Raw genomic sequence first — 144,179 nt, 5'->3', positions numbered from 1 at the left:
ACACAGCACCCTATACATGGCACTCTTCCTTAGCACTTCTCCAGGTTCTCCACCCCAGAGGTAAGCGTCATTTCTTTTACAGTGAAGAAGCTGAAGACAAACTTTCCACATAGGTATTGGAGATGTCCTCTGAACAGTAAAGCCCAATTTTTTGTTTTACTCTTTTTTTCTTTTCAATATGTCGTTTCATGCTCTACATAACAGCATGGCCTCTTAGATGCTGCTCCACCCTTGCTGGAGGGCCAGTAACCTTTGGTGTGCAAGTAGAAACAAGCAGCCAAGGACAGGTGGAGGAAAGAACTTCTTAAGCTTGTTTCACTCTCAAAGAAAACAAGTAATGTAATTACAAGCAGGAGTAGAGACACGTTACCCTGTCTTTCATTTCAGTGAGGGAAACATGACATGATGTAAAGCCATGACTTGAAGCACTGAAAGAAATATTCTGATGCACTTTGGCCACCAACAATACGCAGGAGAGATGGCAGAGATAGATTGGTGTGAGCATATGTTGCTTATACAGTGCTTCTGGAAGTGTGCTCTTAGAAGGTGCATTTTTTTTCTACATGATCAGAGGTAGGGAATCTCTTCAGATGACAACAGTGAGAACCAGCAATGGTGACAAACTGTCTTAAAGCAGGTCTTGTTAGCAATTTATGGAGATTGAGAGGCTGTTGGAAAGACATCACTGGAGATAAAGGCATTGCTAACATGGAGATTCTAGGCTTGTTTGTGGAGTCATTCTCAAAGGGTATTTTGCATCTGTAGTTGTTCTATAGATTGTCACAATCAGATAACAATCAACTGCCAAAGAATTCAGTTTGGTTTGGTTTCAAGAGCAGTTTCTGATAATTAAAGACTTGATTTTGGAATAGTTTTGTCAACTTGTTTCTACCTTGTCCCATGCTGTATATTCATTGCTCTTTGGGGTGAGCTCCCAAGTCCTTGCCTTTGTAGGTATTTTAGGGAGTTTGCAAGTTCGTAAGAGAAGGAGCTGAAGATTGTGACTTCACTGATTTTTTATGGTGTGCTTTTGTCAGGCCTCCTTTAGGCTTCTGTTAGTATCTGCTAACAGGAAAATGCATAGAAGGCAATTTAATTAATAGAGACCTTGTACTGGGAAATGCTACATTTTCTGATTGGGTATTCAATTTTAGAAGATTCCAAGAAGTCTGAATAGGTACCAGAAAATGAAGTAAAATGAAATTAAATAAATAATTCTCATCAAGAAGAGCTGAAGTTACAAAATGAGGGTAAGTCTGGATTGAAATGTTTAACATTGTTTAAAGAGCTCCATCACTAACTCTTCCCTTGACAGGCTTATTCCGTTAGCAAATATTTTCTTGAAATATTTCCTTCCATGTGGCATTACCATATGTTTCATATTGCATAGATTTCCATAAACGGAGCACATACACACATTTTATAAGCTATTGGTCTTTTTCCTGTTCTGAACAATGTTGATGATAGTTTTCTTCCCTGACTTTTATAGGAAAGGGTTTATTATTTTTTAACAGATCTAACTACATCATGTGCTATTGGGAGGTTTGTACTTTTCTAAGATAGTCCTTACAATGGCTATATAGACACTAGCGACTAAACTAATACAGTTTCTTGTCTGGAGAAGTCCATCCATCAGTCAGCCACCCCCAACGCTCATCCCAGTAAATGAGCTCTACCCTGAGCTCAGTTACAGTTACTGAGTGATGTCAGCCAGAACATCTCACCTCTCTGCAGCTCATCCACATACAGGCCTTGCTCCTCTTCACACACTGATGCCACCATTTTGAATGTTTTAATTTTTGTCATGAGATGTATTAAGTAGTGTTATGGATTGTATAACTAAAGTAAATTTGCTAATCAAACAAAGATATGTTAGTAGTTGGCAATTCACTGAGTTGTGTAAACATTAAACCGCCATGTTCTGTCACTATAGTTTGCCACACTCTTGCTTTGCAAGTTTTGGCAGGAAAGCTGTTGTGTGCTTATGGGAAGGGGGATGTGCTTTGCTGTGCAGGGGACAGCATGGCAACCCATTTAACCAATCAGAAAGATCGGGGCGCGTGTACTTACAGACGGTATATAAACACTTTTCTTCTGTAACCAATTTGCGTGCCTTTGGGTGGAGCAGTGACTTCCTGGCCACCCAGTGCTGTTTTGCTCATTTATCTTTAATAAAAGTCATTCTAAATTTCTTTGAGTCATATTTGACTATAACAAGTAGGATGCAATTTTCTGAAAATTACAGCTTTTAAGGCATACAGTTAAGCAACCTGAGTCACAGCCACTACTTTATTAAAAAAAAAAAAAAAGGTACCAGATATCTCTAAGCATATCCTTGTCAGACATAGATAATTAATAGCTGCATTTTGTTTGCAATAATATTAGTTTCCATTACATTGAAAAAAGTCAGGGGAAGAGATCACAGAAGAATGCCAGAACATTAAAGCCTTACTTTGAGGTGCACATATGCCATCTCTGTTGCTGGAGAAGTCTCTTCCCTCTTAACTGCTGTCTGCTCCTCCCCAGGCTCATGCCACCTTGCAGTTGGAGCCACCAGAAGTGCTTATGTTGTGAGCCAGGATTGGAAAACTGATACAGCCGAGAGACAGCCCAGCACGGATCACCTCTGTGTGTTTCGGATGGATCATTTCCCTCAGCTGAAGAAGTCTCTGCTTCACAAATGCTGCTTCTGGCATGTTGCAAGTCAGCACAATGGAGGCAATGATCAGCCTCAGTTTTGCCTAGGGATGGCTGTGATTTTAGAAGCTCTATCAGTTTACAGGTGCCTAAACATGGAGCCCAAGCTTTTCAATAAATCGTGAGGCTTTATGACACAAGGGCTCCATGCATTCTTTCGTCTAATAAATCAGACATGACTGAAAAATTCTATATACTGCTGGTACAGAACTTATAAATAAGCTAGGAATGGAAATACATGAGTGATACAGACTTCGCAATAATTTAGCTTGTGTTGCATTTTTCTCTGTTCTGTAAAATACCTGTCTTTGCATGTAACATTAGGTCATTCAGTTAAGTCCCTCTTTAATAATCTCTTCCTAGTTCTACAGGATGGCCTTGGTTTATTACCTGTTTTAATGAGTGCAACAGTACAGAATCAAGATCACTTATTGATGCAGCATCTCCTTTGTTAAGGTTATCCCAGATAATGGAGAGGTGAACAATCACTATGTCTGTTTGAAAGAGCAAATTTTCAAGGTATATCATGTATATTTTTGATCATTCAAAAATGTCATCATAGTAGGGAAACACCTTCTAAAAGGAAAAACCGATGCTTCTTGTCACATTCTGAAATGACCATGTGTGATTTTTAGAATAATAACAAGAAAGTTAAGATTTGTATTCCTTTAATTCCTCTTTCACCACACTGACTATCTAGCTGATTATTATTCCAGGATTATTCCCTGTGGAACATTTTTACAAATGCTTTCTTTCCTGTGACCTGTCCATATATCAGTAAAGTTCATTTGTACTTAAGGAAAAAGGGAAAGTAGCAGAATTTTCCATTACAATACCATCCCAAAGCACCCTTTTAAGGCCATATTCTTCCTGATGATACACACCACAGAACTCTCCCTTTAGACTCATTTCTTTAGCAAGTGGTAGACACTGGGGAAAAAAAAAAAAAGCTTATGTCAACCATAAGCTTTTGCCTCTAGTAGATACCACCAAAAAATGGAAAAGAGAAAATGGTGCCAACTCTCGCGACTGAATCTTAAGCACCATTCTCAATGAGTCAAATGTTTGCATGGCAGAGCTGTCAGAGATAGCAGAGCTGGTAAGACTACAGCAGTACAGTCTGCTGGACTGCAAATAGCTTCCACCATCTAACTGAATCAGTTTTTGGTGTTGATTCAGCTACCCCTGAATCCTGTTTTGTCTTGGTAAGGTCTAAGTTTTAGGACCTGGCCTAAAGCAATGCTCTGTTTACATGTGCTTATTAAGTGTTGATTACCAATTGTATGGTACTTGCAGAGATCTGAGATCTCTCAAAAGACCCTGAGTGAAATTTTGCGTCTCTTTTCTTCTCACCATGCACCCGTAGCATTGCAAAGAAAAAACATTCATGTTGCTTGTCACAGTTGATGAAATAAATATGTTTTTCAATCCGTTAGTGATATAGTGCTTTCCACAGAAGAGTGAATAATACCAGGTGTTCCGTGGGATAGAGATGTCGTGCTAACATTTCGTTTCATAGGAAACCATGGAATAAAGCCATGTTTGCATTCTATAGCTGGAAACAAAGAAGCAAATATTGTAGAAGTAGCTGCCTTCAGTCTGAAATGTGGAATGAGGGAGGTTTTGTTTACAATGAGGAATTCACCAAGTTTCTTAATCCTTTGTCAACACCGAGCTAATTCAGCTTTCATAAGGACAGGGTAGGGCAATGAGTAAATGGATCAGTTACATTCTTCTATTATCACACTATATTAACATTACAGTTTGCAGGTTGCTCTGCTTAAAGGGCCGTCTCAGATTTATGTTTCATGAGGATTTTTTTGGCTAAATCTTTGGCAGACTATGGCTTAAGCATATAAGGAAGCAACAGAAGATGTCTGTGAAACAAACATGATGCATTTTGAAATGATCTCAGCTATTCAATTAATAGCAATTAAAAGCTACAATACCACAATGGTCACTACAATTAATGCCATTAAAGCAATCAGGTCCAGCAGCTGTAAGGTCAAATAAAGACAGCTTTGTAATGACAATATGCCAAAAGAAAATTACTGACATTTCCATGTAAATTATATTCTCTTAATTATTGTCTTAATACTAAATAAATAAAGTTACAATAATTCGAAGACTGATTACAGATGAAATGAGCACAACTACTTGCACTGCATTTGGCTACGGTTAACATTTTAAATATAATTAATAGCCTTTACTCACTATATCTGGTCATACATGGTGTTTCTCATTTACATTCCTTGGCAATATGCTGACAGTGCTAAATGTCTGAAGATCTCATCCACCAGAGGAAAATGGTTCTTCATGTTATAGTGCTTATAATGGACATGGTTGCTGCACTTTTCTAATAATAATGACCAGAAAAGGAATGCAGGAGAGAGAGGCTCTATGCTGTTTTCAGTTTTGTGTTCCAAGCCTTTCCTGGAGTCAATGTGAAATGTAATTGCTCTTTTGACCTCTATCTTCTCTCTCCCCATGTCTGAGGAAGAGCTACACTGGTTGATTATTGCAGGAATGAAAGGCACTCTGACCTTGTCGACCAAACGCCTTGCTGCTTTCAATGTTGCCCATTATATCGAAGGCAGGCAACTCCTGGAGAGAGGCTGAAATCTACAGGAAAGCTGCTTGCCGGGCAGCCGGCCAGCAAGAGCTTCAGCAGCAGCAGAGCAGACACTGCCAGGCAGTGAGGGACACCAGCTGCGGGAGGGACACGGGGGACTACATAAAAACATTGTTAGCACAGGGTATAAAGAGCTCTCAGATGCTGACCACAGATTGCCTCTTCATTAATAAGACTTCACATCATCCACCTGAAATGAAAAGTAGCAGAGAAGCAAAGGAGGAGTACAGTGATTTTTTTTTTTTTTTTCCCCAGTGGAATGTGGCAGTTGTTAAATTAAAAAAAAAAAAAAAGAAAAATTTAAACATCACCCCAAACCAACAGTTTTCACAAGAACAGAGAGATTGTTGCTGTATAAGGATACACTGAAAATACTCCTCCCAAATATTCAGTTGCTATACTTGTGCTAAAGCGGAAACATTCACCATAAAATCTTCGTTAGGATATTTTTGGAGCTGTAAGAGGCTGGAAAACATCCCACCTGGCAAACATTATCTCTTTTCATGTATGTGTAATTTTTTATGTATATATATATATATATATATATCAGAAAAACAAAACCTCAGAATTCACAGTCATAAGAAGACATTCGAAATTATTTCCCATTACTTTGATGGTAACTTACTTTGCTCTGAACCAGCCACGATGACTGGCTGAATGAGGTTCCTAATTTGACCTGAGGATAATGTGGAGTCTCAGACGAAGTTCTTGAAGGGCACTGACAGTGCAAAGCCGGCCCAATTGAAATGAAGCTAACCAAAAAGATATGCAAATAATATGGACATCACACTTAGAAAACAGCCTGTCCCAGTGGGGTCACTAGTGTTTCAATGTCGTCGTGACTTGGAAGCTGCTTAGTGACTCATACAAAATAAATCAGTGCTTCCCTGCCCCTGCCAGTCATGTATCCCTATCACACACACACAAAAAACCCCACACAAAACAAACAAACAAACCCCCCCAAAAACACAAGAACAACAAGAACAACAAAACACAACCAACCAACCAACCATAACCACAAAGCAACCACACACACAAAAAAACACCACTACACACTGCTAGAAAAAGAAACATTCATGTTGTTTGCTCAAGCTGAAGCAAGGAGTGGATGATCGCTAGATTATTCTCACACTCCTGGAAGCTAATGCTTGCTTGCCACACTGTGAGAGACACAGGGTGAGGGTGACAAATGTACCAAGTATCATGTGTCCTGCAGTCTTGTCACATATTCCCCAGACCTGCTAGATCCCTGCATTTCCTGCCAGGCTGTGGACAGGGGTGATGACTGCTTCTCATGACAGCAGGACCAAAATATGCTGGCAAGTGGCTCGCCTACATTGCCTCATGCTGTTCCCCTTCTCCAGGTCTAGCAGGGAAGGCATGCATTGTGCCTTCACAGGCACTTTCTGTCTTGAGAGGATGGTCATATCAGGTCTCTGTGGCTCAGGAAGAGAAACCTTTCACTACATTGATGCTGTACTGCTGCTCAAGAAGTGCAGAGAAATAAGCCAGAGAAATTGGTTGTAGGTCATGTCTGGAACTGGACATATATTCCTTTCACTGCTTAAGGCAGGGTGTTGGGATCATCAATGGAGAATCTATCAAAAATCTTTGCACACCGTAAAAATAGTTGACCTTTACTGTTAAAAAGAATGCCTCCCATTGAGATTGCACTGAGATGGTCTGGGTTCCTTGAAGTTTATCACCAATTAATTCCATGCAGTTTATGTAGCTCTGCTGGAGCTCCATGTAATCAAATTTCTGGTTCCTCATAGAAATGTGCAACTATGACCAATGTTCCTATTTTTCTGTGACAAACAAAACTGACTGTAAATCCCAAACCTTTCATGGAGAGACTTGTTTTCCAGTTTTTCTCTTCTGAGTCTTCCTTGTGTTTTCTGCAGAATATGAACATCCTGCTTGAATATGACACTTGAATATGGCACAAATCATCCCACTGAAAAACAAACAGTCAAAAAACCTAAGACAAAACAAACAAACAAAAAAAGTGAGATTTCATCTCTCAAATCTTATTTGAGAGTTATCCAGCTTTGTTATTCAGCTGACTATTCCCCATTAGCCTCAGCTCATTTTCAGAGCTGCTGAAGTCCTCTACACTTTAAGTAATGGCTTGTATTATTTGCTCCAAGTTGAATTGCTATGTGGTATGGCTGGTCCCTTTTCCTTTCCTTTCGTTGGACGAAGAAAAGCTCTAGTGTTATGTCAAAGTGAAAGAAGCCATGTTGTAAAATATCGTGTGTAAAGAACCTGAGTGTGCTGATACAGGGGATCCTTTCATGCAGTTGCCATACCTTCTATAGTTTTTCCATGGAACAAATACAGATTATAGACACAAATAGTTATGTTTACACTTCACTTTATAGTGAAAGGGCATTCATATTGAATACTATTTTTGATATTATTTTTACTCATGTCCTGTACATTTCAAGAAGAAGTTACAATGATTAGTGTTGGAAAAGGGAGCATGTTTCACAGGCAGAAATGGCATAATAATAAGAATAAAGCCAGGTGAGCAGGAGTCTAACACACAAACAAGAGTAAATAGATTTTCTCCAAAACATCACAGGAGCTAACTGACCTTTTTTCCCCATTCTTTCCAGAGTTCAAATCCTTGGCAAACAGCTTGCCGTAGCTCAAGTTATTTTGTTTGGAGAAATCTAAAAAAGGTTAAGCCAACTAACACAATGAAACAAATGGATCAGAGGCATTTGAGCTCTGGAAAGTCCAAGTATTAAATAAGTTGTAAGTTCATACTGTGTCAGTTCTTAGTTTTCATTGCCTTAATCTGAAGGATGAAGTAAAATAAAACTGTGTTAGATAAAAGCAAAACAAAATAAAAAGGTACGAGTAACATTACATGACATATATAAAATAGAATTGTTTTCACTCTATCTGTTCACACAGAACTTCAGCAAATCAGCATTATTTTCCCGAAAGCAGTTCAAAGAACACCACTTGCCATTTGCTCCCTGTGTTTTTTGCATCTCTCTGTGCTTGCCATCTCCCACACTTGCTTCCTAAATGTTTTGTATTGTAGATATAGGAGTTTTGATCGTGACCCTGGCAACCTATACAGGTTTTTTTGCAGTCTCTGTGCGTGCAGTTCTCTGCAATACAAGTACCCACTTAACACAAATGGCCTATGAACATATACAACCACATGCACTTTCAAAACCAAATGTTCCTGAATGTTGAATGCACTTTGCATGCATTGGTTCGAGGCACAGATCCCTGATTTGCCTGCAAATCAGGTCTGGTAGGTATTAAAAGAGCACAGAAATGCATACTAATTAATATGTTCTCCTGTTCATCTAGACTTCCACTCTATTAAAAAGTAAAACTAAATGTAATTTTTCTAAAGTACTGTGGTATGTTTACCATGAAATCACTGGTAGATAAAGCAAAATGCTTAGAAATTACCCAGTGTAGCTCCAAAAACAACTTTTTGAAGATTTTATCTTGGTCTCAAAACAAAAACTGAATACTAGCAAAACTGAAGACATGCAAGTAGTTTTCCAGTGCTTGTGTGCATTTTGATGTATGGTCTATTTTGAGTTTTCTTTAATCTCTATTTGAGTTTTTGTTTATTTGTTTTGACTGGCATTGATCTCACACAGATGACACTTCCTACTCCTAAAGCTTTGGGAGGAGGGGTGTCAGTGAACCTTAGAAAGATTACCAGAATGGAAACCTTGAAAAATACATGATGACATTGGTTCTTTTGCTATCTGTCCAACCGTGCAAGGTGCTGGAATTTTACTGTTGTCATTGAACTGACCTGGGAAAGATTACAAGCCTCTGGAAAAATCATGCACCCCTGAGGATTGGGCTTAAGTGTGTCTATGGGTTCAACAATTGGGCTTGATGCATACATGCAATCTACATTTGCTCTTTGCTTTATTTTAAAGGTTGAAATGTGGCATTTCAAAAATATAATGTCAGATAAGTAATAAGTCTGAATGTTAAAGGTTTACTGAATATCAGATTTCATCCAAGGAGACAAGAAAGGCATAATTTCTGCAATATTTGCTCGATTAGGGCTATTCTTTTTGTAGGAAGGGTTGATTTTTCTCAGGGTGGCTGGCAGCTCCTTGTCAGCAGATGGGTAGGAGTACAAGAAGCTTCCTTGTGTTCAGTATCAGCAACTCCTGTTTAATTTGCATCTGAGGGAGTTTTTTCCATAGCGTATTCATTTGCCAGTGAGTTAATGTGTCCCTGCATAATCAGATAAGAATGGAATAGAATTACTAATGATAAGAGGAGTTGGAACAAGGGCATGTCAGTAGAGCAGGCTTTCCTTCACCCACCTAATCTGAATAGACCATAATTTCAACTATCTCAAGTTTGGTTCGGTCTAATTTCTTTTCCCAAGTAGAGGTTGTGGGTTGGGTTTTTTTGGTGTGTTTTTTTTTTTTTTTCCTCTCAAAACTGAGTTTAGAAAATTAAATGCTATGGATTGGCTATGACAGCTCCTACTTCATTCTGTGAAGCTGGAGTAAAAGACTAACGCACTCTTGCTTTCAGCAAGACAGAAATGTCACTTACCTTCTAAATCCAATTCAAAAGCAAATTAATTAAAGCAGAGTAAAAAATACTGTCAGTGAAGCACAAAAAAAACCCAAACAAACTAAAAGCAACACACACACACAAACCCACAGAGAAAAATTTTGCTCCCAGTTCAACATGCTCTTAATGTGTGCAAGTCAATAGTCATAATTGCATTAGAGTAAATGCTAATGTCATAAACCCTTAGGGTTGTAATGTGCCGTTCATGTGGCAGGCCTGCACAGTGAAGGAAGCAGGACTTCCAAACAGCTTTGTCAGCTGGTTTTGAGCCTTTGGGGCTCAGAAAGTAGGTTGTAAGAAGCAATGCGTGGGCTGCCCTGCCAGACGTGTTGGTGTTCAAGAGGTGGGGCCTTGACCTCAACCTAGAGGTTATGGCTGCACTGCAGGGGCTTGTGTTGCAACCAAGGACGATGCTTCAGGCTGTTTAGCAATGTACTAGTGAGCCCTTTAACATTCAGGAAGGGGCCCAGTGACAAGCAAAAGGCTGCAACATGAAGCTGCAGCATTTTAAAACATTTACAAAAAAAAAAAAACAAAAACAAAACAACAAAAAAAACATTAATTTGCCACTAGTAAATTCATCCCTTCTAGTGTCTATTGGACAAAGCAGCAGTACAAACAATCTGGAGTTTTATGTTGTATTATTACTTCTAAGCTTCTGTAACTCAACATGGATTATCCCTTTTAGCTGAAATACTTTGTAATGTAGATGAAGCTGCTTTTGAATCAGAGAGGCAGGTGTTAATGGCCAAGATGCAGGAGGTCCAATTTTAAACCTGTGTGTAATGTCATTTCATTTGGTTTCACTCAGCTTCAAGTTTGGTTTTATCTGAGTACATTCTCACTGGACTCAGCGAATTACACCCTTTAAACATGATAGCTAATATAGAAAGTGGATACTTTGTATGTTTATTAATTCTGCTTAAGAATTCCATAGTGATTTTTAGCATAAAACTGTGAGCATATACGCCATGGTATATGGAAAGTGAATACAAACCTATGAATATCCATAGCAGTATATATGTGTTCTAAAAGGAAGAAAAGAGGAGGAGAGGAGAGGAGAGGAGGGGAGGGGAGGGGAGGGGAGGGGAGGGGAGAGGAGAGCTCAATAGATGTGTTATGGTCTTTGAACCTTTAAGTCTGTAAATATATATTATTTGGCAAACTTTAAACAGTTCCAACAGCCTAAAGTTTTCCTGTAGATTTTGCTTTGGTGCCTTAAAAAGGTACGTATACATTTCCTGTTCGCATATCATCTGTTCAGCAGTACAAATATGCCAACTATAAACTACTCTGCCTAAGTAACATAAACTACATGACCTTGCACTGGCCTTTGCAAATGATTTGGACTAATGATGTGTTTAATTGGGAATTTAATGGGTGAAAGCAACGTTCCTGTACTTTTCCAATCCACAATTATGTTCTTTGCTTCCAGACAACTCTACTGACTTTGAGGACAGCACACTTTCGACAAAAAAAGGAGCAGTACAACAGGTTCATGCCGATGTCACTGCTGAAAACCAGTGGAATTTGGACCACCATGGAATAAGAAGATCAAGCTGTAAAACAAGGCAAGTAACTATGGTGTCTGTTGAAATAATCTCCCCAAAAGAAGCACCAGATCTTTCAGAGATGTTTCAGCCATCGACACTGAAATTAAACCGTCTGACTGCTAACTCTGTTGAAGAGTATTGAAGAATACTCGATCTTATCATTGAAGTCACAAGCATCTTCAAGCAATACAACCCAAGAAACACCCTGAGGATTACAGCAGCCTAGTCCTTTCTGAAGGAAGCCTATACTTGATGTTACCAAGTTAATCCTTCAGAGTTTTCTTTCCTCTAAATTCTATTTTCTTAGTAATATAATTGAGAAAAAATATATAGCTATCTAATCTGAAGATGCTTTTAGACTTTGTCCATCACTATATTGCTTCAACACTTAGTACTGTCTTCAGAACTGTTGTGGTATCTATCCACAGACAGGATTATGGGATTCCTCATTTAGATAGGAATATGCTTCAGAAATCACCTTCAGAATTCCAGTTTTGATTACCTCCAAAGTCACCTTATAATTATCAAACTACAGAGAAGTGGCAATACACAAGAAAGCTACAGGTATTGAAATCCAACATTGCAGCAGAACACAGAGCAAGAGGGCTCCTGCTGTGGAGCATATCTCAGGCATTGTTTGATACAGAGGTGCCAAGCTAAGGACACCTAGCACCTGAGGCAGATACTCATGTAGGAGGAACAATCCAAGTAGGATGCTCATTCTGTCAAAAAGCAAGAGATGCAAACTATGGACAGTGTGTTCAGATCACAAAGAGAACAGGAGAAATCTCTGCTGCACAGAGATTCTACTTTTCCATTGGTTTCTATCAGTGCCATTGCACCCCACAGAAAAAAAAAAAAAAAAAAAAGGCAGAGTCTGTGCCCACACTAGAACGAATACATTTAATTGCTAATTTTTCATCCACTCATAGAGTTTATTTATCGTAGGCAACTGGTACAGTTAAAATAACTACATGCCTCTGATTTTTAAATATCATTTTGTTCCCTCTGTACTGAAGATTCTTTTCAAGCACAATACATAATTCAGTGAATCACTGAACTTACAAAAATCTAGGGCCCACACAAAATTTTCCAAAAATAGGTGCAACTAGCTTTCTTACTTCAGCTTTTTCCCAGTCACTTAAGGGACTGGTGTTATCCTTCAGGTACCCAGACAATGTCTGGGAATGTCTGTGATCTTTAAAATACAAAATTCCAGCTCTCCTATATTTGTATGAAAGCCAATTCTGTATTTTTCCCTAAGCCATAGAAAATGTCAAAATGTGTAAGGTGTAATGACGGTCAGGATTAGAGCCCTTACTGCATTATTTATAGACATTAAGATATGTCACAGCAATTGTCCTACGTAAAGAAGCCCAAGAAGCTTGTAATTTTAAAGGTCTTCAAGTGCATATTTACGTAATTATGATTGCAAAGGAGTAGGTGTGTCACTTGTTTCTGCAACTGCCAAGAGCTTTTTACAAAATGCTATAGGAATGTCTACAAAATTGTTGCCATCTAGCCAGAAAAAAAAAAAAAATCCACATTTTAAGAAGGATTTTTTCATTCACATAACTAGACTCTAAAACTGTAAATGGCTGTGCCATGCTGTATGCTTCCATTGTTCCCAAAGCTTCTGCTTATGTTTATTGAATTGGCCCTTTCCAGTGGTTAGTGATCATCAAATCTGACTTCTGTTAACTAAAAGGGGAACAATGAGTTTTCTTTAAATAGCCCCCTAAGCTATGGTCCCAAGTTTGCAACAGTACAAATATATGTTTAGGATCTATCTTATGCAGTCTATTCTCTAAACTCCCATCACAATGTAAAGGCAATATTCAAGACACACACAGTCTTAAATAAAGTTATACCAAAGCCTTAGAACAGCAGGGATCTTGATTCAGCAGCAATGAACACAAACATCTATTCCTGCCCATTGATTAGCCACCATAAGATTTCTAAAAAAGTTCATAGGCTTTAACTTTAGTGCAGAAAAGCCACAGATGGTCAAACTGGATCCTCTCAAGAAACAGGATGTTCTCAGATAATTGAAAGGCGGGAAATACGGCTTCTGTGCATGCACAGTAGGATGGAAGGCTCAGACTTCTGGTACATTGGCTGCTCTCCACTGCTGTGCGAAGGCAGCTGATCATCGTTGCTCAGGCTGCTCCAGGGACCCCTGCAGGGTTGCAGAGCAGCTTCATAGGGAATGTTCAGGAGGTCCAACACACCTGCTTGATGAGCTTCCTGCAATGGCTGTTGGAGCCTCTGTGAATGGAAATCTGCATTTTCAGCAGCTCCTGCTCCAAAACCATTCTGAATATCAGCAGTACAAGTGAGAAGCACTCAGAAACAGATTCATTATCCTTATTGATTGTTTTGGTCATTTCTTACCGAGTTGTGAAGAACAGACAAAGTGATCACCATTATGCTTTTGAAATGTATGTGGTAATGACAGGCATACATAAATTCTGACAACAAAATTCATTTCCCTTTTTTCTGCTTTCGTGCTTCATAGTGACCTACAAAAAAGTCTGATGGGCAATAGGAAAAATAGCGTGCAGAAGAGGGAGATGGTGTTAGTAAACAGGTGTTCAAATATTTGTTCTTTTTTTCTCCAGGTACATCTGCAAACCAAAATCACATTATCTGATTACAATTTTTTCTACATGATTCTGTATAATTGGTCCTATTGTATTCCTTTAGCAGCATGGAATACATGTCAATTACTATTTGCAGGTTTGGAGATTTATATATTTGTTACATCTTTCCAGAAATGTTTGAAAATAAAAGCATTTTCATTTAGCTTATTAACATGATATAAACGGCACCATAACTAGCCTTGATTTGCTGGTCCTACCTTGGAAATATTTAAATATTTTTATTACTTAGCTCAACATTCCATTTTTATCTCAGAAATTAATGCTTTTAGGCTCAATTTCTGCTTGTCAACAAATAATGATCATAGATGTGAGCTGGTTCATAATCCAGAGGTACTAGGTTACAATGTGTTGCCATGGAAACTGCGTTTTATTGCATTTTCTCTACTTGATTTAAGACATTTGACAATCATAGCAACTGTTTGCCTGTCTTCTCATATCATAAAAAATTCAAAACCACAAACAACCAATGGGGGACATTCATACAGTTCTTGGACCTCAATATAAAAATAAAAAAGAAATGACAACCTTATATTTAATAGGGACCTTTTGTGAATAGTTTATCTCACAGAATGTCTAGGAGTGTTAGAAAATTCAATCAGTGGTTAGTCATGGAATGGACCTGTCTTGCCTGTGGTTCATTTTGTTTATTGCATCATATATCTTTTATGATCACTGGGACTTTAGCCTGAAACAGCATTTTCTTTAACAAGAGCCATGTTTCCTCTAACGTTGTTTATTGCATCTGAAACATTACTCTTTGAAACCACAGTACATTTTAAATTGAGCAAAGGTCTGTAACAGAATACAGCATGTCTGTGTTTATTCAGGATCCCAAGTAAAAAATATCCCAGTTCATGTAACATTAATCACTTTGCCAGTGTTCAGCTGAGGTCATTGACACATTCCTAGCAGTATTAAGCCCAGTCAGGATTAATCACGTACATTAAACCCTGCAAGGAAAGCACATGAAGCGGATCTGAAATTAGACATTTGGTGAAGGACTAAGAGAGCACTGTAGTAAAATATGTTATCAGTGCTGTAGCAAGCTTTCAGAATGGTATGAGATTTTTCCCACTATGTTGTTGTCGGCTCATCTATATTTAAGGCTTTGTTGCTGTCTCCTTCATTTAACCCATTTTTCAGAAGTTTTAAATAAAAACACTAAAGTCCTTTTCAGATTGTACAAGTGTTCTTTCACCATTTTTGCTTATTCATGTATTTTAAAATGCATCAATGTATTCTTATATAACTCAAATTAGGCTTCTGATATTTTTAAAAACAGGTAATAAAGTCCTGCAATATTTTGAGACAGAAAAGTTAATAATCAAAGAGTATTTAAAATCAGCTATCCTGTCATACTTTCACTTCTTTCTGTATGTCCATATATGTTAGTACCATAATGCTTCATATTTCATGCTGATGTCACTGTAAAAGATGCATTTCACACTATGTCTTTATGTTCTACACAGTAGACCATAACAATTCCTTACTTTATTCTTGTAAACGTCCATTAAAAATTTGTTTGTTTTTATTATGTTACACAGTCATAAAAGGATAATTGCAGCACAAAAAAATCCCACTGGAAACCCCAAGGAGAAAAACCTATGGTGACATGAGGTGTACAGTTGGTTATCTCTGTCCCGAGAATATATTGTAGTGTCAAAAACACTTGATTTGTTTTTTTTTTTTTTTAAAAACATAGGAAACTAGGTGATTCATCAAAAGGAATGAAAACTAAACTGCTGAACTATAAAATGAAAGCACTCAGATTAAAATTATTTTGTCATTCTTCAGTGCCTAGCAATGGCCTGCAATATCAAATGCTCTTATTTTCAATGATAACAGAAAGTTTTTTCATACAGCGAACATCCAAAATCTGGGCTTGCCCTAATTGTATATGTATGAGGTTGTGGCCTTATACAGTTCTACAAGCTCACAGAATTAAATAAAACACACTCTCGAACAGTCGTCTCATTAGAGCACAAAAAAGGCTCTGGTCTGGGGCTGGATGGACAGAGCACAGGAGGCAATCCTTCTCTCCATGGAAAGTCCCATACTGCTTTCCTGACCTCCGTGATGTGCAAGGGGGATGTCACTGTCTCAGGGTCCTCAACAGGAAAGGCTGTGGTGGCATCTCACCTTGGCAAAGACCCTCATGCTGTAAAGGACACCTAGCACCAAACTCTACAAGCTTTAGGAGAATCATAATGTTTCTGCAGGGGTTCAGACACTACAAAGATTTTTATCTCCTTCCCTATGAACTTCCACTGAGCAAGAGTGGGCTTTTTGGAGTAAACCAGCACAGAAAGCAGTGAGACAGTCTAATGCTTGCCTGTATGTAGAAAAGAATGTTCCTTTTATCATCAGAGGCCCTGGTCACAGCTGAAAGCAAGAGATGTTTCTAGTAGCAAGGAAATTTATGAGACATAGGTTTCATGTGTATTTTCCACAACTTTATGCCAAACTGTTGTCTGGAAACAATCTTTATTCAGATCTGACTGGCATGTGCTCTTGATGTTTCTCTATAGAAATAGTCTTTTTCCAGTGGTTGTCTGGGAGGTTTCTCTAACAAGTTCCCCTCTGTTGCACAGGCTTCTAACATTGGTGTGCTGGTTTGACTGAAATCAAGTAAATTTCTTTCATGCAACCAGAACCTTTTCTTTTTTCTTTCTTTCTTTTTTTTTTTTTTTTGGTTGTTGTTGTTGTTGTTGTAGATAGCACAGTCATTGTTTGAATTTAGTTTGAGAATAATCAGATAACACTCTGGTGCAGAATTAATGTTTTGGTTTTTTTCACACAACTTTCCAGTGGTTTTGAATTGGAATGGAGAGAATGTAAGAACTTACTGTTATCTTAGTGGGAGCCAAGGTCTTTCTGGGCTCTCTATTTGCAGGTGCGAGGCAGCTAGGAATGGGAGGATAGATGGGGCAGACCTTGACTGACATCCAGACCAAGCAATGAGAATATTCTATTAGCTTCATGCTTGATTTCTAGCTCATTCTGGTGTTGCTCCGTTTGGGCTGAGTTCCATTAGGGAGTTTAATTTATTCTAGCCTTTTCCCATTTTGCCCTTTTGCAGTGGCCTCTAGGCCTTTCTGTCTTTTTGGCCTTTTTGCTCTCTCCCTGGGACCAGTTGTTCAGGACCAGAGTGCTCTCTCTCCTCCAGAGACAGGCTGCTTGGCACAGACACAGGTTGTAAGGAATTGCATTGAATATAACTTATTTTATATTTTATTTTCCATTTTATACAGAGTAGCGGTATTATATTGGTATTACCTTGCTGTTCTATTTAACTGTTCTTATCTCAGTCCAGGAGTTTCTGCCTTCCCTTTCAATTGTCTCCCTTATTGGTGAGGAGGGAAGAGTAGGGAGGGAGCACCCATTATGGTTTTGATTGGTAGCTGGGGTTAAACCACAACAACTGGGAAAAAAACAAAAAACAACAAAACAAAACAAACACAAAACCAAACACAACAACAACAACAAAAACAAACACAAACAAACAAACAAACAAGTCTGCTGCCTTCCTGGGACAAACGATAGGTGTGGCTTTTGTTGTTTGAAAATACGTCTCATATTTGCTATAGGACTTGGCAATGAATTCTGTGGTATGTAGAATACATATTCTGTGCACCTCCTAAAATACTCATTGCATGGATTTCTGCAATGGCAGAGATTCGGACTTCTTGTGTGGTGTCCTTTCCAAACCCATATTCCAGTGTTCTTTTACAAAATGGCTAGAAGTACAGTCATTTCAACTGTGCTCCTTGCTCTGCCATAGAATTCATGCATGACACTTGAACTCGAACTCGTCCATACTACCTCTCTAATAGTTTGTGTACTAGATATATCTGCCATATTTGAGCTTCTGCTACATATTCTGAAGGAGTATTTATGAACATCTGTTTGAAAAATAAACCATACTTTCCTCCACACTTTGTGGAAAAAAAACTATATAAGAAAACTCAAAAAAAAAAAAAAGTGTTGTTTCCTCTTCTCTGCCTTTGAGAATATTTGCTTCCAAAAGTTTAATAAATGCATGTTTAAAGCCAACTGACAGGACCTTGCTTGCTGCGGTATATGAAACTGCATATACAACATTGCCCATGGAAATCAAAGTTTACCACTGGCTTTATCTGAGACTAAATTAAACCAGTACCTGCCCTGTTGACTTTAGGTGATGCCATGGTATTATGCTGGGTTGGTAGTATTACTATAGTTGAAGTTCCACCACGATAAGAATCTAACAATGTTCTTCTGAGTCCTTTATTTTTTTTATTGTTTGTTTGATTGATTGATTGATTGATTGGATGACTGATATCCCACTACAGAGTTGGAATTAATAGTGAGTCTATACCAGTCCTAGGAGTAGGTATGCCTCTTAGAGATATTTCTCCATGCTCAAATTTAGAGCTGGAGAAACAAAGCAAAAGTGTCAAGAATGTCAATAAAAACTTCTGGTTTTGTTAAATTTACAATGAAGAACAGACTGTTGAAATTCTCTCTGTGAAAAAAATATGAATCTGTGGTTACATTTATGCCAGCGAATGCATCCCAGACCAATGCTCTGAAGGCCAAGGGAGATAAAGCATGAAGCAGTCCCCATGGCCAAATCTGAGACAGCCATGAAATTCTTCAACAGATAGGTAGCCTGCCCAGAAAACAGGCGAGAAGGCAGTGGGCAACATGGCAAGAAATCAAGTGACTTTCTACTGGGTTCCTTGTATCTGAAAGAAGTCATACAGAGATTTACTTTGGGTTTCTAAAATTGCTCAATGAATTTCACTGAATACAAAAATACGCAGACCAGAACAAGAAACACCAACTCTTGCAATTATTTTCTTACTCCTGATTTCTTACAGTTTTAGAACATTCTCCAGTCGATGTCCTGGCCCAGAATATTCTGTGTGACTCTTCCAAACCATTTGTCTTCCAGACCACTTACTGCCTTCAGCTCAGCTCATCCTCTATTACATATGTTGATCTAAGAGTTAAACCTCTCTGCTCTTTTATGAAAGCAGCTATATTTCTCCCCTTTATTTTCCTAGGATTTCCAGATGTCTTTATAAGCCCTTGTTCCAACACCTTGATTTCCGCATCCCCCGCCCCCCTCCCCACTTTTTATTTTCAGTGAGGAAGTTACTGCAAAGTATGCTGTTGTGAATTTATAGCACAGTCGTTCTTCTGCACTAAATCCCTCACAGTGAGGGTGCTCTGAGGACAGAGGCAGATAATTTCTTTTTACTGCAGCAGTGCCAGAGAAAGTGGTTTCTATTCCCCAAAAGTTTTTACCTATTTCTCTGAATGAAGTGCTTTCGTGAAAATGTCTTAGTCTGCTCCTGGCAAAATGAACTGGATTGGTTTATGTTTAAAATATATTTTTTGGCAATTCAGATGGCAGATCTGGTGACAGCAGATGGGACAGCAGTCGGAGAAGATGCAGGTCTCTGTCCTTATGGTATAGTTAGCTGCAATGGCATAACCTAACTAATGGTTTACTGTGACTAAAACGGGTGGTCCTGCTCTGTTCAGCCCTCAGTTTCCTCTTCCTTGCTCCTACCTAACCTACATGCTGACAGTGACCCCTTTAGAGGTGCAACAGCTGCCCCCCTGACTGCAGAGAGCTGGTTCAGCTCACTGAGCCAGCAGCAAACTAACCCCTCAAAACAATCAACAGTTTTTTGTTGGCTTAACAAACTCCACTGACTCACTTAGGGGTCAAATGAGTGCCAGAGCTGTGCAATTGAGAGGATGAGACCACACAGCTTGAAGGGCTGCAGAAAAAGTGGGAAAACAGGGTCTGATGAATGGGACTGCCCCTTTTGGCAGCAGCAAGCTGTTAGAGCAGCTCAAGTGTCTGGCTGAGCTGCAGTCTCACCATGCACAAAGGGTGCCCACATGAGAAAGAGTGCAGTAGTTAGTGTGCTGTAAAGTCACACCCCTGCATACTTTGCAGGAACTTCACTTGATCCATAAGTCTTTTGTCCTGTGTTTGTTCTCCATATTCCCTCGCTCCAGGCAGGTAAGGGAAGCAGCTTCAGCTAATCTCCTTAGCATACTTTTTGTCTGGCTAAAGTACAGCCATTATGTTCAACAAGCCTCCATTGTAACCAGTCTGGGAGAAAGAAGACACAATACATGTGAGCTGGATACCCATTTGCCAGAGCATTCAGAAGTACAGCAAACCTGCAAGATCGCCACATCAACCAGAACTCTTAATCTTACTCATTCACCCCATCACTGCTTCATGTCAGAGTTCAAATTTCTAGACGTTGATTAGGTGGGAGAAAGGTTTGCCAGAAAACTTCTGGCTGAATGCACATACATTGCACAGCAGAACATGTCGGGCTGCTTATCTAATTAATTCTGTAATTAACAAACATTTCCCAGTTTTGGAGAAATCAGTCTTTCTGTGAGCACAAGTAATGCCAGTGCCTGGGACAGTAAATGTGCTTTCGAATGAAATTTTCAGTTACCAGTTCTGACCTTATTCTCCCTAGTAATTAGCAAGAATATTCTACTAGAATCAACAGCTTATGAACAATAGAGGTAGCTTCAGGATATTACTATTGGGCTGTAAAGAGCCATTGCAGATGAGTTATTTTCTAAGTCTGTTGTGACTTATCACTGTACTCCCATGCCTCTTCCCAGAAGTAACTAAACTTCATCTCTTCCAGTAAGAGCCCCCTCACTTCTGCCTAAGTGGGTTCAACTACTTAAGCAATGGGGAAAATAGTTTTGCTGATTTGTCTCATTTTGGCTGGAATGGTCTAGGACAGGGGTAGGAGTAGTTACATTTATACAGTCCTAAAATCAGATTTGGCCCTTTGAAGGCAACCACGAAACATGAAAATTTGTTTGATACTGCTTGTCTAGGGAGTGTTTGGGTCAGTCTGTCTCTGCCACTTCAGTCTCCCAGGGAGATATCCAGTCATGTCTTCAGAGTAAGAAACTTTTAAGAAGCAATTAGATACATATTGGATAAGCCATTAAAACATCATTTCATTTTAATGATTTGTATCTGCAAGAGGATGTAAATTAGTAATGGCTTATCAAACTTTATAGTTGAAGTTATTAAAAAAAGACTTCTGAACATTAGATTATTATTTATATATATACACATATACTCAAACACATGCACATACATTTCTGCAGGAAGAGCTAATATCTGTTTGGGGGTTTTTGTCTCTCTTAAAAGAAATGGCTCACACATGTTGTCCAGCTTGAAAGTTTCAAAGAGAGCTCATTGCCAGCAATTATTTTATACTTTACGGTGCATTTTTTCAGTCTATATTTGGTTTGTTCATATGGAGCACCCAGTGCAATACAAAAGTTTGTAGAGGGCTGGAATTCCTGGATCCCTTCTGAAAGCTTGTTATTAACAGAGGCTGCTTAAAAGTACTTTCCATAGCTGCTGGCTGCTCCTGAAATGCATAACAACAAGCTTTCTTAGGGGAAAAAAAAAAAAAGGAAAAAAAAAGAAAAACTTTGGAAAAAAAAAAGGCACAAGGAAGAGAGGACACTAATTTTCCTTATTCTGAGTGGGAGGTATAATGTCTTTATAAAGTAATAATTAAAAGAAAAACAATTACTGGTGCCTTCTCTGGACCTTGCAGCTGTACTTCCCTCTTTTGCATTAGCAGTGTGTGTTCTAAGGTTATGAAAAACCATGAAAATTGCATCTTAAGAGGAGTTTTATTCTTTTTCCTATTATTTGATTGAAACAGACAGCTACATTTTGTGTATATATAATTAGGCAGTAAAATAGGCTTTGAAGGCAGATTTCTGTTTAGTATGTGAGTCACACACACAACAGTCTTTCAATTCAGGAACCAAACACTGATCTTTTTAATGCCTCAACTCACTGAACATGTTTTCTGAATGCTACATCTTGCAGGAAAGGAAAAAAAAAAAAGAAAAAAAAAGGAGAAAAAAAAAGGAGAGGGAGGGAGGAAGGAAGGAAGGCAGGAAGGAAGGAAGGAAGGCAGGAAGGAAGGAAGGCAGGAAGGAAGGAAGGAAGGAAGCAAGGAAGCAAGGAAGGAAGGAAGGAAGCTTTTAAGTCATATTTCTCTCTTTCTTTCTGTTTTTCTTCCTTTCCCCAAACAAAAAACAATCTGAAAAGCCAATCTAGCTAGTCTGTGGTGATTTAACCTTAGGACAAACTGATTTTTATCGTCTTTCTTTCCAGATTGTTGTCCCAGGCAGCACTGAATGCTGCACCAGCTCTAGGCGTATCTAATCCCTCTCATAAAAAGCCATTGTGGCAGTAAAATTGAGACCAATGGCTTTTTCATTCTCCACCTCTCAGCTCTCCAAAGTAATGGCAATGGGGTCTCCTCTTCATGTTTTTCTTTTCAGATGCATAGTTTCTCCCTTTAATAAGACTAAAATAGAGTGAAACAAAAGGAACACAATCACATTTTCCTCAAAGCTCTTTCTACAAATACCTTCTGGAGAACTGAATTTAGGAACAATTGTCTGCAATCTGAGTTGTTGTGACACTGTGTGAGTACAGAAAAGTATCCTTGGAAGTTTCTGATCATTCTGATGTGAACATGTTCAAGTGTTGGGCAGTTAATACTTACGGCTTCATATTTTCTGCTTAGGGTGACACTCTGGCATTCTTCATAACCATGAAGCCTGTGGAACTAGGGATCTGACAAGGGTAGCGCTCAACACAGGCATAGTTCTCACACCTACTCCTTGCAAAGTAATCATGTAGAAGCCATTGTCCACTTACTTTGTGCACTTGCAATGCATTCTTGTCAGCAATATACTCCCCCAAAAAGACAAACTATAACCCAGTCTTTTTTACAAAGAATAAGTAAGAAAATAGATAGCAAGTATTCTTCAAAAAAGTGCACTTTCCTTTTTTGCCCAATAGCCTTGACATCAGTGCTAAATGTTTTCATTAATACTACGCTAACAGACTATATTTCAGAACTAGTTCCCCATTCTGAATAGCAGTATGAGAGAAAGTTGGTCTGCATTTGATTACAAATTTTTATTTGACCTCAAAGGAATGCTTTTATCCAGCAAAATACAGAGTGCTAGATAAAAAGATTTAGAGCTAGAAATAGTTCACACAAATTCATTTATCCAAATAAAACCACTGCATTTTAATACTTCTTATTGGTATCAATGTACTTACAGATATCTTTTAATATGACCATTAAAATTAAAAACAAACAACACTATTTAAAAGCTATAAAACTTCACTTTGGTCAAAATTTTAACCCAAGTGTTTTAATTCTGAAGTCATTATATTTGTGCACTTGTAATTATAGAACTGTAAAATGAAAAAGCAAAATTTTATAATAAAAATTCTGCAACTTTGGAATTTCAAATCTGGAGAGAAAGGGAAGGAGGAATATGTACTCTGCAAAATACTATTCCGTGTTCTGGAATATGGAATAATTAATAAGTAACTTTGTATTGTAAGCACAATTTGGAAATCTTTTGGGAGTCTTGATGGAAATGAGCTAGAATACACTCTGTAGATCACAACACTTCTTCCAGGTTCTCTAATAGTCTTGCTGTGGAAAGATGGATGAAAAAATAGCACTTCTAGCTCCAAGACACCACAGAGACTTTAGGCTCCAGAACAATGTCCGAGCATCTCATAAGGACTCAAGACTTCTTTAATCAGAATGACAGAATGTGCACCAGGTCATTCCTCACATCCGTGTGTCTGTTCTGGGAATAAGACAAAAAGTCTGCTGCCATCCCTGCCCAAAGGGTTCGAAAGCACAAAGGATCTTTACATAAGGCAGATAAAGCTGAGACCTGTGACTCTTGGCTGTCTTTCTTTTCTCTAAGCCCAAAGAAGAGACCAGTTTCAGTCACTGGAAGGTCTGGTTTAATAGCAGTTATTTGCAGTACACATCTAAATCTAATGCAGATGTTTTTAATCACATTACACTTGATCTCAATATCTTTAACAAACACAGTCCTCAAGGCACCCTGTAAGGTAAGTAATCACTGTTATAGGAAATTACAAGTGAGGAAGCAGAAGCACTGTGATGGGGAGACCTACAGGTTCCAAAGTCCAGGCTGTACACAGGCTTGATCACCTCTGCCTTGTGTCTGACAGAACAGTGCCAGCTTGAGTACATGCCACTGCTTTAAAACAGAGACATCAGTGATGCACTTGGTTTAGCTACAGTCACAACTTTCTTCCCTAATGAGAAGAATGATCAATCAGTGACGATGGTGTTTGTAATTTTCTTGTATCACAGCTGTGGTTTGTAACACCAGCTATGTTTCATACCCCTGCTGAGGTACAACTCCTCAACAATGAACCAAGGAGCATAACAAGAATATGGGAGTGTTGTACAAACACCACATATGTCAGAATAAAGCATCACTGAAATTGGTTTATATGTTGTATAAAATTTTCTGGATTCTGAGCTGATTTATTGCCTTTTGTGGGAAATCCTCACACAATTTATTTATTTTGTGATTTGATATTCCTTCCCAATGGACTTCCTCTGAGTTTTTTTCTTGATGGTTTCTTCTTTACTTATCAGGCTTCTTCTGTTTCTAAATTAGACTCTTGGAATCATATCTATGTAGAAAATATCTGGAGGCTGGATGGGTCTTCTCCTCAAATATCAAGAATTCAGTTTGCAATGTGTCAGGTAGCTCTATAGAGAATGTAAGCCTTGACAGTGAGTAACACTTCATGTGATTCAGGTTCCTTTTCCACTAAAAAACAAGGCTGCATTATTTATGGCTGAGGAATTAAAGATGTTTTTACATCCTTGCATTGTTTTAGTTACCATTTCAAGGCAAGATGGTCACGACACAGAGAGAAGTACCACAAACTCTCCAAGATCAGATAATAATTGTGAAACAGCTGAGAACAGATCCCCCAGTTCCTCATCCTGTGCACTGATTATATAATCCCTGTTTTTTATTTACACTGTCCTCTTCTCTGTCTCTTTCTCTTGGTCTCAAGCCCCTCTCTCCTACTGTCTTGATCTCTGTCTCCTCCTCTCACACTTCTTCTCCAGCAGGTCCCTTCTTGTGCAGTTGAGACTATCAAGTTCTCTTTATGTTTCTCTCTTCCTGTCTCAGTAACCAAAGGAAACAACAAAAGAGCAGCAAGAACAGTCAGGAAAGGAAGAGCAGAGCAGTCACCCGCTCTGATACAGATAAAGAAGTTCTTAGGAATAGTCTTTTCACTTGTAGCTCCAGTGGCCCACATACTTCATTTGCAGGTCTGTTGGCCTGGTTATCAAGATCTTGGGCATTCCTCTTGTCCCAGTGCATCTATTTTCTGCTGTCATACTTTTTAAATGTACCAGATGTCAATTCCCAAACACATTCTGATTACTTCTTTGGTGAGTATTCAGGGTCATGCCTCTTCAAGCTCCTTTCTGTCAAAAACTGTAGCAGCACATTTCCACATTCTTTCCCTGAGGATAACATACCTAACCTTGGCTTTGAAAACATTCACAGATTAATTCCTCACTTCACCAGCTAGTGCATACTCTGCCTCTCAGTAATCTTTATCTTACTCCTAGCATGTACTATCTAAACTCTGGCCTGTTCCTCTTGTTCATCCAGCACCATGCTTCTTGCTCTCCTTTCACATTGGACAACAAATACCTGTCACTCTCACTTCTGCTATAGACTCCTTATGTCTAACTGGCTGCTTCCCTGCAAATTCCATTTGAAGACTCATCTTCCCTCTCCCTGGTCTATGACTCCCAGCCTTCTCACTAAGAATACAGTCCAATCCTCTTCCCTAAGCCTCAATTTCATTTCTCCATGCTCATTTGTTCTCTCTGGAAATCTGAAGTATGGTACCGAGCCACTGGCCTTTTGTACATTTTTCACCTTAGCACTACTAAAATGTGGAGGCTGCCCAACTAAAATACTGAATCTGCATCCATCATTTTATTACAAATTATAATCGACTACGAAACATTAAGATATTTTGTATGAAAGTAGCTGCGAAAAATATCCTTTTTGATAGAGCACTAAGGCTATGACAAAGGCAGATTTAAACACGTATTGCCTGTTTCTCATTGCAAATTAGTCTACTAAGCAAGAAATGCGTGTTTTTATTTTTTTTTCTGAATGTTTACACAATGCACCATGTAAATAAATAAGCCTTTGTTTAAATTACGGGAGGACATCAAGTATTTATATGGTGATCTGAAGGCTACACTTATGTTTGGGTAAAAGGTTTGTAGTTCAAATTTTACAGCAGTACACCAAAGAACTAATAAGTTACAAAATGAGAAAGACTTACTAGGTCATTCAGTCCATTCTAATGCCAAAATGGAGTCACTCCCCATAGTATTTATTTTTAGTGCATTTTCCAGCCTAATTTTCAAGTCTTATGCAATCAGACTTTGGAACTTCCTTTGGGACATTATTCATTTCACTGATTAGCCCATTCCACTCTGAGAATTTTTCTTTTAATCTATAACTTTTTTTTTTTTAAGCCACTGTGGTCTCAGAAAGCTAGTTTCTACCCTGTCTACCTTCTACACTCCCCACCTCCAAATAAATACACACACACACACAAACACACAGTGTCTCACAGATCATCCCCTCTAATTTCCAGTTGCCAGGCCATTTTTGTTGCTCTTCTATAAACAACAAAGGGATACTTTGTTTCAATATGTAACCTATATTTGTGTGCTCGAGCATCAAAGACACTGACTTTTAGATTAGATATCAAACTGAGACTCTTTGTGAATATGCAGATAAATGTATAAGAGTCTATGAACTGTTCTAAAAAAGAAGAAAACATTGTTAGCATTGCCTCTTTCAAAAAGAAAGTAGTATCTAACATAAGTATCTGCCAATTGTATGACTGTATCACCAGCTCGGGCACTCCTGTTTATGGATCACTGGCAATCTGCAACGCTGTAATAAATCATCCACAACTAATTTACAGAGCTAGTAGTTTGCACATATAAATTAAAATTTTGTCCATTAAACTGCAGGATAGGCTGTGATAAATTCCGAGGGTTTGAAGGATATACTAATTCAAATTTTCTGGATCGATATGATGATTTCCAACGTACTGCTTTCAAATCTGCTGTAAGAAGTCCTTTATGTGCGAAATGTTGTGTAAGAGAGAAATGCCAGTCATTGTTTAACCAACTAATCTCGTAAATAAGTCTTCAAGAGAAACAGATTTTTGTCCTGTCTTCAGCACGAAGTTGAAGAAAAAGGAATGATGGTTTAATCTTTGCGGACCTGCTGTGTGTAATTCTGGGATTGTGTGCACATACACGTCTTGAAACGCAAGAACAAAGGGTGCAGTTGGAAAAGATCGTCTGCGGAAACGTAATTAAGGTTCAGCTGCAAATGACGGTAAGACTACGTGGCATTTAACACCAACCATCTCAACGCTCGTCCCATAAGCGGGACACCGGCACGGGTTGAAAAAAGCCTTCCCAAAGTTGTCCGTGCGTTACGTATTCGCTGTAATCTTTATTTTACCAACGAAATCTGCCCCGGCCACAGGTGCCCTGGGCTTTTGGGGAACACGGATGAGCGGGCGCCCGGCCGGCTCCCCCCGCGGGCAGAGCCAGGCGCGGCGGGTGCCGAGCCGTGAGTGGCGCCGCCGCCAGCCGCACACCCCCGCCCGGCCTCAGCCAATGAGAGGGCGGGAAAGCGTTTTCTGGAGCGATGATTGGTCGCTGCCCGCTCCGCGCCCGGGGCGCCGGCGGCCGGGGGAGCGGGGAGGCACGGCGGGAGGCGGGGGTGGGGAGCGAAGCGCTCGCCGCGGCTCCGCGGCTGGCCGCAGGCTCCCGCCGGGCCGCGCTTCTTGATCTGGTCGCCAGGCTGCTCCGGGAGAAAGGAAAAGGGAGCGTTTCCTCGTAACAAAGGTGTTTTTAAGCTGTCCAGGAGTGTAAGATAAGAGCCTCACATTCCTTTCGCTAAAAATTGATGTTCGCCGGCATTTTTTCTTCGTGTATATTATGCGTATGTCAGGCAAGATTAAAAAGAAAGAAGAGAGGGGGAGGGAGGAGGATGGATGGGGATCTCTTTGGGATTATTAGCGGTCTGCAGCTGCATTAATTAAAAACGGATTTCCTATTTTAGACAAACATCACTAATTTATTTGCCTTCTGTCTGTCTTGTAAAACGTACTCGAATACAGAGGCGTAATTTAATTTGGCGAGCAGGCAGAAATGAAAGCGAAAAAGCTACTAAATCACCCAGCAGGCACTGGCCTCTTTGAAATGGGGACATTTCCAACCTGATAAGACAATGTGAGTTAAGTGGTCTTTTTGTAGCCGCTCATGGGAATCGACTGCTGCAGATGCACCCACGGGCCTGCCAGGGGTCTTGCCGAATTTCTACCGCAGAAATAAATAAATAAAACTCTGCTTCGGTAATCTTGCAGTACATTCGGCAGGCCAGGAAGGATGAGCGGCAAGAGGGGAGTCTCCTGTATGAATTTCATGACCTGAGGAGGTTTGTGAGGATATTTTATTGATCAGTTGGACGTTGTATTTGGAGAAACAGCTCTTCCACGGACTGTTGCTTTCAGAAATTAAAGTGATGGTGTAATGCAGATAAAGCACTGGCATTTTTGCAATCTCTCCCAGTGACTGTTCCTTGGCTAGTTAACAGAGCATCTATTCAGAAGCAATTTTCTTTGGGCTGAAATTATGTGCTGACCGTAGCAGATCACTTCCCATAATACCCCCTCCCCCACCCAATGCTAAATACAAACTGTCTCCTACTCACTGTATAATAATGTGAAAATGACTGTAATTTCGCAGACGAGAAGCAGCCGAAAGTGAAACGTGTCTAAACAGAGGTCGATACTGAAAAATCAGGGCCATTACCTAAATGTGAAAAATACATACTGCAAAGAAACAGGAAGAGTGATCTATGACTAAATAAACTAAAAAAAGTAGGCTTGGTGTTGCTAATATTAAAATTTGTGCTAACCACTGAGTGAAATCACCCCGAAGTTACCCTGGGGAACTTGCGATTTTCAGTACCTTGTAACATTATGCATGCTCGTTGTCCCATGAATTGCTGTTTTCGTCGGGCACAGGTGGGTCACCCCTGGGTGCTCCTGGCAGTGTCACAGCCATCTTGGCTGCCACACTGGCTGGGAAGCAGCCTCTCACAGCGCTGTGAAGGCACCAGCGTGGACATGTTCACAGTGCAGCATTTCTTGTTTGCACTACACACGTCGTGCCTTTTTTTTTTCCTTTGTAATAACTTAAAAATGTAATGTGACCAAGGGCCCTCCTTGGCAATAAATTTATTCTTGCTAGTAAACCCTTGGTTATCAGCCACTAAAGGGCAAGTGTTTTTACACCAGGAGAAACGGGAGTGGGTCTTCTCCAGGCGGCTTCAAGGCCTCCCAAGGGAGCATGTGCCAGTGACCCCAGTGCCCTCGGCGTGAGGCCAAAGGGGCAATCGGGAGCTGGGGCTCACCAGACCAACCGGGCAGATCTTTCCTCCTAAAAGCCCTGGTCATGGTGGCCTGGTGGCCAAGACATGACTGGGTGCCACATCATGGGTGGCTTTTAACCCCCCATTTTGCATCACCTTCCCTGGTGCCCCAAACAGCAGATTTAGGAGGTTTTACTCCACTGCTTCTCTACTAATGATGCCTTTGATGGGAACCGTGTAACGTGGGGACACGAACGCCTGTAATTTGCTCAGCTGGATGAAGTCCAAAGAGGTATTATGTCACCCTGTCACGGGTGTGCAGGACATTGTAAATGCCGTGCTTTGACTTCTTGCAGGAAACCTTGACTTGGGCAACACGTGCCTTTGGCAAGAAAAACATCCCCTATCGATTTTCCCAGTGAGATCAATCGGGGGAAAAAAAAAAAAAAAACCTGCTTACGGGCATGAAAAAGGACAGGGTCTGACCCCCAGCTCGGCCCGGCCCGGCGGGGAACAGCGCCCCCCTTTCGCCCTTCCCCCCAGTGCCCGCGGGCGGGAGCCGCCGCCGCCCCCACCCACCACTACCGTCTGCGAAGGGTTAAACGCAATTTAACGCAGTGGTGTAGCATAATGGCTCCCAACCTAAACAAAAGGAATGATTAAGGGGGATATTTTCGAGCTACACAAAGCCCGATAGGGAAGATTTGTGTTACTAATTCCTGTGAAAGGATGTTCACGTGGTAGTTATACGGTCGCTGGCATTCACAGTTCAGTGCGTGCAGCAGTAAATCAGCAGCCTGGAAACAAAAGAGTTATTTTCTGCTCCCCCTCCTTCCGAAAAACAGGAAAAAAAAAAGGAGGGGGGGTAAAACTTGATCTAACTTAAGCCATATTGTAAAAACGAACGTGGAATAAAATACGTGAGGAGAGTCAGTGCAAGGAGGGCTAGTCTGAAAGCGCAGCAGCGCCTCGGTGTCCCTTCGAGCAGAGGTGGGGGTGCTGCCCTGCCCTGAATTTCCCTTTGGCACCTTCCACCAGACACTATTTGCTTTTCTCCTCCACCAAGCACGAAAATAATCGCACATGTGTATCACCAGCCCTCTCTTGCTGACTTCAAGCTGTTATAATTTTGAATGAGGGGGCATTTAAAATTATGAGTGAGATTCTAAATTGCCTCTTTGAAACCGGCACAGAAAAGTCATTCATCATCGCTTTGAAAACTGCCCTGAAATTAAATTAAAACGAAATGAGGGAGTCTTCCTCCCAACGTGTGAGTCTTGGCAGAGCTACTCTCCACCTTGTGGGTTTTTTTTCCCTCCTACCTCTCTTTGTCTTTTTTTCCCTAAGCCCTAAATGTTATATAGGATAATTGAAATTGGAAACATGATTTGTATCTGGCTGCAGCAGGAGGCTGTAGGGCTCGGTGTAAGCTGAGGGCTGCAGAGCGAGGGGCTTTTTATGTGTGTGTCTAATGTGTGTGTGTGTCTAATGTGTGCAGGGCGGGGGGGCGGGGGGGAGGGGAGTGTGTGTATCTGCGTGCGCCTAATGCCTGTGTGTACAGTGTCTGTATGTGCGTGTTTCTGTCTCTCACCCTCGCCGGCAGGCAGGAGGAACGCCGGACCAATGAGAGGCCCCGGTTTCATAAAAGCTGGCTTCTGATTGGCCGGGAGGGAAAGGGCATTGTGAACAAAGAAAAGTCCCTCTCAGGTACCGCGCGGAGCGGGCTTCCACTCCCCCGCCTCGGCCGCCGCTCGCGGCCGCCGTGGCGCAGCGCCCGTGTCCCCCGTGTGTGTCACCCTGTGCGCGTGCGGGGGGACAGATGCCTAGGTGTTTTTTTTTGCTTCTCTCCCCAGTTTTTATTTTTGTTTTAATTTTGTTTCTAGAAAGAAAGGAAGGTTCATGCTATCTGGTGCTCTCTTCTTCCAAACACAATAAATCTGTTGAAGACATTAGATTTTTTTTCCTAAAATAAAAAGCGGCTGCAACAAAAACACACTCAATGCAGTTAGAAGGAAAAGGTCAACTCGATCCAATACAGACCGTAAGTACGGTTGCGTGGTGTGTCTATAGCACTTAGAGGGGATTTTTTTTTCTCTGCAAAGGGGAGTGCTTAAAGAGTTTGGGGAGTTGAGATAACTAGAGTTTTTTTGGGTTTTAAAAAGAGAAAAATCCCACAAGCAGGATGAGTTATTTGAGGGAAATAAGAGGGTGAAAGCAGTGTAGTCACACAAATCATTCTTGACGGTGCACTTGGGGGGCGTTAAAGCATAGTGCCTTTTTGGGGTTTTAACTAACCAAGGGGGAAAAATAAAAGTGACACAATTACAGACAAGTCTGCATACTTCCCCCTCCCCCCTCGGCCCCAAGACCGAGGCGCTCGTTAGGAGGAGTGATGGGGTACCGACAGGTCCCGGCGGCACGGGAGGCATTTCTTCTGTCACACGGAGACGCCAGAAACGCGAGGCCGGAGGTGGGGGTGGGAATCGCCGTTGCTCGCCGGTGCCTTGGCCGTCCCCCCCCCCGCCTCGGTCTCCCAGCCGGCCGCCGCTCGCTGTCCCCGGGCGAAATGAGTGGAAAGCCCCGAGGTATCTGCATCCCCCCCGCCGGGCGGTGCGGGGAGGTTTGTAAGGTGCTTTTGGGGAGCACCCGCTTTGCCGCGGCACCCCTGAGCTGCAGGGTTGCCCTCGGCCGCGGGGGTGGCGTTGTGAGGCCGGGGAGAGAGGCAGCGCTGACGGGCCCTGCCTGTCTGTCTATCGTGGTGTGTTTTTTTGTGTGTTAAAGACCAGACCCGTATTCGCTGGATACGCTTGTCACCCATTTTTGTTCTCACGACAACCAATGGAGCCCGCCAGCCTCACGTGACGCGGGCGGCCTGAACTGTAACGGAACTGCCGCGCCTCGGGGGTTGGCGGTTGCTGGCGCGAGCGTCCCGCGTCCCTCCCCCCCCACCCTCCCCCTCCTGCCCTCCACCGGCAATTCATTACGGCTTTTAGCTTCCCATCGCCGGCTAATTAAAAATACTAAGCTAAAGCTCGAGACCGTCTGACTCGGCTGGGAGGGGGGAGAGGGCAGGAGGGCGAGGGGAGAGGAGAGGAGAGGAGGAAGGGGGATAGGAGTAGACTGCGAGGTTTGCCGAGACAATAAGGTGGGAGCGATCTGTCCTGAAAAAAAGGTCGTCTGCTTCATCTCCTCGGACTCTAATTACTGAATTATTTACCGCATGACTGATTAGCCCAAGCTCCCGGGTTTTTAATTATTATTATTTTTTTCCGAGACAGCAATTTGAAACTTTGATCTGTGCCCATGCTTTTGTTATCACTGTTTTTTAAAAGCGCTGATTTGAGGCGAGGGGGGACGGGGACAGACACCCCCCCTCCCCGAAATCTTATCCCTGGGAGAATTTGCTTCGTTTGAGAGCACGCTGTCCTTCCTCCACTCCCACAAAATGTTTTGATAACCGGTTTATCAGATCAGTGATTCCCCCCCTCCCGCTCCTCCTCCTCTTCCTCGCCCCCCCCCGCCTCCCTCCCCTCCCCCCGTTTCCCCTCAAGTTACTTCAAGAAATCAGATCTGTCAGGACGGGCGAAAAAAATGCCACTTCCCAACTAACAGGCGGAATCCAGCCCAGATTTTCAGTCCTTTCTTCTTCTTTTTTTCCTTCCTCCCTTTCACTAATTTATCCCGATGTTAGCACATTCTGTCTTGTAACACCCGGGCGCCTGTAGGTTTGTTTCATGGGATCATTACTTACTGATCAGGATGGCTCCCTGGTCTGGGGCTGAAGACGGAGTGTGAAGTTGGGGAAACATTATTTTTTTTTTTTTTAATTACTGTGATGATTATTACCTCTCGGTGCTTATTTAGGAAAAGCAAACAAACAAAAATCTGTTCCTTGATGCTTCAGTCTGAATGTGAAATATTACCTACCAGCTGGTAAAGTTGTGGGAATCAGCATTTTTTTTTCTTTAAGCCAGGAAGAAAAAAAAACTAAACAAACAAAAAAAGGACTTCTGATCCGTGTGCCAAAGTAGGGGGAGATATGTTATTGACCGATTTATACTGGCTGAGATGATACTTGCTTTCTACTTCTTGATCACTTGCTCTTTAAGTAAAATGAGGCACAGAGTTGTTGCTGAGACGAGTGGGAACAGCATTTTGATTTGCTGGTTTAATTAAAAAATGATAAAGGATTAAAGGTAAGCTTTATGTGTATATATGTATAAATATTTCGACAGTCGACTGTAAAAGGGAGAGATCCCTTTAAAAATCGTTTTAACTAAGCTTTGTCAAACACACACTCATTTGTGGTCACTGAGGCCACCTTGGTGCAGATCACTTAAAGTGTATGTCTTAATCAGTTTCCTGTACAGTCAGTAATACTATATTTAACAGACCTAACAATTGTATGACCTACGAGTACATTAGAACTGTTTTTAGAACTGTTACCTTGAGAATATTTTTTAAAAGAAATAAGAGCTTTTTATTTTCTATTTTTTTTAACCTATGGAGTTTAATGTTGTCAGGTAGACATTTGTGTTTATAGATTGTTGGATTTTAACAGAAGCTGTATTGTGGCAAGGAAAATTGGATTTCCCACTTCCCTTAGTGCTTCCTCCCCCCTCAAGAGATTAAGTAGAAGAGGGGTAAAAGATAATATAGGAGAGTCACAAAACTTCAAGGGTCTGGTTTAAAGCCACAAAATCCATGGAATGCAGTGAAGAGTGAATCTGTGCCCTTCCTTTTCTTCCTTTTGTGCCTAGGTGGTGGTCCAAGGGATTAGATTACAACATGTGCTCCAAAAGCTAGGCACCATTTCTAAGACTGTGTTTCCTGAGCTTTGTGGATTTAAATCATGTAGTTATTTTTTTCTGGTTTTTTTTTTTTTTTTCTTTTTTTTTTTTTTTTTTGGTGGACATGACTATTTAAGAGAGAATGTGGATATTGGTATACAACTAGATTAAAGATCCTCCCTATAAAAGCATCGCGGCCACTGCCACTGGTTTAACAAACTTAAGAAAAAAATGAATGATTTTGCTTTCCCTACCTTGCCCCCTCTTTATTAGTTTTATTATATTCTGATAATACCCAGACAAATATTCAACTTTTCCTTTCCTCACAGGACAAGGTGGAGGTGAACTGCAAGTTGTGAACTTAGACGTACCTGGGGGAGGAAGACAAGAAGAGTTGAACTTAAGAGAGCCCAACGGAGATAAACGAATGTCCCCGCATTTTCAAAGGAAAGTTCATCGGATTTTTACTCTAGAGATCTCATCTTCAGGATGTCATTGAACACTTCCACTGCAGGAAAAGGTGTGGATCCAAACACAGTTGACACTTACGACAGTGGCGATGATTGGGAAATTGGTGTTGGGAATTTAATAATCGATTTGGACGCCGATTTGGAGAAGGATAGACAGAAATTTGAAATGAATAATTCTACTAATACCACCAGCAGCAGCAACACCAGCTCCAAGGATTGCGGGGGTCTGGCCTCCAGTGGGGCTAATACTACCTCAGCCTTAGCTGACGGCCTAAAATTTGCTTCTGTTCAGCCCTCTGCTCCCCAGGGGAATTCCTCTCACAAAGAGACTAGCAAATCAAAAGTGAAAAGGAGTAAAACTAAGGATGCTAATAAATCTCTGCCTTCTGCTGCCTTGTATGGGATTCCCGAGATCAGCAGTGCTGGCAAGAGGCAGGAAGTCCAAGGGCGCCCTGGAGAGGCAACTGGCATGAATTCAGCACTGGGTCAAAGCATGAGCAGTAACCCAAACGGCAATAATAACACCACCAGCAACACCACCACTGTTGCCTCTTGTGGGAAAAACAAAGAGGAGAAACCAGGTAAAGCCCCAGGCAGCAGAGGCTCCAAGCGGGATAAAGATGCGGGAAAATCCAGGAAGGACAAGCAGCATGACCTGCAGCAGGGTCACCCCAATGGCAGTGGGGGTAGCAGCAGCCAAGCCCCGCCTGGGCACCTCTATGGTTTTGGGGCCAAAGGAGGCAGTGGTGAGAGCAGCAGCCCGTTCCACTGCACCTCCTCTGCCACGGGGGAGGTGAGCAAAACCCCAGATTCGGGGTTAATGGGGAACTCTATTTTGGTAAAGAAGGAAGAGGAGGAGGAGGAGAGCCACAGGCGAATCAAGAAATTGAAAACAGAAAAGGTAGGACAAAGCTCCTCTCCACTTCTTCTCTTCTGTGTCTCCCTGTGTCTATAATAAATGTCCCACAACTGTGTATTTGGCTCCTGTGTCTTCTCTCTGCTGTGTATTTGTGACATGCATTTGTTCTTACTCTTTCTTCTAAAAAAACCCCAAACAACCCTGACACCTCTACCCTAGAGAGAAGCCGCTATGTTTTGAGTGTGCTTCTCTCTATTGTGACTTCCCCTCCCTGTAGTCAGACCTGGAGAACATTTCGGTTTTGTCTGTTCCTTTGATCGCACTCACTCAGATGGAGACACCACAAGATGACCCTGACCGAGCTGTCCCTGGTTTTAACAGAGAGCAGCAGTGTTGGTACCAGTGGGATGGCATGTGTTTGCAGGCTGGAGGTCTGTGTGTTTGCCTTGGGGGGGTGCAACAGCTCAGGCTCCAGGAGCAGCACGTCTTGTATGTGCTGACACTTCTACACAACGGCGGTAGGGACTCGTGGCCGTTCCTCTCGCAGAGTCTGAAGGGCCTTATGTCTTTTCTCCCCCGACCCACTGCCTGGAGTTGAGTTTGTCTTTGGGCGGTGAAATATGGGCTCCTCCATTGCAGTTCATGGAGACATGGGATACTTAACTGTACTGGGGGCGCCGGTGGCACAGCAGAGGCCCCAGAAGCTGATGTGGAGGACTGGGAGGAAGGACACAGCAGACAGGCGGTGCCTGTCATCTTCCTGGAAGGAGGAGGCTGGGAGGAGGGGAATGCACCTTGTGCTGAGATGCCTGTGTGCAAAACAGCTCTTGGAACAGAGGGGAGCAGTTTGTCTCCTGTCTGGGGGAGCTTTCCTGTCTGATCCTCACTGGCTCTTGAATGTGAACGGCTCATTTATTGAGTGGTTGAAATGTATGAAAGAAATCAGATGGCGGTGTGTGTTTTTCTTCCCTACTACATTATCAAGGATGCTTTCTGTAAGAATAGATGGCCCAACCAAATTCTTTTTGAAGGTTAGAGTAGAGCTTGGCTTTTTTTAACCACTCATTCAAGGGGGTTCTGGTGCTGGTGAGAATTGTTCTGTCCATAGAGCAGAAGGCATTTTCTGGGGAACCTGGGGACAAGCCTTGGCCCAGGATTACGGGTCAGATGAATTCTACAGGTTGTTTAACAAAGATAACCTGGTATGCCTGAAAAATAAAGCAAACGAACACTCCCCAGATGAACAATGTCAGGGGGATAGATTGTGACTTTATTGTTAGCTGTTGGTCTTAAATTACATGCTTTTACAACTTCCCTAAGTGAATGTTCAGTGATGAGAAAACTTACATGTCGGTGTTAACTGTATGGTCTGCAAGTGTCTGGGAGGGCTGAAGGTCTCAGGGAAAAGTTATGTCTTTTTACAACGCATTACCGACTTGTTTTTGTGTTTCAGTCATGTTGAAGTTTTCATAATATTGACTGGAGGATTAGATTTGGGTGTTTGTGACGTAAGAGATCTGTTAAAACTGCAAGATAATTTCAAGGGCTTCTGTTCAAGGCAAGGAACAAATTAAATTTCATATTGTATGCGTATTATTGCTTTTAAGATAGCATATCTATGGATGAATTTGTTTGAGCCTTGTGAGCTTTTCTAAATGAAGATGAGAAAACCAGATTTCTGTAATTCATGTGTATATCTTTGCACTTTGATTTATGAAAGTTCTTTCGGCGGCAGAGGGGTGTCCTAAAATCTCATGGTCTCTTTATTAACTTAGTACAGTAGGCATTTACTTTTGTTGCCAATAGTCTTCAAATTGCAGTTCTCTAATCTGTTTTAACTATCTAGATAAATTGCCCTAATCCGGTCTTCACAATGGCTGTGGTTAAAGAGTCAGAGCCATTTGATTGGATTCAGTGGCTGCCTGGAATGTGGGAGGTACTGCCCTTTTGCAACCCCCTTAGCCTTTTAATCTCTCAGCCAAATGTTCACATTCAACAATTTTGTTTAGCTGGCAATCTGAACATTTCAGTATCTCAAAGGCTGCTGTCATGGCAACAGAGATTAGAGGGTGGTGTGGTTTCTCCCCTTTTTGTGTTCTTTCACTCTGCAGTCACACAGGAAATTCTATGAAGAATCCATATACATGCGAGTAATGTTACGTGCAGTGTAAATTGGATGGCATGCAAATTCAGAGCAAACACGTATGGAGTGGTGTAGCGCTAGTGTTATGCTTTGTGTTGTAGCTGTGGCTCCTGGAGGAGGTTTGGAGCTTGCGTTTCCAAGAATAGCCGCTGCTGTTGGCACACACTGACTCTAATATAGGCTTCGCCCATTAGAGTCGTGCAGTTGGCCATTGTCTGGCACAATGGTGTGCTTGCTCTCTGTCTTAAATAAAATCCTTTAGTATTTCTTTTCCCAAAGAATGTTCCCTTCTAGATTTACAATAATAATAAGCTTGTTGCTGACAATGGTTGCAACCTTAAGCCCAGCCTGTGGTACTATTAGTGAAACTTAAGTGTTTTATGTTTGTTGTTCTGGCTTTTTTCCCAAATGTTTAGTAATCACTTTTTTTTTTTTCCCCCCCAGACTTTTATATTCTCTAAGGGTTCTTGCTTTTACTGCTTATACACTAGAATATATATGCTGTACTAGCACAAAGCAACTTGTGTCTGTGGGTAGACACTTTTCAAGTCTATATATTAAAATCAATTTCCAGTTATTTTAATGTTGTGAAAAACATGTCTTGTGAGTTTAGATGTTTCATCTTAGATGCATGCCTGCTGATTCAAAATCTACAGGTTTCTGTATGTAGTGTGGAATATAATACTGCATTTGTTTACTATTTGTGAAAAGCGTGGAGTAGATTCCCAGATTCCCAGGAGTTGTAGTCACTGTTTAGCTTTCACAGCATGCTTCAATGTCTATTTTTGGTCTATTTATTCTGTTTCCTTGCTGCAGAAAGTCATGTAAAACATGATAAATTGGATCTTATGAAGCCTAATTAAATCAATGACTGTGTTCTGCTGGCTCTTTTATGCAAAAACCGCAAGTATGTTGTAAAAGTCACCACTCCCCTAATATGTGGATAAAGTCAAAGTAAGCTGTAATTCTAAGATGTTTGAGCTATATTGGTGCAGCCCATTTTGTGGTTAAGCCACCGGTGACATGTCTAAATAAGCAGCTTTGACAGGTAGACTTACCACTCCTAAGATTTCTGGTGCTAAAACCTGTCTCCATTTTCCATTTCTCATCCATACTGTTTTTAGCACAATTACTGACTGTTTGTCAGCATGAACTCTTCATCTATTTTAGCTAAGAGGGTTTTATTTTGTATTTTTAACAGCTGTCACATTGAGAAGTGTTCAGACTATCTACAAGAACTTGCTTTGTGTGTATTACAGGGAGATTTTGAGATTCAGTCACAATTTACTCTGAGATACAGTAATATTGTATTTGGCATGTGAAAATCACTGTTTACATGAAAACAATGCAGAATATATGAAGCTATAATCAGAGGTGTCTAGTTTCAGTTTTTATATTAATCAGTCTAGTGGTATTCCAGGATTTAATGTTTATTTTGTATTAGCGTATTGCTTCTCATTAAGACTGCATTTCACATCTCAACGTTGTCTTCAGCAAATTAACATACTGGGTGCTATTGTTTATTTTCTCTTCACCTTTTATAAGAGGATTGAGGGTGTTTTATACTTCATCAGGGAACTCTGCATTTTACCTATTGATGTAACTCATTTAAGTACAGTCTTTGATTAATGATTTTATAGAGATATGCATCACATGTACTTTTCTCAGTGGCCTTGGGTGTAGTTTATTCACTGTGAAATAAAACGGCAGGGAGGTCACTTGCTGTGATTAAAGAACAAAGTCTATTGTTTGACAGCAAACTGTTTTGAAAGCTACATAAGGGATTTAGCTGTTAAAAACATTGATAACTGTGGGTGTCTAACAATAAGCACAGCTCAAGGTTCTTAAAGTTCTGTAGTGCTGTCTAGTAGTGTGACCATGCTTTTTGAGCTGGGTGAAAAGGTGTTGCCCTTTGGCCAACAAAACCTTTCCCTGTGAACCTGCTGACCTCTGCCAATATGTATGACCAGACCTGCTGTCAAATTCCTGTGCAAAGCAAGAATTAGCTCAGCACAATGGATCCTGGTCTGGAACAGTTATAAAATAGGGAAGCTGATAACCTTACTAGGAACTACTGGAAAAATATTTCACTTTGGGCATCAGTAATTTTACAATTTTAATAACTTCATAAATACCCAGTAAAAAGGGAAGGATTGATTGTCCGGATGTCATGAGGTTAACCATGTTCTCCATGTTAAAGGGCTTTCCTGCAAGACTGTTTTAATTATAGCTATATAAAGACTTGTTTTTCCAAAGTAGCATTTTATAGTCCAATAAATGAAATGTATGTTAAAAGTGCTAAGCAAAATGTCCCGTAACCATAGAGGTGTTCAATAACCAAATTGAAGTAACATGGAAAGTACCATCTGTTCCTAGTTTTCAACATAAAACCAGAAATTGAATAGCTGAGATTTGCTCATTTTTTTTCCTACTCTCTTATTTTATTATTATCATTATTTTGAAAAGTTCACCTGGCACTTTATAGAAGCTTTCTGAAATGCAATAATACAGGAGGGACTGTGAAAACACATGTTCCTACATACAGTTAACCAGTTCCACTTTCATTTAAAGAGATTTCCAGAAGCTTAGTCATTGAAGAATTTATAATAGTGAATCACCTCCTGCAGGCAAACACAATAAGGGTCAGGTCTTTAAAGATCTTACTGTTTAGGTAGAATCTGAATTATTCTGTCGATTTTTCACTAAGAGGTAAAAGGGAGGTGCGGGGGGGAAAAAAAGCCACTCAAAGGATATGTTTAGCAAGCTGTTATCACTCACCTAATTGCATATGATAAAAGTATTGACTAAAATTTTCCATGCAGCGATTTTCTGTTCTTCAGAGAAGTGTTCTAAAATTGTTGATGGGGGAAAATTACTCTTTTAAAGATAACTTAAGTTCTGAACTGTTAGGCAATGAGATTCTTGGCTGCAGCCTATGAGCTCTGGATAAAACGCCATCCGGCCTTTGTTTGAGGTTTTTTACTGAAGCTAATGACTGGTCTTGTGCCGCCCTGAGATAAATGACATTATCTCTGAGTGGTCTGACAGGAAACAGACATGTTAATGGTGAAGCTGCGGGGAGGATCTGCTGTAGCTCTGACAAAAGAGTAAAGCTTGGACCCCTGGTTGTGATCATTAACACATAATACATTCCAGCTTCTCCTACCAGGGCGTTCATAATTGGAAAGCTATTTTATTGACAATAATGTAAATCATATATCTGAAATAGGCAGTTTTTCTTGCACGGTAAAATTCGTGCCTTTGGTGGTGGTGGTTCTTTTTTTTTTTTTTTTTTTCAATGGATGATTTAGTTTTTAAAAAGTGTAATCTCTAAACTCCGTTGTACTGATGTCTGTGAGAGATTCTGTTGATTGGACACATCCTTTGTATGTTGAATACAGGTTCCCCTTTATTTCCCTTTATTTCTTTGTGCTGTCTAAGCGATTTGCATTTGTACAAGTAGGCTAAATGCTGTTACTTCAGTGAGAGCAGTCTTTGTCCTGTGCTTGCTTTGTAAAACAGGTGTATTAAAAAAATCCACAGTTCACAAAAGTGAAAATTATGTTTCCTTGGATAAAAGACTTGAGAGTAGGTGGCAGGGTGGAACATCATTGTACTCATTATAAATTGAAAATTTTATATTGTATGGGGCTATGCAGATCTGCTTCTCTTTCTCCCTTGCTTTCCTGCACACATCCAGAAAATAATCAGTGTGTTCTGTACCTCCTGGCCTGTGAGATGGTGTCCAAGTACTTTGTGTGTACTTTGTAAATGTTCTGTGGTCTTCATGGTCAGTGTTTGGGTCTCAGAACACATGTGTACATCCTGGTGACTACCCAGGCCATCTCAAGGCTGTTCCAGTTCAAAGCTAGACTGCATGCATCTACTTGTTAAAATCTGTGGGACAGGTAGGAGAACAGGTTTGTGAGATATCTCCAAAAAGGTGTCAGGTGTGAGGTTAGTAATGAGCATGAGATTATATCCTGGCATCCTTTTCTCCTTTCTGAAGCCACTAAAGAGGAACCACACATGGGATTAAAGGTCAACAAATGTAGTTTGTGAAACAGTAGATGAGAAGACTTGCCTGAAGAGAAGGTATAAAGAAATGGAGTTGGGAGACATATCCTAGACATGCTTAGAATTCCCTTCAAAATACCTGTCAAGATACTGCTAACACACTGGGTGTGCTTGGTCACCCCTGGAGCCATGGTCTTGGTTGCAATGCTCTTTTTGATGTATTCTTTTTACTTATGTACAGCAAAAGAGTGAATAAAAAAATCTATATTCCTGTACATCTTACACAGTGTTAATAGTACGTGTGGTATCTGGGCACATTTTACAAGCATCACCAGGAATAGGGTCTCAAAAATACTATCATTTCTACTTTTAGAAACACAACCTTCTGTTTTGGAAAAAGATGTATATATTTTGGATTTCCATCACCCAGCCTTGGAAAAAAACCTTAGGTTACTTCTGCAGCTACTTAGGCAGCTTTGTGTCACTGACACGTTATGGATTTCTCTGATACAGTACTCAGTCTTCGAATGGCATGTCAGCTACATGTTCCAGATTTGTTCGATCTTATACAACTGGGATTGCTGAATTTTAACCAAGCTTTAGAATCTGTCCTGATCTGAACTGATCTACTTTGTACAGATAATCCAACAACAAGGTTATTCTTTACATATTATGCTTAGCAGTTTACTAGCTTTATAGTGTTCCTACATAGTGTTCTAATGTACACGGTGATACATCACTGCGTTCCCTGAAAGGCTGGATAGATGATCTGACTTCTTAATTGTGCTTTGTTCCTTGCCGTAGAAATAAATCTTCCCATGGGACCTCAGATAGTTTCACACTTGTGGATCTGTGGATGCAGTGACTTCAGTTGAAGGACTGGACATAGTTTTTGCTTTTATGTGTTTATGTGTCAAGGAGTTGTTTCTATTTCTTAGTTATAATCACAGAAAATATATTGATATTTTTAAAAACTTCAACCTGTACATAATGTTCCCTGTTGGATGAAAGACAACAAACTTGTGTTCCATTAAAATTTATGATATTGACATTACTAAAAACAGGAAATAGCTTTTTAAAGTATATAAAGTTCATTTATATTTCTTTTTTCAATGTGATGAACTTTTTTCATTTTCCCTTTTTGCACCAAAGTATTTCTGCACAGTGGAGGTCGTTTGTGGTGCAGTGTTTCGCCAAAATGAATAACAATACAAGCTGTCGTTATTTAATTTCCTTAATATGTTTGAAATTAGCTAATTTGAATAAAGATATTTACCAAGTTTCATAGTAGGTTTTGAGGGTTTTTTTTAAAATGAAATTTTAAATAACAGCGTTTAAAAAATTATTACATTCTTGAATTAAAACTACAATTTACTGCAAGCTATGAGTAGCCATTTGGGCAAATAAGAAGATCAGACTATGACTTTTGTTTATGCTGTAGCCAGGGTTTCAGTAAGCACTCTCTATTGCATTTTCTCTTTTAATTCTGAGTAAATGGTCTTGGCAATTGGAACAAAGCCTTTACATGTGAATGAAAGGTTGTAAAACCATTCAGAGTGACTTGACTGACAAGCAAGTTCTTTGTAATTTTCTTTTCCCTTTTTTGAAAAAGCTGAGAGAAAATTCAAGGGGGTGGGAATAGGTGTTTTCCTCTGATGCCCTTGTTTTCGTGTACACATACATAATATATATGGTTATATGTAAGACTACTTAATTAAACAACTTAAGTGGGCATGTAGGCTAAGTTGCATGCAATGAAATAGGACTGATGACTGTATATGTAGGTTTTCCAGCTCTAGAGTGACTATGGTGTTGATTAGATTTTCTGAAATTTTAAGCCAACACTGCAAGTTAAAAAGTTGCAATTTAGTGACTGAAGTTTATAATATGTCTGTTTTTCCTGGAAGCTGGCAGATACTGCTAAATTTCAAAACGACGGATCAACTTTTCTAGCATCTAGTTGTAATATCCACTGAGGCTATTCAAATCAAAGCCATTGAGAATTAAATCTTGCTGATCTTCGAGTGAAGACATGCTATGCTGAATTGTATGTTCTTTATGATAAATCTTCCTCAGCCATTTGACTAACTGATATACTGAAAAAAACCCCAACCCTGAACGTTTGGTTCCCTTATCCTCTCACATCTTCTCCAGTTTTTAAGTCTTTCTAGCCTAAATCTTATCCCTGGGTACGAACCGAGCTTGGCTAAGGTGTTTCTGTGTTCTGAGAATTTCTACCAAATAATAACATAAAAAGAATGTTCTCATGGGGATGCTTGAAGCATATGCCAATAGTGGCATGTGAATACTGGTTTTGCAGTCAAAAGAGCAAACTAAAATGTATTGACTGTAGTTACTTGATGTTTTCAATACATTGGTATTCTAGTTGTTGAATTGTCTTACCATGTTAACCAGGAAGCAGATGGCATTATACCACAGAGGTGTATTTTTACTGAAAGAAACTTTAGAGGTTTTGATGTGTTTTCTTTTCCTCTTATTTCCCTGATGGCTTCTTTTTATTGAAGAGTAATGTGAGGAGACCTGGTAGCATTTTTATTGCTTTCCCATAAGTCTGAAATAATAGCTTGGTGTTTCGTTGCCAGTCAAGTTTCTACCAGTCAGCTTTATTCTGTTTTTTATCATGTGACAGTGGAATATAAAAAGTATATGTTTGTAGTTTGCCCGCAGAAACTGCCTCTTTTTTTCATACTTCAATTAACAACAGAAGACTAAGCTCCAATTGGTCACACTTTTGTAAACTTCTAGAGCTCGCTTTCTTCATTCTGATAAAAGGAAGTGCCAAGTATAGGCTTGGTTTCCCAGGAAATTTTGAGATGCATCTGGCCTCTTTATCTGTGTGTGATAGACAGTTTGATTTTGCACACATTTAGTCATTTGCATTAGCCATTGAATTAATTCGGGTTTTGTTAAGTGGTCCCCCCCACTGCCACCCAACATAAGTTCACACTGCTCAAATGCTACCTTTATTGATGAATTTCAGTGATGATGTGCTGAACTGTGGTAGAAATATTATCTGTCACATGAGTGGTACCATAGGTGTCTCTTACATAAACATAGATTTTACAGTTTTCATTTATTCCCTCAACCAGTAAGAAGAGTAGAAAGCAAGTTTCAATCTCCTTTCTCATAATGTGTAGGGCCAGACCAAATTATTTTTGGATTTCCTGTCACCTCCTTGGCTGGTTTCTGTGGATGGCTTATGTTGAAAGCAACAGTAGTGTTTGAATTTGAAAGGTTTGGTCTTTGGGTTTTCATTCTTCGTTGAGAACTGTTTATTTGTATGTGGTTTGCCACACTACATGGATAGTACTATCAAATCTGTGCTTTATTATAGGTTTATAGCAGTGGAGTAATGGTAGTAGTTGCATTTATGTTCTTGCCAATTCTTCCTTTTTGAAGGAGGGAAATAAAACTAGATCTGTATCTCTGTTACAAAAGCTAATAGTTAGAAGCAAATACAATTAGAAATGAACCTCATTACTCAATTTAACTTTGTTTTGCTGCTAGGAGTTTTAAAATTGATTTAGTAAATGTCCAGGGAGTTGTTCAGTTAGCCTGCCTGACAGTAAGTATCTAACATTCTAGGAGTATTTCTGGATATATTGAACATATTTGACACAAAGTTTTACTGGTTAATATTTGCCCTGGGTTTAATGTTAGGCAGCAGATCTTGAATTGTATTTGAGTTCTGGAATTTGAAGGAAAAATACTTCTGCAATTTGAGAACAATGAAGGTGGTTGTTCCACACCCAGCGTTACTAAACTTAATTAATTAATTAAACTAAAATTAATGTTCTTACCCACTTGAGCCAGCAGTAAGGTCAGTGTTTGGTAATAGTTTTACTCACTGCTGTTTAAGGACAGGATTGTATACATGTATGCATGCATGTCAATGTATATACTTATATATATGGGGGAGGTGTATATGTATATGCATACATGAAAAAAGAACTGCTACCGTTTTATGAATACAGCAACGGAGTTTTGGCTGATAGTCTATATTTACGTTTCATGTCCAGATCTTTCTTGTGATGCTGCACCAGATGCCAAATATTGAATGAGAAAGCTAGCAGCTGTTTCCATTACAGCATTGGTACATTAGCCTCTACAGTTTATTTTCAGTTTTATATTCCCCTCCAACCTTTCCTAATCACCCTCTAAAAAGGATTTTTTCCTTCTGCCTCCAATTCATCTGCCTCCAGGGTTCTGTATTATTCTTAGCCTTAAAAATGTAAAATCTGCGTGATTTTATTTTTTTCTTCTAAGAGCTTAATGCTTTGACTCTTGTTCACTGTGAGCAAGGGCTTACAGTCTTTTCTCAAGTAAGTAGTTCATTGCATTATGTCTGTAAGCCTACTTGAGATGAGTCCAGGTTACAGAACAGGACCCAGTATGACTAATTTGATTATTCTTGTAACAACCTGAGCCACTATATGGTTTGGTGATTTTTTTTTGTTGTTGTTGTTTTTTTTTGGTTTTTTTTTTTTTGGCATACCATCTGGTTAGTGTTTTGTTCATTCTTACTCCGTCCCTCACTGTCTCTCTGATACAAATAGTTTCATGCCTATATGGTCTTATGGCTGAAATATGACTGAAAACTGCATGCAGTACAGTGAAGCACATTCATTTTCATCTAGTACCCGTTTATTGCCTTGAGCACTGTAAATCTGTCAGCTCTTCACGATGCTTTCACCTCTTTCTTCATTTGCTCCAGCTTCTAGTTTGACAATGTTCCCCTGAGGCAGAATTCTAATCTGCTTCCAATTAGTTGCAAAATGTGACTCAAATTTCCACATTATGGCTGCTGTTTTACTTGCACGCACACATCTAGAAACAAATTAATGCTCTTGAATATTTATATTTCAGCCTTCAGATGTACTTTAGGAGGAAAAGTTGCCAACTATTTTCAAACTACTTCCAAGATCTACATTTTTCCTGAATCTGTAATATTTGTTATAGGATTAAAATGCCCTTTACTGCTTAATTTTTACAAAGCCTTTTCTGCTGCTTGGTAATTATTGAAGGTATATTGCATACGGATAAATTTGAAAAATGAACAGTACTTATAATTTAGGTTAAAATTTGCTTGTGATTACTGTGCCAATTCAGGATATGAGGCATTTCTTCCCCCCAGGGCTAGTGCAACGTGTTTTTTTTCTAAACCTTTAACTAGTTTTTCAGGACAAACATAATTATCTGCCACCTGTCTGCCTACCTCTTATTATCTGGAACTCCAGAAATTGTCATTTGGCTGGGGGGAGGGAGATGGAGGCTCATTTTGCTCTTTGAGTCTTAATAATAGGTAGAGCTGTTTGTCCCTTTGTATGTGTCTGTATTTGTGTGTGCATGCATACAGATCAGTGTATGGGTGCACCTTTAAAATATTTTACATAAATTTTGACTGTTAAGTGTGGAAATGTAGACTAAAAGACCATGGAGATGACTGGAATCTGAACCCAAGTGGGATGCTGAACTTCAGTCCTTGCGGCAAAACTGGCATGAGAGGCTCCCTGACAATTCTGCTTTATTGCCCATCCACCTTAATGCCTTACGTCTGTAGTTGCCTATACGGAGTAATACAGTGTATTTAATTCCAATATACCAGTAGCTAAATTTATAGGTGCAAATCTTTTGTGGAGCTTAGCACTCTGCAGCTTGGCAGATTGATGTCAGCAGCCATAACAGACTTTAAATAGACTGGCAGAATTTCATTGAAAGTATATTGCTGAAGTTGATGTTGCTAAGTACCTGTCATTACTAAATGAGATTTGCACCTGCAAATTTATCTTTTCGTTTACAATAATTCACTTATTTATAAACACATTTTAAAAATAAATTAATTGTCTTTATGTTCCCACATTGAGGTGGTAGCCAGCTAGTCCCATGTTGTATGTATAAACATCTGAACGAAGGTGAATATACACACGCTGTGTTTTGGTTCATAGTCTCTGAGAAGTTACTTTCCACCAAGAACAGAAGTGTAGAAACAGAGATAAATGAGAATGCCCTTTATGTTATTTTGTGTTCTCTTGGGTTGTGCATGACTCTCTAACTTCAGAAATGAGAAACCTAACGTGTTATTTACTTCTCTAAAGGTTTTGCCTACTCTGGTAGGCTCCTGTGATTCACAACATTGTTTAATAAGGAAACAATATTTGCAAACATTGTGAAACGCTGCAGCAGCGTGACTTTTTTTTTTTTTTTCATAGAACATCAAAGTCTTTGAGGTTCAGCTCTGAGCCATGGTGAATTGCAGTTGCTATGATTGTCAGTTGTTGAGAAAAAAGTACACAGACAACTAAAACTGAAGTGAAATGCATATATTTGTAGCTTAGGATAAGTGACTTAAAGATATCCAGGGTGTTTAACCAGGCCAGCACATTAAAAAAAACCCACACATCCACACACATGTGTACACACACACAACCACACATTATTAATTTTCCAGGCAAAAGCCACAGTGCTTCAGAGAAGCATTAAATGCTTTTGTTGATAGCTTATAGTTTTATACGCTCTAAATGAGCTTATTGCCTTTTAACCAGCACTAAATAATGGAGGAACCTATGAGCCTCCACATTGGACAGCAGCCAAGCAGCCAAAGAAAGCAAGGCGGGGGGGGGGCAAGGGGTGGAGGGAAGGAACTGAATGGTTTAATTGTAGAGCAAATCATTTGTTTACAGATTAAGACCTATTTGGTAGCCAGATCCTATGGACAAGGAGGTGAAAAGAATGAGGCACTAAGGTACAGGAAATGAGCTTTATATTTTGTGACTAAGTCCTGCTATTTTTGCCTCCTCCTAAAGCAGAGGAGGCAAGGAAAAAATGAATTGTTTAACAGCAAAGACTGCTGAACAAAGTGCACATATTAAGCAGGAACAAAAGGGTGGGAAAAGGAAAGCGTTGATGTGCTTTACACGCTTACAGGAACCTGACAACTGGAGCTGCTTCCAGCTATGGGGCACTGGTGGGCAGCAAGAGGAGCTGCCCTATTTTGTTTTCCCACTGAATGGGGTGAGGGAGAAATGCCTCTGTTAATGTGAGTAAACATAATACATTTTCTTGAATCCCGCTCCCTGAAATGCAGTTTGGCTTGCTCACAAGACCTTTTTTCCTGTTCTTCTTTCCTGGTTCTTTTTCTCACCTCTCCCCTTCTTAAGGGCAAGTTTTTTAAATGAGCCTTTGTTTCAGTACTGTAATTAATTAGTTCACAGTTCAAATGGTTAAGAAGTGCTTGTGGTTTCCACTTTATTGTTGTACAACATTATTTTAAGACTCACTTACTTGTGGCCTGTAAATTTGAAGATATCATTTTCGTGAGTCATTGGTTTAAAGATCAAAGTCAAGAAAGCATTATAGCAGAAGTGGAGTAACCTCTGCAGTAAAGGTTGTTTACGCTTCTTCATTTGAACCTCCTTTTTTTCAGTAATTTATAGCCTTTCAGAACTGTTACCTTTTGAGTTGAATTTTCTGTGACTTCTTTACTGTAATATCCCTACCATCACTGCCATGAAAATGAATTTACGAAGTCTGAATAGGGAAAACATACAGTGGGGAAAAACCATCATGGAAAACAAAATATTTTATTTATACAGAACATCCCTGCGGCTGTTAGCTTGGCGAGCAAAGCCTTCTTGGAAAATGATTGTGAAAATTGGATTTGATTTTATCAGATTATGAACCTCCTGAAGAATATGTTTGGCCTATGTAAAACTGGCTATAAATATTGTTTTCCATCATGAATGGCCATAGTAGCTTTGCACGAGAGAGGGAGTGAGCATAGCTGCATTTGGCAAGTTGTGTCTGGTCATTGGAAGTCATTATAAAACATGCTTTTAGTTTGATCCCCTTAAAATTACAATAAAATGGGCATTGGATTTTTTATCTTGTTGACTAGTGAACAGTTTATGTAAAGAAAAATCGAAAGATTGCAGGAATAAAAACAACTTGGTAGTTGTTAATATTTGAAATTCAGTACAGAAATACCAGCGTTAGTGTACATTGCATAGTTTCTGTAAGTGGGTAGGAAAAAAGTTAATGACCTTTAAGTGTGACCTTTTAAATGCTTAGCAATTCTGTGTGCTGTTTCTTTTCATTTTGCTTGGTTGAAATTTACTGACAGTATGTAAAATATTACTCTCTCTGCTTATGTATAAGCAAACATAAAGAGCATTGTTAGTGGTGTGTGCTATTAAAACTACTACACTCTCAAAGAGTCGTCTGTGTAGTAACTTTAATGATAGTATTCTTCCTCATAGAATATTTTTTCTTTATATTAGTTTTCACTGTATTTCCTTATCTAGAGAATGATGAGAGAGTACATGGTGAATTGCATATGGCTGTATTCCCAAGTAACAAGCCACCTTGCCCATTATATTTAGAGGCAGAATCTGATTGCTTTGAAATGGGTAGGAACATTAGCACTAATACCCCTACAAACAGAATACTGCCGTGAAAGTTATGTGAGAATTTGGTTTCTTATATGCAGTCTAATTACACGCATATTTCTGTACGTTTATATCCCTTTGTTTTCTCCCTAGACAGTGAAATGACTGTTTCTGTTGCAACATTAAACCAGTCTGTTATCTGATACCTATTTGTTAAAATGACCAGTGACACAGTGTTTTAAGTGATTGAAAGCAGTGTTCTAAGTGACCCTTAAATAACTTTATGTTCTGGCATTGTGATTTTCTTCACATTGTACTTTGGAACTTATATAATGTGATGAGTGGCAGAGCTAAAATACTGGTCTGTAACAGGAAACTCGCGATAGGAAATTTCAAGATGTAGCATCCACGTGGTAATTTTTTTTATAATTTTATTGTTATTGCTGCTTCTAACAGATACAAGGATGGTCTTCACGGTGCATGTTAAAAATGATAGCATTGAAATAACAGGTTAAGTTTCATGAATTCTCAGGACAAAATTATTCTTTTTTTGCAGGTGTGTGAGGTTTAACTGCCAGTAGACAAATTCACTCCAGGCTAAGTCTTCAGTTTTGGATCAATGTAGTGAAGTACATTGTAGAAAGTTAAGGGTTTTCTTTATTGGTCATACCATATCTAAGTGCTTGATAGACTTAATGAACTTCACTGTCTCCTTGGTAGAGTAAAAAACAATAATTAAGCAATGTTCCCTTAAATGTGGGCCTCAGTAAGTTCAAAAGGAGATTAGCATTCTAAATAAACAATTTAAGATCAAGAAATTATTTAGTCTCTGGATTTTTTTGAAATTGATACAGGCTTGGTTTGATTTTTGTTGTACTGGAAGTCAAAGGGCTGGTAAAAATCTGAGGAAAAAGGAAGTTGCTGACATGATTTTTACTAAAGATAAAAATAGCTTTGGATAATATTTATGGTGGCATAAGAGCTTCTCTTTCTGTATGTTTAGCAACTTCTAATTCTTTGAAGAAAAGCCATGCATAAATAAATTACTTTCAGAATTGAGTTGGGGTGAGTGGTTTAACCTGCACTAACAAATTTTCAGTCTCTTGCAGCAGACAAATCTTTGGTAAGCTTAAATAGAGAGGTCAGAGAACATTTTTCTCTGTCCCATTTGGCTTGCATTTGTATGGCCTGTGGGTGTTTTTGATTTGGTCTGGCCTTTGTTGCACAGAGGAGCCACTGTGCTTTTCTGATTTTGCGAATAAAGACCAGCTCCATGGATGAGGAGTGTGACACCTTTGTTGTTCGTTCTTGTACTTCTAGTATTTTCAGTGTTTTGACTTAGAGAAGGTCATCTGATCTGGAAATGGAAAGTCAGTATACCAGGTTTTCCAGGTAATTAGGCAGATTTGGTTTAGTCATTACTAAATTTGTAAAGCACCCTCTGAGAGACCAGGCTATGAGCAGGGAGGAAATATTAATGACTTTGAGATTAATTGACTCTCCTTTTAGATTACAGTTTAGTTTCAAAATAAACTCATAGCCCACTTTAGAGTTTAATTATTGTATTCATTGGTTTGGGGTGTGAGAGCAAAGCATCTTTACATGTCTTTTGAGGAGGGAAATGTAATTTCTTTGGTTTGGTTTAAGTCAGGCTGCACTTACAGGAACCAGTACCTCCAAAACTAACTTCTCTTAGAGTACTACAGAAATTCTTTGATACCTTTATGGATGTGGAAGTGGGCTATGATAAATCTTGTTTCTTTGATTTCTGGACGTGAAAGGTCACTATTTAGCTCAGTTCTCTTGCAAAAGGTTTTGCACAGGTCTCTTACAAAAGAGTCTCTGCAGCTGTCTTGGCTGTACTGTAGTCCTTCCATCTGGATGTGTAGTGAAGCTGTATCTGTGAAACAGGCATGAATGCAGTGACACTAGGACAGCTGGCACTGCCAGAGTGTGTCTCAGCCTGCGGGTATCAGTGGGACAGTTCTGTTTACTTTCTGAAAGTGAGACTTGAGCTATAATCCCTTGTGGAGTTCTAGTGGCACCTACCTACCCCCATTACTATAAATACTCATCACTAATGAGTACTTTCTTAATTTCCCCCCTTATTTTTCTACAAGGTGGACCAGATTGGCTGGGATGAAAGGTGGGGTTACATGGGCAATGTGGAGGGAAAGGCAGTGATCTCCAGAATAGATGAGGTGGGGGCTGGTGAAGAGTAGCTGGGTTTGGTACCCTAGTTTCAAGTGAGCTCAGTTGCAGCTGTAACAAGGTGTGTGACTCCAGCCTAAATGTATTGAGTTTATTTGGGTATTTAGACTGACATTTGCAATCTCTTGGTTAACCAGAGCAATTTATTAAAACAATATATGAAGAGAAATGGGCACTGAAAGTCTTTTTACTTTATTATGTTGCATTGACTGCTTTTTTCATGAAGGCCGTCACAACTTCATGCTTAATTTTCTCCTCATTTCCACAAGATCAGTGGTTATTCTTACTTTCACTTGCATTTGTGTGATACTACATCCTCACATTTTAATCTCACATTTTAGTGCCTTTTTTTCTCATGTTTTACCATATTCAGTGTTAGTAGAAGAGGTAGAATATAGGGAGAAAGTTTTCCTCAAGACTCTCCTGTTCATTTGGATGATTGTATATGTAGTCAAATCTCTGGTTCCCTGGTGTATTCTGTCAGTTTCCTCTGCTGTTTCTGTGGATTTATCAACCAGATAGTATTTCCAAATTAATAGGAAAATGTGTTGTGAAACTGCAAAAATGTACAGAAGTCTCCAGGGTAAGCTGAGTATTTGGAAAAACTCTGTCGGGGCTTTCCTTTTTGAAAAGCTTTCATTAACCTGAAGGGACAGTGCTGGTAGAAACCCAGCTGCTGAAATCCTTGTCTCCTTTGCTGTCCTGTCTTGGGAGTCTGCATCTTTAGCAACATTTAAAACTTCTCATTTGGCTGTCTGGTGGCCAGGTGTTCTGCACATAGCTGGGAAGAATGTGACAGATAGCAAGAAGGACGGGATTTGCAGGCGTGATGAAACTGGGTCTCTTTATGTGAATGAACCTCATTTAGATAAGATGAAAGTTCACCCTTTGGTTCTTCAGGGGATGCTGTTTTGGGGGTGTGGGGTGGTGCGGGGAGGTTGAGCAACATCTGTCTTCTCACAAGGAGAGCTTTTTTTTTTTTTTTCCCCTCTCAGTTTCCACACTTGCCACCAGACTCGGGAAAACGCAGGTCTTGGAACTGGTCCAAGACAGGAACAGCTTTGTCTTTATGGAACTCTTGGGTGCTAAACAGTTTTGAGGGGATCTTTCATTGGTCCCTTGATATCCCTGTGTACCCAGTGAAATAGTTAATGGTAACCTGTGGAAACAGGTAACCATATGATTCTTTGGGCAAATTATATAATTTGATAGATTATATGCTCATGTGCAAATCTGTGCTCTTTAGGGAGCCAGGTAGTGGTGTGACTATAGAAATAACATGCTCTTGCTCTGCATTTAATGCACATTAGCTATCTTTCTATAAGCTATTCTATGATGAGGAAATACAAACCTACCTCTTTAGAAAGGAAGAGGAAGCAAGAGAATGTATGCCTGTGGTAAGGAAAGGACACTGAGTCTCTGTGTTGCCCACCTGAGGGTTGTGACACAGAGTGACTCATGAATATTGGCTTCATTGTCCATCTGTGGCTCTAGTGAGATATCGCAAGTGCTGTCTTTAATGCTGAAATGTAGTTTTTCAGTAACCAATGTAAATCAGTGAACATTTTGTGTGAACTTATTCCTTTTAGATGTGTTTTCACAGCGTAGAGAAGCCTATGGCAGTACCTCACTAGCAAAGAGTTTTTCTTCAGTACCCCAGCATTTTCATATAGATGCTTATGCTTGTACTTACTTGGATTTCAAGCTTCTTTCATCTCAGCAGGAGAAGCCGAAGAAGCACAAGAGATGCATATTGACTGTTGCAGTACTGGGGACTGAAAGCAAAACACCATCTTTCCTGGTTACAGTTAACTTCTGCTTGAAGTCTTGGTGGCTTAAACTGGCATCAGTCCCGTTTCTTCTGGAGCTTCCTCTTCCAAATTTGTACACGCAGATATTGTAGGAGTTATTATGATGATGACTAATGCCATTTACAAGGCAATGGGAGGGCTGGCTTGAATGACCTGGCCTGAGAAATGTGCTTTAGGTGGTTGTAGAAAGAGACAAAGGTATTTAGTGTATGAGGCAAACCAGCACAGTAATGACAGAAAAAGATTCCAGGCTGTTTTACTGTGTCGAACCTAATGAAAGATCCAAAGAGTTGTATTAATAAGCCACAGATACATACTGTACAGAGACCTGTAGTCGTTTCCATATAACTCAGCTTGAAGAAGTATATGTAATTGGAGAAAATATTTTGATGTGAGGGGTGTGGCTGTAAATCTTGTGCACCTAGACAGTAGAGGTCCTCTTTGGTTTCCGCACAATATCCGTGAGTAATTTAGTGGATATTAACGTTGCCTTTGATTATCAAACAGCTTCAAATTATGGTGAAATAATGTTTGTTCCCAAGCCGTTAACTTTGTGAAAAGTCACTGTATATTAGTTAATTAATGATGTTTATAGGATCTGCATGTTGTGCAATAAGCAAATTCCTCATGTTAATTAAGACGTTAGTGTTATAATCTTAAAATACAGTTATCTGACCTTTTAAAAGAATCGCTTGTGTGCTGCTCTGTGCCACTGTTATGAGTTAGAAATGAAAATTTACTAATGAGTATGTTTTCTCACTAATGAAACTACATGTGGAGATCTCCCCGTGTGTCTCCTGTTACAGTCTAAAGTGTTGTCAGTATTAACATCTGAATGCCCCTCCTCCTCAGTCATCACCACTGAATAAAATTGTTTTGGATTGTAATTTTGCAGATTAGCAATTCCTTACTGCCCATATTGCTCTCGAAAGCGCAAGGGTAGCCTAAAATGGCTGAAGATTATGATGTATGGCTGCTAGTGTGAAACTGCAGCTGTGAATCTCAAAGAGGATGTAACCATGCAGAATTGCTTTTAGATGGTCATTAGCGCTGCATAAGTACAAGCCTCTTTTTCAGATAGCATTTACTCTTCACGGTTCTTCTACTAGTGTGTGATGGCAATGTCATTTGCCAAGCATTGAATAACAATGAATATTTTATTGAAGTACAGTATTCTGAACTAGTGCTTTTTTAAAGCTATTTAAGTGCTTAATTTTCGTTTGACTGCTCCTTTTCATGCAAATGTGAGTGTAGCAGAAAAAAGCCAATACATCCTCCTCCCTTGTATTTGACTAAGCTGGAGGCTTGTGTGTGGGAGAAGAAAACATGGCTTGATTTGTCAGAGGTATCCACTGGCATCCTATCCTACTCCAGTTTTAGTCATCTTTTCTCATTTTGCTTAGAACAAACACGTGCAAAAAGCCCAGAAAGCTTTCTGTGTCATACTAAGCAAAAAGCAAGCCAAGAAACAGTCTCTTCCTTGCCACTAAACAGATGGCTGACCAAATTCCAGATTCCTTTTATGTGAATGAAGAGAGGAATTAGGTCTAAATATTTCAATACATGGTTATTTCGTTTTTCTTCCAAGGATCTCAAACCACTTGGAGGCATTACGAGTTCATTTCTGAAGGTCAGATTTTTAATGTGGTTAACACCTACAACTATGGTAAGATTTTTGAACAGTCTAGCACCTACTTTTGCCATTATGAGAATATGAGGGAAACCCATGCACCCAGTGTGCTTTGTTCTTTTGAACATCTGGCCTCTTGTTTTGATTTGTGAGCTATTTTGAAAATCTGGCATCAGTTCTGGGGTTTAAGTTCTAATTAAATATGGTACACAGCCTGGCCATAAGCTTCACAATACCCAGAAGGAGGGAAGCGGTGGGGGGGAAAGCTATCCCCATTTTGTAGTCAGTGAAACTGAGATGTAGAGATCATAGTTGCCGAAAATTGCCCATGTATTTCCATCAAAAGTGGCTTTTAGACCCTAAATCCAGACCAAAAGGAATTCATCAGTGATGTCAACATTCTTAGGTTTTGGAAACACAAATTAAATTGTTCAAATTATGGCACGGAAATTAGCCATACTATGCCATAAGCACTGACTGTATCCATTCCTACATTATCATCAGACTCCGTAACATGATTTGGGAATGTGAATTAATATTCCCCTGTTTGGTGGCAGAACACCAGATACTGTGTTCTTTCTATGGAGGAGTAAAAAGTACTACTCAGAATTCAAGTGCTGTGAAACTAATTTAAATAAAACAGATGGTGATTTGCTTTTAATTATTAGCAGTATTGAAAGCAAGTGGTCTTCAGTAGAGACTCAAGCCAATCCTGTCTAGGATAACTTAAATAGTTATTTCTTTGCTGTGTAAGAGTGAAAAATTTTCCATATAATGCCTACCGATACCAAAGAAACTTGTGTTTATCTGATTTTTTTTTTCTATTTTTTTCTCTGTGGAAAAGCTAGGTTGTGATGTAAGAATGTGTATGAAGTTCTTTGCTTATATTCAAAGTTTGTTACTGTACCCTAGGTGTCCGTGTATACTTTTTCCAATGTTCTCGTGTGTGTGCCTTTTCTTCTTTTTCTATCCTCAGCACATAAGCAGGATATCTTCAGGTATCTTTGATCCAGTCTTTTCTGCTTGGCCATTCGTCATATTGATTCTTCAGTGATAAAGGAAGCTTTGTTCTCAACATGGTTTTAACTGTACAGTATCAGGGCCTGTCACATAAACGTTGACATCAAAGAGGCTTTGCAAAAATGTGTAATGTTGCAAAAATACAAACCGAGTTGTATTATACCTTTTTGTATTTTGGATACAAAACCAAAAATTGACTAGGTTGGTTTTAGTGTCCAAAAGGAGTGGAATTCCAGAAGCACATAAAAACAATGACAAGAAAATGTAGCTTCTTCCTTGTTGAGTTATCTAAAATGCTAGTAATAATACATGAGATGTAGCTTCATTTTTAATCTGTCAGTATCCTTTTAATGTAATTGAGCATTGATACGATTTCCTATGTTTTCAGATGGAGTAGCTCCCTCAAAATTGAAAAATATGTATGCCACTAATTTCAGTATCTGAGCATAGTGTTTTCTACTACTTTCTTTGTGAATAGGCTTTGAACTATAATACTATGTTACATATTGAGAACGGTTGTCAACCAGTGTACTTTTTATGTTTTATTGTAGTACAGTATTTACTTTAACCCATTTAAGAGTTAGTCCAATAAGAAGAAAAGGGAAGGTAGCAGAGGTGTAATAAACACTGGTTTAATTTTTACAGCACAGTACATTATGGAACTATAAAATTGTGTGATTAGCTAAGTCATTAACACTGTCTTAGAGCAAATAAATGTTTAGAGCCTGACACAGCACTGAAAACGTTTCTAATAGTCAATTTAAAAAGTAACTAGTGGTGTTGGAATAAAGATTCTGCTGCTGCACGTTATCCAGAGCTCTGTGTTAGGGCTGCCATCCAATTGTTCTGATGCATTCTCTGTTTTACAGCACTCCTGTCTGTATCATTTTGACACTTCTGTGCCATGTAGAGCCTGCAGAGCATTTGTGTATGATCACCACCAGAAATAAGTTAATTGATTTAAGTCCTGCTGTCCACTTCATGAAAAGGTGTCTTTTAACTTGCTGGTTTATCCTGCATTTATTGGTGGTGAGTTAGGAGGCATAGTAAGAGCCAATCTGAAAGTCATTAGGGTCAGTTAAGTTCTCCACTCTTCTAATAGTATGCCATTGATCCGGGTGCTATGTTGGTTTATGCTCTCAAATCAAAAATTTTCAGTTATTTAAGAGGTCTCTCATTGCCTGGTGTGAGACATCTCAAAAGTCACAGATTTTTGTACACAGGTTGCTCAGTGCTTTCTGAAAATGATGTCTTTAAGTTGGAAATTCAGAAAATCTTTACCCTGTTTTGAATACAATCTAAAAATAGATAAACAGTCTCTCTTTTTAATTTGCTAGATACTGGGAGGCCACTCCTGTCAAACTTAACTTATGTCACTTGGTGCGTGAAGTTCAACATTTTGTATTATTGTTTACCTTTTTTTTTTTTTTTTACACTATTTACTATTATTGTTACTATTGTATTAGTTAATTCAAATTTGAAAACAAACAATGTTTGGAAGACAAATTTCCTGTCCCGGCCAGCTGAACGAAAACATGGCCTCTTGATAAATTTAACTTATTTTAAATCTTCCCCCACCCCTTTTTTTTTTTTCTATTTTTTCCAGCTGGATGATGGTTGAATCACTTTCTTGTCTTATGATGCACTTATGAAGTTACTGCTTTGGAAGACATCTTCCTTATAAATGTTTTCCCAGGTTTGCTTTTAAGCAATTAAATTGCAAAATCACTGGTTTTCATAGAATGACAGAAAGAGAGAATACATAGAAATTAAACACTTGAGGTGTTTTAAGGTGGCTGTCATAGCATGATGGGGTTTTTTTTGGACATGTAAGAGAAACGTATTCTTTTTGGAGATATATATCAGGGTACATTTTCTTCTAAAACAGTTGATATATATTGCCAAAACATGTCTAGGATAAAATAAAAAGTATTTCTGAAGTTGTGTCAGCTGTCAAGCAGCTAGTGATAGATGTTTAAGGACCTGGTGTGTTCCAGGCATTGCTTTTGCTGCGGGAAAAGTGAGAAAAGGACTCTCATACACAGTATTAAGCTATCAAGCATCAGTGTGAGTTAAAGATGTTACCGTCTCTGTGGCTCTGCTGGCAGAATGATTTTGAGAGCATCGTATGTCCCTTTCGGTGCAAATTGTACACTGAGCTCGTGGTTCCGTCTCTGCAGAAGCCGATTTCAAGCTGAGCTGTCACTGTCATAACTTTCCCATGGACCCTGGATAACTAACTGACATGTCAAGATGATTCCCACCAGAAGTGTGAAACAATTTCTGGGATTGTTTTTGGCCAGATACATGTTGTCCACCTGTTCAGTTGTAGGAAAACAAAGACTGATTCAAGACTTAGTTGAAATTTCCGTTACAGATGTCCCTGAAGCGGTAAAGCGGTGGAAGCTAACATTGCTGTGGTTACCTGAGCAAACAGTCTGGGACTGACGTCTCTTTTCTCCACTTGTTTACTAGTGGGTCAGTTCTACAATATGAATCTGCTACTTGAAACTTCCTGCCTTTGTGTCCTTCCATGTGTGGTTATGGACCTCAGCTGTGTTAGTGTGAATAACAATATGCCATTCTCCAATATGATATGTATGTGTAATATCCCACCTAAAAAAAAAAAAAACTGAACGGAAGGAGTGTCTAGAAGACAATGGCAAAATGGGAGCTTTTAAACTGGCTCATCTGACAAAGTGTATATATTCTGGAGCTGTGCCTGAAGGTGTAACTTTCACATTATTGGCTCTGAGGTAGTAGGTGCAGTCCAAAAAGTCCCTACTTCTTGCCCCTCTTTGCTCAGAGGTTAATTGCTGGCAGCACCTGCAATAGCTGATAGAAAGGTACCTCTGGAAAGAGCCCATAAACAAAATTCTCTGTTCCAGATCACATACCCTTAAATACGGTATTGGCAGAATTAAACACAGGTTGTTTGCAGCCATGCTGTTAAGATACCTCTCTGCTTTTAAACCCTTGAGTAGAATCCAGGCAGGTTAATTGATGACTGGGCAATGATTGGACCAACCTTAAAGACTATCCAGTTAATATTGCTGCATTTAAAATGCCAGCAACAGGTTGGTTGAGATCCATCTCAATAGGCATGTTTACATTTGCATGGAGGAACAACTGGTCTTGTTTCCATTCATTTATATGTAAGAAGACTAAACAGCTAGTCAGCCATCCTGCATAGAAGTCAGTAAGAAAGGCAGAGTTGTGGGATTTTTTTTTCCACACATTTGAAGACCAAAATGAACCTGAAGATGAGTTGGTAGTATTTCTACTTTAGTTTTTCTAAGTCATTGGTGTGAGAGAGTAAATGGATGCTTTGAAAGCTAGCAAATTTGTTCATAATAGTAAACAGCTCTAGTTTTGAGGGAGATAAAAGCCATCAAACATTTGTGTGCATGGATGTTCATTTCCAAATATCTGAATAATGATTGAGATTGTATAATTGATACATTTAGGAAAGCAACACATAAAAGTTATTGCCTTTATCCAGCAAATAGAGCTTTTGCAGCCTTTCACAACTTCCCATATGTTAATGAAAAACATTTTCTGAGAAATTGGCAGCATCATGCTATGTAGCTGATGCCAGCTTTTTTCATGGACCAGTTCAAGGCAGAGCAGAGGGAAAAATGCCTTGTTTTAGTGTGTGAGTTACTCTGACAAGCTTTCACGTTGCCCCTCCTCTTATTAATATTCTTTTTGATGTGAGCTTGTAAAACAGAGGATTGGTGGTTAATCTCTGGGATCTGAAGGGCTTTTGGCAGTGGCCCATAATTGATGTGTTCACATGGCTGTTGTCTGACTACTAATGATTAGACAGCAATGTTATCTCCCAGCTAAATCAGTGTTGCTTATAAATCACACTTGATAAACTGCAGTATCATTTCTTCAAAGGATCTGTACATGTCTATATAGTTTGATAGAACTGCCAGAGTAATTTCATGAGTTCATGACAGCTTAGATTAATTCTTTATTTCAGTTAAGCAAAATAATTGAATTTCTACCAAGTGTACAAAAATGTTTGCCTTTGTTACAAGGTCATCATGCAGTGAGTAGCATGTAAAAGATACATACACTTAAAGCAGAGGAGAGAGTAGAAGGTGCAGGTAACTGTGGAATTACACGTATGTACATGAGAAGTGGAACACTTGGACTACTGATTTATATTATTTGTGTCATGGTTTAAACCCAGCCAGCAACCAAGCATCACACAACTGCTCAGTCCCTCTCTTCTCTCCTCACCCTCAGTCCTGCAGTGGGGTGGGGTAGAGAGCTGGAAAAACAACTAATTGGTTGACAAAAAGACAGTTTAATAGGATTGCAAAGAAATTAGTAATAATAATAAAAATGGTAATATACAAAACAAGTGATGCACCACCTGCTGACCAATGCCCAGCCCATCCCTGAGCAGTGATCCCTGCCCCACTGGCCAGCTCCCACAGTTTATATACAGAATGTGACACTATATGGTATGGAATATTCCTTTGGCCAGTCTGGGTCAGCTGTTCTGTCTCTGCCCCCTCACAGCTTCTTGTGCACCTGCAGCCTCCTCGCTGAAAAATTGTTGACTAGACATAAACATTGCTTGGTGACAACTAAAACATCAGTGTATTATCAACATTCTTCTCATCCTAAATCCAAAACACAGCACTATATGAACTACCGGGAAGAAAATTAACTTCACCCAGGCTGAAACCAGGACAATTTGAAGAGAAAGACAGCTTCATTTACAGCAGGTGTTGATCATAGGATTACACTCTAAAAATAGTCTGTGATACAGGCTAAGAAAAGAGGAAGTGAAACGTTAGATTGCAGTACTGAAAGACGACGTGTTTCAACAATGGCGTCTGGGATTTTCTGGGTGAAATCCTTTGCATGCCTTCATTCTTTGACAGCAAGACAGGAATGATAATTACTTACTGCAACTCTGCAAATATAAACTTTTGTCTGTGTTTGGGTGCTTAGCAGAGCATGCTGATGAGGATCCCAAGGTACTAAGGCAAAATCAATAAGGAAAAATGTCTTTGAGGTAGAGACATGAGAACAGATATCTCAAGGTGACCTGCTTCTCAGCCACAGAAACTACAAGATGTGTCTGTCAGTTCAGTAGCCTGTAATCAGATGATTTGGTGCTGATAGTGTTGATCCTTTCATGAAAGAGAATTAGAAGAACACGAAACATGTGTTTCTTCTCCCTACCAAAACTTTGCAGCTTCAGAACTGAGGCATGTAGGTAGGTAAATTTAGAAAGGTCTCCTCTGCTGACTGCAATTCTTGTATTTGCCTTTGTATTGTAAGCTTAATCCTTCAGTATTATTGTTAAGGATTAATAGAGACTTTGCATCAGTACCATGTTCAGTTTAGGAAAAGACAAAACCAAAAAAATTTGGAGAGAAAAGGTATTAGCAGTTTCTTCCTCACAAGGATTAATTTCATCTGAAGAATCTTTACTGTACATGTATTATTTTCAGAATATTTTTAGATCTCTTGAAGAATTATTTGAAATGCTACTGTTCTCCCTGGTAAAACAAACACTACAGTCCAAATTTTGGCTATACTTATGCTTCAGTGGAACTACTCTAGATTTACATCCGAGTAAAGGTTAGAGTTAAAAAAATAGTTGTGAGGAAAAAAATGACATGATAAATTTGCTTTCCCTAAGATACTGTAAATACATCAAACTGCATCTGAGAATAAAGATTTTATTTTTATTGTTAAGTATAGATATTCAGCAGTATGTAGTTGCTGGGGTAGCTAGATAATAATGCTTTAGCTCATTTTTCAGTAGAGCTATCACAGTGAAAAGGAAAGCTGAAAGGTAATTTTAGAAGTGTTTCCTTTAGTGATGTGGTAAATAATCATGAATGTGTGTGTCCCATTCTTGGAATTAATAATACTGTCTTGTTCTTAAATAAAATTTGAACACAGTATCATGTACTTGGTAGTGTCTGTGGCTAATACCATGAAGTTGGTCTAAGAAATACAGAGAAAAACTAACTGATACAGGATCCTACACACTATTGAAAAGCCCAGAAGGGGAGACAATAATAAGGGCAATAATACAGGAATAAATTAACCAAAGATCCACTTGTCTTGCTTAGGAAGCCTAAGGGTTAGCTAGATTAAAAAATTAGGGGTCTGTAAACTCTGATGAATAGAGAGCCATGAAGTAAAATGATGGATTTTCAGGGTATCCTAAAAATGTCATCCATAAGTATCTAGTGAGGCAACTAAAAGATTTTTGGTATAGATAGACCATCAAGGAAGCTCAGTTCTTTTTTTTTTTTTTGGGAGGGATTACAGAGGTTCTTTGACAAGCTTTTGGAAAAGAAATAATAGTTTAGTTGACTTTTCTCAATAAAAAAGGTACGGAGTTGAGAAAGCAACAGCACAAATAATAATATATGGAATTTTACACTTGCAAAATAGAGTAGTCTGCAAATGGATAAAAGGCAGCAAAAACCTAGTGATAGGCCATTGACATTCAGGAAGTCGAAGAAGTGCAAAGTAGTAATTTATCTTCTGAGACTTGTTTGCTGCTGGATAATACATTACGGATTCCTGGAAAAACTCAGAAAGTTATATTGATTCTGTATGTCCCTGCACTCCAGAATGACTGAAAAAGCAGCTGTTCCACCGAACTGCAGTAACATTGCTGACTAACTGAAAGCATCTTTTGTTAATAGAGAAATTCTGTGGGGGGATCATAGGGTTGTGGCATGATTTGCTTGGACATTGAGAATGAAAACGTGAAATGTAACAGTAAAATGCATTCAGTCATGGTGCAATTAAATGATCCATTATCTTCCTATATACAATAAAAAGTGGGAAGATTTTCCTTGGTCATTTGGTGTCTTCATATGTTACAGAGCAAGCATAGCTTCATTGCTGGGTCATGGTCTCACACCTGTTAGAAATAATGATTGGCAACTTCAGGATACTGTTTATTAATAATGCTGTGAGATTTCCATAAGCAAATACTTTTTTTTTTTTTTTTTTTCAGGCTTAGAACCCTGAAAGGTTGAGTGTAGCAGAAAATTGGGAAGAAAAAGAGGTGATTGTCATCTTTAAAATGAAAATGGTCACAGAACTCGATAGAGCAATACCTAACTAGCACTTGGCTGTGCCTCAATTTTTACCATATTCAGTCACATGACACCATCTGATACTGGTGGTCATCTTATACACATTTCTGGCTAAACCCAAACAGTTCAGAGAAATTCTTTTCTTGACTGTTCAGAAAAAACCCGTTATTGACTGTGGAATATGCTGTATTTGTATAAATGGGATAGGTATTTTGAGCTAATTTCAGTGTTTATTCTATATGAAAGCTTAGCAAAACACCCAGACTGACTGAAGAAAAGTTTGGAAGTGCAGACTGAGGAGCTGACCAGGAGAAATTCAAGTTTCAAAGAAGGAAGGTGTTCTAGAGACCTATGGACAAAATTATCTCAATGAATACAATTTTATTGAGCTGAAAGAGGAGAAATGTCTTCAGTAGAAATTTGCAGGTGGTGATCTGGGCATCCTCCCAGGACTGCCAAACATTGGAGTTGACATACAGTTTTACACAGATGCAGCCTTTGGCAGGAGGGTATCACTGACAGCTGTCAAATGCTAATCTTTCCCACAATAAAATGGGTGAATGGCTTTGGGAAATCACAGGCATCTGAGCTATAACAGAAGATATAACAAAGGACAAGCGCCATTGTTTCTCCATTAGACCCTACTCAGAGCTTTTGAGTTTTCATCATGGTCTTCATTACACATTAATGCTTTATTAAAAAAATAGTGGCATTATCATGCCAGTGGAGGTGTTGTAGGTACAGTCACATAATGTGTGAGGACTTTTGGAGGTCTGCATGTAGAAAGAATATGTAACTGCCAAAGATTAAGAGTTTACAGAACTGCGTGTGCTGGTTCAGCAGCTGATAGGAGCAGCACAGAAGATCTTGACTACAAGTGGGATTTTTTTCTTTGTTCCTTGTAGTAAAAGATTAGTAGCATAGTAAGAATTTTAAATGGATTTTTTTTTCTTGAAAACAAATATTGAGAATATTGAAATTATTCCAGATGTGAGCGATTTTCTGATTTACTGGGGAAAAAAAAGGTCAGTTTCTGTTATTGTGTCTTTTTGCTTGTTTTCCTCCTTATGTCCCCCATGCTCTTTAACTACTCAGTTCATTGAAGTGGAGAAGTTGATTTTAAGAATAGGAGTTACTTAAAGTCTCCAAGTAAATGCTGCTTGTGTTACTCAGTTCAAATAGAAGTATATTTTTGACTATAGGTTTTTAAGTCTAAAATTTTGATGAAATTAAGGCAATCTGAATCTCCTTCGTGCTGCTTTAATATTCAAGCTCTTGTGATTCTCAACTAAGTTGACCAAAATAAGTGACTTCTTCAGTGCTGCTGACATTCCTGTATTTTGAATGTAAGACTTGTAATAGATATGTCTGTTTCATGAGAAAAACTCATTCTGCATCCATCTCTTGTAGTATTTCTTTCCTAAGCATGTCTGTCATGGCACTTACCTTTTCTTCTGACAATTTGTTTTAGAGCATTTTTTTTTGCCAAAAATGCCTTTTTAAAATAATAAGCATGGGTTTAATAAAGAAAATAACTTCAGGTAATGACCAGTATTTCATATGTATAATTAAATCCTTCTCATCTCAAAATTAATACTACTTTATTTAAGAAAATACAACATCAGTTAAGTTCGTTGTCCAGATGCTTCTGTGTGGCTTCTTACATGAATTTAGATGCAAGAAATACTGAACTGAGATTAAATTGAGATTTTTTTCAGATTAAATGGAGATTCTTCATAGGGGTAGTTTCTGTTACGTGGTAGCACATTTAGGTATAGCTTTAGTTTTTAGCTGTTTAAATTTTTGTGAAGCAAGGTTTGTAGCAAGAGAGATTTAAAGATCAATGAGATGTCTAGAAATGTGGACACACTCTTGAGCATGCAGTCATCCCATGTCACGTTCTCCCATATTTGTTTTCTTCCAAAATAGTTTAATGGGTTTCATTAGAATTCTGATTTATGATGCTGGGAATGATCTTAGAATGAGGTCTTCTGAGGTCACTGTTGCTTTAGAAAATTAAGGTAGAGGCAAGTAAAACCCAAGTTATCTCCCTTTCACCTCCAGATCTAGACAAAGCAATGTGGAGAAGGCAAAGCTTCCATGTAGGGCTGAATTACTTTATTTCCTGTTTTTCATTTCAGCCATAGTGATTCTGTGAAGTATTAATTCATGACTCTGAAGAACTTGTCAATGTAATTTTCAAGGTTGGAGGTTTCTTTTTCCTTTCAGCCTTTATGTTGGTGTATTTTTTAAGGGAGGATTTAGTTTTGCAAAAGGTCAGCCTTAGCTTTTTAGGCACACCCCATAGTAGGGTTTGGATCTTTCCACATTTTCTTTCTACTAGTGCAGACGTTCCCACTGGGTATGCTTACAGTAGATTTTTTTCTCAGTTTAAAACAACAGTGCCCTCTCATGAGGGCTCATCCTGAGCTTAAACCTGCCCCTGCCTTTCTCCTAGCTGTATATTTGTATATGAATTAAATGGCTTTTGGTTTGTAGATTTCAAAATCAGCTCATGGATGACACTACAGTAGTGTATGACCCTGTTCAATCTCAAGTTGGTAGACTATGTCATAAATGAGATATATCTTCAAAGATATACCTTCATTAATGAGGTGGAACTACACATACATTCATGATTATGCATGTGGTGGCATTCTTCGATGGGTCACATCACGTGGCCTGGCTGCATGGCAGCTATTTTCTAGTTTGCATTTTGTGATTTATGACAGAAACATTTCACACTTAACATACAGATTTTCTGAACGTTTTCAAAGTTGAAATGAATGGAATACATAGATACAGAAGACTTCCACTTGATAATATGATCAAAATTATCCATTTAAATGTCTGTGAAAAGTGATTTTATTTTGAATACTACTGTAAATCTGCTTCTGTCAGATTAGTAGCATGTCAAATACGGATATAGGTATTCCTAGTATCTCACTTTCATTCAGGTGAGTTTTCCACAGGAGTACATAAGAGATACTCTGTCTCATAAAGGCTTAAAATTCTCCCATTCCTGCAGGAATGGGAATATGATATGGCTTATGGCACTAGTATGATATTGGGCTCTCTCTCATCTGGGAAATCCCCTCAGATCTGTATACTTTCGTCTGTGGACTTGGCATTACACACTGGAATTTCTCCCCTGATTGCCAGGAAATTGTGTACAAAGGACACATAATGTTAGTCTTCACACAGAATGCTTCTGATGCTTACACTGCATCAGAAAAATGGGTTTTGATGAGCAGAACATAATTCCAGCATGTCAAGTGCCTAAGTAACTGAAGGAGAGCCTTGTTTATTAGAAAGTCTTGCCTGTTTCTGGTTAGGATGGTATTTCCTCTCTCTTCCATACCCTCTTAGGTATACTGACTAATGTTACACAGACACCAAAATATTTTCTTTTTGGTCATGTTCAGATAGTGGAGCTCCATGGATCATTGACTACATTGCTTGGCAGGCATCCTTCATTTTCTGTGAGCTTTCTACTACTGAGAGCCATAGCTCTGATACAATCAAATACTTGCCAGTGGAAAGCTGCCATGAATAACACTCTAGCTTTGTAGCCTTTGTCACTAATCAGCTCTCAAAAGCTCTTGGAATTAGGTGAATTAAGAAAATATTGCTTGAATATTTCTGTCTCTTTTTGAAGCCCTTTGATAATGTGTATAAAGAGAGCATCTATTTAAATAACCTTCCTCAGATTTAGATTTTCATTCTCATATTGGAATCTCTCGTGTGATAAACAGCAAGGCTACTGCTTAGTATGCGCCAACACCTGGGAATAATCATGCAAAAATAACAGTGAGAAACTGCAGAGCATCTGTTCTTGACATTAACTTTCCTCAGTTTGACAGACTGCCACCACCAGATGTTAGTCTTATGTGCCTTTTTTCCACTGGAGATGGCAGCCTTCCTGCCTCTCTTTGCCTCTAATAGCTTACATCAGTGCCCTTTGGAGAATTAATGAAAACAATTGTATCACCACAATGATCGCTAAGAGCCACCACTTCGCTGTGTTGACATTATGATTATCAGACAAGATGGGATAACTTTAAAACATGGAAAACTGGGGTAATACTTAAGCTCAGCATCTTTTTTCTTATGAGTAAGGTCATATTTGTGCAACGAACATGAAACTCAGGGATGATGAATGTCTATTTAATTCTCAACCAAAGGCATAGTGTTTTATTTCACAGCCTCTTTTATTGCAGTAACCACTCTTTGGTCTTACCCTGTGTGAGTGTTCCTAGTGGAAAAAATGAACATTTATTAGTAGGTCTAAATAAGCCAGAGCTGAGTACAAATATTTGTAACAAAGAACTTAGTTGGGTACAGTGTCAGATCTGTGCTTTTTTTAGCTCCCTCTCACTGTTTATAATACTTAGAAAATGGAAGACACATCTGCCAGTTTGGTCCACATTCACTTAAAACATTGGGTAGTTTAGTATGATAATAGCAAACATTTTGGGTTTTTTCTCAGGGTTTGTGATGAATATGTTTTATGAAAGAATTGTGTTGCATGTGTAGTGGGAGGTTTTGCACGGCTTTGCAAAACACCATGTAAACTGTCAAACAGGGATGCGGCTTAGTGTTTCCTAAGCACTGGACTCCATTTATGTGCCAGTTACGAATCCTGGATTTCTTCTGGCTTGAAGTAAGATGCATTAAAAACTCCTCTGACATGGGGTACACGATCCCATTTCACTATGAGTCCCATTACACAGGCATCCAACTGTTTGCCCCCACTCAGCATCAGCCAGCCAGGGTCTGTGTAGCTTAGAATCAGTGTCCCCCTGTACTGAGCATACATGATTATGGTTTTCTGTTACGCAGCTCTTGAGGGTCAGTTGATATTTGACTTGCTTGTGTGCATTGAAGTCTGTTCTGCAAAGCATTCTTGCATGGGCTTGAGCTATGCAATTGTGATGGCATAAAGAAAATAATAAAAATATCGTTGCTTGACTGCATAGTTTTTATGCCGCAGGAACTCATCTTTACTCAGTATTGTTTTGCCTTTTTTTTTTTTCTCCCACTTTGTTCTGTCTCTAACCTGAATATTATTTTAGTCCTAAATAAAAAGAACACCCCCCCCGAAATGAGGAAGAGTTTGGAGAAGAATGTGGTTGTAGGTCTCTACTCTCTTCTCTCTAGTTCTAGTATGACTGAGATCAGAATCCAGGCTGGTCATACAAAGATCACACAAAACATTTTTGTTAACTGTTTAACACACTTAAGGCTTGTATGCATGATTAAAAGTGTTGGCTCTCAGTTTGTAGGTATGAATGATGCTCAAAGCAAAAGAACTCTTACAAAGGCCAAATGTAACAATTGTTATAATTTTTAAGAAGTTATTTTTAATTTTAGATCTCAATTTTATTTTCTCATTATGAAAAATGGCCATGTGATGGTGTGAGATGATCTGTGATACAGAGGATATATAATACAAAGATAATACTCTTTAGTCCCTCTTCTCTTTGTATCCCTGTTTGCCAACTTGGCTTTAAAAGAAAGCAAAAACTAACTTTGATCTACATTAAGATAAATTTGAGTGAAACCTAAATGACAATGTACAGTGAGTCATGTCTTTTTCTGTTGAGTGTTCTTATGGGGTCCAAAATTAAAAACAGTATCGACTTAAAGACATTTGGTGATCTACTTGAAAGCAGCTAGAAAGCAGCCATTTTAAGAAAATAATTGGATTGAAGGATGGGTTCTTGGTGTTATATCTATTATCCAGTGGGCCAAATAAATATGAATTTTATGTGGTTTTGCTGTTTGAGCACACTCATATCATCATTTAGTTATCTTTTATGTAACAAAGGGCTTTGTGGCCACTGCAGAATACTGAGAACCCTCAGGCCAAATTTGTAGACAGAAAATCTGCTACTGGGTATACTTGAAGTCATATGGGAAAGATAACTTCTTCAGTTCATGTACAGATATTGTCTCTGTGTGTATTGTCTGTGTACAGACTGATTATCTGGCGAGTCGTATTCTTCCAAATATGCATTTTGGAAACCCTGAGAAATTAGATCGTTTGGATTCATTGCTGTAGAAGTCCTCATGTGTTACTTCAAGTAGAAAAATGGAAATGTTATCTGTAAGCTGTTAGGTGGGTGATCATAATGTATTCTAAATTATTGGATGACAAAAGATTGTATTTGATGCCATATGGATTTTAGAATTGTTCCAAGTGCTAATTTCTCTGTGATGCACGTGATAAAATGGCATTTATATGTCTTTGTACTGTTTTTATAGATGTTTAAATAGAAAATGCAGTTCCCAGTTTGCAAAATTAATTTTCATACATGAATCAGTCTCTGTCAACACCAAGAAAAAAGTGGCCTTAATCCTTGTTGTGAAAATTTATTGTTATTTCATAGTAGCAGTCTATGACAATGGGGAATAGTCTTGTAGAAACTTAGCAATTTGCCTTGTTTAGCGTGATAGATATTTTAGTACTTAATTTTTCATGTGCAGTGTTTGGGCTGATGTCAAAAAAATTAAACTCGTAAGACTGAAATTACCGTGATACACCAAATCCCTGCATACACAAATGCAATTTCAGCAAACTGGGCTTTCTTTTTTTTTTTTTCTTAATTTTTCTTTAAATCTCACAACACCATTATAGTAAGTTTGTCTGTTGTTTTCAGGTTGATCCCCTGTTTACAGTGCCTGCACCTCCACCTCCGATTTCCAGCAGTATCACACCTCAGATTCTGCCTTCCTACTTTTCCCCATCTTCATCCAATATTGCAGCACCAGTCGAGCAGCTTTTGGTACGGACTCGTTCAGTGGGTGTAAATACTTGCGAGGTTGGAGTAGTAACAGAACCCGAATGCCTTGGACCCTGTGAGCCTGGGACCAGCGTGAACTTGGAAGGAATTGTGTGGCATGAAACTGAAGAAGGTAAATTGTTTTTTCCACTAGGTTTGTCTGTAAGATACGTTAATGAGGAGGAGGTTTTGCTGTATCTGCCTGGGTGCTAACTAGCGGCCAGCTAGTCTGTTGGGACACCGTTTTGTACAATGGCAGTCACAGCTCTATAGCTCAGTTAGTGAGTTTTTATTTTAAAAACAAATAGCAGGGGTTTTTTTATTATTTAAGCAACTGCATTTTCCAAATGAGCTACCCAGGTAGCATCGGCTAACAACAGAGTTGTTTTCTTTTGCAATATTGAGAAAAGCATATGAAGAAATCTTTAACAGAATAACATAGATTTAAATGTACGTCATGAAGGGGTATATGTGATGGGAGTGGATATATAAGTAGAACTTAGTTGAATATTTTGGAATTCAGACACTATGATAAAAAAATGCCACGATTATGTAACAACAGAAACCCCAGAGATCCTCGCAGAAATTCAATTTGATGTGATTATTGTTTGCTTTTTGGTTATTTGAAACATGCTTTAAGAGTAAGCTGTTCTTGCTCGGAGAAGAGTGTATTGTCTGGTGAAGTGCTGTTTGAACCAGAGCAATTTTGTTAATATCCTTTCAAGGCATTTCGCCAAGTAGGAGTCCTGGAGAGCTTTGGGGAATACTGAACGTTATTTGCTATGATTTAGAACAAAGTAAGTAGGAAGAGGACTATGCTGTGATATGCAAATTTTGCCATTTTGGTTTTCAAAAGCTCACTATTAAAATAGCAGCTTTCTCCTTTTGCTCTTAAAAATACTGCTTGTGTACACTAAACTTCCGCAATTTTTGGGTTAATAATAGTGGGTTTCTCCACTTATAGCTGCTTGAGAGTCTTCCTGTGATTGTTCTTATGTTTGTTTTGAGGATTATTTAATTTTTAGTGATCTACCTCCCTCAACATTGAAAAAAAGATTATTTGCAGAAGGATGTAATGAAAAAATACAGCAGTACATTGCTGCATGATAAATCCTGATATCCTTCAGACATATGAACAACAGCATTTGGTCCTTTGCAGTGATATATAAGACCTCACCAAAGTGCTCTACACTGTCCTCTCAAAAATCAATAGAGTCAGATTTACTTGCTTTTATATGCTTTCATCCATCCATCTTTCTCTCTGTGTATGCCTACAGCAGATTCATAAGGTAGATTGATCCTTTTAGATTGTTTTTAAAACAGAGTATAAATTCTGTTTTAAAACACCCCTGCAGAGATGACTGCCCTTAGCAGCTCCAGTCTTCCTTGACTGTATTAACCAGAGTTGCAACGTGTGGGCGTTAACTGTGTTGACATGAAAGAGCAGTAGTTGTTAATAGTGTTATTCTTGCTGAATAAACTAAACTTCTGACCTCCACTGAATTTAAGAAGCTTGCCTCGTTGAAGGTTTGTCACCAGAAATGAAGTATTGAAAAAATTGCATTCTGTTCAGGATGACATTCCACTTACCAGATTCTCGTTATTTAATAGAAATTAACTCCCTTAACCTTTTCCCAGTCTGTCTAAAACAATTTTCTGAAACAACTCAGAGTTCAGTGGCAGCATGTTTGATTGAAATGGTTTTGAAAGTGCCCGTTTTCACAGCTTTACAAATACTGCTTGTTGACACTACATCTATGAGTGACTACAATAACAGATAAAATGGGATTTTAAAATCCTCTAGAAATATAGCTAGAATGTAGATTAAGAGACTGAAGATAATTGATATGATTTCATGTGCTATGGTTTGTACTGTGTTCTTTGTGTTTTACTGTTTCAGACTCTGCTGACTGAAGAAAATGATAAAAAATGTACTCTTTTTTCTAGTGTTCACAATCAACACTGTATTATGAAAAATGAGTTCCTAATGATCATTTTTGCATTTTTATTAAGTTTTGATGTTTGAGGTGTATATATATAGCTGGTTTCAAATTTTGTGATGTGTTCGTGAAAGCAGCTATATAACAGCTTGTGTTTCTGCCAAATTGTAGAAAACAGGGTGCAGATGGGTCTTCATAATTCATCTTTAACAGAAGGAAGATTAGAAAATACTGATTTTCTCCAGTTATGATTTTGACTTTAATTAGACCAGAACATGACCTTTCCTAAATTGGTGTAAATCCAGAATACTGTAATACTGAAATCTTTGTAATTGGTGACATCTAAAACCATCTTGATGTTCAAAATGACCAACTGAAATACAAATGTATTTTGTGATAGCCATATGTTTCTTTCATATTCAGTCCCTTCATGAATTTCCAAAACCTAACAAAAACATACAAGCAAACTGGGATCTATCTAGTTGTCTATGTATCTGATAGCTTTTTAACGTAAAACATTCCTAAGAAGCCAAAGTATGAAAATTTCTTACATTGGTTTGTGTTTTGAGATGTTTGAATTATTTTGTATCTGATCTAGCCAGATGACTTGTGAGGTGATTAGAATAGGCTTGTAGGATGTCTGCATATTCTATGGCACGTGGGAAGTATGAATCAAATGTGCTGCTGAGCAGCTTCCATTTGCTGCAGAAACTAGCTGTGGGAATGCAAATACAGAAAGGATGTGGTGATCATAGTTATTACCATAAGAATAGCAGAGTGAGTAGAGAAAGGTGAAATCAGATAGTTTATGTAGAACTCATTATTAAATGTAATACATGCTTTATAGAGGAAAACACGTATACTTGAGAATTCATGTTTTCAAGGTTTTTGGTATCTGAAATAACCGGTTTTCATTTAGGAATGTTAAACAAATTGTCACAATCTGTTGCATTTGTTCTCCAAGGTCAGAAAATGGATGATGTTTGGTTTTATTAGTCATAGTTTCAAGATAATCTCTCCAAAGGAGGGAAAAAAGCAGTACTGGATTTCAGACAGAACTGTGGCAGATCAAAAAGTGCATTGTTACTACAGCTCTTTTAATTTATTCCATGCCAATCTATTCAGTTGACTTGATCAGCAGATTTAATAAATCTTACTGTTTTTTCCAGAGTGTTTTGATTTTAAAACATGTACGGGGAAGCTGGCATCTGAAGTCTGTCACATTTTATTACAGGGCTTTGTAACTAGCCATAGCTGGTTACTCACACAATTGATGGAAACTGATGGTTATCACATGGCCATTTCTCAGTTGTACTAAGTTGTGTAGTGTTTACTTTCTACATATGTACACTGTAGGCATTTAGATCTGCATAATGACCTTGTTTGGATATGACTCGATAATGTGTCCACAGTGGTGTTAGTGGCTGTAGAAAAGAATATTGAAGGATCTGTAGTAGTGGAATGAGAAATGGTTATGGGCAAGTCATCCTTAAAGTTGGCAGCTGATGCAGGTATTTGACCCCAGAAACTACCATCCAGTAACAGTGGAAGTCCTTCACAAAAAGCAGCTGTTAGTGTTATTAGAGTGTATTTTTTGTTTGGTTGGTGCTTCTGACACTCTGGGAACCAGCTGCTGAAAATCTGTATTTCTATACTGAGTAGTAAGGTTTATCTAGAATTAGGTACTTGGCTAAATTGTGTAATTATCTTCTGGGTAAACACTTTTGAAAGGAGCAGTAATTGTTTCGTCCTGCCTGGAGGAAATAAAAATGACTCAGAAAAAAAGGGAAACCACCAACCAACTTTCTAAATCACTTAGAGCTTGCTTTTTTGTTTGGTTTTTCATACACAGTTGCTCTGGGTCATGTAATATTTTTGGTTCTGCATCTAGTCTGCCTTCAGATGTGGGAAGCAATAGTTCCGATGAAGTCCTGTTTGCCTGAAAACTATGTAGAAGACAGCCATCCATCACCTTGCTGCCTTTGGGTGCAGAAGAAGCTGCCTACACATGGTATTAGGGCTCTTGCATTGTTGCACTGACATTCTTTGTGCAGTTTGGGTACAAACTGTTGTTGTTCAGTAATTAATAATGGGGCAATAAGTTGTATTTTTTAGTGTCCTCTTATCCATGTTAGCTTCTTGGTTTTCATAACTTGAGACTAGTTGTCAAATGTAAGAAATAGGAATCTGCTGGGCCTCAGAAATCTGATGGGATCATCTCCAGGGTATTCCAAATTTATCCTAGCATCAGCTCTGACACTATTTTGCAGAAATTTTTAGTAGAAAGGAGAATGCTTAGATGACAAAGAGGCATGCTGGTATTCGTTGTGTATTGGTTTCCCAGCCTGCCACATATGCAACTCATGTGCATAGATATTGTTTTGAAAACATATCTTTGCACAGAGCTGGCACGGATTCCTGCCTGCCTTACTAACTGTTGTTTTGCAAAAACTATTTTAAAATAACAGTCTGTTTTAAATGTCCTTGGTTGTAGAAGTGTTTGCACATGCTTGTATAAGTAAGAGGGTGACTTGTCTATAGAAATAGAAGAATGAGAGGTAGTCTGACTCTGAGTCCACTTAGCAATTTTTGTGGTTTAACAACCACATTTTCCTACTTTCACAAATACAAAGGCATGATGAAACAATGAAACTTTTAATGTTGAAAGCCATATCAAATATGTAAATAAACGCATGCAAAAATTAGATATTTTTTAAAAAATCTCTTTTATCAAGTAACCTTAAAATAATTAATAGAAATTCAGATAGACATGATTAAATCACACTGTTGTCTTGAGCTGAGGCAAGGCGTATAGAGAGAGGTAATATCCTTTATTAAACAAAGCAATACATTTGTAAAAAAACAGGTAAGCTTTCAGATGGGGTCCATTTATATTCTGTCCTTTCTGTGTGATGTAGACCATTGACTTGCTGGATACAGGAAGCAGTGGTTTGGTATTCTTAACCGTCACATTCAGTTCAGAATTGAAATGGGTATTTTCATAGGAGAGAAGCATAAAGATGTCCACTGTTCAAAAATCAAGCTTTGTTATGTCCATGTTACAGAGAAGTGGTTCATGGAGAAGATAGGGTTTTTTTGCTAGGTGCATTAACAGAACACCTAAAATCCAGCTATTCTCTACTGTGACGAGTCATCTGCTGACCAGAATGAATGTTAGCCAAAATAAAAATGTCATCTGTCCAGAAAAAGCTTATAAACATGTTTACATTTTGAGATGTTATGTTTCTTTTTTCCTCTTTCTACTGTCTGTGATCTCAGACTCAGTAAATCAATGGATTTCAAGAGGCCTGAGATACGTGGCTCATTATACGCTCTCTCATTGTATTGTCTAAGGCACTTAGAGTCTAATGTCTAGTGTGTGTTACATAGAAACTAGTAGCAAAAAAGAGAAATGGGCTGTATCTCACAACTGGAAGCCTGCATGATAATGTCTGTGAGTTTTGGGCAGCTGGCCTCACCATGCGCTGCAGCATGGGTTGCAGGGGAATCTCTGCTCTGGCACCTGGAGCACCTCCTGCCCCTCCTTCTTCTCTCACCTGGGTGTCTGCAGAGTTGTTCCTCTTGCATATTCTCTTCTCTGGCTGCAGTTGCACAGGATTGTTGCCGCTTCTTAAATACGTTATCCCCAAGGTGCTACCACATTTGCAGATGGGCTTGACCCAATGGCAGGTCCATCTTGGAGCCAGCTGGCATTGGCTCCATTGGACACTGAAAGAAGCTTCTGGCAGCTTCTCACAGAAGCCACCCCTGGAGCCCTCCCAATACCAAAACCTTGCCACACAAATCCAATACAAATATACAGTGCTGGCCAGTGTTAGAGGCAAGGAGTGAGCTAGCTGGACTGCTTGGTCAAAGCCAGTATGGCAGTAATTTAATATTGATATATTTTATTGCTATAACACAAAACATTTGTGCTGAGAGAACCAAAAAAGGAACTGTTTAGGTTGGAAAAGACCTTGAAGTTCATCAGTTCTAACCGTAAACCTAACACTGCCAAATCCACCACTAAACCATGTCACTAAGCACCACATTTACGTATCTTTTAAACACCTCCAGGGTTGCTGACTCAACTGCTTTCCTGGGCAGCCTGTTCCAATGCCTGACAACCCTTTTTGTGAAGAATTTTTTCCTAATATCCAGTCTAAACCTTCCCTGACACAATTTGAGGTCATTTTCTCTTGTCCTGTTACTTGCTGCTTGGGAGGAGAGACCAACACCCTCCATGCTACAACCTCTTTGCAGCTAGTTGTAGACAGCAAGAAGGTCTCCCCTCAGCCTTCTCCAGGCTGAACAGCCCCAGATCTCTCAGCCACTCCTTATAAGACACTGTCATACGCAACCTTCAATTTCCCAGGTAGACAACTACTTGTAGTCTATTTGATACTGTTTTAATCTAAAATAAATGAAGCAAATAGTAGTTTTTATAGCCAAACCCCTGTGTATCCACAGAAGCCCCTTAAAATAGTTTTGAACCATTGGGACTGGCTGTTATGAACCAAGTGTACATGGTTGAGTTGATGTGGTTTTGATGAGTTGCCATGAATCAGCTGGGCTACGATAACCAAAGCTTTGCAGGCTCTTTGTGCACAGCAAACAGTAGATAAATTATGTCAGCACAGACCTTCTCAGTGAAGGAGAAATGCAAAATAAGTTATGGATCTTCCCTGCTGGCAAAGCTGTATGTCAGATGGGATATATTTTGATCTCAAGTTTAATTCTGATGCTTTTACAAAGCACTTCTTTTTCAGAAATATTCATTTAGCTATTAATTTAAACAGTAAGTTAAGTTTCAAGCTGTTTGTATAGGTGATGAGAAGCATCACAGATTAATGAAGATCTGTAGCAGAAAAAAAAAAAGAAAAAAATCATGTGAAAACAGAATCACTGCTCATTTCCAGGCTTTCTTAATGCAACTGGGAAGTTAAGCTAGTTCATCACCCCTTCTGTTCCTTCTCAACACCACTACTTCAGAAGTTTTTTGAAGATTGCAGACCACCACTGGAAGAAAAGCAATGAGGAAATTTGTGTAAAGGTGCTGTTAAATGTTAAATTTGGTATTTAAATTACAGCATTCCTCCTTAAACATACACACACCACAGGGTCTAACTAGTGCTAGTCCTACAACTTTGTTTAGAGAGGCTCTACATCCCTGTTGCATGGAGGGATGCGTGGTTTGTTTACTGCTGAGTGCTTGTCTTGTTGCATCATTCTTACGAGTACAGATGTAATGCTAAGCAGAGCACAGCCACAATACAGCTGCAATAACAGACCAAAAGTATCTCAAGTGTCTTATGTAGCCATGGTAGTAATGGCCAGCATATCTTAAGGGACCTGGCTAATGCTGTATTTTACAGCTCAGTGAGAAGACAGGGTCCAACTCTCTTGGTTTAACTCAAAGCAGAGAACGAAAAAACTTAACAAATTCCAGACATTACTTAAAAAACTGTATATTTCCAGACTGCTACAGAGGAAGACTCCCTGCGCTCTTGTACATACATAGAAAATTATCCCTTTTACAAACAAGCATATGGGGGCAGGGAGCGTGCACAGAAAAAGGAAGGAGGATAATTGAGATTGGAAACATTTGCTTGGAGCTATTTGAATGTGAAACTGAGCCTGCTCAAGCAGTGAGGTTATGAACACTGAAGGAGAAAAGAAACAGTTTTGAGCATTTACTGCTCAAAAGCAAAATCTCAATAGCAGCAGATTGCATAGAAGTGAGACTGTTCCAGCAGAAAATACTTGCAACATGTGGTGTTTGGATTTGTAGATAGCAGGGGGGAGAGATGACTGCTAATGAAGCAAGTGTGTATGCGTGCAAGTGTTTTCTTACTAAAAAATGCCACTGGAGTAAGGAATGAAAGCACAACTGAAATGGTGTCTTTAACTGGTTTAGTTAAAGGATTAAAACATTTGTTTAAAGGATGTTCTCACAGTCAGTCTAATTTTGTACACAGTTTATTTAGTTAGGACAAGCTATGGTCTTCCCATTTTGTTACACTCCTAAGTACTGCTGATCTTTTGCAGTGGTGAATGAGAGATTCTCTTTATTGCTGGACTACTATATGTTTTCACTAATACAGATAAATCTCAATAATATTTTTTTCTGCATTTCAGGCTATGTAGTGAAAAGCTGCTTTTGGCATTGGGACTAACTTGCCTGTATAAGATCAATGGATGGCCTAACATCCAGCTTTTCATTTTTTAGAATCAGTGGAAACTTACTTTTTTCACCCTGGGGGCATACTCATAAGTCTTTCCAGTTATTACTGATGTGGTAGGATCTAGTCACTAGTCTGGAACTGTTGCTGACAAGACGCAATCCAAAAAACAGAAGGAAAACCTCCATTTAAATTTTGAACATGGTCTTCAGGGTTACTAAAAGATTACATCTTATATTTTTGTTCTAAAAGGAGGAGACAGGAAAGGTAGAGGCTGAGGGTGAAGACAAAGCATATCAAAAAGAAAAGGTCAAGGGAATTGCTTTCTTGATTTAGACTGAAAAACTTGGTCTAAATTTATTAAAGCTAGTGTTGCAATGGAAACTATAATTGACGTTCATCAATTTTATATCCCCAAATGTCATGAGAGTTAGGGGAAAAAAAACCAAAAACAAACCAACACCAGCATTTGGGATTTAAAAAAAAAAGTCCTTTATTAGAGCACTTTGCCTTTTTTTTTTTAAATAATTGTTTTCACCTATTTGTTTGTTTAAGGATTGTCAACTAAAACAGGCACACTTTATGTCCATGACAACACTAGTTTGTGTTCACTAGCTGCACGTTTGGATCTCAAATGATTTTTAAGGGGATATAGCTAAGGCCATAGATGTAATTTGTAAGGGCAGGATATACTACCCTTGTTAAAGGTTTAATCAGAATAAAGGAGAATATTTAACAAAAGCGTTCTTTTCCTGTACTTTGTTTTAGTAGATGTCAGTTACTTGCTAAGCTTAGTGTGGAAATTTACCAGAACTTTGCTTGAGGTGATATTTTAGTGTATTTAAGTGGTTTTGGTATTGTTTGAGTTTTGGTATTGTTTCTATATGAGTGTTAACAGGCAGATCCAACCATTTGCTTTTTCTCTAGTGATGTACTCAATAGGATGAAGATTCCATTAATAAAATCGAACTAAGGTAGTTGTCAGTAGATTGCAATTCTGCAGCTGGTCCCTAACACTAAGAACAAGAACTGTGGAAAATTGGTTTCAAGCAAGGAGCAGTTCCAGATCAATCTTCAATTAATCTAAAGGTGGTGTTTGTTGTTTCCCCCCCATCCACCCCGCAGTCACTTGAAACTTCTACATTTAAGTAGGCTGAAACAAGTGATTACATTTTACTGCCTGTTTACTTTCCCCTACAGCGACTGAACCTGTACTTCTTAACCTTGCATTCCTATAGAGCTGGCTTTTGTGGATTCTTTAAAGCCTGAGGCGATGTGACCCCCTCTGGTTGGGAGATTTTAGAAAGAGAAGAGTCTCAGGTTTCAGTGAAGGATCTGTTTTCATTAGGGAAGAGATAAGCTGATGTCAACCTCTAGCAGAGTATTACTTCTAATGTGTGTTATGGATTTAAAAAGAAAAAAAGGCTTTTTTCGGTTATTCTCTACAACTTTATTGAAGTCCTGGAAGTTACGACTTCTGTGGTTTCTGAGAAAGTCTTGCAATGTATTAATATTTGCTTCTTGAGAAATTTTGTTCAAACCACTACTGGTGGCAATGAAGCTAGTGCAAGTTAGTCTGCCTCCAAGCCAGTTTCATGCAGAAGAACACCTGGCTATTGATGGACTTCATTTAGCTGTAGAGGAAGAAATATGGCTGGTTACAAGCCTGAACAATTAAAACCCACAATTGTTCCTGGCTTTGAACAATTCCCAGCTAAAGACCTGTATTTAGAGGTGCTACACTCTGAACTAAGGCCAGTGGAAGCTACTTATGTTCATTACTTAAGGAAAATGAGGTAATTTTTGTTGAATTCTGAAAGAGAGAATGACCTTTCAGCACAGTCTCCAGACACTTAAAAAAGCCTTTCAATTTTCTACTGTTATATAAAGGAAAGAACAAGTTTTCCTTAGTAGTCTTATAAAAACTAAAAATTCAGTATTTTTAAGGATGTCAGACCAGTGTGACTTGTAAGTAGGAGTATAGTTTAGTTGGAATTGTAGAATTTTTTAGGTCGGAAAAGACTTTTAAGATCATAGAATCTAGCTGTAAAACTAACACTGCCAAGTCCACCACTAAACAGTGTCCCTAAGCACCACATCTATGTGTCTTTGAAACACATCCAGGGATGGCGACTCCACCACTTCCCTGGGCAGCCTGTTCCAGTGCCCAACAACCCTTTCTGTGAAGATTTTCCTAATATCCAATCTACATCTCCCCAGTGTAACTTGAGGCCATTCCTGCTCAAACTATCACTTGATCCTTGGGAAGAAGAGACCAACACCCTCCATGCTACAACCTTCTTTCAGGTAGTTGTAGAGAGCGATAAGGTCTCTCCTCAGCCTCCTTTTCTCCAGGCTAAACAGCCCCAGTTCCCTCAGCCACTCCCCATCGGACTTGTGCTCCACACACTTCACCAGCTTCATTGCCCTTTTCTGAACTCTCTCTAGCACCTCGATGTCTTTCTTGTAGTGAAGGACACAAAACTGAACATAGTATTCGAGGTGGGGCCTCACCAGCACCCAGTAGAGTGGGACAATCACTGCCCTAGTCCTGCTGGTCACACTATTTCTGATACTAGCAAGGATCCCCTTAGCATTTTGGCCACCTGGGCATATTGCTGGCTCATACTCAGCACAACCGTGTCCTTTTCCACTGGGCAGCTTCCCAGCCACTCTTCCCTGAGCCTGTAGTGTTGCATGGGGTTGTCGTGACCCAAGTGCAGGGCCCAACACTTGGCCTCGTTGAACTTGGCCTTGTTGGACTTGGCATGAGCCCATCGATCCAGCCTATCCAGATTCTGCTGTAGAGCCTTCCTTCCCTCAAGTGGATTAACACTCCCACCCAACTTGGGTGTCATCTGCAAACTTACTGAGGGCGTACGTGATCCCATTGTCTAGATTTTTGTTAAATGAACAGAACTTGCTCCAATACTGAGCCCTGGGGAACAGCGCTTGTGACTAGCTGCCAACTGGATTTAACTGCATTCACCACCACTCTTTGGGCCCAGCCATCCAGCCAATTCTTTACCCAGTGGTAGCCAACTTCTGAGCTTTTTCAGCTTCACCAATTTTTTGAAACCCCAGCGAGGCCCCATTCTTTCCAGAGTGGAGGACTACTTAAGACGAGAGTGAAAGATCTTGGTTTTGCAATATAGTGACATAGTAGTTGTTTCTCATTAAGTTGGTTATTCAGGGTTGGTTAGAAACAGATTTATCTGGGAAAGCGTTCAAATATAGTTCTGGTGGGGAGAGAAAACGCAGCAGTGAAGTTGTCCTCAGAAGTGCTGGTGGAAGGCTGAAAGATCTCCACAGTGCTTCCAACTTCCACTGATCCAGCCCATGAGAACGGAGGTATCACTGAACCACATGCACTTTCTTCCAATCTAGTTCTTATGGAAACTTTGCACAACAAAACTTCACATCTTATTTGAGAGCGGTCTCCCAGGTTTTCTGTGTGTGCATATGCGCATGCTGTTACACTGAGTTATGACCTCTTGCTGACCTGGGAAACTGCAGATGCCAGCTAACTTTTAAACTGATTTGAAATTACTACTCCTCCACTGCAAGCATATTCCTGTTGACAGTAGGAATTAAGTTATGTAGCGTTTTAGTAATTTATTTCAAGATACCTATTCTGGAGGTTTTTGCACAAGAACTGACAGGCAGTTTCTCCTTCAGGTAGAGATTAAGGGTGGCACAGAGGTTTGGATTTACCAGTTAATGGTGCATTTTTATTAAATATGAACCAGAAAGCTAACACCGTATCTTATCTTGATTCTGCCCATGCAACTGGCACAGGAAATTAGTAAAAATAAGGGAGCAGAGGGATTCTTGAGGGATAGGAGTAAATCTGTGCTTGGTTTTGCTTCAGGGCAGTAGGTGGTGATTGGGTTACAAATGGTTCTGTTGATCTAGACAAACAAGTGACAGAAAAGAACTTAAGAGAAAATGTTTTTGTATCCTGAAAGCCTTATCTTCAAGAAGCACAGTTAGTAATGTTGTTGTAAAAAGAAGCTTCAATTTGGACAGACAGCTTGACTCAGGCAAAGCTGCTAATTTGTTTTCAGCTTCAAGGAGATTTAGAGTCTTTGCATCCTTGGCAGTAACATACAGCGTAATTGTTTCCCTTCTCCTTAATCTTCAGTCTAGCTGTATTGGCTTAGTGTGGCTAGGAAAGGCTGGAATGTTGACTGAATTAACTGCACCAGATAGCTTCTCCTAACAGGCAAGAGGTTGCTGTTGGACTCTTCTGATTTTCTAGTATACGAGGAGAACACTTGCTGTTCTTTTCATGATTACATCTAGATGCAGAAACACTTTTGCACAGAAAGGAAAATAAATTGTTGGGTATGAAAAAGAGGTGACAAAATTAATGTTCTTACACTGGCAACATTACTCAGTTATTACAGGCTCTATGTAAATAACAGCTTTGCTTTCATCTATTTTCTGCCTCTTTCTTCCACAAAAGTAATTTTGTAACCCTACAATTTTTAAATACCTTAAAAAAACCTAACTGCACCGGGAGATTGGTCTGCATTCCTATTATTCAGTTTGGCAATGTTTGTGGGCAGCAGCTGCTTACGCTTTTGGAGTATGTGCCATTAACATACCACTGGTATAAACCTAGCTTAATTCACCAAAAATGCAGTCTTCAAGGAAGAGATGTAGCATATCATTGAACAATTAAATTATTTAGTCAATCCAGTGGTTAAGCTTGGGTCAGCTTTGAAGGGTAAATTTCATTGCTGGGATACATTCTTGGCTATGAATGAATGCATGAATAATCTTTCTTTGAACCTTAAGATGCACAATAGACACAATAACTCCTGAGTTGAACTCTTGAGAGTGGGCTGATTTATGGGCAGCTGTTGAAAGTGCTCCTAGACAAACTATTTTTTCATCTATGAAGTGGAAACCTGTAGTATATTAAGTACTGTATACCATTGCAATGGTAGACAGACAAAAGCCGTGCAAATCTTTACTATGGATTTTTAATTTATAGATTAAAATAAAAAGTAATTATTTTGACGTAGTACACTGCCATAAATTGAGAATCACTTGTCAGGGCTCCAGCAGACAAATAGCTGAAGGCGTTATTGACCTCAACTGCTCAGCCAGTTGATCTGTGTAAGTTACCTCCCATTTAGTAGAGGCAACAGCAGGGATTGTGTGCGTTCTCCAGTGCCAGCAAGTTCACAAGCTTGCATAAACCAGTGCTACTTTCATTTGCATTAACGCTGTGACTGAGGGTGACCAAGGATCATATGGGTTTCCACCCTCCCTGCTCTGAAGGCTGTAGCCTGAATCAAAGTGCTGCTGCAGATGTACAGGAAGGGGTAGTATCACCCACTACGTGAAGATTTGGCTAAATGCATCTGCTGGAGGGCTTAGTTTGCTAGAAGGATGAAGAGAGGTCTGCCCTGTGGTCAGCAACAGTGGCTTGTAACAGCACCTTTTCAGTGCTGGGAGAGGAGGGAACTGTTCTTGTCTCAGTACCTATTTCTGAGCTGTTGTGTCAACACTGCACAGTGCTAGGAGGTTTACTGATCACTGTAAGGCATTCTGCAGTATTAAAATTATTAAAATGAAATTTGTGTTTTAGGGAGTTTTTCTGAGAATTAGTTGCAGAAGGAGCAATTTGATTTTATTTTCTTTTAGTTAACAGGCAAACAGATGGGAAAGCAGACCTGGAGTAGTTTTGCTGGCTGGCTGCCATGATTCTGTAAATTTTGATTTGTGTGGATATGTAGCAGTTTTATTTTTCCCTTTTTGGAAATGTATGCCTGTAAGTCTTTGGGAAATTAATCATTGGTTTCCTGTGAAATGTGCACTTGTAAAACAAATGTTGTAGCAATGTGGCATGCAGACCCTGTGTTGTGTCAGTTAGGAAGTGTGACATCAGCAAACTCCACAGACTGTCAGAGGCTAAAGCACTTTTCAAAGCATCATTCCTTCACAGCTCTCCAGAGAAAGGATTAAAAAATGTCAGAAATTTGAACTGCAGTTCAGTACAGTTTTATTGTTTGCCTTTGCCACTCAAAAGGCACATGGTTCATAAGTCTACCCAAATGAGATTTTTAATACTACTTGACCTTACACGATTCTGTATTTGAAATTAACAAGGCATTAAAATTTGCAAAATTTGTATTAACAACCAAGTGTGACTTGATCAAAACTTGGAAATCTTATATTTAATGTTCCACAGGGGAAAAGATGAAAAATACAACTAATATTTCACCCTTGGTGTGTCTGCTCTTCACTTCTTGCTAATCCCTGCGCCTCCACACCAGAACAACCTGCAAGAAAAGTTACTTAAGCATTTATTAACTGTGGTATTGATGATGATATCGCCACTAATTACATGCCAAGAGAGCTACATTTAACAGTAAAAAATGCTAGGGATTTAAGCACATGACTGACAGATTGGGTCATAGTTCTTTTTTTTGTAGCTTTTTCCCTGGAAAGAACTCCGATTCTCACTGTTCAGCATTTGAATTTCAAGATGAAAAGGCCTTTCCCTCAAAGAGTTCCATGTTGTTATTTAAATGGTAATTGGCTCTGCCCTCAGTTTGACTGTGAGCATTTTAACTTTAGTAGGTTTGTGATTTTCATTATTTTCAGTTTTGTGCTTCTAATGGAGGAGGTGATTTGGGGAATGACAAAGTTTAATTGCAAATTTGGAAGCTAGTTACTAGTGACAAAAGTTGATAACTTTTGGGAAGGCACGTATGCTATTTGAGGAATGTGTGTTCCATAATGAATTATTTTGCTTCTGTAATAATCTGTCTCTTCTTTAGTGGTGACTTTTACATCTGAGATAGTTCCTCCCTGACAGATGAATGTTTCTGTGTAGTGTGAACTGTGAAGCAGACATAAATTGTAGGATTTGTTGAGCTATTTGCCTGAAGACTTCCAGTTCAATGCAGTGCTTTCTGGAGAGAAGGTCATGGCCACGAAACTCTGATCTCCAGGGAGGCAGTGTTTGGAGAGTAATGATCTTTGGTGAATACTTTCGTAATCTTCAGTACCTTCTAGTGTAGAAAAAGCTATGGTCCCATTATGTTTTTAGGAGACAAAACCAAAATTTTGCTTTAATTCCTATTCACTCCTTGCTGAATCGGACTTCAGTTCCTCACTTTTTAACTCTACTACCTTCAGCTGTCAGTGTGATGAAGAAACATGAAAATTGCTATCCTTGTTATCCAAGGAAGGCTAAAATACTTGCACCAACAAATGCATTGCTATATGATATTGCTGTCATTGAAGTAAGTAAACTGATGTTGAAGAGCATTGAAGAGCATGATGAGACACAGTTGTATTTCCTGTGTTTGGTGACTTGGTTTTCATTCTATGAATGCGGAAAAAAGCAAGACCAAACCAAACACAAGTAAAAACCACGCAAAACACTTCATGCTGAACGTTAAACAAGAACCTGCCGGCCTGGGTCAGAGAAGCAAACAGATGAATGTTACAGTTTTCAGAATGCAGCCATTCCGTTTATATGTGGAAGGGAAATAGGCATTTGAGGAGTCTACAGAGGCGTCTTTGTGTTGGTGATGTAGCACCAAGGACTGCATTAAGAACCTCTGGTGTTATCTAATAATGTTGGAGATATCTTCCCATTGATGTGTTCATTTTCTACTGGCTTTAGACCACTCAAAATCACATCTCACCTGAAGCCTTTTTTCCTGCAGTCTCTTTCTTCCCCTCCCTCAAATGTATGGTGGATGTGTATTCATGTTTTTGCTTTCTGTTCAGAGAGGTATCCAGCTGGGAAAATATAGTGTGTACAATACTCTCTGCCTTCAACTGACATTTCTCATAAATTGCAACAGAAACACTGCTATCAGCAGCTTAATAGCAGGTAGAATACAGCTCTACATATCAAGTCTCAGCAGGATACAGAAACTACGGTTACCAAATTTTCAAAGAGAAAGGGTTGGGAGGGAAAGTTTTTATGTAAGAATAACTGGGGAGGGAGAGCTGAGAAACGTGTAAAATGGATTCATTGAAAGCTGCCTTAAAAAAAAAAAAAACTTGTAGAGGCTGACTCAGTGGATTCAGCATTTGCTTTTTGCTGAATTGTTGTTTTAGAAGACCTCACAAGAGGTTTTCTATTTTAAGCAGTGCAAAAAAAGCAGTACAACAGTCTTTCCTCTTTGATCCTTAAACAAAAACTACCCTCCAAAGCCATTCCTTTCAATACCTTTTGGAAAATAAGTAATACTTAACTGCTGCTGAGGTATAACGTGTTTATGACAGAAAATCTGGGTCAGCCACAGTGCATTTATGCAGGAAACACAGGTTTGGTGGCAGTAGGCTAGTAAATAGCATTATGTTCCTAATCACAGGATTTAATTAGTTTCCATTTTGCCCCCAGCTCTGCTTAAACCCAAATCTTAACTGAAGAAGGTCAGCGTAGGTTAGAAAATAACCTCACAGCATAGGTTAGACAATATATCACAATATTGAAGTAAATGAATTGATTTAGGATTTTTTTTTGTTTACTTGCTTGGGTTTTTTTGTTTGGTTTGGGGAGGGTATTAAGTCAGATCAGATCTTGTTTGTCACTAGGCTGGTCTGCTCTTTGTGACCATGACAGAAAGGACAGGAAATAATGATCTTAAGTTGTGGCAAGAGAGATTCAAGTGAGACATTAGAAAAGCATTTCTAACAACAAGGATAATGAGGCTGTGGAGTAGATTGTCTAGCAGCTTGTGGAGTCTCTGTTAGAGGAAATCTCTGCAAGCATTTTTTAGAATAGACGCTGATACTGCTTCAGAAGTGAAGGAGGTGGACTGGACAACTTATTGAGGTCCCCTCAGCTCTATAGTTCAGTGATTTTAAGAGCACAATAGTTCATAATTGATTTGTTGTTGTTGTTTACTTGCCACATGGGGATTTCCTAAGAAATTGTGACACAGTGTGTCACCTTCTGTATTTCTTTTAGATTTAAAATTAGTTGAACAGCATTAGTGAAATATTATACAATGGCAGTAAAAAGGAAATTGTGCTGCCAAAACCAGGGCTATATATAAATTATAGCAGACAGCTATTAATCAAGGGCTCATGAGAAACAAATATGGAACAGAAAACAACTCTCTTGTGGGCAGCTTAGTGATGAAGAGACCAACTGTTGAATCTGTACGGCTGGAGGAAAAAAGACGGGAGTGTAGGTACTCAGCTGGAAAGCTACCACTGTGCTTTTCTTAAACTTTATTTTTTCATATCAACACCTAGCTAGTCAATATCTTGTAATTTTGAAGGACACTTCTCCAGTAACCTTTGCTTTCCTGTAACATAATCTCTAAAAGCTGTCTGATGAGAAATGAGGGAAGGCAGTGTTATAAACATAGTACAGCATATTGAGATCCAAGAATACCGTTGAGTCTGAGTGAGGCACATAAATAACACTAATCTTCCTTCTGTGAGGACAGCTGTTGGTTTCAGTTTGGAGAGTAATAAAGACATACTCCTCTTTTCCTTCAAACTCCTTTCAGTGGAATATGTTGACAGCAGTAAATAGGTATTAACATTTTTGTCTGTGTGTTTCTTTGAGGAATATTGGTTGTATGCTGAGTTTTGCTTGGAGAGAAGAAAAAAATGTCTTCAAGGTCTCAAAGATACAGCCAGGTGTATTTTATTTATGGCATCTGTAAGACAGTTGGCAGCCAACCATAGAGAGACAAATTTCACTCCTAGTCTTTCCAGTTTTCTCACAATTTCCTACCACCTATTGGTTATAGAATTCAAGATTTTCCTAGCTAAGTGGTGTTTTCTCTATAGATGATTTTCCTGTGACAGAGAGAGTAATAGTGAGCATTACCAACAATGTACTCTTTGATTCATTTGCGTTCTTTCTGCAGCCCTCCCTTGCACTCCTGAAGTTTTATGAAGTTTGAAGATCTCATGAATTTCTGAGTTGGTCTGTCATACAGTTGTGTCAAAGAACAGTCTTTACCCATCAGATTATCTAACCATGAATCTTTTTGCCAGTGAGCAAGTAGCTTGCAAATACACAGTGTTTCTTTCCGTCTAGAATCTCGAAAGAAAGAGGAAGTTTTCTCATGAACAGTAAGAGAAAACCCCACACTTCTCTAAAAATATTTAATGCAGATAGATAGCTTACTAATCACTCAATGAGAAGGCTTTGAAGACAAGAGGTCTTCAGCCAATAACAGCTTAACTTTTGATTGCGCCTTCTATCTTCTCTAGACAGGACAGGTGAGATGGTAGAATCAGAAAAATAAGTTCAAAGCAGTTTTATCTAGACACAAATTCATTATGTCTGCAGTGGTTGTCATTGTGAATATCTGAAATCCAGAGCAATTTGGAAGGTTCTGTATGCAGTGCCTTTGCTTTCAAAAACAAAACCCAGATTGATTAAGATCTTTTTGAAATCATTCTGGCTTGACTACCAAGGAACTGTTGATTATGTAGGTGGAAAATCCTTTGGATTATCTTTCTGTTCTTTGTATGTTTCTGATAGTCACCTGTCAGGTAGAGTCTCCTATCCATGGACTTCTATAGGCTTCTCTTAAGCAATTCCCAAATGTATAGCTCTAGAAGTGGATATATTTAACACCTAAATACAGACGTATCAGCAACAAAAATAGGTTTTAATTTTTCTAAAACAGTGTGTCTTAATCTTTGAAATTTAAAAGTAATTGAAATAAACTCAGTGGCTGCAATTTTTCTTGGAATAATTCTGGTTTGCCTTTCTACTGAAAGAATCACCTGCAGTTTTTTGGTTTAGGGATGTGCTACTTCCACTTCTGAGTTTTTCAGATTTAACAGATTTGCCTTGTGTCATTTGTCATATGAAATACTGAGTCATGTCTTCGCAGTAATCTGTATGTCATTAAAGATAATACAAAATCTCATTTTCAGAGAAAAACAGAAGCTTCTTGAAGGAAATGGTTGTTAAATTCATCACCGTTTGGGAAATGCAAATTGTTTCATGAGTGTGCTTATACCTTCAGGACTCTTCTCAGTGTGAACAAAATGTTTATACGAATAGCCTTTATGAACTCTTCAGTCAAGTTAGCATTTCTGATGGACCAAATGCAGATTTTGGTGTTCTCAGAAATAGTTCTCAGTCAATAAGCAGTTTTATCAAAAGAGGAAAAAAGGGCCTATACAGAGGAGTCTACTTTCTGGGTGAGGAGGGAGGCTTCTGCCGAAGACTTGAGTAAGGCAGCCAGCTGTCATTCTTTTCACACCTTCCTGAAGTGTTACAAATTTCTCGTTGTGGCATCTGTTGTTACTGCATTTGGTTGTCTACTGCTCAGAGATGTTGTCCATCAACAGAAAGCCGTGGGTGGAGGCAGACACAGGTCTGATCTTTTCCCCAAGGGCACCCTTTCCCTGTCAGTGCTGCCTTATTTTCCTGATGAAGTGCCCTGATTCTGTGTGATTCTGCTCCATCCTTCCCTCTGAACATCCTTAATCTGCTGGTGATATTGCACAGTAAATAAAAGTAAATTAAAATACAGTATTGTTTTTGCTGTTTACTTTTGTTGTTTCACATGGTCATCTTCAGGTGATCTGTCCTGAAACACAAACACTCTTCTTTATAAGGCAGGTAGGTGAGTTAGAGGGATGAAAACAACTATATAAATAGCATGGGAGGACCAAGATCAAGGGAGCAGTCTTTCCATGCAGTTGTCTCCCAGCCTACGGGAGGGTAGATACCTCAGTGAACACTCACAATCTCCAGTGCTATAACCTCATCACAAGAAATGCATTGGCTAAATGGAGGAGCATTCCCACATTCAGACTGAGCCTGATTTTATGTGAGTTTGAAACATCACGCAGGTATTATATTTCATGGAAGGGGAGGTCCATGTGAGGTATGTAGATTATTCCATGTAGTACAATGATAGCACCATTTCCTTCCTTCCTGACAGAAGCCATTAGCTGCAGTGGATTAGCTTCTGTCTGAGCGGAAGTTGTTTCGACAAAGATGATCATGGAAGGAGTAAGCTGCAGTTTTATATTAGCAGAGAGGTCAGGTAATTAATGCATTGGAGAATTTGAAGAGAGAGAACAAAACACTGCCAGAAGCCTTGCTTTTGTGGCCAGTCAGAAGCAGCTTTCTTCATATGGACAGAGAGAACATAAATGACAATAAAACACGCAGTGGAAGGTTGTACTTAATCTGACTAAATATGACACATAAAGTCTTTTTCAGTCTATTCTACTCCTGTTGCAGGCATATATTTTCAGACATTCAGTGCATTTCCCCCTCCCTTTTGCTTCTATACAGAGGTTGCAGAAATTTAAATTAGCTGACATTTTCAGTATCCTAAGTAGAGGATTAAGGGTTATACTAGTGTGCTCTCGTGACAGTTAGCCTAGTTCAGACATGCCATTTTGGTCCTTTTTTTATCCTGCTGTCTGTTACACTGTATTACTAAGCACAATTCACAGTGTCATGGTGATTGAGTTCACAAACAATGTCATCACAAAGATGGGAAATTAAAATGTTCCTTGGTGAACTTTAGAAGGAAATTGTGGGCACAGAGTGTAAATCACAGTCAGGCTGTCAGGGCTTTGGTCAGTTTAAGGTGCCCTCTCCAGCACAAGTCTGCCTTACAAAATGAAGGGAAGAATTTTCCTCATTAATTCATGTGGCAAGGAAATGAAATAAACCACAAAGCTTGTACTACAAAGTTTTTATTGCTTCATTAATTTTATTGAGATAGAAATTAACCAGTTTCCTCTGTGTTTTAAACAGAGTCCGTTTCTGTTTATTGATGAAGGGGAAGCTCATCTGTGTTCCAGAATAGGTCTGTTTTCTGTTAGAAAAGGCTGCACTTAGAGATACTACATACTAACTTGACACACTATGCCTGAGAATCTGTGGTGTGGGATTTCTTAATTTAACAACAGTTTTTCTACCTCGTTGTTTTTGTGATAAGCAGTGAAGTATCAAGAAGGAGGTATCAAAAGATAAGAAAACGACTGAGTTGCAGCAGACATACCAAAGTCAATCAGTGTTTTTATGCATTTGCCGAAACTTTTCAGCACTGCATCCACATTTGGACTGCTGCCATGTTTGCTGAAGCATTCAGAGGATGTTCTCCTGCTCATTTAGGGAGGAATATAAGCATGGGTGTGTCACATTGTGGCAAACATATTCAATAATGTCTTTCATTTGAGATGTATTATTTATGGAGAGTTTTAAGCTGCCCTAAAACATAAGGAACATACACAGCTTTATTTGGGAGCTTCAATACAGACAGATTCGTATTTGAAATGGAAATTTAATGAGCTGTGACTATCTGAAAAATGAAAACGTATAGGCAGAGTCCTTGAAACGTCACCCATTTTTTTTCTCTATTTTTACGATAATGACTGTACAAGATGGGATTTGCATCTCTGAGCAATGAGTTAAATACTTCCAAATCTCCTTGAAATCAATTTCTTGTGATCACGCATGCAGATTGAAAACCATGACTTTGAGATTTACATTCTGTGAATAAAATTTACGTTCCCTGAAAAGCAAAGAAGGCTGTCATTTCATGCTTCCTAATCTTCATTGTCTATTTCCCTTTGGTACACACAAGCCCAGCGCGCCTGCGCACAGTGTAGAACAGCTTTCTGCCCTGTCGATTTTGTTTTATAAAAGCCCTGTTTCCTTTATTGCCTTTATCACATCTGTAAAATTTATTTAAGCAATGACAAATTTCTCTTTTAGGCCTGGAATCTAAAAGAAAAACTCCTGTCAGGCTATTGGTAAAAGATTTGTTGGATATGACTGTTCATTAAATTGTAAGGATCTGTGGGTGAGGCTGGCTGTCTGAAGCTGCTGTGAGTAGGTGCATTATGGGCTGTACTTGGTGAATATACATAATCAGGGAGACAAATGTGCTTCAACAGCCTCTTGTTTTGTTCAACTAAAATGAGTGTTGATTTTGGAAAGCTAAGCAAAATCACTGTCATTTTTCTAAATCAGATATCATTCATCCTACAGAGCACTCATGAAAAACAGCACTTAGGTTAAATATAGCAGCATTCAGCTTTGTAAATTGACAAAAATAGCAATAGATTTATTTCTGTTTAAAAAAATGGTCAAACTGAATGCAGTGCCTCTGAGTGGTAGCTAATTGACAGCGTTGTAAACAGGAATCCTCATACACTACAAGTGTACAGTCCAGGATGCTGCAGTGCTTACCTTCGCACACTGCTTTGACAGTTTTTCTCAGTTACGTCTTATGTCCCTTTAAGGACAAGAAATGTAATGTTGCACACACTGTTATTTTTAAGAAAGGAAATAAGAGAATATTCATAAAATAACTTGAGTTACTAATACTGTCACTGTTTGATTGACAGTAGCTGCATAAATAAATTAAAAGGCTTGCTCTATTTTAATTTTTATTATGCTGCTCCAGTACTGCCAGTGCTTAGTGTTCTGTTTATTCAGGTGTCCACCTAAATAACTGTGAAACTTCAGTAGAATCTGAAAACAAGCTATTTGATGGACGGCAAATTATGAGTTCTTCTCATTCTTCTGGGTGTAAATATGCTTTCAGCTGAAAGCCAGGCAGGAGGGGGAATCCTTCATTTGAAAGAAGGTTTTAGTTTACAGTAGATCTCCTCTGGTTTTATATGAAAAGCCACATTGGACTGAATGACAGCTGAAAAGGCAAGCTGCTGTATCAGGGGATTTAGCAGAAGGAAGATGCTGTTCTTTCAACCAGCACCTTCTCAGAAAGGTCTCTGAATCCCTTACCAGTTTGGTCCAATGGTGAGGTCAGTGCACTACCAAACATGTGGATGAAACAATTTAATTGAAGTGCCTCTCACTGTCTTAGTACCAATATTCAGGTTTAAGAAAGTAAATAAATATTCCTTAAGGCTATCAGTTTCTGTTCTGTAATTTCAAATGAGATTATCCTTCAGCTTTTAGCTGAAGTTATGAAGTTATGATGTCAGAATCATGTAAAGCTACAGCTTAGTTAACTTAAAAAAATTAAAAAAAAAAAAAAGGAAAAAGAGCCACTCTCTTCTTTCTGTTTCGATACCCAACAAAACTGATCTCTGGAGTTAGTGCAGTTGGTTTCTGCAAGTTGATCACAAGTTCCATTCCTATCAAAACTAGTCCTTAAAAAACTTTCCTTTCCTCCCCCCACCACACATTTTAACTTTGATAAATGGAAAAAAAAAAAAAAAAAAACCAACATAGAAGACTTTGGCAATTGTAAATCTAGCCACATTACACAGTGTTGAAATTCTTACACAAAAAAGGGTTTCCGCATATTTGGTGACAGCACATTATGATTCTGTAAATTACCTGTTAGTGGTAGTAAGAATTATGCATGCAATTGATGTGATGATACACAGTTGTTTAAAAATAATAGTAATAATTAAGGGTGAATGCTTTCAAAGACAAGTCGGTATTCCATGTGAAGCATGTAAGAGTCCAACTTAAATGCTCTTCAGACCTCGGGAGAACGCTAGGGAAAAATAATGACATGGTGATTAGTTGTGAAAGTGTTTTTCAATTTTGAGCACAATGTGATATTGATTTTGAAATACTATAGAGTGACTAAAGAAGAATGTATCTGTTTGTCCACAGTTAGCATAGCATGATTCCAAAAGGGATATTTTTAACCAAATCTGGTTTGGTCACTGGTTTACTAATACACAATTTATGTTATGGAACATATCAACATTTGTATGACAGTTCTTTGTGACTGAAAGGTTAGTGTTCTTGCAGTGCATAAAATTATCTTAGGAAATCTTTCTCAGTATGTGAAGATGATGAGTCTAGCTGTTCAAAAGTTACACCTTTCTTTCACACAAGTATGTGCCTAAGGGCTGATCTTTGTCGCTGATGATTATTAGCAATTACACATGTGTTACTTTCAGGGAAAAGGCGTTTGGGCCTTTGTTGTACAGCTCAGAGTCAATAAACTCCGATCTGCTCATAATAGCTTTTCTTTTTCATTGAAGCCTTGGACTTGCCCTAACTTCATGAGAGCAGAGGAAGAAAGAATAGAATAGAAACCATGGAGTTTGACTTAGGCCTAATGTGAGGAGGCTGTAAAACCTGTCAGAGAGCTTGATTGATTGGCTCTTGGGCTGCAGTCCTCAGTGCAAAGCAATAATGTTCCTGCCTCTTGTGAGAAGGTTGCATGTGCCACCTGGGGTCAAAGCTTATCAGCCTCAGGGGCCAACATTTCAGATGAGGCCAAAGTGCAGTCAATAATTTATACAGAAATTTGTGTGTAGATCCTGGACTAAAGCAAGCTTTATCTTGATATTGTTTGTCTTACCAAGTAAAGAATTAAGTCACATCTGAAAGTCCAGCCTCTTTTTTTTCTTTTAGTGACATGGGAAAATAGTCTCCTAATACTAAAATATATGTTTCTGTTGTCATGTTGGTTGTATTTAATGTGGGAGGGCATGCCTGTGGTGATCCTTTGAGGATGTTTCATTGCCAAAAGAAATGTAGAGATTTTTAACTTACGTCAGGATTCCTAGGACCGTAAGATTTTACTTATATTTTTTGCATAATTGGTCTGTCCTCAGTGTCTAAATAGTTTGTTTCTAAACTTATGAGGATCAAAGGTGGATCAGCTCTGGTGCATGAAAAATCTGTAGTAGTGCATGAAAAACCTGTAGTAGTGGCATAGTACACAGCAGGTCAGGGAAAACTAGCCAGGCTCTTATTATCAGTGGAGAAATTGGGGCATCCTACACAACAGACACTTACAGGAAAATTGTCCAAGTAGTCGCTGGCAAGAGGAGCCTAGCAGAAAGTGTACTGATCGCTAGTGGGAAATCAGTTTGCTGGTAGCTTGCCCTTGCATTGCATAAGTATTGACAAGCACCTGAAATAAGGCAACTGGTTAACTAAATGTTTTACTACTTTATTCATTTGGGATGTAATTTAAAACAGAGGAAAAAGATCACAGTGAACTCCTCTGCAGAACTTTGACACCTGTTGAAGTTGGTTAATTGGTAAGTATCTCACTTTGGTTCTGTCCCAGCAATAGTAGTATTTTGCTTTAGTAGATGCTAACAAAAGCCCCTTTACCTTTTTCTCAGGGAGAACACTAGAAGTCATATTTCATTAGGCTTGTTTACAAAAAAGGACTGGTATTTTCTTAGGTGTGTTGCTGAAATACTTTCATCTGTGCATCTTTTCCCCCACTAAAATACAAGACTTTTATAATAGGAAGGACAGCACTGCTGACTACTTTTTAAGGAAAAGAACTAGTTTGTGGGATAAGAGCTGTAAAAATTATGTAGGATTTAGTCTTGGCCATGCATAATATTTGTGTTGTGGTTTTCAGGTCTAAAAGGTGGACTGTAAAGCATAGTTTCAATTTTAATCTGTAAACTATAGCAACAAAAGACATTACAATAAGGTTACTCCAAATCCTAAACTGAAGCAATTGTATAGGAACAAGAGCCTCAGATGTGTAAGGTTCTTTATCTGCTTTTCCTAGACAGAGAAAGAAGTGGAGTGGTGGGTCTCACCTTACTGTGCTTGATTGATTCCTTTTCAGTGCATGGGTGGGAAAGAGGTAGAAGAGACAGGACTCCTCATTTACAGTTGCGGTATTCATAGGACTCTAAAGTACATCCCATGCTTGACTATACACCAGTTTTAGCCTTACGTATTTTACTGTGAAGTTTCATGGTAGGGCTGTTTCTGTATTAAAATTTTAATGGAGTTTACCTCCACAAACATAAAAGATGAATCCCCCAAAGTCCTACAATCTGAAAGAAGAGGTACTTGTCTCCTATTAGCTGTAATAAGAAATCCTGAGGGAGCTTTGCAAAATAAATCCCAAATGTTTTTTTTTCCCCTTCTCCTTTGTCTTGGATGTGTCTGTCCCAGATATTCACTCACCCTTTACCCAGGCTGAGGAAATAAGCAAAGCTTAATGTGGAGAGAAAAAGAGACGTAAAATGCACTTCACTAGATTTTCAGTGTGTTCAGCCACTGCTTTAAATTGCTGTTTTAAATTCCAGTGAGTGGAATAATAGAGAAGTTATCACGTCTAGTAGCTGCAGTTGTCCTTTGTAAAGAATGGCTTGTTAGGAGGCTTTATGATTTACCGAGGCCACAGCTGGCTGCCAGCAGAGCTACAGGAACGTGTTCTCTCTTGGGCCTGGTAGCTAGAGATGAAAAGAATCCAAAGCTGGCACAAAAGCAAATGAATGCTTTGACTCTAAATAAAGCATCATAATTTATAAGAGGCTCTGTGTCTCAATCCCAATGAGGTACATGGATCAGCAGCAGCTCTTTGAGGATGAGCAGAATTGCCTGCCTGGCTTGACTGCAGTTCTGGTATCTGCAGTCTACAGATTTGGAAGCATTTTCATGGTTTGGGCTTGGAACTGTTTCTTTATCCATGCTGTTTCTTTTCCACAAATTCTCTCTCTTCCGTCTTCCACTCCTTTATGTTTCATTAGCTGCTTCATTGTTTGATAAATAATTGTACTACTGTTTGCACCTGGCAGCTCTTTATCATGATGTAGAGCACTGGGGAGCTAAGCACCAAACACACCTGAAGGTTTAGAGGTGCATTTTGGCATTTGTTATTTCTTGGTTTCTAATCACCAAGAACTTGATAGCTGGGACACAAACTTCTATTGAGATGTCCTAATACTCACCGTAGAAAGAAAAACAAAAGTGTATAAGCTCCTTAAGAGTTTTGTGGGGTTTTTTGTTGTTTTGTGTTTGTTGTTTTTTTTTGTTTGTTTGTTTGGTTGGTTGGTTTTTTGTTGTTTTGGGTTTTTTTTAATTATTTGTTTTGTATTCGGGGGGGAGTTTCTGGTTTTGTTGTTTATTTGTTTTTTAATAGATACGTGCATACACAAATTTATACACACTTCCCGATTTCTGCAACTGTTTCTCAACAGTCTGCTGATGAAAACAATATTTCTGTGGTCTAGTGTCTGAGATGAAGAATAGAGGCAGATAATTCTTAAAGGAACTCCTGAATGCTTGTCAGGGTAAGAAAAAGTGGTTTTGGTTTTCCCTTTTTGGTCTTACTGCTTTCCCTACACTCTGGTCTTGCTTTGCTGTGCTATTTAGTTGTTTTTAAGGGTGAAAGAGTTTAGGGGAGAAATCAGTAGCTGAAGAGATCCTGTAATTAATATGAACTGCAGGAAGCAAGTGTGACAGATGAGTTGAAAAGCCCTATGTTCTGTTGCTTATCTCAAGTGACATATGGTATTAGAGCACAAGCAAAGGTAGTGGGTTGTGGGGCTTCTTCTGCGCTAGTGGAAGGCAGAAGAGTGTCCGTGTGTTCCACATGGCAGCAATATAGGAGCTGAAACAGCACTCCTTGAGAAGCAAGTGGGAAATTCAGGGGATTACAGAATGGCATTTCCTTCTTCTTGAGACTGACATTTTTCTGTGTCAGGCTATGTGAATCACAGTTATGATTACTGAAGTAAAAGAGAAAAAATCTGCTAGAAACAAAATACTTTATTTCTGAAACAGATTTGGTTTTCTTCAGAACACACAGATGTTAAATTATTTTCAACTTGCATTTTTAGTGTCAGCTGAAATAAAGTAAGACTGCAGTTTTATTCTCAAGCTTCAGTAGAATAGTGAAGTGGTTCAGTTACTCTGGCTAAAGAAAAGGTAAGGTTTGTGCAAAAGCAAATCTTTAATTGTACCCTGGAGGTCAGAAATCTATGGTTAGTTTACAATAACAGTAATGGCACATTTTCCTGTAAACACTGCAGACATGTGGTATGACATTCGAGATGTGTAACAGGAATTTATCTGAAAGTTTTCCTAGTCCTGTCCAAATCTAATCCCTTTGATATAAATCTGACAGGAGAAAATTATGTTGGTCACCGTTGCTTCATAGTTTTCAAAAACACCATTCTAGGTAGCTTGTATTTTCAGTTGTGGATAAACCTAAAAGGCATTTGGGATCCAATCTGATGTACTTTCTGGGGTATTATCCAGTTTTCATTGGTTCTTTTATTGCACTTCTAATGAGTGTAAAATGTAGCCTTGTATTTGATTAGTAGTGTTTGTTTATCTTTCTGCTTTATTTGTATTTAGATCTTGCTTATTGGTTATTTGTTAGGTAGACTGTCTTTAGAAGAAATATATACTCAAAAAATCATTGTTATAACTGATGAAGGACACAGGCTTTTTTATTAGATGCTGCCCTGTTTTCCAAAGCCAACCTGCCTTTAGCATTTCAGTGATAGCTTTGTCTAGCCATGACTGAGTGAGTTCAGCTCACCTTCAGCAACAAGTCTTCTAACACCTCTTTTGTTTTATACTGATGCTGGAAAAGGATAATGTTACTGGGGAGGCAAGAAAAATAAAAGAAACCAGAGCTGCTTCTAGCTGACCACTCAACTGAATATTGACCAGCTGTCTTCATGAGAAAGAAATAGATGGCAGTGAATAAGGCTAGTAAGAATAGGCTAGTTTTCCAAGAAGCTCCATGATTTTCTCAAATCAATACAGCTCATCAGGCTTCAGAACAAAGGCCGTGGGAGATGTGACAGTGGTGGAACTGCCTATGTGTTCTTTTGTGTATTAAGCACAGGGGCACATGGGGAAACAGGGCATCTTCAGTTATTTCAGTGCTATTCTGTAAACCTCTAGATTAAGAAAGCAGATTAATGTGGGATGAAAAAGTTATCTCCCTGATGGCCCAGCTCCATGGCTTCAAGAGGTATTCCTCACTGTATAGTTGATGCTTCTTTTCTGAATGCAAATGGCAGTGTATAATGCAAGTCCAGGGAATATATGTTTTGTTTGTGTATCATTAAAGGTATAACACAGCTTTTTCAAGCTAGGGTGGTGGTTGCTACTCTAAATATACTGTACTGATGACTTCATAATGAAGGGGGAAAGAAATGACATGCCATTTGAATGAAGTGTCCATGAAATTTAGGTGGACATTACTCAGAATTTACTGGAAATCACATGGATATGAAATAAGTTTGTTATGCTGTTGAAGAAGCTGCTGTACTTTATTTGGCTAGAGTGATGCTGACCTCCTTTAGCCTCCAGCAAGGCAACTTTAACTAAAATAGCAGGTTGTAGCCTCTCAGCGCTTTAACCTTTAAGCTTACTATGCTTTCATAAAGTACTAAATTAACATCACAGCTAAGCATCTCAAAGGTTTATGACTCTCCCAGCGGTATTTCATTATGGTTCTTTTCGTTAATGCTATCCAATCTTCTCAGCTTCATTGCTATACAGTATTTGTTCAGATAAAGTCCAGTGTCCAGGATGACTAATTGCAGATCTGTGCTCCAGATGGTTTGATTACAGGATGTGGTTAAATGACTTTTCAAACATTAAGCGCAGCAGTAGGGCTCTAAAAAAAAAAAAAAAAAAAAACCAACAAAATCAAAACCCCCACCAACAAAACAAAAAAACAAAGACAAACAAAAAAAAAGAGTCCACCAGTCTTGCATTTCCAGGCCACCTGACAGTCATTATGTTCTCAGGCTTGCTGATGCTGATGTCTTTTACATGTGCACCTGCTATAGATGTAGTTAAGATCATGTGCCATGCTAGTTACAGAGTGTGATTAAAGTAGTAAATAAATTGTATGTCTACCAGATCAGTATTCAGTGTGGAAGGCTTGACTTTATACGTAGAATGTTTACTGTTAATTTTAGATTACCTTCTTGATGGAAGCAATCAGGGAGAAATAAGCCATTTGCATTGCAAGTCTAACATAAACATTGTTCTGTGTTTTTTATGCCTGGATGGATTGCAGGTGTATATGTGGCTCTGGGATTGATGATGACGTGGTGGATGTTCAGAGGCAAATGAGTTATACTGCTCTTACTAAACCAATGGCAATGAAAAACTTGAGATAATCGTAAAATTACAAATTTTCATCTTGCAGCTTTTTGCACTTAATGTACTTTAGTTCTGTTAGAACAGCGATGCCAAATAGATATATGTGGAATTAAAAATTTTGCAGTACCAGATGTGGAATAAAATGTGTTTAACCCATGGTGGCTGTGTAGTCCCTGATGACAGATATGCTATAGTTTGGCTGTCCGAGGAATGTCTGTATTATTTGTACTTGGTGACACTGGGACAAAAGGCAAATGGAATTTGGTTTGCAAATGAATTTGTGGATTCACTGATCATAGGGATACGTGGAATTGATTTTGCTGTAATGTTACATCAAGTGATGATGTGATGCCTTTTCAGTACTGAGAATTGCATCTCACAGCCTTTAAGAGCTGCTATACCACAAGAATATTGCTACAAGAATTTGTCATATTAAACTTTTCAGAAATAATCTTTTAAAAATTACTACAAAGCGTAGTGTACTTTGCAAGACCTTCCTCTGGCATCAGCAAAAGTTGTTTAAAATGCCATTTGGAACAGTAAAGGCAGTAGGCAAAATTGTTAACCAAATGGGAATTTTGAGCAACTCCTTTTGAGGACCCCTGTTATGTTTAAACGTATGTGACTTACATGACTTTCTAAACATAAGTGACTTTTGGTTACTGAAAGGCAAACAAATTATTCCTATTTTTGGAAGATTATTGAAATATTCTTTGACAAATCAATTACAGAATTGTTCAGAAAGACACCACACATATCAGCTTTCTCCAGAATTTTGCAGCTACTTTTGAACTGATTCTCAACTAAGAACAGAGGGAACGGCTCCTTTTACAGGAATGGACGCATACCCATTTACCCATTCAGATAACTGGTCTTTGAGTTTTCTGGGAAAATAATCAACCTGAACTGAAACAGAGTTTTGTAGCAATTGCTGTGATCTGGACACAAAAACAGCCTGTCCTGTAAACATTAAGTCAGGCTTTTCAGTCTAATTAATTGAGTAATGTCTACTTATATTGGACTTTGAATGTGTTTGTTTTCTAAAGCCAGTACTTTCAAAAACTGGGCCCTGCATTTAAGATATTAATGTGATAATTTGATTCCTAACCACATGATCTCATTTTCAAAGTTTTGAATACAAACATGAAAATCCTTGGCTTATGTCCATTGCAGAAAACAGAGTCAAGAAATAAAAAGGATTAGTATCTGTTTTAGACTAGATCCTTTGGTCTTTTGTTATTTAGATGAAAGAACATCTGCAGGAGTGTATCCTATTAGATCTGAATAGTTCCTTAAAAGCTTGATGTGACTACAAGTGTAGTGTCAAGGCAGTCAACATGCATGGTACCCTGGCTTGATACTGAAAGTGCTTTGTGGTTGTGATGTTTTGATGTCAAAATAGCGCATCTGTACTTGTTAGGCAGACTTCAGAAGAGTGTGGCTCTCTTTTCAGATAGTGAACAACGAATTTAGGTAATTCACTTCCAATTTATGATGATGTAATGAATTCTATAAATTGAGTTAATTATGAATAGCCACTTTTAGTTCTGGTCTTTGTTATGCAGCCACTGAAAAGAAAGAAGAGGGGGAAGAGAACAGATACATCACATCCCCAGAAATCATAAAAAGTGTTTCTTTCTGTAGATTTCTGAAAATAATTTTATTGCAGATCACTTTTGTGACATGTGACCTTTCATTCCATAATAAAATCCAGGTACAAATTGTCTCAGTTATTTTGTACAGATCATTACAGTATATCTATCAGAACTGCTTATGTAAAATGGTTTTTTGCTCCTCTAGACATGTGTTAGCTTTTCCTGTTGGCTAATTTTTTGCCATAAACAGTGTAGTTATGAATGTGACGAATAAAGAAAAAAGCTCATAGTGGTACATGCACTGTGAAGGAAAACAGCGAAATACAGAATCTTTTCTTGCTCCTACCAGGCTAATTAAATTCCTCTTGATGTTAAACGAGGGACTTCGATTGACAGTGGTAGGCACTAGGTAACATCCTGTGTGCACCTTGGCTGTACATTAAGGCTTTTCTGTATGATCCTGCCTTTGCTAATAATGGGTTTTGGCAGAAAAGGTAGTATAGGTGACCTGTAAAACCTCTAGGTAACATGACGCCATTTTCTTGTGTTAGACACTATTTCTTAATTCTTACACATAACACAGTCACCACTTACTGTTTCTATTAATTAATGATAAAGAGTAGCAAGGGTAGTAACTTTGAAATTTTTGTTTTCTTATTATTGACTGGTTTAATTTAGGATATTTGACAGGACTGCAGAGGATATTGATAATTTCAGATACACTGTGTGTGGTTATGTAGTTTGCAAACGGAATGATAAACTAAATTAGATCAAGAAATTTACACCCTCATTTTAAGCTAAGTGTTTCTCTGTTACATCCAGAGTTAGTGAACTGTGCTCTGCTAATTGCTTAGACTCTTGAGTTGACACCTTTACTCAATAGAAGAAACATTTGCATGCTTTCAGAATATATTCACTATTGTTTGATCCAGCCTCACAAGAACAGGATTAGATATTTGGCCAGGTTTCATGAATTGTAATCTTAGAGCCGTGATACCCTCAGCTACACTCCATTACACGCATCTGAATTTTTCTCCTATTCTTCAGTAATGGTTACTTTAAATAGTTTAGTCCCTTGGGCTTTAAGGTGAAAATATGTATCTGTATTCAGACATTATGAAGTGTGCGGGTTCCTCAGACTGTCTTTGCATTTTTCGCTCTTGTTCAGGCAATGCGAAACAAATGATCGTTACAGGATGTGTAGTGTCATCTGTACTCAAATGTAATGGGAACTCTCATTACGGGGACTTCTTGTGGCTGTGGACACAGCCTCTGTGAGGTTCGATCCTTTATGTGATATGTTACTTACTTCAGAAGGTGGAGGGATTATGTGTAGAGCTATGCCCCACCACATGCATGCTCAAAAGCAGAGTTGGAACAACTCCGAGAAGGGTTAGTGCATCTATGACTGCGTGCCCAGTGCACTCAGATGCAATACTCAGAGGTGAACTGGAGATTGCTGTAGTATTATTTGTGTACTGCCTTCCAGACAAAGTGGAGGAGATCCAGGAGGGGTTTTTGTTCTGAGCTTGAACTCTGCCAGGACAAGTACTTTGGATCAAAGAAATTTGTAATGGTACATTCTGACTGGGTGCAGCAAAAGTAACCATTTCTCTTCAGTGGTGCATTTGGAATGTAGTGTGGACTATTTAGCTTTCTTGTCTCTGTTTTCATTTTCCAGTGCTTGGTCTAATAAGCCTCCAGTTGCATGTTTCCTGAAGGGTCAATGCTATCTCCCATGTTACTTGTATTCTCTTGACCTATTTCCATGATAATCTTAGAACTACCAGTTCTGTGGAGTCTTACCTGTGGCTGAGAAATGGGCTGCTCATTAGGAAAAGGAAATTTATTCCTTGCCACAGTTGTTCTAACACAGCATGGAGATTAATCTTTCTTCTTACTTACGTACTAGTGCCTTTGCTAAGACTAAAAAACGTAATGAGATGCTAAATATAACTGATTTTAAGGGAAGAATTTACTTGTGTTTGCTTTTGAAGTATTGACTTTCTTACCATGGAAGGTCATTTGAATGTCTTCTAAGAATTACTGAAATGTGTATTGATTTCAGGGTTTTTATTGTTATACCTACTCCATGCGTTCTACCTCACCTTATTAATATCACTAGGTCTGTTATATAAATAAATAAAGAACATGCAGAGACAGGTTACAAATTCTAAGGAAGATGGAGATTTATTTAGGAATACACCTTGATTAAAACAAACAAACAAACAAACAAACAAATACATTTTAACAAAGGATAAAGCTAAACTAGTGGGGGGGAAATGAAAGGCACAGTTAATTCTCCCGTAATACTCCATGGGAAGTCAGAAAGCCCTCTTTGCTTTGTGCGTTTAGGAGATTGGATGAACACTGGCAAATGGATGGGGGGAGCAATTGTGCTGCTGCAGGGGTACGGGTTGTGTGACACAATAGAATTTAGCAGTGGAAAATACCAATGATTTTCACTCGGAGCACTATGGAGCTGACAAGCTGTTGAGGTGGAGGAAAAGCATCAAGGTTGCCACAGAAACAATTTTTTAATGCCTCTCTCTAGTGTGCGAGTGACAGATGGGAATGTAGCTTGGAGTTGCTTGTTGCGAGGAACAATTTCCACTGACAAATATTTCCTTGGTGGATCTCCTCTTGCTCCGCACATTTGTTGCCCATATGTTTCGGTGGGTCTGGAGGACTCAAGACATGGCGCGAGTTCAGCACTTGAGCACGGCAGCTGCTGTCCCCAGAGCCCACACGCTGCCCTCCGCCCTGGTACCAATGCCGGGGGGCGCTGTGGAAGCTCCTGCTCCCTGCACACACGGCGGCTGGTTCCACCAGAGCCTGCCCCACCACCCTTGGCCCCGGGCAGCCCCAGATCCCTGCCCCCACCACTGCCTACTCTTGCGGTCATTTCCATTCAAAAGGGGTGAGTGTGAGAGGTGTTCGGTTCTTTTCCAGGTGGCTAAGTTTGTGTAGATCATAAAAATACAGCGTGGCGGTTTAACCCTAATCCTTCTAGGTGTTCGGAGGCTGGCTCTGACCCTAACTGGAAGAGCCTTTTATCTTTCATCCTTCAGACCGTGTAGCCCCAGCATACAAAAATCTAGTTGCCTTATCATGATGCAACTTAAAACCAGATGGGGAATAATTTTCAAATCTGCTACAGAGAATTTTCGAGGAAATCCCTTCTTCCCTGGTACCTCCACTAACAACACTTCAAATGCTTCCCTGCTGTTAAAAGGCCCCTGAGGAAATAAGCGCTGGTTGCATGTTTACCTTGGTGCAGCAGAGAGGGATCGTTTTAGTACAAAATTAGAAATCGCACTGGTAAGACAAATAAGAAAGACCAGCTGGAAACATTCTGGCACAATGCCATTATTATATCCGTTACAGAAAGGCTACAGCTAGAACAAGGGAAGTGTAGAGGAAAAACAAATCACAAGGCTGGCAGCTGCGAGTTTGTATCTTCATGCTTCTCATAAACTGGAAGCATTTTGCATCATGCCTTTCTTTTCTAGGTAAAATGTATTTTTTTATTTCAATGTCTGTTCTAATGAGAAGAGATTGCTGATTCAATAATACTACTTTGTGTTTATCTGCTGCAGTTAATGAATTAAAGGAGTCATTATGCTGACTAGCCCATAAACATGATGATACGTTATGTGAAAAAGTGTTTGAGGGCAACCTGAAAATATTTGAATGGCATCTGCCACATCTCTTTTATTGTTGCTTAGGATATCCTTCCTGTGCATGCATTTACAGGGAAAATTCAAATAAACCAGAATCAGAAGTCAGCTTTAGGTGGACAGATGAATTTACATTTAAGAAAATTTATCAGTGGGAAAAGCAGTTAAATTGCATTTTTTAAAAGATCCCTCTTTCTCTGTATTATGATTCCTCCTTACTGTATGGTTGCAGTTCACGTCCAGTTCCTCGCTTTGCACAGAAGAAAAAGCAATGCAAATAATAGACATTTCCATCCATATCTGCTAAATAAAACTTGCAGTGCATACGTGTGTGTGTGTGTGTGTTTCTGTGTTTGGATATATGCTATTTCAAATAAATAGAAGCATCATTATCATATTGTTCAAAGCAGATTCTTCTCAGTCACCAACTGATTTAAACACTGTAACTAGTGCTTGGTTTATGCTGGCTGGCTGCCAAGCAAAAGCAATTATGTGCAATAATAGCAAAATTAAGAGGTGAGTGTTGCTGTTTTACAGCAGGACATGGCAACACCCATTTCCTTCTGTCAGCTGTATCTTGATTACACACACACAGTCACACAGGCACATACTCTGTCCTGCACACATACACGTGCACACACACAGTCATCTTTGTCATTTACAGTCTTCCCTGTGGGTTTTAACTTGAGGTCACTGAAACCAGAAAAGAGGAAGAGTATAGACCACAGCATTTGAAAGCAAATGAGAATAAAGCTCTCACTTTGTGGGGAAGGAGAGAAAAAATGAGAGCAAAACAAAAAGCCTACGTCAATTTTTGTTCTGACTGTGATAATGCTTTGTTTTTCTCCCACTGGCAGGTGTCCTAGTGGTAAATGTTACGTGGAGGAACAAGACTTATGTGGGAACACTGTTGGATTGCACAAAGCATGACTGGGCCCCTCCTAGGTAGGCAATCATTTGGAGTCTGTTTTTTCTCTGCTGTATTTTCACTCCCAACCTCTGTCAAGAGACTGTACAGAGATTAATAAAAACCAACTGGTTATAATTGAAAACATGCACCAGTGAAATGAGTTATTCTGTGTTCCACACTGAAATGTAGGGTGGCGGTTTTTATTTCTTTTTATTTTGTGTTTTTGAGAGGGAAGGGGAAATAGATGGGATTCAGAGGGCAATTAATTTAGAAATGCCTTTCTGTAAGTTTGGAAAATCTTTCTTTCTATTGTTCTAATTAGGTGGTCTTGTTCTTACCATTTTTGTCTTTTTTTATTGACTTATCCTTTGGGACTGTAACATTCTCACTTAGAAGAAGGACATCCTTCCTTTAACATGACGATGGTTCTGTTATTGGACAGGATATTGTTTTGGTATTTATTCAGTTCACAGCTCCCGCTCATGAAATCTGCTCTTGTTTATGTAGGTTTTGTGAATCACCAACAAGTGACCTGGAAATGCGTGGAGGACGGGGCAGGGGAAAGCGAGCTAGGTCCGCTGCAGCTGCAGCTGTACCTGGGAATGATGCGAGTTTTGCAGAGTCCAGAGGACTTCAAAATAAGAACCGAGGTGGTGCCAATGGTAAGGGGAGGAGGGGCAGCCTTAACTCATGTGGACGCAGGACACCCCCGAACTGTGCCATGGATGAAGTCAAAGCCAGTCCCTCATCCACAAACAAGAGAAAAACTAAGCCTCCAATGGAGCTAGATTTGAACTCCAGTTCAGAGGACAATAAATCTGGAAAACGTGTTCGTACTAACTCTAGAAGCACTCCCACCACCCCACAGGGGAAACCTGAGACTACTTTTTTGGACCAAGGCTGCTCTTCTCCAGTACTGATTGACTGTCCTCACCCCAACTGCAACAAAAAGTACAAGCACATTAATGGACTACGATACCATCAGGCTCATGCACATTTAGACCCAGAAAACAAACTGGAGTTTGAGCCTGACAGTGAAGACAAAATTTCGGACTGTGAAGAGGCATTAAGTAATGTGGCACTTGAATGCAGTGAGCCAAGCACAAATTTGCCTGGCTTTGATCCACTAAAAGCACCAATGTCTCCTTCCTCCATTACTACCCCAGGGACCCCCAAAGGAAAAAGGGAACTGACCAGCAACGGCCCCAGTTCAGTTATCAGTTCCAAAACTGGCAAGAATTCTGGCAAAAAGAAGGGTCTGAACAGTGAATTGAACAGCCTTCCAGTAATTTCTAATATGACAGCCACACTGGATAATTGCTCGGTAGCAGATGGCAATTTGCAAACCGAAATGCCGAAATTGGAGGCTGAAGGGTTAATCGACAAAAAAAGTTTGGGTGATAAAGGCAAGAAAGCAAACAATTGCAAAGTGGATAAAAACCTCTCCAAACTGAAAACAGCCAGGCCTATTGCCCCAGCGCCAGCACCGACTCCACCCCAATTAATAGCTATACCTACTGCAGCCTTTACAACCACGACTGCAGGGACAATACCAGGACTGCCCTCTCTAACAACAACTGTTGTTCAGGCTACACCAAAGAGCCCTCCGCTAAAACCTATTCAACCAAAGCCTACAATTATGGGAGAGCCAAGCACTGTAAACCCAACTCTCGCATCCCTCAAGGACAAAAAGAAAAAGGAGAAGCGAAAGCTAAAAGACAAAGAAAGCAAAGAGACAGGAAGCCCCAAGATGGATTCTAAGCTCGGAAAACTGGAGGATTCAAAAGGGTCTGGGAAAGACTTATCTGGACATTTTTTAAAGGACCATCTCAACAAGAATGAAGTGTTAGCTAATGGACTGTCAGAGTCTCAAGAAAGCAGGATGGCAAGTATTAAGGCTGAAGCTGATAAGGTTTACACATTCACAGACAATGCGCCCAGCCCTTCCATAGGGAGCGCCTCCAGGATGGAATGCAGCACTTTGGTGAATGGACAATCTGCCATGGCGCCACTGCACGTATTGACACAAAACGGTGCCGATAGTGTGGCTGCTAAAACCAACAGCCCTGCTTACTCAGATATTTCTGATGCGGCTGATGACGGTGGCTCTGACAGCAGGTCAGAGGGCATGAGGTCAAAGGCCAGCTCTCCATCGGATATTATTTCTAATAAGGACGGTGTTGTAAAAGGACATTCTTCAGCCACAGCACAGTCGGCTCAAGCAAAAGAGTCCCATTCTCCCTATTACCATGGCTACGATCCTTATTATTCCCCAAGTTACATGCACTCTGGACAGGTCAGTGCCCCAGCAGCTGGGAACAGCAGTACCCCACAGGGGCTGAAGATCAAAAAAGAGACTGAGGAAGAGGCTGAAAAGAAAGAGAAGGCAGAACCATCAGATGCCAAGAAAAGCGAAAGCACTTCCTCTAATTTGCAGCCACAGCATCAATCAGTAATAACACAAAGACACCCTGCACTTGCTCAGTCACTTTATTATGGACAGTATGCCTATGGGCTCTATATGGACCAAAAGTCTATAATGGCCTCTAACCCTCCTTACAGGCAGCAGTATGAAAAATATTATGAGGACCAGAGACTAGCAGAACAGAAAATGGCACAAACTGGGAGGGACTGTGAAAGGAAGAATGAACCCCCCTTGAAGGAGATTGGGAAGGATGACAACAAGCAGAAGAATATTCCATCTGCCACTATCTCAAAGGCCCCTTCAACTCCAGAGTCCAGCAAAAATAACACTAAAATAGGGTCATCAGTCCCTAACAAAGGTGAGGAGACAAGCAAATCACAGATCCTTTCCAATCACCAGCAGCAGCTTCAGTCTGACAGTTTCAAAGCCAAACAAATGGAAAATCACCAACTCATAAAGGAGGCTGTGGAAATGAAATCTGTTATGGACTCCATGAAGCAAACAGGAGTAGATCCAACCACAAGATTTAAACAGGTGAGATCACAGGAAACGGAGCAGAAGTGTCTTGATTTATTAAGTCGTGAAGTTTTACCCCTGATTCTGCTATGTTCTACCTTTGCAGTCAAACAAGCTCTGCCATCCTTTTTTCACACTAGATAGTGCTTTAGTCTTTGAATAGACCAACACACCTTTCAGTTCAGCTGTTTGAGAAGAAAAAAAATCTTGCAAGGTGGTGACAGAATCCAGGCTTAAGACCTGAATAGACTATTTTAAATTACATGCATGAATAAAATAGAATTAGATTTCTCTTTCAGATGTAAATTCTAAGCAATTTGCTTAGTTCAGAAATGAGAAATTTCAAGCAAAATAAGCAGCTTTCATGATGAGAGGACTTATAAAGTATATTTGAAACATGGTTTGAAGTGTTTCTTTTTTTTTTTTTTTGTTAAATGGCAGTTGGCATTTACTAAAGATAGGTGAGCTGGTTCTTTGAAGCTCAGCTCTTTATCTTAACCCAAGGTGACCTTTTTGAAACCATTAAGTTCCCCTTCTCTCCTCAGCCAACCTCAGGCCCCTACAGACCTACACAATGGTTGAAATCCGCTCTCCACTGAAGTTAGTGATGGTTTGTCATTGACTTCAGTGGAACCAGGATTTCATCCAGTAGCTTTGTGGTGACCTTCTTAGATGTCAGACTGCCTTCATTCGAGGCAATGCGACTGTCTCTGTGCTCTAAACTGGAGCCTTGATGCTTTCATGTTCTGGTGTGTGGCACATCCCAGACTTCACCCTTACGGGCTGTCTTTCAAGATGCGGTGGGGTCAGGTGATTGGGCATTAGGGAGCTCTGAAGGAAGTGGGGTAGTGCAGCCTCAAGTAGGAGAATATTTCTTCTGATGCAAATGAGTTCTTGAACCAGAGTGTCCAAGCATCTACTTGTGTGTTTATGTTTCTGTTGCATGTGCCATAAATGTGTATCAATGGAATACAGTGTTTACAATCAGCTCTTGCATTTCCTGTATTAGAAAAAAAAAAGTTACTGCTCAGCAGTGATTTGGTGTGGTCTTGTAAAGAACTCACCTACCCAATCCTATAACATGTCTATAAACCGGTCTATGTAATATTTTATGCAAAAATGTATTTATGATATCCTGTATGTGTGCTTTAAACTGTGGAGTCCTGATCCTGTAAATACTTATCCATGTGTAATTTTATAAACTTGAAATAAGACGGACAGCTGAAGAAGTCTGCCTTAATGTCTGTAACATCAGGCAGCATTAGCATCTTTCTAGCTAGATCAGTTTTTCAGGTTCATTGTTCCAGGTAGTCTAAGTGCTGTGGCATATCGTTAGCCAGATTTCATTTTGTGGTTCACAGATATTTTTTTCTCTCTAGTGGGAAAATCTTTCTGTGGGCTTTAATTAAAATATTTTATGAATAGTATGGTCTCAGGACTTTGATACAATGCATATGTATTTCATGATTAAACTAGTTAAAGTCATGAAGAAGGATATAAGCTGAAGCAATTGAATTTAATTTTGATTATAGTCTCTTGCTCTTTCATGGGAATATTCGTTTGGCTTTGAGCTCAAGACACTCTGTAGCAAGCAAACCTCTTCTCTGTGTAATAGGGATATGTTATTAAAACAGCTATTAAAAAAATATTAACTGAAGTATGAAAAGTATCAATAATGATTTTACTTCAATATCTGAGTTCATAACAAAATTTTTTTTCTCCTCCGTATTAGGATCCAGATTCACGAACATGGCATCATTATGTCTATCAGCCCAAGTACCTTGATCAGCAAAAATCAGAAGAACTTGATCGTGAGAAAAAGTTAAAGGAAGACAGCCCTAGAAAAACACCTAATAAGGAAAGTTCCCTGTCTAATCTTCCTGTCTCATTAACAAGCATTAAAGAGGAGCCTAAAGAGGTCAAGCGTTCTGATTCTCAATCAATGGATGAGAGCAAGATAAAAAACGATGATCGAAAGACTCCTGTAAACTGGAAGGACTCTCGGGGTGCTAGAGTAGCAGTTTCCTCACCAATGAGTCAGCATCAGTCTTATATCCAGTACTTGCATGCTTATCCTTATCCACAGATGTACGATCCCAACCATCCAGCCTATCGCGCAGTCTCTCCTGTCCTAATGCACAGCTATCCTGGTATGTATTCTGAAATTTGCCTTGCACACTAGTTAAGATTTACACCCTCAAAGTGCAGTAAAGCCTGCATTTTAATATTTCTGTTAGTAACTAGGCTAAATTAGGACTTCGTGGGTGACATTTATTTTGCTTGTGTTTCCACTAAAGAAAGTTTTTTAGATGAAACTGATTTAATACAAGATGTTCCTTTTATGCACTGTCACAGTTCTCCACTACAGTTTTCTCAACCCCTGACAGTCTGCTATTGCTGTTAGACTGACAGATAATTTATTGCCTATAAAAATATTCTAAGCACTTAGTGTCAGAATCATTATAGTTACTATTCCTTTCACTTAAACTTTCACTAAAATGGCTATCAGCTCAGCCCTCTTTATAACCTCCATTCATCAGGGTAAACTAGGTGAAGAAATTGAAGAGCAAAGACGCGTTGTGATAGTCACATGATCCATTTTTGATGTTATCCTCTGTCCTGGCATCCCCTCCTCCCACCTTGATATAACCAAAATGTAAAACCAGTAACTTGATGTGGTATTTATTGTTTACCTGCAGGGGCCTATCTCTCTCCAGGATTTCATTATCCAGTTTATGGGAAGATGTCAGGGAGAGAAGAGGCAGAGAAAGTCAGTACCAGCCCAAGCATCAATGTGAAATCAACCACTGAGTCCAAAGCACTGGATTTGCTCCAGCAGCATGCCAACCAGTATCGCAGCAAGTCCCCAGTTGTAAGGCGTCATCTCTTGTTACTGATGAGTGGTATATATGGGGAAGGGTAGAGAATATCATTTTAAGAAGCACACAGTCTGGCATCAAGTTCTGAATACATGATGCTTCTTTTTAGTAATGCTTAAAATAAAAGCGGTTTATAGTCACGATGTATCCGAGTCAATTCTGCATTCAGAGTCTTCCTATCTTAATTGAATGGACTCATGCAGAAACACAGATTTAGAGATACCTCCTGATGCACAGTTTATTGGAGTTAAACACGAAACTCCTGTTTGGAAACAGATAATGAAATCAGAAGTTGTGCTGCGGGATTTGGTAATATCCCTTCCTTATATTTGCCAAGAAGCCACATCTTCCAAATAGCAGATTACCAGCCTGCATTTCTGAAGATTTCCATGTTGGAGCAAACACACTTACTTTACTTTCAGATAAGCTGGTGCTAGTTTTAATTGTGAGCAAGTCACTGACTCCAATTCTATTTTTAAAAGGGCTTTCTTGCTATTCAGGCGGGCTTGATCCCCTGAGTGCATTAATGCGGGCTGAGGATTCATTTACATCAGCTTTCAGCAGCTTAACTAGGTTGTTCAGGCGTTGCCAAGTCAGCCAATCTTAAGGGAACCCAAAACCAGAAGTCATTGTGGTGGCTTCAACCTGCAGCGTGTTGCCTCAAAATCTCTGTGCCTTGGAAAATCTTCCATTGTCCAGATAACACCAGTTTTAGATTAGAATCAAGTGCATATAATCCAGTAGAGATACTACTTCTTCAGAATATGTCAGCTTCATAATTTGAATTTAAAAGGTTGTTTCCAGGTAATGGCAAGTGTGGTTTTGTTGTGATTTTGTCGCTTTTAAAATTCTCACATTAGTTTTCTTTCACCTTTATTACTAGACTGTGGAAAAATCAGCAGCTGAGCGTGAACGGGAAGCAGAAAGGGAACGAGACCGTCATTCTCCTTTTAGCCAGCGGCATCTCCATACGCACCATCACACACATGTTGGAATGGGTTACCCCCTTATACCTGGACAATATGACCCATTTCAAGGTGAGCAGAAGATTCCCAGTGGTGGGATTAACTTGCCTCATGGAGTTGTTACCTTGACACAGGAAATCATGCCTACATGAAGCATTTTGAAGAGAGATGCCCTTGTTAAATCAAAAGTGCTTTACATTTGGGAAGAAGCCTTGAAAATTCACAGCATGGACTAACAGCAAATGAATAGTTTCATGCCTGAGAAACACCAACTGTTTTTTTCCAAAACTGAGTGTTATAGCATTATTAAAGATGTACAGCTAGGCTGTCATTCACGTGAATGTTTTGATTCCTACTGCAAACTGGCATTAACAGGCTGAAAGGCAGTAAAGAACCAAACCAAACAACCTCCTTTTTGTATAATTAGGGTTGTGTAAGCAGTGGAAGAAGTGTAGCAAAGACAAAAGCTTTTTATACTGAACGTATTTTATGTACAAGGCATTGCAGTCACAAGGGTTTGAGCTTGTTATAATTTGACCATCTGAAAAAGGACTCTTTGTATTTTGGCAAATGCACTGCACAAAATTGCAGTCAGGGAAAAAGCAGCACAATAAGATGTGATTCATTCTCCATAGGTTTTATACCAGTCTTGGACTGTGTTTCTCTAACCCTGAACTCTAGCTGAATTAAAGGAGGTTTCCTACCATGCGGCAAAGTACATGCTATCACAATTCGTAGCTAAATGACATTAGTTCATTACCTTCACTTGGTGTCTCAGCAGTTATTTTTCCTGTGTAGAAGTCTTGACATTTCTCAGTTTGATTCAGTGATTCCATATGCCTTTTGGGATGCATTATGCTTGTTCAGTAGGAAAATTGTAAAAATGATAAGTTATTATGAAAGTATTGTATTCTGAGCAGCTGGCATGTCGTTTCTGTAATTCACTGTGACTTTTGGTTCTTGTTGTTTCCTGGTACCTGATATTTCTACTGAGCTTCCTATTCAGGAACTCATACAAACCACTTAGCATCATGCAGTGCAGTACTTGGAAAGGAATACAATAAGTAGGACTGCTGTATTTTCTTGTAAAATATCTAGCAAGGACAATTCAGTTTACTGTATGAAGGCATATTGATCATACTGGGCAGACTGTCTTAACTCTGTTGCCTGAGACATTTGCCGTTTATGTAGTGTTAAAACCCCACCATTTTCTGTTGGTAGATTTTTTTTGTCTGCTTGCCTTAGAAGTGCTTCCTAACATTTCTCTGAGCACACAAATGTATTAAACCCAGAAGTACATCAACATTCCTTCGTTTCTTCTTTCCCTCAGGATTGACCTCTGCTGCCCTTGTTGCCACTCAGCAGGTGGCTGCACAGGCATCTGCATCTGGTATGTTTCCTGCACAAAGAAGGTAAATAGTCAGTAAATCTTAAATGATATATCTTAATGTAGAGAGGACAAAGCAAATCATAGCTTTTATAGCCTGATGGTCTGCAGTTTTTTGATTGACACAGCTTTTATAGATGAAGAAGAACTTGGGACTTTGGCTTAATTGTAGTTTTATTCTCTTTAAGGTGACATTTTGTCCTTACTTATGTCCCTTAGCTGTTACATAGGTCATTGATAAGGAACAAGTAGTATGTCTTCTGAGATTTTCCATAGACTATGTTTTAAGGATCAGTATTGAGATAGAGTGATTATGATTTAACATCCAGATTTTTTTTCAAAGGGTTTTAAAGTTCATGTTCAGTTAGATCCATGTGCTACCAGGAGAACTCAGGATTTTATCTATTCTGCAAGTCTACCTGGTTTGCTGATTTTACTTTCAGAGAAGTTTGCTTGGGAGTCCATGAGAAGTGACACCGTATTTAAGTTACACACCCATTTCATGTGTTTGCTTCTCAGTTATTTACTAGGTTTTCAGTAGAATTTGCTTTTCAACCATCATCCTTACTCTTGAAGAGGACAGAGACTCTTTTGTATTATAATGATACCGTCTCAAGTGAAAAACTCAAAACTTTAGGATTTCTTTCATGTTAAGTCTCAGAGTTTAATGTATTAAATAGGACTGTAACGTTCCATGATTATGGGTGTCTTTCTGAAAGCTGACTCTGAAAACAAGCAGCCACGTAAGGCTCTTAGCTGGAATTATTTGAATGAGAGAGGGTTGTAGCTGATGGATGCTATGGTTTCAGGACCCAGAAGATAAATCCTGACACAGGTTATCTATTGTTATGTTGTTCCCAGCAAGGGTGGGACAAGGACATGGCTGTCTGTCTTGCCTTCTTGGGACTGAGAGTACTGTGCATGTTTCATTTCATGGAGTATCCAAGATGCAGAAAAAAATAGGAGGAAAGGATATTGCATACTAAAACATTCTTCTTTCTCTTTTCAGAGAATGATGAGTTTGGAGATGTACATTGTCATGTGACTGGATCACATGAGGAAGCGCTTTATTACAGACATCAGTTCCATGGTGTTAATTTGAAATGCCTTAATGGCAGGCAAAAACCAGTCATTTCATTTTTGTAAATTGCAGATTTTATCACAGAGTAACAAATGTTGCTGTAATTAGACTTCTGTTTTTATATATATATATATATGCATATATATATATATACATATATATATAAAAATATATATATATTCTTTACTTTTTTTGTATCAGTACCAGGGCTCGCACACAGGGTCTGCTGCTAAGTTGCGAACCACACAGTAAAAGGAGATATGTATTTGTCATGTTTAGAAAGCGTTAACAGCAAGGGGCTGTTTGTTTCTTTTATCTTCTTCCTTTTTTTTTTCCTTTTCCAATTGTAAATAAATAATGTTATGTATCAGTGTGCCTGAACCTTGCATACCCTTCTGATGTTTCCCACAAGCTCTCAGAGAGGCTAACTGTGATGACACTTTGGTACAATGTAGACGTCTATTTGGTGGCTCCTATTAAGATGCATAAGTGTAAAATGTTACTGTATTCACTGTTTTCATTGTAATTGTGTATTGTGAAAAATTATACCTTTGGAAGGCATGGGGATTCTAGTACCACAAAAACTGTGTTGTATATAATGTATAGATTTTAAATGGAGATAATGAACTTCTGTGAATAATGAAATGTCTTTTTTGATAATCTTGAATGGCAGATAACCTAATAGCCTGCATACCAGAAGACATCTGTGATTGTTTTATTACTTGAATAGTCCTGCAGTCCTTTTTTTAATGTTTACAATTACCCGGTTTTAGAAGAGAGACTTTAATGCCATTGCCTGGTTACTTGTTTTATGCTGTAATCTAGTTTGTTTTATGTAAAATGTATATTGAATGCATTCATTTTTATACCTGCCTTAAACAATTTGGCAATCAGAAGAAAGAAAAAAAGTTGTTTTATTCTTAGTGTCTATGGGCCACTTTGAAAGATGTGTCACAGGCGTAGATGTCAGGGGCTGCAGGTGCCACGCAGCTGCTGGTGTGTGTCCCCAGAGGTTCTCCCAGGGCTCAGTTGCTGGTGGGTACCTGCAGCCACCCCGTGTCCCTGCTGGGCGTATGGGATTGTCCTGCCCAGTGATCAATGTAGGGCTCAAGCCCTACAGTGGACCTCTTTCAGTTGACCCGGATAGGCTCAAAAAAGGCCCATGGTAACACTTTGTATGGTATTAATGGAACTGAAACCTCTAATACCTGTTTTAGAGAAGCTCTGTGTGCTATAAATTATAGGCAAATTTTCTATTATATGTGTATTGCCTCCCACCCCCTGAATAGATGCCTGAAACCAGAAGACCTGTCAATTAAAAAAAAAAAAAAAGTCCCTTGCTGTGCTTAACCTGCATTACCACAAAATAAATATTTTATGTGGCTGTATCACCTGTTTTGTTACAGTGTGGTTAACACAGTACACAGTAATATGAAATCACTAATCATGACATGAAAAAAAATCAGATTTACTGGTCAGGTTTTTAAGGCTTCAACCTTTGTCCTTTCCTACATATCCCAGTTATATTGATTGTCAAAAATGTTTTTAAAGTTTTACTGATATATTTTTTTTTGGTTTTGTGTTTTGTTCTGTTTTGTTTTTGACAGGGTGAATTCCTACAAGTTAAAACTTGTTCTTGAAGTCAGTTCCTTTCTTCTACCTTGTGAATACTTAATACAGAAGGATGAATTAAAGATTCCCAACAGACAAGCACACTTGGACTTTTTATATTACTATGATGAATCTGCCATTAACATTGCTATAATTGTTTTATTTTTATAGGCATAAAATAAGTTCCCTTAGTGAGTAGTTATAAGGTTTATTGATTTTTACTACACATCGTTCATCTGTGGCTTACTCTTATTGTCTTGTTCTGAATACATTCTAAAGTCTCACAGTGGTGACATACTACAAATTAGCCTCATAAAAATGGGACGGAAGGGTGTTTTCTTTTGAAAGGGGATATTGTGAATGCAGGGCTCTTGAAAAAAATAAATGCCTTATTACTTCTATAGTGAAGGCTCAGATGGTTTTTGTGTTGAAATGTACCATTGATTTTTTTTTTTTTCCAGCCTAGACCATTAATGCTTCTGCAGCAAAACAGATCTTATAAATTCCCACTATTGGTGATTTTGATTTAACGTGGTTTAACATTGAGCGTTGTAAGTAACTGGAATGAATTACTCTGATTGATACAGGGTATGCAACAGTTAAAGTTATAATTGATGTTATAGCTTTATTATATCCTTGAAGTCCATTTTCATTTATTGTCTTCCACCGCTTACAGTCTTCCCTCTACATTTATAGCTTTCCTTTTGGTTTAACACTTGTCATGCTGACCTCCTTAAAGGCTGTGCAACAGTGAGCATAACTCCCTGGTTCAGCATCCCCAAAGTGAAAAGGTATCCACTCACATGTCCCAGCACTGACATGCAGCTGCTGTGGTCATTTCATCCAAAGGATGAGCAAACAGTAGCAGCAATATGAGGAAGAAAATTTACAAACCTGGGAACTAAGACCTGCAGAGGCTGCTCACCGGGAGGGGCAGCTGGAGCCGCATGATCCAGATACATTTACACTGTTTTCCACTGGAAGGGCTTGTATTTTTCGTTACCTCCAGCTGACGCCTCCACCACTCTGCTCTTCTAGCAACAGTGATCAGTGACCCTACTCCTGTCTTTCATCCAGATGTTGCTGGATGTCTTGCAAAGCTGAAGCAGGGCTCATGCGCCACACTTTTTTATTTAAGTGTCCAGCCTGTTCATGGAATACAGCTAGAGAAGTGAAAGGTCTGTCAGTGGGAGCCCATCACACAGACCCAAATAAAACAGCCAGGGGGCTGCTGCCTGTGGTGCTTGTACTGGGAAGAAATCGATGTGAATAGGGAAGGGGTTTGGATTTTTTTGAGCAATCATGTAGTTCTAGAGACTGAAACATGAACGGGTGTCATGGAGACAACCCAAAATTAAACCAGACAGGTGACAAACTTTATTCTAACCAAAAATCATTCAATAGGAAACCAGTTTTAACTGGGTTTATCCAAAATTATTCGTCACTCCGATAATGTTTAGCAAACCACAGGTTCAGGTTACTGGCTGGGATCTTACAGCTACACATAAACACATGGGAATGATGATTCAAAGTGCAGGCTCACCCACTCACGAAATGAGGACCCTCAAGGGCAGCCTGGAAGACACAACCACTCACCCATAAGGTGAGGGCACTCAAGGACGTCCAGAAGGTATGATCCCTCACCAGTAAGATGAAGGCACTCAGTCCTCGAAGTGTCCTTCAACAGCATCCCAGCCCAAGGGGAGCGTCTCCAACTGCAGACTTGCTGCTCCAAGGAGGACCAACTCAAATGGGGTCTCTGATGGGGCCCCATTTATACCCTAGATTGAATCAGATCTGTGGACATATATGGTCAGCGGTCTAGACATTTCTCTCGGCTAAGGCATCTCAGTGGCTAAGGGTCTGTTGACTGTGAGGCCTTGCCTTACCCACTCCACCACTGCCTTGCATACCTGACAATAGTCAGGTCAAGAAGTTTCTGGAGTTGTAGGAAGCAGGGCGAGGGCACGGGGCAGAAGGTGCCATGCATCCACCCAATGACCATAGTCACATTTCAGCTGGTCTCTTTGGAGTAGTAGTGTAGTCACCTCTTGCCTCCGAAGTTAAAAGGGAACACAGTGTTGATGAGTTTTAACAGCCACTGTGGATCATCGTTCTGCATTGTTTTTTGGCTGTTACAAATTGATAACAGCAATCAGTAGTCAGTCAACAATAGAAACAATTGTATGACAAAGATTTCAGAGGGACATCAATCACATGAATGGGTTTTAAGGGAACATAAATTTCCTGAACAAATTCTGAGGGAGACTACTCCATGGTGGCCAGAAGTTTCATTATTGCACACTTATCGTAATGCGGATTAGAATAATCACACCTACAAATATTATTAAAGTTTGGAGAAGACTGGTTAGCCACCCTGAAAGATAAAATATGTGCCAAAAAACTTTTCCAACTAATTAGATCCTAGTGTGGCAACAAACGCCTCTGAGTCCTTGGCTGCTTTCTTAATCTGGTTGATTTGGTCCTGAAGTGGCATCAATACGTTCAGGACGCAGATGCAACAATTGTCTGCTGATACGTTCAGCACTTCACATATACCTTTCTTCTTTAATAGTGTGAACTCCAGAATGGCTCAGTTTTGAAGGTTCATTTTACTTGTAATTGATTGTTTAGGAGTCCCAAACTGACATATGTGGCATAGGCTAATGCTGATAGCTGCAGGCCTAGTTCTAGAATAGCTTGCTGGTTCTGTGTCAGAGCAACTCCTGTCCCAAAAGTCTATTCCAGCTGCACTCATGCCGAGGCTTTCTGCCATCCCGTGTGTAAATCCCATGGTATACAGCCTCAACACCGCTTTGGTATGGGTCCTTCCTGGTAAATGGACTGAGAGAAAGCACAGCTGTTGTGCAGGCTAGTCGTGGAATGGTTGAGTATGGTCAGGAATGTAAGTGACTGTCAGAACATGCCCACACTAAATCAGGGGTGCAGAGATAAATGACGTTTGGCATCAACCTGGCATGGTAATAATAGTTGGGCAGTAAATGTAATTGGTTTTACTGCAATTCAGGATGGAGGGTTGCAGATAGCTGATGTTACTGCAGAGGCAGCCCTGTATCAAAGCATCTTGAGCAGGGGGATACAGCCACAACAGGGGCATTTCATCTACATTTTTGCATCCCATCTCCGTTTTGCAATTCCAAAGGAGAGATTCCCATGCTGGGGATACTTTACACTTTTCCATGTGCATGGATGTGCCTGGCCCACTTACAGTTAGGAGGACAGTGTAATGAATCATAAACACATGCACTGGGGCATTCATTGCTATTATGCACAGGGTGTTTGATGCACCATGAGGCATTTAGTGGTTTCATATATATTAGAGAACGATCATCAACATCATATAGAGAGCTGTATTCAGTAGTTCCCCATGGAACCTTGGGGCATGGCATGGTGCCATTCAAGGCCCACCCCATGGCCTTATGGGTAGATTGGAGAGTATAATCACTAAACCAGCATCTGCCATGCCAAGCAACCAACCACAGGAAATATAAGTATAGGCTCTTCACTTGGTCTCCCTAAACCTCCAGCTACAATGATTACATTGCTTCCATGTGAGTTAAAGTGTTAGAATTTGTTAATGTCCAGCACAGAGATCAGCAAAGGACCTTCTGCTGATCTGAGGGTAGGTAAACAAATTATTTTTGAGGTCAGATTCATCATTCATGTGAATCCAACTATCATTTTTGCTACTATGTTGCCATCAAGGTCCAAAGCATCCACACTGACTGCTATAGCAAACCACTAGAATTGGTGACAGAATGATCTGTCTCATAAGAAAACACAAAGTGGGGTCTCTGTCCCTTAGAACTAGGCTGTGGGGTTAGAGGTTGGGGTGTATATATGACCATAATCAGGTCAAGAAGTTTCTGGAGTTGTGGAAATGTTGAGCAGAAGTTCTGCCACATAGGGGTCTATCTGACTCAGCTCACTGGCTACCTGGGCTAGACTAGAGCTGGTGAAAATGGGGGCTGGGAGTAACATTTCTCCAGTTTTGTAATTTTAGATTCCCTGGTAGACTTACAGAACATCAGAGAACTCACAGAGTGAATTCTGTGCTGTGGCACCACCATCCCACCTCCCCACACCTTGCTTCTGAAAGGTGCATTGGTTGGACTTAACCACTGAGTCATTAGTCCTACCTGTCACTCTGACAAGTGCTGGCATGGACAAGTGCCCCCAAAGGACATGAAGTTCAAGACCCCCTGAATCCATACTAAAACACTCCAGAGATTCTTGATAGCATAAAAACTGGCATAAGCAAAGAACACCACAGTGCCCTTCTGCAGCTCTCCACCCTGTCTCTTATCAGGGAACCAGTAAAGGAGTCAAGCACAGAATCAAGGTTGTATTTCCTCCTGGCATCATAGTGTTGTCACTGTCACAACTGACAAATGTACTGTCCTCATCTTTCTGCCTCAGAATCTCACTCTAATGTTTGCTTGCCATACTCTCTCACTCCTTTATTTTCTTGCTCTGCCCTATTTGCCCACTTACTAAGCCCTCTTACATCCATTTGATAGAATCAAAATTCATTCTATTTGTGCAGCTAAAAACCTTCTGCATACATTTGTGATCTCAGCCCTTGATTAGTTTTTTCTTTATCACATTCCCTCCTTTGACCTGTGGGGTTTTTTGGTTTGTTTGTTTTTGTTGTTTTTGTTTTGTTCTGTTTTTTTCATGTGTGTGTGTGGGGGGGGGTGTTTGGTTGGCTTCATTTTGGTTTTTCTTTCCTGTATCTTATTCTGTGTTAATGTATCCTGTCTTTCTTCAGAACATGCCTCACTTCAAATTCATACAGCATAGTTCATATTTGTAGTTCCCTCTGAATAATAGCTGTAGCAACTCAGAGATGATAGCAAAAGATGCCATGAGTAGCCAGAGCAGACCATTATTAACAAGGACCTTAACATAACTGACAAAAATCATTACAGCTTTAAAAGGTATTTTAGGTATTTTGAAATGGTCTAATGCCTCAAAAATGGGTAACAATACCAAGCCCACAGAGGAAGTCCGAAGCTGTATCTCCTTTTATCAGAGGGAACTGGAGACGTGCAATCATTACTTCGTGAACCAGCTTTGTTCTGCTTTAAAAAAAGAGCTTTGTTTTATTAATTTGTTTCAGTTTTAGCCATTTACTTAGATTTCTGTACTAAACGCTCTATAGCATTACCGTGAACTCTCCTTCTTCTTGATGTAATCTTTTTGCTTATGTATTTCCTAAATTGTCATAGCTTCATCCTTTTCTATAAGGTTTTTTTCAGGGAATCTTACTGTTACTTTTACCACGAAGTGCAAGAGTTTTTCATTCAGCAGAGGAGACATCAGCTAAGTTACACATTGCAGTGTGACATGTCCCAGCTGTGACAAGGATGTAGATATCACTAAAGTCCTCTCACTGACTGTTAGTAATTTTTGTGCAGCATATGCTACATAGTGCTTTCAACCTCAGTAGCAATTCTGAACCTTCTTGTCTGGGCTGATAAATTAGCAAACTTAAGGATTTAGTAGAGATGATTAGTACTTGTAGCCCAACAATATTTATCATGCAGAAAATTTGTTATTCTCCACATAATATTATAGAGAAGTGCTCTGGGGACTTTTAAAGCAGATTATGCTATAGACAAATGAACTCCTACAGACCAAGCTGACACCTGTAGTTCAGTTCCAGTAGCTTCATTGTTGTTTCAGCAGCATCCTGCAGTCATTTTGGATCGTATAATGGTGTATGGTAATCAGATGGTTCCCATCGTTTGAGTTTTCTGATGATAGAATAGTGCTTATTTACTGTTTTGAGCATGATGCCATGTGATTTCTTCATGAAGGAGTATGGTGCAGCAATGTCTGCTGAAAAAGAGCTAAATCAGGCAGTAAAGATTCTCTGAAAGCCTGTTTAAACCCTTAATTATAGGAAAAAAAAAATTAAAACACATGTCTTGACAGGTAGCATAAATGCTGTTCTCTTAATTGTTTTCAGGTCCCTGAGGGCACTGCCAAGCCTTACTGGCCCTGCCCAGCCACGCATGGAGCCTCCCCTCACCTGAGCTCAGTGGCCCTCAGCTGGTGTCTGCCCATCCCTGTCCCAGGGCTACCTGGTGGCCTGGGCTGGGGCTGTACCCCAGTTATCATGTTCCCTGGCTGGGGTCTGTGGGATGTAACCTGCCAGTCCCCAGGACTCCTCAGCTCTGGCTATGCTCTCATGGTTGTGAACAAGGATGAACAATTTCTGCTCTTCAGAGGCTTGAGTTTAGGCTGTTTCTAATAGTATGATAAGCAGGGAATAGCTTTCAGTAAGACCCTTACTAATATTTTCTTAATTACGCAAATGAAAGATGAAAGAGAAATTTTGTCTTTATATGTTTCAAATAAAACTCTTACAGAATAGTGGAAATAAGATGTGGAATAAAAAGCCACAGAGTTTTCTGACTGAAGAACCTCCCACATAGTTAACAGGCTGCCATGAAGAAACAGTCCATTGTTTCCTTAATTTTTTCCCCATTTTTCCTCAGTAGTATAAACTTGTGTTTGAGAATCCAAATGACACTAGAAATGAATTGAAGGGAGAGGGGAATTTTTTCCTCTCCCCATACAATGTGAATGACTGAAAGGCATAAGATTTGCAATTGGCTTTAAAAGGAGCTGACCCTTAATATGTTTGCTCAAATGAGGCACCTTCCTTACACAGAACAGGTTTCTCCTTGAAATACTCCCTATTCAGCAGAGGTCAGCTCTGCCGACTGCTTCAGAAACCTTACTCTGCCTCCCTCTTTTGGGGCTCAGTGTTCCCCAGAAGAGAGTGGGAGGAACCAGACCAAGGGCTAGATGGATGTCGTGGGGGAGTAATTTAAGGTTCTGCTTGCTGTAGAACAATGTTTAGGTTTCTCAAAGAGAAATGCAACTTAAAAGAGTTCGGTGGTGGGTGCACTCTGTTACTTACTGTGTGGGGGAAACATGCCAAGCCGAATGCTGCTGATCTGCTCTCCAGATGCCTGTACCCATTCACGAAGCAAACGTTGAGGCGTCTTCTCCCCAGTGATAACCTTTTGCTCCCGGGGCTGTGTCCTGGAGCTCCAGAGACAAACTTCCGGGTGAGGCCTGTGCCCATTTGCAAAAGCGGACTTTCAGGATTCTTCTCTCCCTGATAACCGTTCTCTCTGGAGTCTGTATTTTAGAACTCCAGAGGCAAACTTGCAGGTGAGGCCTGATAACTGTATGCAGAGCAGACTTTCAAGAGACAAAATTCTTAGAAAAACGAAAAATTGAATGTAGTAGAATAGCAGAAGGGCTGGCTCAAGCTGGGTGCCTGCGCAGATGTCCCCCCAGGCATAGAAAACTACAAACTTTTATATCTTTACAGACCACTCACAACAAGATCCAGTCCCCCAGCAAAATTTCACCTCTAGGTCCTCTTGTTCCTCGTTGGATCCTCTCTCTCTGATTCCACACGGGCCTTTGTTTTGTTCAGCTGTAGACATTGGTTTTGGTCCATAGCATTGCAGATACTGTTTTGTCTGAATAAATCCTTTCTTAGCAAAGTGCAAAATAAGCCTTATCTTATAAGTGTTCAGGGTAGTTTGTAGTTGCTTTTAGTAAACGTGACCAGAACTTTACAGCTTAAAATTTTAGCAAATCCAGCTTACCAAGTAACATGAAGCAAAGAGCATATTGAAAATCATACAACCTTATATCTCTAAATAATTCATTACATTTAATACGCATTTACTTAGGCTAAATGATTACTATATTGAACTTGAATTAGGCTCATCCACTGACCTGTGAGTAGAGAAACCATTGCCATACCGCTCACTTATTTAGCAGGGAGAGCCCAAAGTGGGGTCATCCAGGCTGTCATATTTATAGAATGAAGTGGTTAGCTCGTAGTCGAATCGCATACAGTAGGAAAAGTCTGCACGAGACTCCCTGTGCCCACAAGCCACCGGTGTTCAGTTGCTGTTGTGCTTCCCTGTGGGTCTCCTGGAAGGAGCTCTTGGCCCAGCTGCAGCTCAGGCCCTTCCCTCCTCTGGAGCCTGGACCAGACAGATGCTGGTTTGGCTGGGGGGTGTTGAGTGCACCCGCCACACTCCACCCCCTGACTACAGTCAACCCACTTTGTTCTCTCATAGAGTGATAGTGCGGTCACCTCTTGCCTCTATGTCATAAATACGTGGCATATTGTAGTTCAGTGGTAAGAGTCCAATTATTTGGTAAACTGCTTGGTTTGAATGTTAATATCATCTACATACAGTGTTAACATGCATGTGAACTTATGTCTAAGCAAATAGCTTCAGTAATATAAAGCATCACTATAAATCGTAGTATTGGGGAATTTGTCACAACAAACAGTGTTTCCTTGCTTAGATGTGCGCCAGACTCTTATACATAAAATGATTTCAAGTAACAATAGTATTAGAATAACAGAATTACAACTGGATGAAGCATCATGTTCAAAGTCCTGGTTGTAGTCAGTGACCATCTGAGTAAGGTTTTCCACTTCACTTCCAACAGGACATGATGTACCTTCAGTAGCAATAGGATGATATATTGTACTTTCATCTTACAGGAAGCTGCAAGACAAAAAGATGAAATAGACTGGTCTCAGCAGGGTGTGCCAGACAGGTTATCCCATTAGAAATAAGGGAGAATCCATTGTGCACTAATTCTGCATTTTGCACCATTGCTTTGGTCTTTGTCTGTAGGAATCTCAAGGATGTACGGCAAGGTGCCTTTACAATTATTCACCGGCCTGTTATCTAAACACAGAGATTCTACTTGTGGTTCATGTGCTTTTCTATACCCCAGCTACAGTCACTTGAGTGTACTTACAATGCTCCTCGTCGCCATTCTTGTGGCATTCCCGTACAATGGACTGCAGGGACAGCTGAAGTTTCTACTTTTCCATTGCTTATGCATGCCAGAACAAGGCTTTTATAATCTGCTTTTGTCCATACCCTTCCTCAGCTCTGCCGCTAGGTCAGTTTAAGTGTGTGCAGTGATGAGCATCATCAAGCCACTGATTTTTAAGCAGAGCTGCAGACAGAAAAGGTCATTAAAATGTCAATGACACAGTATGTCTCCCCATGCTGTACACTGGAACATAACAATTTAATACCAAGCTTTGCTGAAAATATCTGCTGTGCTAATTCATGATCTTCCTCCTTGGAAAGAAGCCGGCTTCCTTTAATAGACAATTTGCCAAATCCTCAGCCTCTGTAAATGGCTTGTGGCTTTGCTGAAACCGGCTGCCCACTTTCCTCTTTATCTGCCAAAAATCTGTCCTCATTTTTGGAGTTACTTCCTTAAAGAACAAAGGTGCAGAAGAAACAACTATAGAAAGAAAATACTAAAAATAGTAAGACAGAGTCCACTGTTTTTTATATTAGAGCACCTCTCATTAGTCTTAGTTGGGTTCTGATTCTGCAACTCAGGTAAGGATTTGGTCCTTTGAGTCAGGGTGATAATTGATATTCAGTACAGTGCTTTACTTCTTCCTTGAGTACATGAACATGTAAGTGCCTCTCAGATGCTCATGTGCTCACTCTCTACTTTGCTAGAGGGTCACAAATAAATGCTGTGTGTGTGATTTGATATTAATTCACTTGGGGGATTCTTTTGTAGACCACGGGCAATAAAACAGCTCTCTAGGGTACTAAGGACTGCTAAGCTTTGGAGTTTTTTCTGCACTGGCACTGCATCACAAGCTTTGAAAACCTGTCCCATTTGCAAAAGGGTTAATTCTTCTGAGTTGTGAATTCACTAAAATTCAGTTCTATTAAAAAAGAGCATTATGCATATGTCAGTGTATAGGCCTGGAAAATAATTCAAGATATATACAGGAAGGGGAGGGAATTATTAAAGCTGGCCCTGATGGGTGGGCAGAACAGAAGATTTTGACATAAAAGTGACCTGGCTGAAAACTCCAGAGTCTGTTGTAGAGACTTCAGTGCTGAGTTCTGTACTGAAATACAGGGATGTGGATAGTCGTGAGTCCAGCAAGGTCACCCAAGCAGCACAATGAACCCTGGCATCGCGTAAGTCACTGAGCAAGTGCAGGCAAATCCCAAAACACTGATACTGTGGACTGCAATGCCTCCTAGTAAAGACAGCTCTGGCACTGGACAGGCATACCTCTATGCAGCTAATGTGGTACAAATGCTCTTGGAGCACATTTGACCTCCCGCAGATAGAACCTGAAGAGTGTCTGAGGAATATTGAGATAATATCATTTTGTTACCCCAAGCAGTTTCTTGTATCAGTCAAAGGTACTTTTTGTTTATATTTTTTCCATATGAAGGATCCCAAAATGTTCAACAAATTGGGCAGGAGGGTGCTTGCCATGCTCAGATGCTTGCTATGGGCTCCATGCTGCAGGCTTTTGAGCTAGCGTGTGAATATGCTATGCATTCTTTGGCAGCAGAGGTCTGCAGCATCAAGAGACAGGGTGTTTATGATTTATTTATGTTTATGTGCTGAGAATTGTCTTGCTAAGTCTGAGCAACCTTCAGAAGATGAGACAGGATAAAGCACGAGGCAGGCTTAAAGCTCAAGCATGGCCTTGATGACTTTGTCTTTAGAAGTCATTACACCTGTCCCATTGTTAATATGCAACTCCCCTACCTCAAGGGAACACGATTTCACTTGCTTCCAACTGCTATACACCCAGAAGCAGCCTTTTCTGCCTTCCATGTGAAGACAGGAAGAAAGAAGAGTCCCTTTTTTACACAGAAATAAAACTTTATTGAAGAATAGAAAATTATCAGCCAGGAGACGACACATGGCAGCATGGCAGACCAGAAGTGTGTGTCTCCATTTATGCTTCCTCTCACAGCAGCTGGTTGGAACCTTTGGTCCTATTCCTTCTTCTTGTTTGTTGTCATCAAGTAGATTGATGCTTACGTTTTTTCGGGACCCATTAAACTGCAGCATTAGATAACTAGCCACCAGTACAAAGGACCTATATCTGCTCGTTAATTGGCTGATGTATGTTTAAGAATACACCTTGAGTATTTTTCTCTGTAATAAGGATATTTCCCTCATGGAACATGATAACTTTGTCCTTACTAGATGCTTTTGTTTTGCTTGGTATATTTTTAGTCATCAGCACTACAGCGTGCAGCTTAGATGATCTCAGCTGAATCTTCAGGATGCAGCTCTTCATATACGTGTGAGTTCAAAATTAGTACTAGACTTTCATATTAAGTGCAATAGACATTCACGGAGTTTTTTTGTCTGTTTCTTTTAAGTCTTGTTCATCTGAAAGGGAAAAATAAGCCTCCAGCAATTCAACTTTGACAGGGTTTTTGTTTGTTTGTTTTTCTGTTTCTTTAAAAGGATAAAATCCATTCACAGATCATTCAGATTCTTGGCAGTATCTGGCAGCAGATCCAAAAGAAATGTTAGAGAATAGACTGCCTTAATTTATTTTATTATTTGGTATACTGCTTCTTATAGAACATGTTTAAAAACTGCTTATGTAGAGTTTGCTTAGCATAACTTCTGCAAGCTGTGAACCATTTAACTTCCTGCCTCATTAAGTGAAAAAGACCATGGAGTCTTTAAGCTAAAAGACAAAGGGAGCTTCATCTTTGGAGATAAGTAGAGGAACAGAATGATGTCTAACAAAAGAATGTTTTGACTGTTACCAAGAACTTATTTTCTCCAGCCATGGGTGCAAAATAGCAACTGAAGGTCAGAACTCTAATTGACAGCCCGCGTGACAAAAATGAAGAGACCCAATGAAGAACAGGGGGACCCCAGACTCTAATTTTGCAATTGGCCCAGAGTGATGCACAGAGGGTGGGGGCTTGGTGGGGTAAAATTGTCCAAGATTTTTTTTCTGCTGAGGGTCCCTCTTCAGGAGGAGCCGAGCTCAAGCTGCTCTGTGTTGTACTTTGCAAATAAGTTATTTATTTTAGAAGAATTTCTGGAATCCATGCCAGAGTTTTTGCTACAGGAAACCTAGGGAAAAGGAACTTCCCCAATAGAAAACAAAATTCAAAACAAGTACTGATTTCACAGAGACAACATGTATTAATAACACAATTACCCCCCTATACTCACACCAAAGATAATTTGATTGGTATACAGTAGGAAGAAAACTGAAAATCTCTCTATGTGAAATCTGTTAAGCAAACACATGACACTTTCAGGAAAAGATCTTATCAGGGAAGCTAAGGGCAGTGAGGTTTGCAGAGCTCTTCCCCATCTTCTTTTCACATTCCCATACCCCTTTTTAGATTAGCTTTGCCCCGGCTCACTTCTTATATTTTCTATCCATTACTCCCTCGTGATAGTGTCAAGGTCAGATGTTCTACTTGAATCAACAGTTGAACCTGTCTTCTGACACCATCATAAACGAATTTCTAACTAATCACCAAGGAAAAGAGGCTTGAAGAATAACAAATAGTTCAACAAATAGTTCTGTGACCAGTGCAGCTAATAAAGAGCGGTTTTCAATGGCTTTCTTGCCTTTTTAGACTCTCAGATGTTCAATAAAGTGTTAAGTTCTTCCTAAATGAGGCCTCTGACAGGTTTTCTTTCCTATGCCTGCTTACCAACATATGTGAAATTATGGAGTGTCATTAGAGTATCTAGTTTAATTGCAGCTGGTCAATGGCTCAAATGTCGCATGCAAAAGAAAGTTCATACACATGGTGTGGTCACAGTAACTGTGAATGAGAGCTGTGCAAGAGTCTCCTCTGCATGGCCTTGCTGTGCGTGTATCCTGAGCAGTCAAAAACCTTAGAAGTGGCAGTGAGCATAAAAGCCTCCCTTGCCCTCACAAAGATAGGGTGTGCTCAGGGCCAGACAAGGACCCTCTCTGTGAAATTACTCCAGTCTCTTGCACCATGCTCTGCACTACAAGTAAGATGGAGAACATCTTCAGCATCCCAGCTGTTGTAAAGAAAAGTGACTGGTTTATAATTCGTTAGGTTTTAGAGTAAAGCTATGAACAAGAGAAACTGAAATAAGCCCAGGTCATGGCTCTTGACTACTAAATCCATCAATAATCACAAGAATGTGTAACTTGGAAGTAGTCCATTTTATTTATGTATTTATCTGTAGGCTTTACATGTCCCTATTATATACACATTGGCAAAAAAAAGGAGCCTGAATTTAAGAAAAGCTATGACCAGAGTCTTTTAAAACGCTTTTGGATGCCATCAAACAACAATGAATTGTTCTACTGTTTAATAATAAGCTAGGTAAGATACAAAAAAGAACAAAGTGTTCTTTATTGAAAGCTCTGGGTAGTAACAACATAATTGTTTCTTTATGTAAAGTTCAGTCACAACAAGGACAAAAAAAAATCCCTCTTGTGTATCCTGAAGAGCTTTTCAGGTTTGAAAAAAAAGTCAATACCATATTCATACTAATGTTTGCTTGCATAAAATATTGACTGTAGTCACACTGGTTGTTTTAAATATAGACTTAAAAGCAATCTTGATCATCTGAAAGGTTGTAACTGTTTTTTTCCCTTTCCTGAAAGACTAATGAAAGGACAACTAAAAGCAGAACTATATAGTTATTTTAAAACTGGCAATAACAAATTTCACCAATTACAGAGTCCATTCTGTAAGCAATGAATGTGTGGCTACCAATTAATCTAGTGTACCTCCAGGCAAGGTCTAGATCAGCTGGATACAGCTAAAGCAATTTGCACACAGCTAACAGCAAATTGGAAAATAAGTGTTCCACACTACTACCTATCTTTCCAAACCAAATACACAATCAGTATTCTGGCAGCAACACTCTGTCATGTTATTTGCAGCTATCAATTTTAATTATAACAATTATTGATTAGTCGGGAAAGTGAAAAATCTAATGTTCAAATGAGGTTGGTGTGGCTACTGGGGATCTTTTTTCCCCTTTCAGGCACATGTACATATAGTGTTAGGAAATATCAAGTGAAGAATGTACCTGATTCACAGTGTGGAGCTCAGATAACTATCACTGAAGTTGCACTGGTGATTTTTGTTTGTTTACAACAAACATCCAGTTTTAATATTCACCAGTCTGCTGTACGAGAATGTTGCAAATTGAATTAGGACACGAGAAGACTCAGTTCAGGAACACAGGCCAATACTTTCACATGTGAGTACCTGCAGTTAGAGTCCTGTTTTCTTATTTAACCACCCAGATGAAAGAGCTGTTCTCTATGGGAAGAGAGAGTGCTCATGTTGCCCATTGACACCAACTATTTTGCTGTCTTATTTACTTTAAGACACAGCTGTTTCTTCTTGTAGAACAATGCTTCTCTTGGAACAGAGAAAAAGGAAATATCCAGCCCAAGCTGCACTAATAAGAGTTTTATGTGTTTCAGCTAAATAAATAGCTGGGGGAAGCATACATCCTGACTTGAGCAGGGTTATAGCCACAAAGGCTGAACATGAGCTTTCTGAGTCTGAGTTTTTAGTATAGGCTCATCTCTACTGCTGATCAAATGCCCTTTGTGGTGTTGCTGAAGACATGATGTTTTCATTTGACATGAACGAATAAACATGCAGCAAATAATTACTGTACCCCAGATAAGCCCTTCAAGAGTGCTGCAGTCTGCCTCTGCCCTGTCTGGGAAAGCAACGGGAGAGTTTCTTCTGTATTTCCTGCTCCTCCTGAGCTGTAACCTCAGGGCCCAGGGGGAAGAGCTGTGGCAATTTTAACTCTGGGGCTTTAGGGTGTTGTTGACATGTGTGCTCAGCTTGCCCCATGGCTGAATGTGACCATTGTGCCAGAGACAACAATGTGGCATGGCACAGAGCTGTCCCATGTCTGCCTCAGGCTGCACCAATGCTGTTGGCCACAGTGGGCTGACACCAACCCCCGTGGGGGGACTGGAAGCACAGCTGCACCTCCTGGCTGGCTGCTTCTCACATGGGCATGGCATCTTTTCTTTAAAAAGGTAAGGAGGGCAACTGGGGATAGCAACATCCTGAAGCTCTGAGCTGCCACTGAGCTCAGATGAGCAGGATCAGACCCATGATCACGACATTACCCATTTACCCACTTTTGAGTTTAAAACAGTGAATGAAGTACAGAGGAAAAAATAAATAAATTGTGCAGTTTCGCAAATAATGGTCACTGGATAACTGGCATGGTAGGTGGTGCATTGCACGGTTGCTTGGAAACTGTGGATGGATGTGAAACTGGGAAGGTCAGCTGTTGCAATTAGTTATCAAGAGAGAATAATCTCAAAGACCTTCACAAGAGTTTAGCTATGCAACTCCCACTGTCTTGGCAAAGGAACAGCTAATCATCTGCTTTGAAAATGAGACTGAATGTGTCCTTGAATTGGACAAGAAAATCTCTGTCTAAACAGGAACCAAAAAAATGTGCTTACAGTGCCTTAGACTGCAATGGAAAAAAAAAAAAAAAAGGAAAAAAATAGCAAAGACGTGGGAAGAAATCCTGGATGTGCCAAACACAGGAATGCCTCTCTCTGATAACAAAAACTGCTCTCTTAGAGATTTTAGTGTAACGCTCAGATAAATATGCGTACGTGCAAGATCATCTCGTATAAACAGATATACCTTCAGCACATGCGCACGCACCATTAATATAATACTGTTGTGTCCTGCTCTGTCTTTTGCCTTTCTGAGCTCTTTCGTTCGGAGTTAAAATTGTTTTACCTTGACGACTCAAGCTGCCAGCTTGCTCAGCTCAGTGTTGCCCAAACACACTTACAGAGACCTCTCCCTGTCATTTTCTTTCTTCCTTTCTTTCTTTTTTGTTGTGTTAAGGAAACCTTCCACATATAGGAATTTCCTGTTTAATGGTATTTATCACTGTAGTATTGTGTTAGTGGAAAACTGTGAAAAGTTACAGACTGCAGTCCTTTAATCTGGTGTATAACAGTGTGATTCGTGTTTTGTTACACCATAAATTTATAATCTCACAGCTTCTCTATTATTTAAGGTGTAGTATTAATATTAAAATTGCTCTGCTTGTCTACAACTTTGGGATCAGAAATGTACCTCAAGGGATCCCACTCCATCTGCGGTAAGTGCTTTTCACTTCAGATTAATATATTTTCATTTGCCCTTTCAGCCTATGCAGATGGAGCAGACCTCAGACCACGCCGAGGTCAAGTAGGAGTCCAATTAGGTAAAGTTATTTTTAAGTTCTGGAGGGCACAGGTTCAGCACACTAGAGAGATTTAAGCACCTCAAGATGTAGATAGGTGTCATGTATTTTCAGAAGTGCTATCACACTGCAATCAAATCGAGTTAGGCATCTGGCAAATATCTTGTGAGACACATTTTGAGATTCCTGCAAAGATCCTGAAAGCTCTTGGAAATCCAACTGGTCTTCCTGTAGGAGGGTTCAGAGTACAGCAGAGGCCACCAGCGATTTCACTTTCCCACTCCCACTGTTTCAGATCCGCTAATATTTAGATTAATGGCAAAGACTCATGCAGCAGTCTCCAGACGTATGTACATTGCTCAGGAAGACACACGTAGATCAGCCATGCTGGGAGTTCAAGGTGCTGGCGTATCAATCAGGAGGCAGGAAAGCCGATGGCCATGAGTGAACCAGCTGTACTCAGGCATGGCATGGGGAGCTACTCATTCAACACTCTTTGTTGTCCTCTGGGTAAAGGAAGGTCAAAGAACAGAAACACAACCACTTCACAGCTAGGCCAGTCATGAGAAGCGGTCACAGGCAAATGCCTAGAGAAGAGCAAGAGTAGGGAATGTATCTATATGTTAATACCCACCCATCTTCTGGCAATTTTCAGCAAGGGGACTTCCTGTTCTGTTTTTTCTATGCAATAGTTTACAAACTTCTCTCCCCTCAGTGCTTGTTCAATTTCCTCTTGAATTCAGTACAAACCTTTTGGATCCACAGTGTCCTCCTTTTCCAAGGAGCTTTGCACATGCATTGTTCATTGCATGAGGACCCTCTTTGTGTCCTGGATGCAGTCCTCTTGCCTTTATTTGATGACTATGGATTTTTATACTGGAAGTAACAGCAAACTATTTCTTTCCCTTATACTTCTCATGATTTTGTAGACTTTAACTAAGGTGATATATTGGTTTGACAGCAGCAGCAGCATGAATCAATTCTCGTTCTTAATAACGAACAGGATAGGACCAAGATGTGAGTGTTATCCCCATGGAGCTGGAAGAAATCCTTTTTGTTGTTTTTCCAATTAAGTTATTCAAAAATAGATGGTTAGCTCTAAAGAACTGCACTGGAAGTCAGTGACTAATAATTCCTGAAGTACTGGCTGAATTATGTAATATGTACTGGCTGAATTATGTAATATACAGTACATACCACTGCAGAGAGAGTGTGTGTGCTGAGTTCAGTCCTAGTAGAATAATGACCCCAGAGGGGGCCATCAAAAGCTAGTAGAAGTTTAAGCAATTCATGACTCTCCAGCTTATGCTGAAGTGATTTCAATACTATGATCCATCAGAGTGGATGTGCAAAGACCAGCTGAGGTTTTAACTGCTGGTTTGCATACTTGAGGTCTCACAGCCTCCAGCAGCTGTGTATTGCTCTCAATATTCCTGTGGCTCTCAGGAGAAGGGATGGGGCGTCACATCAGGGAGACAGAGAAAGCCTTCACCAAGGCACTGAGTGTTTGCTCCTCTGTTTGACAATGTGTTAGATACTACACCACTCAGTTCTTCTCTGCCATTTCAGTATTTCACATATATAAACCCACCAGCAAGTCCAGTGGGAAGGTGAGATGAGTCTTTGCTGGTGATACACAGGTTCATCTCTCAGTCACTCAGCAGAGGACATTTCCCAGAGTTTGAGTATAGTGCAAGGTACATAAAAGCAAGTTGAAATCAGTCTGGAGATCAGCAAAAAAATCTCCCTAGAATAGCTGCTTTCATAAAACTCCTGCTATTTTGATGGGAAACACAGTTGGCAGGTCACATGAGACTCTGAACACAGCAAATCCAACATTGAGTACTTAAATTGTGATCCAGATTTGAAATCTAAAACATTCAGAGCCAAGAATCTGAATCCAGTCTGTATGTCCTCACATCTACAGTCCTGAAATTTATTGCGATTCTCTACCATTTCCTAAAAGTGTGTTTAGTGAGTGTCAAATGAGGAACAGTATTGCAGACTGCAAATCAAACCCCAGCTTTTCTTGGAAACAGATACACGACAGCAACTCAGACCCCAGTAGTAACTCCAGACAGCACGGTCTGCATGAGGGTATATTGATGTCTGTTGCAGAAAAAACAAGTCCTCATGTGCTTGGCATACAGTTCAGTGCCCTTTACACCTGTAGGTGCTATCGTCTTGTTTTGGCTTGTTTGTAAATTCATTTTGGCTGCTATATGAAATCTGTAGGGCTCTTCACAGGCAAGTACACAGAGCTAAGTGCCCACAAATCTCCTTTAAAAGTATATTAATATTAATTGCATGCATGTGTGGGGAGGAAACAGCTCTGCCTAAAGGGACCAACTAGAATCTGATCCATTAAATATTTCCCATGTTGGATATAGTATTTTTTCCAAACTGCTTATACTTTGCATATGCCTTTGTTCATATGTATTTCTGAGATAATAATAAGACTCTTGTATAATGCTTCATCCTGGCTTTCAGAGATAACAGTGCTAAAAATGCAAAGCCATATCAAGCAAATCTGGACAATGTGAAAAATAAATAATAAAAAAAAGAGCAGGCAAGGCTGTCCTTGACAATATTACTGCTGAATGTGTCCTAACCTGACTAATGCATCCATTTTGTAAGAACTGAAATCCCTTACAGTGGGATTGTAATACAATAGAGCATTGGCAAGATGTCTTTTGAAAAACAGGAGAAAATATGATCTGATGCAAACTTTAAATTAATAAAGGTTCATTAAAAAGCTTATAGTTAGACTGAATTTCACAGTGAAGTGTATTTCTTTCCCTTTCTGTTTTTCTTATTTCTAATGTGTGACACATTATATGTAAGTCTACTTTTAAAATTTTATAGACATTTATTTATATATATATATGTATACACACATACATATATGTAAAATGACATTATAGATTTTCAAACAGTTAAATTGCGTGTTATATTTTCAAAGACATAAATAAATTAATTTGTTAACTTCTCAGTAAGTGCAGAAGCCTGATTAAAGACTATTTTGGAAACAAACCAATGGGGATTAAGGAGTCTTATCAGCAGAGAGACTGTGGAAGTCGTGACCTGTTGTCGACTGCTGGTCCAGAGTGCACCCCAGAACTGGCCGATGTCTGTGGCAGGTTTCCCTTCATGCACCAGAAGCAATAAATTGCACCACTCTTATTAGTGCAATGAGATAAACCGCCCTCCCTGGCATGCAAGGCACCGTGAGCCACTGGGAAGGAGAGCAGACAGCATGTGCTGGTGGAGAGCTGTTGGCTGAAGGACATCTTAGAGATTTTGGGGTGTGTGTTGTGTTCTCCTCATTCATTGCTATTTCTCATTTGTTTTAAAAGATTTTAACATGTGTAAGATAACCTACTGCCTTTCACCACATATTTAGCCAATAATCCAGAGGTTCTGCTACTTTCCTCCGTGCAGCAGCATCACTTGGCCTGGGGTGGTGCCAGCCAAGCGTGGGCTTCAGGGCAGCACAGATGCATTTTGCTTTGTATGCATGGCAGCCTCCTTTCGGGCACTTTATCTTCCACTTCTCAGCCATCAAGTCCATCGAGTGTACTACTCTGTTATGCAGCACACGTTTTGAGAAGGTAGAAGCTGCCACCACCAGTGAGGTTCAGGGGGATGATAAAAATCTTATGGTGGCCAAGTTTATTTTGTTATTCTGACTCTTTCTTTTTTTTTTTTTTTTTGCTACTTCAGCTCCATTCCTTTCTCAGCAGGTGAATTGTACAGATTTACATTTACTGTGTCGGAGATGCTGACCTCTCTAATTAATTCAAATTCACAGTGATGTCAAGGGTATAGAGGTAATTTGGCCCAATGGATCAAACACAGAGTCAAAACCATGCTATTCCCACAGAAATTAGTGGAATTTGTTTTCACTTAAAGCAGGGCTGACTGTGGTTCAATTACACTGAATTTCACAGATTTGCATTGATTTGCTAATGAGAAATTTACACCACCATTTACTTGCCTCTGTATTTGACCCTTTCACTTCAGGTTGAATTGATGATTATGGTGGGAACAGAGGAAACTGGATTCACTTCTCTGGACTGAACATAATTCAGTGAGAAAGCTATAAAAGCATTTGAGTGCATAGTAATCCAAAGATTAAAAAAGGCCACTGAACAAACAGCAGCAGAAAGAGTGTCTGTCTGCGAGCTTCTCAGTGTGACTAGTGTGTGATCACTGGCACTCCTAAATGCTGGGGAGTTGCCCTCCATTAAAATTTAATTTGCTATTAATGAAGGCTGGGTTACAGAAATTTGATCTTAGCAAGTCCCCAAAAGGTGGTCTGAAGTCCAGCCCAGCTCCCTGTCTCCTCTGGATGTGTGGATTGCTGAAGGCTTTGCACGGGGATCTGTCTGGGAGCAGGATGGTGGATCCCGGGAGTGCTGGACCCTCGCACATGGGCTGCAGCACGGGAACAGCACGGTCAGACACGTCCCTTGGACCCGAGTTGCCGCCCAGGCACTGGGGGTTCGGAAATGGCTCACAATGCAACACTGAACCTTCCTGCATGGCTGACCTGCTTTAACTAAAGGAAAGAAAGCTCACATTAGCATGTGAGCGAAGGAAGTCAAAATGATCTCATTCATAGAGCTTTCTCCCATTTATGTAAGGGGACCTGGCCCCACAGAGTAGTATGTCTTTCTCTGGGCCACACAGGGCTGTCTGCCTAATTTTCCTCATTCTTAACCTTTGCCTCTCCATGGGACTGAAGTGCAAGACAAAGCCAGGATACTGCATTCTTCTCTTATATCTTAGGTACAATAACGAGGAGGTGGCAGGGTTAAAAATGTTTGCACACTCATGGGACATCTTGAATGCGCAGAGGGGTTCTGGCGTCACTGTCTCTGAGCTGTGAGGACTGGTTTGGGAATATGTATCTCCAGCAGAGTCTGTATGTAGCAGACAGACACAGCCACCTAAGCTTAAGTGTAAGCTATCAAGTTTAAATTAATGATAAAAAATAGCTTCTAAATAATAAAAATCCCTAAAGCAAAACTTTTATCTAATACTACTAATTGTCTTTGAATTAGTTCTTCTCTATAATGCTGTGTTAGCACAGCAGAGCATTAATTATTGAGCAATATTTAAATCGTTCTGAAGTAAGTAATATGTTCGTTTACCACTGCCTCTAGATGGGAAATATCTCTTACAGTATGTAATGGTTTTTAAAATATTTATTATTTAAAATAATAGCTTTTTTTTGTCCTTCTGCCTCAGAGAGTTGTGATTTTTCATGCTGCAAATGAACTGCAGGTTCAGAAGAAAAGTATCATATTTTTAATCTAGTAACTAATCCTTTTTAAAAATTATGCCTCTTAGCAAAGTGTATTCCTGGTATTTTGTTGCTGTATGGTTGGACTGTATGGTTTCCTAAGCTTAGAAAATTGCTTTTTAAAGGAGTCTACCTGGATTGAATTAATTATTTATGACGCTAATAAAGTAAGTATTCATAAAACTATATTGACTGTGCCAACAAGGGTCTTGAATCTGCTTCAGTGTTGAATAGCTGATACTCACATTCCTCTGAAAAAGAATGAAGCCTTTATGTGACTTTATATGCTATCTGAAAATACCTTACTTAAGAGTAAGGGCAGGGATATGCTACAGTAGAAATATGTTATTGGCAATTTTATTCCTTCACTATTATGTTATTCTACAAAAACATTTTCTTCTCTTAGCAAATATTCAAAGTAAGGTTTGTTACTTTGTAAGACCTCTTTTGTGTTGCCCTGTAAGAAATGAACTCAGGTATCTATTCTATTGAGTTTGTCAAACAAATATTCATCCTACCTCCTGGGTTTTTGAGGTGTTCAGACAAGACATTCAGTTCCTCAACACAGAGATCAAGTCAAAACATCCTGGACTTCATAAATAAACACTCACAGACAGCCCAACTTAATAATATACAGAACTCTCTAAGTAAATGCAAATGTTGTCCTTGGGGGCAGGCTAGTGAAGGTACTGATGTTACAGGCATGGAGGACCTCCCCATGATCAGATTCTGTTTGCATGTACATGCGACCAACACAGTTTTGGACACATAGTGGGTCACTGAGAAAAGGTGAGAGGTACCATCATTGGTGCTTGCCCTGACATATGTACTGAAGACATTCTTCACAGTTTACATACAATTTTTTCTTCTGTTTTTCCTCTATACCTTTCTACTTTTCCATGAGCTACACTGTAGGATTCTCTAATACCCAAATGAACCTCTAAAGAGCTTCTCAGGGACTAAATGAGTTACAGGAACATCTACCTTTGCTGTGCCATTTTGTGTGACCTATTCTCAAGTACTATACACAAACTTCGTAGGCACCTCATTTGTGTCCTTCCAATATATGTGGTGTTAAACTGAGAACAGTTCTAGGAAATCACAATTAGATCAAAGCACATACAGATCCAGGATGTTACAAACTTTACTACTGTCCCTGGAAAAATTGTGGTACAGGTCATCTTGTAAGCTATTGTATCCAGGCATATGAAGGACAAGAATGAGTCTGGGTAAACTTCAACACAGATTTACCAAGGGTAAATTGGGTGTGACTAGTCTGGTCACCTTCTGTGGTGAAACAGCTTCTTCAGTGGCAAGCGGGGAGCAGAGAACATCACTTACCTTGATTTTAGTAGGGTGTTTGACCCAGCCTCCCACAGCCTCCTTGCTGACAAGCCACTAAGATACGGACTGGACACATGGACCACAAGATGCTTGGAAAACTATGTGAACTGATTGGTGATGTTAAATGGCTCAAAGTCAAACCATTTTCCCTTCACAAGCAGAGGTCCTCAGCATGAATACTGGTAACAGTGGTACTCAATATCCTTATAACTGACCCAGATTATAGGACTGAGTGGATCTGTTCCAAGTTTGTGTATGACAGCAAGGTGGGATTAGCTGTGCATAGAAGGGAAGGCACAGGTACTCTTTATAGAGAGACATTGACAGGATGAAAGCATGGGTTGTAAAGAATTGCGTGAGGTCTGACAAAGGTAAATGTGAATTCTTGCTCCTGGGGCACAGTAGTCAAAAGCAAAAGCAGTGGCTGGGGTCTGACTGGAAGGGTCATGGGGTTCCTGCTGGACAACAAGGTGGGCATGAACCAGCAGTGTGTCTTGGCAGCAAAACAGGCCAGACCTGGGCCAAATCAGGTCAAATTTTATTCTAACCTTGACACCAGCCTGAAATCTGAATAGTCAGACACATATACCATGTCTGACAGAGCTCTATTTCTTAATTCTCAGATTTCTCCTTTCTCGTAACTTGTTCTGTTCTCATGCCTGTGATGTTTCTATTCTAATTCTGGTTTCTTGCAGTGTCTATCATCTGGATTCCTTACTTCATGCACTTTGCACCTAGTTCAATGAAACGTCATTTTTTTTCAGTGACTGAGATGATATTTTCCTGTATAAACCTCTGACATTTAAATCTCAAGAACAATATTCCCTTTGTGCGAAAATCCTTCAACTCTATAACCTCAGCCTTTACTAATATTTGGATTAATGTTGAAACTATGCCCTTTTCCCCAAGCTGTAAATTTCTTGAGGTGACTAATAACTGCAGAATGTTCAAGTGTTTTATAGATTATGAAATTGTTTAGCTAACCCGCTTGTAGGGCAGGATTAGAAGGAGCAGATAGAAGGAAATCAGAATGTTGTGTCTCTAATTCATAGTCCTTCAGTGAATTTGTTTTATTTTATCAGAACTAATGGAAGGCACCATAATGTTACATAAACATAAAAACTCTCAGCAGAACTTTCTAACACTAAGTGAAAGATTCCACACAGCAATGATGTGTTGTTTTGACTGAGGACCTCAACATAGTAGACAAAATAAATCTTCCAAAACAGATCTCACAACTTTGAAGGATGCAACCTATTTTTTTCACAACACTGACATGATATTCTATATAGAAGACTCAAAGATGGACTTATCTTTGTAAGCACAGAGGAGTACAGAACAATTTTTGAAATTTTTAAAATATATCTCTAAATAAGTTCTGGATTTAAAGATTTTCTAAGGATGCTCGTGCTCTCCAGCAACAGAAGGAATGTCTGTGTAAGTGGTCCTATAAATGTTTGAAAAGCATTAAAATCACTGTTTTCAGGTGGAAACTATGAACGACTAGCAGTTCTGCACTTGGCACTTTATGGAATCCCCTATAGCAAACTGCACTTCGTGCTTGGTGAGCATATTATGAGGGGAGTTCACCTCTGGAGACAAACAGAACTTGGGTCAGAGGTTTTTTGTTTGTTTGTTTGTTTGTTTTCTTCCCCCTCCAATGATTTTTTTACTTCTGCCTCATGTGACTATGACTAGTATTTCACAGAATCACAGAATCACAGAATTGGCTAGGTTGGAAAAGACCTCAGAGATCATCAAGTCCAACCCTTGGTCCAACTTCAGCCCATTTACTAGATCATGGCACTAAGAGCCATGTCCAATCTCAGTTTAAAAACCTCCAGGGACGGTGAGTCCACCACCTCCCTGGGCAGGCCATTCCAATGCCTGATCACTCTCTCCGTAAAGAACTTCTTCCTAATATCCAGCCTAAACTTCCCCTGGCAGAGTTTAAGCCCATGTCCCCTTGTCCTATTGCTAACTGCCTGGGAGAAGAGACCAGTTCCCACCTGGCTATAACTTCCCTTCAGGTAGTTATAGGGAGCGATGAGGTCACCTCTAAGCCTCCTCTTCTCCAGACTGAACAACCCCAGCTCCCTCAGCCTCTCCCCATAGGTCATGTGCTCAAGTCCCTTCACCAGTCTTGTTGCTCTTCTCTGGACCCGCTCCAGCACCTCAATATCTTTCCTGGACTGAGGGGCCCAGAACTGAACACAATACTCCAGGTGTGGCCTCACCAATGCAGAGTACAGGGGAAGGATCACTTCCCTTGTCCTGCTGACCACACTATTTTTGATACAGGCCAGGATACCATTGGCCTTCTTGGCCACCTGGGCACACTGTTGGCTCATGTTGAGCTTCCTGTCAATCAGTACCCCCAGGTCCCTTTCTGCCTGGCTGCTCTCCAGCCACTCTGTGCCCAGCTTTGGTCTTGGGATAGTTCCTAGGTGAATTTGCAGTCTTTTATTTCCAATTTACAGCCATCTGAGACTTTATGCCTCCCAGGGCTTTCATGCACGCCTTCTTATTCTTTCCAGTTCTGAGCTGCTTGTGATCCTTAGCTACTATTTCTTTCTGAATGCTAGTTTGTGTGTTGGCACTGTTCAGCAGTGAGCAGAAAGGGTAACTGAAGTGGAGCACTTCAGAGTTGCTATTTTTATCAATTTGAAACATTGGTCTGAGGAGATCACTGCATCTTTTTTGGGTAGGAGAAACGTTTTCCAGGTATATGACATGCTATTTCCAGTGTCTATACATTACTGTGCAAGAAAATCCTGTTCCTCTACATCTCGTTTTGTCAAAACACACTATATTTTAGACTCACTGTCCATTGCACTTTCCTTCTGGTTTATTTCATCTCACTTGTGCTGTAAAACTAGGTGCCTAATTCTTTCTATCCTGAATGTAAGAGGTGAAAGGAGGTATTTTATTAACTGTCTTTGCCAAAAGCAGTTAGACTACGCTATTTGCAGCCAGTTGTCCTAGCCTCACTTTGCAAGCTGGGTATGAGCCATCTGACCAGGGTATCAAAGTGGTGAGCAACCTGACAGAGGTGACTAAAGCTTTAATAGAAGATATCTTCTCCAGACCTATCTGCTCTCCCTCTCCACTTATAACTGGTCTTGGAAAACAGGAGAGTAATAAAGAAGAGCAAAAGAGCATAACTACCTCGATCATAAATTGAATCTGCAGGAGGGAGGGAAGGATAAACTCTGGTTGAGAGACAGACATAGGTGCTCTTGTTTGTGCATGGACCTGTGTGGTTCCTGCATTGTCCAAGAATAGTGTTTTAAAAATTTCTATGCAGACCTTGTGTATTTTCTTTTTCTCCATGGAGAATTGCTTTTGACCAGAGTGCCATGAAAAAGGAGGTCTTGAGAGTCTATATGAACTACCAAGGAAACTCTGTGATATGGAGCTTCTGCGCTGACCTGGCCAAGACCCTCATCCCAAGGGAAAAGGACGAAGAATACATACCCACAGTACACCAACATGGCTTATAGGTAGAAAATAATTGGGATGATTTGTGTGGGAAATCACAAGATCCAAATCCTGGGTAGGCTGATTCTGAAGCATGTGGTAAGACTCAGCCAGTGCTGTAGTGTAAATAAAGCAAGAGGTGAAAGAGCAAAATGTGAGAGTAGCATTTCTGTCAATGGAAATGTATCCTCTGGAGCAGGACAGGAA

General features: G+C 39.5%; 1 protein-coding gene across 5 annotated transcripts; it reads left to right on the top strand.

Moving 5' to 3' along the window:
* The first annotated feature begins 27,916 nt into the window (after nucleotides 1-27,916).
* ZNF608 (zinc finger protein 608) lies at nucleotides 27,917-118,148 on the top strand. Of its 5 annotated transcripts, none has more exons than XM_071801955.1 (10): nucleotides 27,917-27,988; nucleotides 34,639-35,680; nucleotides 70,632-70,887; nucleotides 106,829-106,916; nucleotides 107,389-109,840; nucleotides 111,555-111,972; nucleotides 112,522-112,694; nucleotides 113,585-113,738; nucleotides 114,997-115,078; nucleotides 116,063-118,148. In XM_071801955.1, exons 2-10 carry the CDS (start codon nucleotides 34,799-34,801, stop codon nucleotides 116,067-116,069), a joined length of 4,512 nt encoding a protein of 1,503 aa, XP_071658056.1. In that variant the 5' UTR covers nucleotides 27,917-27,988; nucleotides 34,639-34,798; the 3' UTR covers nucleotides 116,070-118,148. The 5 variants fall into 5 exon arrangements, with proteins under 5 accessions (XP_071658056.1, XP_071658055.1, XP_065717204.1 ...); XM_071801954.1 differs by having other exon boundaries at nucleotides 27,945-28,011; XM_065861130.2 differs by lacking the exon at nucleotides 27,917-27,988 and adding an exon at nucleotides 31,226-31,560.
* Nucleotides 118,149-144,179: the final 26,031 nt, after the last annotated feature.

This window comes from Patagioenas fasciata, chromosome Z, assembly GCF_037038585.1.
Source record: "Patagioenas fasciata isolate bPatFas1 chromosome Z, bPatFas1.hap1, whole genome shotgun sequence".
Classification (NCBI taxonomy): domain Eukaryota; kingdom Metazoa; phylum Chordata; class Aves; order Columbiformes; family Columbidae; genus Patagioenas; species Patagioenas fasciata.
This window is presented reverse-complemented; position numbering and strand designations above follow the sequence as displayed.

What these genes read in the sequence shown, in the direction of transcription:
- ZNF608 (XM_071801955.1), top strand. Translation starts at nt 34,799, where the DNA reads ATGTCATTGAACACTTCCACTGCAGGAAAAGGTGTGGATCCAAACACA. An exon ending in CCTAATGCACAGCTATCCTG is followed by an intron (nt 111,973 to 112,521) that starts GTATGTATTCTG and finishes GTTTACCTGCAG; the next exon opens with GGGCCTATCTCTCTCCAGGA. An exon ending in ATCGCAGCAAGTCCCCAGTT is followed by an intron (nt 112,695 to 113,584) that starts GTAAGGCGTCAT and finishes CTTTATTACTAG; the next exon opens with ACTGTGGAAAAATCAGCAGC.